A 129,185-nucleotide genomic window follows, 5' to 3' on the forward strand; every position below is an offset into this window, starting at 1 on the left:
ATATGAGGGTAAAGCCTGAGAAGGGGTAGGTTCTGTAGTAGTTGTTTGTTTATATTCTTTTTGGCATTTCAAAGCAGATTGTAATCAGGTACTATGGTTATTTCTGAAAGTTTACAATCTAACCCCTAGATTCAGCAAAATGTGTTAACGCATTGATAATGCAGAGAGAGAGAGAGAGAGAATATCTATAAGACCCTCATAGTAGTGAAGTATTTATATGCCTATAGAAGGGCCATCTAATAGGTCGAGGTGAGATGTTAGTGGTGGTTTAGGAGCCAGTTTCACATGTAGAGTGAGACGTACGAACAGCACGGTACACCTCGGTGAAGATTTGACGTCATTTGTAGTGAAGAAAGTCTCGCAAAAATGAAATTTTGTACTATGTTCTCTCACCCTAGCTTGATGGTACCCTGTTTATAGAGTCCATCAAGCTAGGGTGAGAGAACATAGTACAAAATTTCATCTCTGTGAGACTTTCCTCACTCCAAATGACTTCAGCTCTTCACCAAAGTGTACTGTGCTGTTCGTACATCTCATTCTACATGTGAAACTGGCCCCTAACCCCTAAACCACCACCACCACCACCACCTCACCTCGACCTATTAGATGACCCTCCTATAGAGATATAAATAGTTGTACACTGTGAGGCCCCTCCCAGGAGGTCATTTCGGGCATATTGCACAGCCTAATGCCAGGAAAAAAAAGGTATAGTTATTTCTGGTGTTAAAACCATGCAGTACTGCCCCTCATTTTACTAAATCCTGCTCCCTCCAAAAAATCTGCATGCATGCCATGCATTATTGTTCTTAATGCACGTTATTATGGTGTTAATGCCAAAATGCATTTTGTTGAAGGACCCTATAAGTTTGTACCTGAGCCACAAGTGGCTTGCCAAGGTTACAAGAAGTGGCAGTGGGATTTGAACACTGGTTTCACTCCTCTGACCACTGGGCAACTCCTCCGAGCCTCTACTGCAGCAGCAATAAGCAGACTCGATGTACTTTACTATTAGATTTTGATAATATTCGGATATTAGCTCCAGAAAATGTGCTTACCTCAGGATCTCCCCCCATGTCTGTAATCCCGCTGCAATGAGGTCTCTCTGGCTCCTTTTTCACACAAAGAGTTCCCAGTTTTTCTGGTCTAGGAGTCCTAATGCGCCATGATTCTAACCTGCTGCTGGAGCTTACCCGAAACGTTACAAAGAAGGGGGCTGAAATTTCAATGCACAGTCAATTCATTTTATTCTCACTCTGAAATATATATACTCAGAAAATGAAAACATTCCTAAGGCGCACAGTACTGGATTTCTCGTTGCCCCCACCCAAACCTAGCTTTGCACGCAGACGGTGCTTTACTATTTAAGCCAATTGCGCTACTAAACTTCAGGTTTTCCTGTCGAGATGAAACAATTCACTACAATATCAAATACCATTTATGATAATTGCATCCAAAGTGATGACAACTTGTGCCTGGCGATGCGCATCAACAGTCTTCACTGACTGCTTGTGAGGAAAGTGTGATCCAGATGCAGGTAAGTGGTGATAAAATCAGGAAAATCTCTCTTCTGGACAAGTTCCAGGAACATTTCAGTTGCTGAGTGCAATCTGCACTTGTCACTGGGAAGGAAAGGCACGTCTGGTTTACAACTGATAGGATAAGAGAACAGGCGTTTGTCGTTAAAACACCTGATCCGTATCCCCCCCCCCCCCGGTGGTTTTCCCAGCATGGGGGTGGGCAAATCCGGTCCTCCAGGGCTGCAAACCAGTTGGGTTTTCAGGATTTCCATAATGAATATGCATGAAATGGATTTGCAAACAACTGAGGCAGAGTGCATGCAAATCTCTCTCATACATATTTATTAGGGATATCCTGAAAATCCAGCTGGCTTGCGGCCCTCGAGGACTGGATTTGCCCACCCCTGCTCCACCAGCCCCTCGAGCGATCCAAAACATTTTTTTTTTAATGCTCGTTACTGCGGCTTGTCAGTCAGGTCTGGGATTCAAACGCAGGCGCTCCTAGATCTAGGCTTGAACTGCAGCTGATTTTACCTGAACCTGAGATAGACGCGGCTCTGAAAGCCTGGGGGCTTACCTCCCTCTCATTTCTTTTACACATCACTGCAGAGATTCAAAGCTTCCTGCAGTCGGGGCTAGCACGGGGCCCATTTTAGAGGGGTTTTTTTCTCTCAGGAATGTGGGGGGTAGGGTAGATTTGAAATCCAAATGAAGACTGCAATCCAAAAATAACTCACTCAAAATTTACCTGAATGTTTGGATGGTCAACCTCACAATGCAGCAGTCTGTCCAGCTCCAATCTGGGCAAAGCAGAGGTTGCACATCTGTATATCATAAAATTCCACCTCAGCTGGGTATTTTAAAGGGTTGTTTGTATTTAGAAAATAAAAATGGGGCTTTATGGTATTTCTTTCTCCCTTTTATGTCCTTTCATCATGTACATTCCTTCTCTTTCACTATCTTGCCATTCCTTTTCCTAACTTCCCTTTCTGTAATCGCCCTCTTTCTCTCCCTGTTGTTTTCCTAGTTTCTCGACTTCCTTATCCTTTCCTTCCCATCCGGCCCCCTCCTCCAGTCTCTCTCCTCTTATTATCATTCTCTTTCTGTTCATTATCTCTGTTATGTCTCTCTTTTTCATCGCTTTCCTGTCCCTTCTACAGCTTTTTTCTTTTACGGTAAATCTGTTTTTATTGTTTTTGGAAAAGCAGTGAACAACAAACAAGGCAAAACATATGATACATAATGTGGTCTGATACATATCATACAATCGTATGATTCTATGATCATACTTTCCTCCCCCAGTACCCCTACGGACCCTTCCCCCGTCCTCTCCCTCCCCCCACCTTCCCGTGCACCGAAAGGGACCCTTAAAAAAATCGATCGAAACATCAGAAATGCAGAATCTTACAATAATGCCGTGAAATCTGAGTCTCAGCCATCTATACGATTAAGAAAAAGACTTTTCGAGTCTTGTGGCAAGGTTTGGATAAACGGCAGCCAGACTGCATTGATAGCTCTCCTAGTCCGGATCGGTAGGTGACTGCAGGCCAAAGTTTCCAGTGTTAGCAGATGTAATATAGACGAGTGCCAGTACGTTAAGGAGGGCCCCTCCGATTTCCTCCATGCCGCAAGGATGGCTTTACAGGCTAGTAAATAGACTTTTGTAATCCAAAGGGCTGGACCCTTTCTCCCTTTGAAAGATCTGGGGGAAGATCCCGAAAAGTGCCACAAGCGGGGAAAATGGGATCTTGAAGCCCACAATTCCGTTTGCAGAACGAAAGACTTTCTTCCAGAAAGTCTGTATTACTGGGCAGCCCCAGAGAGAACGGCCCAAATGTGCTCCCCTGAAGTTGCATTTTGAGACACGTGTCAGAAGTGGTGATCCCCGCTCTGTATGCCTGATGTTGAGATATGTACATTCGGTAGATGATTTTATAATGGGTTTCTCGTAAGAGCGTGTTGCTCGTCATCCTTCTCGTCATGGTGAAGGCAGACCTCAGCGCTGCGACAGAAATTGGATGACCTAGCTCTGACTGCCATTTAAGCCGCACCGCCTCTAGAGACCATCGCTTGTAGGTGGCCTCCAGCTGTTTGTAAAAATAAGAACTGGAATGTTTCTGAGGGTTGCCTGGATCAAACCAAGTTTGCAAGAGCTGCCACTTTGGATCCAGGATTCCAGCCGGGTGCCGAGTTCAGAGTCTGCAAGGCTTTCGGGGATTCCTATAAGCCTTAAATTGTTTACGGCGCGACCTGTTTTCCAGATCGTCAAGCTTACTTTGAAATGCCTCCCGAGCTTCTTTGATGCTCTGTATATCTTTATCCTGCGACTCCATTTTATTTTCTACCTCCGATATTCTGTGTTCTGCAGCCTGAATTTGGGAATGAATTTCTGAAAGCTGCGAGCTGATGCCGGTTATCTGAGAAGAAAGCTGCGAGAACCGCCCCTCCAATGCAGCTATAACCGTGGCTGCAATGTCGGCTCCCGCCCGATCTGTAGATCCTACAGCCTGGTGCGCCTCCGCAGCGTCGGCCATTTTGGTTTCGGGGCCCTTCGGTCTCTCCTCCTCTTTTTTTATTCGCTTTTGCTGCCATGCCTGCGAATCCACCGCTGCCCCATAGCTCCGAGCGTGCCCGGGTTGTTTAGCTGGCTGATGTGCTCAGTGCTGGGGCAAACGGAGGAGAATAAACACTCGTTCGCCGGATATATTCGGAGGGGGGCGGTCCCTGGAGCGATCAGCCACGCGTCCGATCACTCGCTCAGCATCACGTGATCCCAGCTTTTTTTCTTTTAACCCTACTTTCCTTTTTCCTCTCTTCCCCATTCTTCTTTCCCCTTCACTTTTCTCCTTCATTCCTTCTCTTCCCCTCCCAGTCCCCCTTTTCTCACTCTCTCTCTGTCTCCCTTTTCCCTTACCTGGTATAAGTAACTTGGTTTCAACCAGACATTTGAATAAGCCAAGGACAGCGCTAGACTCCACCATTGAGCAGCCAGTTCACCTTTTTAGTTGCCGTGCACCTTAAACGTGCACTGCAGTAAAACGCAATTAGAAAACCACACCTAATACTGAAGGGTTTTTCTTTATACAGTAAGAAAAGATGTGGGAGGTTGACACTGACCTGTGGGATGAACACCGCAGACCTTGCAGCTCCTGTTCCACTTCTTGGCCCAAGCTTTGAACAAGGCTCCTGGAGACCGTTCTGTTATCATCTTCTAATCTGACTTCATGGCGAATCCACTGCCAAACCTGAAATGAGGGCAAATTGTGCAGATTTACTTACGTCCAGCACAGATTGTCACCTCTTTTTAATAGGCTCGAGAATGCCATTTGTGGGAATGATTTCATTCTTTGATCTGTTCTCATTCTTGAGAGCTCAGTGATGCACGTTATTTCTATGAAAGCTGCATAGATATACATTTTGTAGAGCTTTAATTTATATATATATATATATATATATACACACACATATATTAAGTTTTGTTTGTTTGTTTTTACACAGAAACTTAGAAAAGAAAACGCCGACAAATCAGGACCACTTGGCCTCTCAACCCGTTCATTTGTGCCTGCACACTCTTCTTAGATCTGTGGTCTCTTCCCCTGCCACTAAGTTCCCTTCCTGTCTGTTCTACGCATGCTTGAATTCTGCCACTGTTTCGATTCCAAAGGATCCTGGCAGTCAAGAAATGTTTTCTCACGTTCCTTTTGAGCTTCCCTCCTTTAAGTTTCACGTGATGACTCACCTGTCCTTAGGTTTTTCATTCTATACAAACTGCTTCTTTCCAGTACTTTACTGAAGCCTGCTGGATGTGTGAAGATTTATCTCTGCCTTTCTTTACTTTTTTCCTAGAGAGTACCTTTAAGCTCCTTCAGTCTTTTCGTCGGGGGGCCACGTTTCCTGTGGCCAAAAGGGCAAGGTGTCCCGAGCTCTGCATAGCAGGGAGCCCAGTGCATGAGTGCACACAGCTCTGCGCTGATGACTCCATGGGCCAGTGTCCCAAATTTCAGGCAGCAGAGAACAGCCTTCTACTTTCTGCTCCAGTACCTCACCTTCCAAGCAGCACGCAGGGAACAGGAGGTGAGGGACTGAGCCTGGAGTAGACGAAGAACAAAGTACAGCAAAGAGCCGCCACTCTGCTTTCCAATCCAGCCACTCCTATCATTTAGGGATTATTTTATTTATTTATTTATTTATTTATTTTTCAATTTCTTGCATTTTAAAATAATTCCAAGAAATTATTCTTGTACAGAAACAAAGAAAAACATATCAAGGAAAATTCAATTAAACAAGAAATATTTTCCTATGTTAGCCCACAATTCTTGTCGAAATAAATTTTATAACCATCTCCCAAGGTAGACAAGACATGAGAAACGGGAGAGATGTAAATATTAAAAGAACAGCAGAAAGGGTGTTTCCTTGGGATACTCCCATATGTAAGTCACAAAGAGGAGATTTAAAAGACCCCAAGAAAACCCTCTGATAATGGTCATGAAGGTAAGAAGATAACCCATGTAAACAACAGAAGAAATACCAAGAGTGCGAAGACATTGAAGCAGAATGGAAAGATATAATGTATCAAAGGCAGAAAAAATATCTAAGAGAACCAAAAACAAATTAGAAACAGCATCAAAACCAGATGAAATACCTAAAATTTGAGATACAGAGAGTAGTGAATCTGAGTCTCCGTCTTCCTTCCTGCTTACCGTGCTGGTCTCACCAGCACAGTCTCTTTGTACAAAATCACTTAACTGTGTATATAATGTGTACTGGTTTTCTATCCCAGTTTCCCAAGTATCCTTGCATGCTATCTTTGAAGAGCACAGAGTCTTTTCTGATTCACAGTAAGTATTTCTCCTGGAGCCATGGGAGGGTCCAGCACTGCACATACGCAGTTCTGACACCGAACAATGAGCCAGACTAGTACCAGAATAACCTGCATGCCATGCAATTTTTAATTAACTATATTCCTATAGTTAAAACTTTAATAATTTACTATCAGGCCGATGCAATAAGGTGCATTCAGCAGAATGCACATTTTTACCCGCATTTTGTACGTGTAAACCCTACTGCCGATGCAGCAAGGAATTTTGCATGCTCAAATGTGCATGTAAAACTGTGCGTCTGCTTAGCGCCCTCGCGTGGAAATTCCATGCAAATGAAGGCATTAACCATTACGCCCCCAGGCAGAGAGGTGCGCTGGCTTAACTCCTGGTCTGAGGTGGAGTGATGTTTCCAGCGCTAGTTAAGCCTCCTTTAAAATGTTGATTTTAGTGGTTTTCTCCCTTATATCAGAGAAGCAGGTGCAGTCTGCCCCCCTCCAACAATGACCTTGACTCATTCGGCACACCTAGCTAACTCTCTTCCTGCATCTCTCCTGGGTGCCGCCTATCGATCCTACCTTTTGGGTTCAACTGATCCCCCCTCCCCCGGCCTAATCCCCCGCCACCACGGCCCTGAGGCAGGCCCATCACCGCCTGATGCACTGATAACAACCCTTGCAGGGTCCAAAATGGCCAGCCTTTGCAGAAGTGGACAGCAGGGGCCTGCTCCTCCATCCCCTCCGCATGCTGCGCGCTAGCCTGGTGTCCTTCACTGCTCTGCCTCACCTTCTAATGCTCTGCGGCAACTTCTGAGCCACCATGGCCCGAAGCTGGCGTCTTCCTTCCCCGCCGTGGCCCAGAAGGGCAGCCTCTTAAAGGGGAAATGCCTCCCTCCCAAAAGTAAAATGGAATAGAAAACTGAGCCACCAGCTGTTTGTGTTTTCCGATGGTTAAAATAAGAAGTGCAATTATGGGCATACAGGGGAACAAGGGAGGCAAAGAATTAAGAAAAAAAAAAAAAAAAGCAGGGCCACTGTGCACTAGCTTGGGCCTGTTCCTGTCACTTCCCAACCCTGGAGTTTAAAATGTGCATTCAGCCTGCTCTGAGTGCCTATTTTAACTTGGGTTTCTGTGCTAATGTTGCGTACGCGTACATATTAACTCCCAAAGCATTACTGCATCAGGAGTTTATAAAAAAAATTAACTTGTGCGTTGGGGAATTGCACAGTTTTAACGTCATCTTTCTGCATCGGCCTGCATTTGTGGAAACCGTGTCCATTTCGAAAACTGGTCTCTTTAATAAAATCCACGTTCTCATATGGCACTACAGTGGTGGGAAGGACCCGCCTTGATCCACCGTACTTCCATACATGGAGCTGCACTGATGTCACCACAGGAACGCAGCTACATGCGCAGTCTTGTTTTCCAGTACTGCACAGCACCTAATGCCAAATACGAAAAAGGAGTAGTGGTAGCCATGCAATGCTCTGAAGCCAGGAAGCTGCTGTTCCACGGGGCTCCTGCCAACCCTTAAATACACATTTTCTGTTTTATATAATATCCTGCCAACCTCTGCATGCTTCATACGGTAAGGAGATAAAATAAAATCACACCACTTGCCTCTAGGAGATTTTCCGACCAGTTGAATAATGACATGCACAATTTGGCTCGGTTTTAGAGGCTTGTACCTGCGATCTGGAGATTTCTGCCGTTGCTGAATCCTCAACTTGACCACGGTAATAAAAGTGACCATCTCCTGCGGACATAATACATGACATTTGGAGTGATTACATAGCCCTTTGTCACAAGGAACAGAGTATTCCAGTCCTAGCATAGTTTTGCAAACTTGTGGTCAGTGGCTGCCTATGGATGATGATCTCCCAGGCCACAAGGGGGCGGTGAGCCTTGTGAGAGAGTGGCAGCGGGCAAAATGCTTAGGGGTAGATTTTCAGACGAGCGCGAACAGCCTACTTTTGTTTGCGCTCCAGGCGCAAACAAAAGTACGCTGGATTTTAGTAGATACGCGCGTAGTCGCGCGTATCGGCTAAAATCCTGGATCGGCGCGCGCAAGGCTATCGATTTCGTATAGCCTGCGCGCGCCGAGCCGCGCAGCCTACCCCCGTTCCCTCCTAGGCCGCTCCGAAATCGGAGCGGCCTAGAAGGGAACTTTCCTTTGCCCTCCCCTCACCTTCCCCTCCCTTCCCCTACCTAACCCACCCGCCCGGCCCTGTCTAAACCCCCATCCTACCTTTGTCGGGGGATTTACGCCTCCCTCCGGGAGGCGTAAATCCCCGCGCGCCAGCGGGCCTCCTGCGCGCCGGGCCGCGACCTGGGGGCGGGTACGGAGGGCGCAGCCACGCCCCCGGGCCGTGGCCACGCCCCCGTACCCGCCCCCAAAACGCTGCCGACACGCCCCCGCAACGCCGCGCGCTCCGGCCCCGCCCCCCGACAGGCCTCCCGACACGCCCACTCCGAAAACCCCGGGACTTACGCGAGTCCCGGGGTTCTGCGCGCGCCGGTGAGCCTATGTAAAATAGGCTCACCGGCGCGCAGGGCCCTGCTCGCGTAAATCCGCCCGGTTTTGGGCGGATTTACGCGAGCAGGGCTCTGAAAATCCGCCCCTTAACGCACATGCTGAGAGAGAGATTGAGACGGGGGGGGTGTGTTGGTTTGGGGGGACGGTTTTACATACACAGTAAGAGGTATGAACAGTAACGTTGACATCGCTGAAGATTTTCTGCTGTTTGAATTATTGAAGAGGTTAGGCCTGTTCAGCTTGGAGAAGCGATGGCTGAGGGGGGATATGATAAAGGTCTTTAAGATCATAAAAAGTCTTGAACGAGTAGATGTGAATCGGTTATTTACACTTTCGGATAATAGAAGGACTAGGGGGCATTCCATGAAGTTAGCAAGTAGCACATTTAAGACTAATCGGAGAAAATTCTTTCACTCAACACACAATTAAGTTCTGGAATTTGTTGCCAGAGGATGTGGTTAGTGCAGTTAGTGTAGCTGGGTTCAAAAAAGGTTTGGATAAGTTCTTGGAGGAGAAGTCCATTAATGGCTATTAATCAAGTTTACTTAGGGAATAGCCACTGCTATTAATTGCATCAGTAGCATGGGATCTTCTTAGTGATTGGGTAATTGCCAGGTTCTTGTGCCTGGTTTGGCCTCTGTTGGAAACAGGATGCTGGGCTTGATGGACCCTTGGTCTGACCCAGTATGGCAATTTCTTATGTTCTTAGGTTCTTATGAAAGGTGCAAGAGGAGATGATTTGTACAATGCACTACAAATCATCTCCTCTTCTACCTTTCTTCAGTTCAAACAGCAGAAAATCTTCAGTGATGTCAACTTTCGAGTTCGTACCTCCTACTGTGTATGTAAAACTGTCCCCCCAAACCTCCACACCGAGTTAAAATATAGCATTTTGACAAATCTAGGCCTAATTAGGTCCTCAGCTTAGCACAGAGAGGGAGAGACACTGCCCTGGGAAGAGGGAGAGGAAGAAGAATTTCTTGCAGTTTTTCTGAAGTTTTCCCAGTTCTGCCCTGAGCCTCCTGCTCAGTGGGTCAGGAGGGAGCTGTGCGCCCCTTCACTCAGTCTAAGAAGAGGTTGCAGTGACCGTGCAGGCAGAAGAGAAGTGTCTTGATCAGAGATTTCGTTTTTTTCACCAAAAAGGAAGAAAGCTGTTTTCTGCCACCCTTCCTTGCTGGAAGGATGCTTTCAGTGGCCTCCGGGAGGGGCCTCCGGGAGGGCTGCATCTGTACGGTGAAGAGGAGTCGGAGGGAGAGAAGTGGAAAAGGGCATCCAGAGACCCCCAACGGAGTTACCAGCCCTGGGACACAGGATATTGCCAGGTTGGAGGTCGGGATTCTTCGTGGACCTCAGGTATTGGGTAGGGTATCCGTCACGGTTAGGACACCCCCAGCCCACGTGGGGGATAAACATGTTCCACGCCCCTGCCTGCAGAGACATTTCCACAGAGTTCGAGAGCATTCAGATCCTGGCTCATGTAAATCTGGGAACGCTGGAAGTATCTGGACATTTTATGTTTTGCATCTGTTGATTCTTTTATGAGGAATTACAATAAACTTTGATTTGAACACCCATCCAGTGAGTCCTGCCTGGTTTGTAAGTGTGCCTGCCCCAAAGAGCTATGGCAACACACACACACATGGGAGAACCCTACTGCCTGGGCCAAGACGGTTTGCCTTCACCCCCACAGAAAGGACTCACACCTTGGGGACTCAGGAAAGGGGAATGAGGAGTGTGAGGACAGCCCCACTTATAAATTCTTTTATGGCCCTTCAGGATATCTGCCAACCGCCAAGAAAGGCTTACAATAGAGCTCCCCATTCATCTCGTGCACCTTCTGGATTCCCACAGGATTCAGTCCTGATGCCCAATATGTTCACCTTCTTTATGGTCCCACTTTGGGTCATCAAATGGGCCACAGGATCGAAGCTCCACGTTTTCACCAACACATTCAGATCTCTGTCCCCGTGAAAAGGGTGGGATGGGTGATTTGGGTATCATCACTGATTGTTTAGGAACTGTGATGAGGTGGTTCACGGACCATCAATTGAAAGTAAGATGGAGGACCTCTGGATGGGTAAAACCCACATGTACATTTCTGTTTTAAGTTTGGAAGGGGTCACAATGCCATTATGATGTGAGATACAGAATCAAGGTGTTTGGTTGGACACCGACTGCTCCTTCAATGCTCATATTTCCTGGGCGGTAAAATCGACCTTTGGCTATCAACGTGTTGTCCGCCAGCCGCAGCCATATTTATCCATTTCAGATTTGGCTACAGTGTGTCAGACTTTCATTATAGCAAAGCTGGGCTATTTCAATTCTGTTTATTTGAGTTTTCCCCAGCCTTCAAAGAGGAGACTACAGAATGTTAAAAATACAATGGCCTGGATTTGGGAGATGGGACTTAAAGTAAAAGAACATATGTCTCCATTACTGAACAGCCTTCATTAGCTTCCAATGGCCTATAAAGTTTAAGATATTAGTCCTGGTGTTTAGAATAAGACTGGCTCAGGACCATCTTACCTAAGGATAAGTTAGTGCCAGATGTGCCAGGACATACGCTTAGGGCTTTGAATGTGTATCAACTAAGAAAGAGATCTACTTAAGAATAGAGCCTCCAGGAGGAAGTGACGTCACTTCCCATGCCGGGTGCGTTTTAATGGAGCTCTCTGCCCCCAGAGCGTTTTAAGCAAAAAACATCAAGTAAAACCCCCCCGATTTGCGGCGATTTTTAGCAATTCCAACAGCGGATACCGGTGGGAACATGGCACAAAAGAAAAAACCGGTGGACTTTAAAAAATATTCATACATTAAAGGTGGTGATGCCCCGGACCCCACTGACCACAAAATGGCGGCGGCTGTCGAGTCGGAGGAATCGGAGACTGAAGGGACTACTCCAGAACTCCTGGATTTGGATCGGCCTCTGCGCTCAGAAATGCACTCCTGGTTTATAGAACTGCGGCGAGACATTAAGGTATTTAAAACTGAGATAGCAGAAACGCTGCAAGAAATGAGGGAGGACCATGCGGCCTTAGGCCGCAGATTGGACAAGGTGGACATGCGGCTGGATGAGCAGGAGGAACGTAGGCAGCTACAAAATGTAGAGGTTACAGGTTTAAAATCTGCACAGATAGATCTGGAGGATAAGCTTGAAGACCTGGAGAACAGGTCCAGACGCTGCAATCTCCGATTCAAGGGCGTCCCGGAGAAGGAGGAGTACCAGGATTGTGTACTCCTCATTCAAAAAATCTGCCATTTGATTCTCGGGGGTCCGGAGAATGAAGATGGGGGCACCTCCGCTGATCCACAGATTGAGCGAGCGCATAGGTCGCTGGGACCCAAGGTTGGGAATCGGCCACGCGATGTTGTGGTCTGCTTTCACTCGTTTGTGTATAAAGAAAAAATTGCAGCGGCAGCCAGGCGACAACGTGTGTGGATTTGGGAAGGAAATGAGATCTCCATCTACGCCGACTTGGCCTCTAGCACTTTACGCAAGCGCTTATCTTTTCGACCGGTCACATCGGCACTTACCACTGCATCTATACGCTACAGATGGCTCTTTCCTTTCAGCTTGAGAAAGTTTCCAAGACTATGTAGTCCCGACAGAATCAATGATGGCTCAACGGTGTCTTCACGTCTCCTGACTGACACCGGAGCCTCTTTCCTCCCTTGCCTGCTCATTGCCAATGTGAGTAAGGTTCTTGTCGAACAGTGGGAGGCTTTGATGCAGCCATTGAAAAGTGGCCTTTATTCCTGCTGTTTCAAAGATTTCCGCTGCCTCAGACTCAGTCCTTATCCTGTGCGATGAGCCTTTCAGCAAAAAAAAGCAAGCCAAACGGGAATGTCCATTGATATTTAATGTTTTCAGACCTTGATGTCCCTGAGTTCCAAACACTTTTTCAGCACGATGGAAGCCAGATCAGTGAAGATGCTGATTTTATTCCTTTCCCCGGCCCAATCGGGCTGTGCCTTATGCGCTATTGCAAGGATTTGCTGCTTAACTGGGAAACCATGAAAGCATGCGATGGATGATATCTCTAGCTCTGTTCCCCACCTTTGGACCAAGAGCTCTGTGTGATCTTTCTAACTTGATGTCCACCATGGACTGCTCAGTCGGGGCCAGAGGAGAAGCCAGCAGCCCCTTACAAACAGCGATATCAACCGACCTACAGTCCTCATAGGCAGGGGTCTCCGGCACCTTTTGGAATGCAAGTTACACCTATGGGACCTGTTCTCCAGGTCCTCGAACTTATCTGCTATAGAATGGTGTTCAATCTGCATTTCTTTGCATTGGCTCTGCAGGTGATCCAGGACGGCGGCTTGGCCTTCAACTCATGTATCGAGCTCATCAACACGCCAACCCAGCTTGGCGAACTCTTCTTGCAGGTCTTCTTCCATCATGGCTAAAATTTCCTGTGTTTCATGTAGGATCGAAGATTGCTAAACCATTCCCAGAATTCATCTCTGGATGGTAAGTCACCCTTCGCCAAAGCTAGGGCCAACTCTGCAGCCGGTGAATTTGCGTCATCCTTGTTGGGGCCTACATCGTCGGCTGCAGGATCTTCCCCACCCAGCTCCACCACATGTTTGCTGAATGCAAACTGCTTCAAATCCATCGGGGTTTTTTTAGATGTCATAGTTGAAGCAGTGAGCACTCGTATCGGATGGATAGCTTGTCGCCCATAGCAGATGCCAGACTTAATGGTCGGATTAGAAAACGGAGGAAAGGGAGCTCAGTTCTAGGAATCTATGCTGCCTGATGACATCACTTCCTGACTTTGTGTATTCCTAAAGCTAATGATAGCTTCTCAGGTTTAAACATCGGTTTCATTGAATTCAAGGAGGTTTATGTTGATGCCCAGTCAGTTTCTGGAACCTTCCTCAATCACAACACTCCAGTTGACTTAAATATAAACCATATGAGAAGAATAAAATGGAGAGTTCTGGTTACTTGCTCAGTTTTCTTAAGATAATGCAGCTTTGATCTGCTTGCATGACTTTTATAATCAGAGCAGTACCACTGGAAGCATTCTGGTAATCTTAATCCTTTTAAGATCCGGCCCTCTCTTGCCAAATATTAACACTGAATAAATCATGGGTTCTGATGTTCTCTTGCCATATATATAGTACACTTAAGACTTCCAAGTAGTCAGAGCACCTTTACACCAGCAAGATAATGGTCAGCAATCGGCTGATTGCCTTCCTCCCCCCAGGGACAATCTGCCACTTCTCCAAAATCACCATGTTTTATCTTCAGTCTCAAAAGAAATCGAGCATTGTCAGCCAGTTATCATTCTGCAGTTACACACATAAAAAGCTTGAAAAGCACAGAGTTGTTTGGATTTCTTTACCTTTAAGCCAAGCTTCTATAAAGAGAATGCCAACAGCGATATTGTACTTCAGACCAAACAGGGTGACACCACCCTAGAACAAATTGAAAAGATTACATCAGAGCTTATTCTAATCCTTTAATGCTGGTGTAGCTAGCCCTGCTGATTTCCAGCCCAATTTTTGACAGTCTGGGTGTAACGCAGCCTGAGTGGTCTTTAGCTTGCCAGAGAACAGAGTAGGTTGGACTCTGTTATTCTTCTACAGACTTTATTACTTACAGGTAAGTTAGACAACCAAGAGCCTGCTTACCTCAGCAGTGTTGGCAACAGAAAGGTAGCAGTTTACAGATGTGTAGTTTCAGCAAAGTTTTAGCTTTCTTCTCTTCTTGTCTGGGGCCTCCCTTTCCCTCTGGGCCCTGGGGTCTTATCCCTCTTATCCATCATCCCAGGGGAAGCGCCCTGCAACCAGGATTCCCTTGTGGCTGTCTTAAGGTGGACCAGGTTGAATGCATGGTCCTGGACTGTTAAGGAGGGTCTACGTTACACTGCATTAAGTCAGCACATGCACCTGCAAGTCAGTGCATCTAAAGTTTTAGCAGTATTTTATAAACTGTGAGGTGTGAGCTGTAAGGCTTATAAAATACTATGCGCCTCTGCCCCGAAAGTACGCATGTAAGTTTCAGTACATGCGTGCATTTGTGGTGCAAGAAGACGCAAACTTTCTCTACCCATTTGATGAAAGTATTTATGTGTGTAATAACTGTAACGTGCACGTAATAACCCAGAGTAAAACGCAGGGGCAGGCATTTTATAAAGTACGCGGTACTCCCAGTTATGAAAATACTGACTTGTACCAGTACTTGGAACCAACCCTCCCGTTTGCCGAAAACCTCTGCCAGTTCCCCCAGACCCTCCAGAACTTCAACCTGACCCCCACCTCTACCACCAGTTAACCCAGACCTCCCACCCATGAACCGCAGACAAAAAACAAATGCAATTTCCCTTCCTCGATTCAACTGGTAAGTACAAAAGCGTGCGGGCAAGTTTGGCAACACGTTCTGCTTACGTAATAGCAACTTCTGCTTGCACCCGGCCCGCAGCGCCTCGAAACTGCCCCCCCCCCTTTTCTTTTTTCCATGCTAACGTCCACGTGCGGCACTGCAAGAATGAGCGTAGGTGCGATACTTCCAAAACAGCATAATGTGGCTTGCGTGCCAGTCTTACATGCAGCCACATTTTGAGAATGAATCCCTACACTCCTAACCGACCATAAGAGGAACATCAAACGCTTCTCAATAAATAAATAAATGTGCAATCCAGACCAAGAGAAACAAATGTGAAGGTACTCACCGTGGGCATCGTCAGCAAATCGGTGGCCCTCACGGTTACTGCGGGGATCACGTGTAGCTGATTGGGTCCTCTTGAGTGTTGCTGGAATAGCTGCAGCGAATGCACGCGTTAGCCAACATTTAATGAGAACATGCAAAACACTAAGGGGTTGCTCTCTCAGGCTCAAATCAGACCTTTGCCCCAATTGGGGTTACTGTGCCTCGAGCTCCCGGATATCGGGTTTTTCCTAACATTTTTAACTCTCTCTCCCCCTCCCATCTAGCCCAGCAAAAGCATAAGAACATAAGAAATTGCCATGCTGGGTCAGACCAAGGGTCCATCAAGCCCAGCATCCTGTTTCCAACAGAGGCCAAACCAGGCCACAAGAACCTGGCAAGTACCCAAACACTAAGAAGATCCCATGCTACTGATGCAATTAATAGCAGTGGCTATTCCCTAAGTAAACTTGATTAATAGCAACTAATGGACTTCTCCTCCAAGAACTTATCCAAACCTTCAGGCTCAAAAGAAATCAAGTATTGTCAGCAGCAACAGTTTTCTGTGTAACTCCATGCACATGCACCCAGGCCTGGATTTATCAATAGGCACACTAGGCCCTGTGCCTGGGGCGGTAACAATGTGGGGGTGGGAGCAGGCTGGCTGAAGATCTGCTGAATCTCCCTCAGCAGAGAGCAGTCCTCTGCTTCCCCTCCCAGGCAGTGTTCAGGGAACAGGAGGGGGGGGGGGGGGAGTGTGCCTGCAGCAGACAGAGCAAAATGGGATCATGTCGGGGAGCTTAGGAGGGTGCAGAGCACTGATAATTGGAGGCTGGGGGACGAGAGGGATGTCTGTGCGAGAGAGAGGGGAGCAAGGGTAGGGGGCAGCGTTCATATATCATATCGGGTGGGATGCTAGAGAGGGGATACAAGAAGTTAAAGACACCTCCCTCCTCTCTTCCCACTCACTGCAATTCAGATCCTCCCTCCCTTCACCTTGGATTCTATCCCCCCAATCCTGAAAGCTCCCTTCCTACCTCGGCCTTCTCCCCAGATCCTGGAACCCACTCCCCAACCCTTCCTGTTCCCTCCTCCTCCTCTTCAGTCCAAGAACCTGCCTCTCTCTCCCTCCCCTTCTTCCTCCCCACCCCAGTTTCCTAATCTTTCCCCTCTCCTCCCATCCCTAGTCCTCTTTCCTTCTCGCTCTCCTCCTCCTTTCTCCTCACCCCATTCCTGATCTTTCTCCCTTGCTCTCCCCATCTCTGAAGTGTCTTCCTTTGTACTGATAGTTGAAATTACTATTCTTCACCAATAAAGATATAATAAATTACACTGATACGTATCCTGTAAAACTATTCCTATAATGTAATATAAAAGACAGAAATGTTTTTGTTTCAGAAATGTTTAAATTTTCCGACAGAATCTACCCCGAGCTGCCACAGGAAACCAGAGGGTATGTTTTAGAGATCTTCTGCTCCCTGTGGGGGTGACAGGGGGCCACAACATCCTAAATCCGTCTCTGCATGCACCCGAGTCTGGCTGGCGGATGTTACTGTTGTGAGATCCTGGAACCTCCCTCCCTGCCTCTACAGGATCCCCAGCCACCCTGAGATGTAGACGAGACTGAATTTACCTTGTCAGCAGCCCTAGGCCACAGGGAGAGATGGGACTGAGGATGGTGCCCGAGGGACGTGGTGACAAGGGAGGTGGGGGTTCCCCCCAGGATGCAAGGCGGTGAAAATAACACACTGTACACCACAGTTTTTGAGTAAATAATGTAATACAGAAAAGTTATTATTCAAAGATGCTCCTTCTGTCCCTCTTGCACACAAACACACACACCCTCGCACAAGCTTCCTCTCTGCTGCACAAACAACACACCCTAACACAGGCTCCCTTCTCTGCTGCACACACACTCACACAGACTCTCTCTCACACACACTCTCACGCAGGTTCCCTCTCTCTCATGCACACAGATACCTTCACACAGGCTCCCTCTCTCACACAAGCACACACACACTCACACCGAATCTCTCTCTCTCTTATTTATTTATTTATTTCGGATTTTTATATACCGACATTCTCAATACAAGTATCGAATCAGGTCGGTTTACAAAGAACAAAACTGTCGCAATAAAGGCGTTACATTAAACAGCGTTTCTTAACATATGAGTAACAAATAACATATAACATATAAATATAAATAATACAACTTAAATATTACATAGACAATAATAAAATAACTCGTCAAAAGGAGTGGATAAATGTAAGGAATGATTAAAGCATGAGTAAATATCTTGAATAATTAAGGGGTAGTCTAAATTGTGATATGTGGGTACATAGACCTTGTTGATGTGCAAAAATCCTAGTTATGCATGAGTTACAGAAGACTGGGGAATCAGAGAAGAAGTCTTAAACCGGTGTGTTGTTCAGATCTGGCGTGGTGATCGAGGATCTGATGTTGCACACACATACACCCCCGTCCATCAGGCTCCCTCTCTCACACAAGCACACACACACTCACACCGAATCTCTCTCTCTCTTGCACACACATACACCCCCGTCCATCAGGCTCCCTCTCTGGCACGCACACACTCCTCAAACAGGCTACCTCTCTTTCTCTCTCATCCATACCCACACACACACACATCCATCCCCTTGAACACTGGCTTCATCTCTCACAAACGCACACCTTTCCTCACATACACACACGCACAATCCCTCTCTCACACATATAAGCTCCCAAATTCTCCCTCACATTCACACTCCCTCACACAGGCTCCCTCTCTCTCTCACAGACACACCCCCCCTCAATGCACATTTCCTTATTCTTTCTGCCTCTTCCTTCTCTTCCCACCTAGCTGTCTTTTATTCTCTCCTCTCCTCCCCCCCCCCCCCCCCCAGTTAAGTGTTGCAGCTTTAGGAAATTTTAATTGTTTTTGCCGGCACAATAAAGTAAAAAAACAAAAAAACTCCCAAAGTTTCAGCTGCGGGGAAGCGTTAGAGGGCTCTGAATTGAGCGAGGAAGATTGCGGCAGGACTGTGGAGAGCCCCAGGAAGTGAACATACCTTTTCGGGGTGCAGGCTGCCTTTTGATTTTTGGCAGGAACGTGGCCTGCTGAGCCAGGGGGGGTGTGGTCGGCACAAGATAGCGGCAGGTTCGCAGCATGAGAGGAAGTCAGCATTTTCAAAATGGCCTGGCAAACATCAGCTGGCCATGTGCGGAGCCCATCCTGCTCGTGGCTCAAGATCAACAGGCCCAGCAAAAATGGTAGATTCTGCACAGGAGGGGGAATTCTGTGCTCGGCAGAAGCGCAGAATTCCCCCAGGAGTAAGATGATGACGCCCCTATACAGGACATAGGTGAGGCCTCAGCTGGAATAATGTGTGTTCAGTTCTGGAGACCGTATCTCCAAAAAGGATAGAGAAAAGATGGAAGCAGTCCAGAGAATGGTGTAAGGTGTGCACTGAAAGCGATATGAGATGAGATCAAAGGACCTAAATATTTATACCCTGGAGGAGAGGAGAGATATGACACAGGCTTTTAAATATATTAAAGTTATACATGATGCACAAGAATCAAACCTTTACCAATGGCAAGGAAGCTGTAGAATTAGGGGTCATGATATGATACTCCAAGCTGATAGACTCAGGAACAATGTTCAGGAGATACTGATCATGTTTACTGATGCTTGGAATGCCCTCCTGGAAGAGGGGGTGAAGACGGGCAGTAATGGCATTCAAAAGGGTGTAGGATCCCTGGTGGCTAGAGGATGAAAAAAAACAAAAAACGAAATGGGTAACCTGTGTTTAGGTGTAACCTTCACAGAGCGGCAGTTACTACCCATAACAGACAGCACGGGTGTAACCTGCATGGAGCGGCGGTTACTACCCGAAATAACTTGCAGGGCAGACTGGATGGAGCATTTGGTCTTCATCTGCCACCACTACTGTAGTGCTACGAATGCATCTCTGGTTTTTTCAGGCAGGCCTGCAGTTTGCTCTCTTTGTTTCCCCATTTCATAGGATATGTATTTGGCGCAAAACTTGCTTACATACATCACATTTAACTCACATTTTACGTTTGTTCCTTGTCAAAAATTATTAGCCGAGGTGTAAAATCTCTCCTTAACTTTGATGTCCCTTTCCTAGTTTTGCAACTGTATGCCTACTATTCCTTTCCTGTAAATGCAGTATCTGAGGTCACTCTCTTCCTGATCACAACTTTCCCACAATTGGCACAGGGTATCCTCTGGTGGTATGAGTGTCAGAATATTGTCTGATGCCAGTCTCAAGCTGCCTTTAAAAAAAAACCCATCACAGCAGCACAATCTTTCTTCTGCAATAAGCTAGTATCGAAGCGCCATCCAGTGGAAGTCTCTGTAACAGCAGCAGCTGAAGCTTCTCCCGGGGAAGCTATCAGGCAGATTCCAGCTGCGTGGATCTGTCATTTTAAGGCAGAGGGTCCCCAGCCCGCAGAGCTTATTTCTCCAGCCCGCCGTGCTTTTTTCCCTTCGCGCAGCCAGATTTATGCGTGGTGGCAGCACAAAGATTGGCAAGGTTTCCTGCCCTGCCAGCAGGAGAAGAGCCGGCTGCTCCCGTGATAACGAGAGCCGCCGGTAGAGAGGTCAGACCCAGCCGGTGGCAAAGGAACTGACTGCTCCACACTGGTGAAGACAGCCGCTGATGGGAGGCCAGGCCCAATCAGCAAGAAAGGTGCCAACGCAGCACCCGCGCTGGTGAAGAGACATGCTGGCAGAGAGGTCAAGCCTAACCAGCATAGAAGCCAACTTTGGAAAATGATTTGGGGGGTGCCGAACTCAACACAAATTACAGCACCCCCAGCAAAAAAAAGAGGAAAAAACAGAACACAGCGGGTTGTGAGTGTAACCGACCAGTCTGTATTTAGATATCCAGAGAGGAGGAGATAATGTGGACACGGTGAAGACTCATGTGGTCAGGGCAAAACAAAACTAGGGAAGACTCAAAGTCCCACCAGTCATTCTTCTCCCCAACCCCAGTTCATCACCACCAGTCTCCTCCCTCCTGCTCCGTTTCCCTCCAACAGCCCATTCACACCACAGTCTCTTTCCCTTCCCTCACCTGTCGCCAGTATTCTTTCTTTCTCAACCAGGGGCGCTGCTAGGTACTTCAAAGAACCGGGACACAGGCCCATAAATCCTTAAACGTGCCTCCTCCCCTCTGACCCTGCCCCCGAAGATTGTGATAAATACAACAAAAAAAAATCACAACTACTTCCTTTTTCCATGCGCACTGCATGGGTTCCAAAAGCCGACTGAAACAAAGCAGGAGAAAGGCAGCCTCGGTGGCAGGAGGAGTGAGTTAGAAGCACAAGGCTGCTGGTGCTACTCTTATAACAGATGGGGCACACAATTAAAGATTATGAATATATAATAACAGATTTTACATAAAAAGAACACTCAAAGTACAGACTTCTGAGGTTAAAATATTACCTACCACATGTATATTATATTTACATGCACTGCTGTGGTGCCAACCAGAAAATCCTGCAAAAAAGACACTGAATCGATATGGTCTCAGGCCTGTTGTAAAGCAATGTTGTGTGTAGGTTTGGTCTTCAGAAAGCTATGATTAAACTGAATTACAATATAGTAAATCTCCCACACCAAAACGGCACCAACTGCCTGCACTCAAACAGTAACAACCCTACACATGAAAAGGCAACACTGCAAATATTCTAACAGGCCCTAAAACACCAATACACCTATTAGGAAAAATAGAACAAACCAGGCTTCTATAGAGCCTTACACAGAAACTACATGCCAGCAGAATACCTCACCTCAGTCACACAAAATTTAAATAGAAACATACAGATAAAAACTGAACTGGAAACCGCAAGAAGCCAGACTTTGTATGCAATGAAACAATGGTCCAAGAAAGCAAACCGGTAATCGATCCAAGGTGGATGTCAGCAACAAACACGAGTAGATGGATCGGTTGTAAACAAGATTTTATTGAAGCTTGCCCGACTCTGGCCGAGTTTCGCTCAAAGAGCTGCCTCAGGGGCTTTGAAGCCACTTCAATTGGCTTAAAACATCGCGTAGCAAAGTCAGAGGAGATCAAAACAGCTGGCTTATAACGAAAAATGTTTTTTACAAGTGCTTTTAAAACCACGTTTTAAAAGTATTGGTATTGCATACCGATTCGCCGTTCAGCTCTTTGAGCGAAACTCGGCCAGAGTCTGGCAAGCTTCAATAAAATCTTGTTTACAACCGATCCATCTACTCGTGTTTGTTGCTGCAATGAAACAATGGAAAAACTGAAACTTCAACATTTGTCATGAGACAATCAATAAAATCAAGAAATATAAAACAATCAATCATAACAATAACATTCTAATAAAAAGAATATTTCAAAATAATTGACAAATAGAACATCCAATAATTAAAAACTCAAAATGTTTACAAATTTCCCAAACACCAATGAAATATTTCAAAACAGCAGATACATCAAACAACATCCAATAATTAAACTGATAAGGATTTTAAAAATCCCCTACTCTCCATACCTGGGAACTTTTGATTTCTTGTTTCCCAGAGATCTTCATGGATCAGTAGGGTAGGAGAGATGCAGAAATTATATCCTCTCTCTCCCTCATACACAAACAGATGCTTCCCGCTCTCTCATACACAGGCACACAGACTCTGCCCTGTCTCTTACACACACAAATATACACAAAGAGAGGCTGCTTTCTCTCTCATACATACACATGCACACACATACATACACAAAAATGCTGCCCTCTCTCTCAGGCACATTCATAGGCTCCCTCTCAAGCACACACACACACACACACACGCTGGCTCTTTCTCTCAGATACACACACACACTGGCTCCCTCGCTCTCAAGCACACTCACAGACTGGCTCTACTCCTCTCCTCCACACACACACACTCAAAGATTGGCTTCCCTGTCCTACACACACACACAAAGGCTGGCTCCAGTCCCTTTCCTCCGCACACACAGTCATAGGCTGGTTACACTCCCTAACCTCCATATATACACATACAAACATGCTGGCTCCAATCTCTCTCCTCCACATAAAGTCATAAGAACATAAGACTTGCCATACTGGGTCAAACCAAAGGTCTATCAAGCCCAGTATCCTGTTTCCAACGGTGGCCAAGCCAGATCACAAGTACCTGACAGGATCCCAAAGGGTAGACAGATTCCAAGTTGCTTATCCCAAGAATAAGCAGTGGATTTCTGCATCTCCACCTTAATAATGGTTTATGGACTTTTCCTCCTGAAATTTGTCCTAACCTTTTCTAAATGCAGTTACACTAATAGCTTTCACCACATCCTCTAGCAACGAATTCCAGTGCTTAATTATGAGTTGAGTAAACAAATATTTTCTCTTATTAGTTTTAAATGTATTACCCAGTAACTTCATTGTGTCCCCCCTGGTCTTTGTACTTTTTGAAAGAGTAAACAACTGATTACCATTTAGTGGTTCCATTCCATTCCATTTTATAGACCTCAGCTCTGCTCCTCTTATTATCATAGCCCATGTCCTCTCTTCCTCTCTGGCTTTACAGCCTGTGTTAACTCATCACTGTAAATCCCAACCTTGCATATTTTTTTTTTTACTAATGTAGTAATCTGGGTCCAGTTATCATATTATGGTCCAGTTTCACCCTCCCCTCTGCTTGAGTTTTCCATCTTTGATGTCTCAATAAGCATTTCATTGATTCACTCGTTCTCCTAGGTGCTCCTCAGCCTTGCCACTTCCTCTCTCGCAGGCCAATACAGTAAAGTGTGGCCGCGGTTACCCTGCTTCTAACCTGCCTTCTACTCACAATTTGGCCGCGTTAGTCCAACCCGCGATTCACTAACCCCTTTAACCCATTCTTACCGCTTCTTTAAATCAACGAGTAACCCCTTCCGCCCGCGGCATGTATATGAGATGTAAACGATCGGATTAGCTATTCCCTACCATCCAGTAACGCGCGCCCCGACTATCGCCTTTTTAACCTGCAGTTTAGCCGCGCGTTTAACCTGCTAATTTACCGCCTACCCTTACCCCTGCGTTAGAGGAAGGGGTAAGGGTAGGCGGCAAACTTTCCCCCAGCCCCCGCTCACCTGCCCTGGCCGCGTCCATGGGTGCCGGTCTCCGGGGCAGCCCAGTCCTCTCTACCCTCCTCCCGAAGCAACGAAAAGCGAAAAAAGTGAAATTTGGGCGCTCAAGCAGCTGGCGGAGATCCCCTCGCGACCCGACACGCAAAGTTAAACTTACTTTTCCCGCAGCCCTCCCCCGGAGACGGACCGCGGCCCCCCTGCCTCCGGGGGGCTGCCCCCTGCCTCCCGGGGGCAGCCGGCGAAGACGGATGCCTGCACAGGCCCTCTCCCACGATCGCTCCCGGGCGGCTTCCTAACCAAAGCGCGGCCTCTCCTCCGCAGTTTCTCCGCCCTTCCGCCGTGACGTCCATTCGGGCCCCCAAGCCAGCAAAGCGCCGAACGGGCGTGCGTGCATGCGTGACGTCACGGCGTACGCCCGTTCGTGCGAGAGGGCCCGTGCAGGCATCCGTCTTCGCCGGCGGCAGGGGCAGCTTTCGCCGCCGGCTGCCCCCAGGAGGCAGGGGGGGGGGGCCGCGGTCCATCTCCGGGGGAGGGCTGCGGGAAAAGTAAGTTTAACTTTGCGTGTCGGGTCGCGAGGGGATTTCAAATGTCATTTCAAATGACAGGTACCAGCGCACCCAGGATACTGTACAGGCGCTGTATAAAGCGCTCTATACAGTAAAATGGGTTGCGCGGGCCTAACGCCTCACGGACGCTTCTTGGACGCGGCTTGCATTTGCAAGTTATTTAAATACAGTATCGAGCGGTAGGTGAGCCGGACTGTGCGTGCGGCAAACGCGGGTGCGCCCGGCACTAACGCAGCTCTTCCTACCGCTCCTTACTGTACCGGCCCGTCGGTTTGCTATTTGTTTCCTGAGGGAATCAACCTGCAGACATCTTTCACATTTAACCAGTTCCTCACTGTGGATCAGTATATCCATCTGGACAGCAGCAGAAGGAGTAATAGTGGTGACAGCTTTGATGATGCAATGTTTCCTGGGCATCCTTCTGGAGTAATGTCTCCAAATGGGTTAATTTGGGGCACATCTTGATAGGAATAAACCTCACTCGTAAGCCAGGGTACATTGAGTCTGATCTCGGTCTCTCGAAGTTACTGCTAACACCCTTCTTAATACTTGCATTGTGTCAGAGAACCTCCTTCTGGAGTTCATAGGTTGTTTTATGTATAGGCAACATGTTTGTGTAACTTTTTATAGCTATTCTCTTTAATTGATTGTTCTCCACACAGAACTATTAATATTGTGGAATAATAAGATAAGCTTGAAAGTTCTTTTTAATCAGGCCAATTTCTGTATCTTTCTGTCATATTTTCTTGGTCTCTAATTGTGTCATTTGACTTGATATTTTCTTTCTCCATACAATGTGGACAAGAGCAAGGTGATGCATATACGGAAAAATAACCCATGCTATAGTTACACAATGTTAGGTTCCATATTAGGTGCTACTACCCAAGAAAGAGATCTAGGTGTCATAGTGGATAACATTGAAATCGTCGGTTCAGTGTGCTGCGTCAGTCAAAAAAGCAAACAGAATGTTGGGAATCATTAGGAAGGGAATGGTGAATAAAACGGAAAATGTCATAATGCCTCTGTATTGCTCCATGATGAGACCGCACCTTGAATATTGTGTACAATTCTGGTCGCCGCATCTCAAAAAAGATATAATTGCGATGGAGAAGGTAGAGAGAAGAGCTACCAAAATTATAAAGGGAATGGAACAGCTCCCCTATGAGGAAAGTCTAAAGAGGTTAGGACTTTTCAGCTTGGAGAAGAGACGGCTGAGGGGGGATATGATAGAGGTGTTTAAAATCATGAGAGGTCTAGAATGGGTAGACGTGAATTGGTTTTTTACTCTTTCGGATAATAGAAAGACTAGGGGGCACTCCATGAAGTTAGCATGTGGCACATTTAAAACTAATCGGAGAAAGTTCTTTTTTACTCAGCGCACAATTAAACTCTGGAATTTGTTGCCAGAGGATGTGGTTAGTGCAGTTAGTATAGCTGTGTTTAAAAAAGGATTGGATACGTTCTTGGATGAGAAGTCTATTACCTGCTATTAATTAAGTTGACTTATATAATAACCACCACTATTATTAGCAACGGTAACATGGAATAGACTTAGTTTTTGGGTACTTGTCAGGTTCTTATGGCCTGGATTGGCCACTGTTGGAAACAGGATACTGGGCTTGATGGACCCTTGGTCTGATCCAGTATGGCATGTTCTTATGTTCTTATGATGGTACTGACACGTCTGTTGGCCATGTTGTCCTTGTGTGTTTCTCCTTTACCACAATATCAGGTTTTCTTGCATCAAGCTTTCTGTCTGTTGGACTAGGAGCGTCCCAGGTGATCACAATGTCTTTATTCTTCTACAATTCCCAGTGCTTTTCTGATGCCATGATGTTACAGTGTTTACCCAATTTCCAGTGGATGTTTTTCTGTATACAGGCCTATACTTGACATCCAGCGATGAGGTGTGTACGCATTTTTAGTTCCGTTTTACAGAATCTGCAGTTATTGGTTTTACTGGGTTTCTTTCCTATGCTGGCAATGAACCACCTTATCCCTAATCCACTATCCTGTGCTGCAATTATCAGTCTCTCATCCTGAGGTTTAAGCTCCCCTCTCCTTAGCCATTTCTGAGTTTGAATTCCATTCCTGTGGGGTTTTGAAGCACTATATTTCCCACTATATTTGGACTTTTGCCAATTGATTTTCCTCGTTTGCTGATCTGATTCTTTAGAGATTTTATTTGCGGTAAGTTTTTTAATTCTAAGAAGTTGTTTGATCTTCATGTCTTGAAACTTAATTATGCTTGTATTTGACAGATATTTAAAAAGCCCCTGATGCAGGAAATCGTCCTTGCCAAAACATTGTAATGTTGGGCATCCATATACATCTGTGGGATTGAATGAGAAACTGGCAGAGTACTGTAAATTCAACAACAGCTTAAGACTACATTGTTGGAACAATTTTTTGAAGCATCCATATGCTATGCTGTCTTTAAATTCCACTGTCAGAAGAACGACAAGATAAGTACTTAATAAATATTTTTTTTGGATTTTATTTGCACAGAAAAAATACTAAAAAATGTGTTGCCAATAAAACACTGTCTTGTTTAAATGGATGGCAATGGTTGGGTTGGTAGATTATTTCTTTATGGCCGTGTGTTATGTTAGGGAACGCTAGAAGAGCGATCCCAACTTGAGGGGAATGTGTGCCCTTGGGCCTTGGCACGACCCCAGATGAATCCAAGACAGCACTGAGGGTTGGTGAGGCGTGTCCCAGCATGGACGAAGACAAAGTCTGACCCTCTGCCGGACCTGCATGATTCTGGAAGCCAACAATACTATGTTGGTAAGTGAACAGTCCTCCGACCGTTCCCAGCTCTTTCGGACCTGCCGCTAGGTATCGGCAAGAAGCAGCAGGCCGGACTGAGGATGAGGGCAGACGGAGGCCTTGCGACACAGAAGACTCAAGATGAGACAAGAAGACAGGATCTTGGAAGGTACTCGACAAGATGAGGAACTTGAAAGACTCTTGGACGAGACGAGAAGCTGGGAAGGTTCAGACATTGGTACTGTCTCTCAGGGCGCCCTACACAGTCCACCCGCGGAACTGGTCACGGACCATCCTGTCCCACTGCACGCTGGAGAGGCTGGTCATGGACCACGCGGAGAGTGGGACAAGCACAGGAAGGGAATCCAGCTGAGACGAAAACTAAAATGACGGGAACAGGAACTGACGAGACAGATTTACCCCAACAAGGTGTCATCTGGAGAACCAAAGAAGCTGGAGGGTCAGAAGGACTCGGAACGAGCAAAGGAGAAGTGGAACCTCGGAACATCAGGAAGTGAAACATCAGGAAGCCTGGAACATCAGGAGGTGAAATATCAGGAAGCCTGGACTAGGAACTTCAAGACATGAAGACATGGACATCAGGAAGCCACAAAACCAGGAAGCAGCCGAGACATGGAGCTCCAATGAAGAACGAAGACCTGACGGAATGCTGGAAGGTGAGACTTCCAGGAGCAAGTAACTCCAATGCAAGGAAAAGCTGAAGTGTTGGAGAAGCCCTTTTATAGGGCTGAGACAGGAAACAGTCATCAGGTGGGGCCCAGGGCATATCCAGCCGTGGGCCCTTTAAATCTAATGAAGAGATGCGGCCCGCGCCTCAGGAACAGGAAGCAGGAAATTGTGCAGGACGATGAGCAGGGCGGGGCCGAGGAACAGGCCCAGCATTGTCGGCAGCTCTCAAGCCACAGAGGGCAGACTGAGGAGTGGCTCCAGCCGCAAGAAAGACCGTGGACTGCGGCCTCTAGCCCACAGGGCAGGCAGAGAGAAGGTAAGAGGCTGCCCATGAGGGCAGAATCATAACACTGTGATGCCTGCTTAATGGCAAAAAGCATTTGGTATGATACCAGCTCATAGAATTTACTATAAATACATTTGTGGGGGATCATATTTTGTATGCTGTTCCCCTTTGTGCATTGATGTAATTTTGGAACATTGCCTTTGCTTCTTTTAGTGTGGTAGTGGATTGTATTCCTGCCAATTCCTGTGAAAGAGCTAAGAGAGAATCTCCTGAAAGCATGGCAGAGGATGAAATGTCAGGCTCCTGGGGAAGCTGCTTGCTCCTGGGAGACCCCCCAGTCATGAAAGATTTCCTATCAGGAGAAGATTTAGAACTGTGAGTAGTAAAGGGAATCCTCCTGTCACAATCCTGGCTGCTAGGCAGCCCTCCCGCCAGCAGAGGTCCTCACTGAGTCATACCCTCTCCTGCTCTAGTCGCTTACTTGATGGCTTCATGATGCAGCAAAGCCAGCTCTATTTAGCCCTGCTTCTCCTACAATTTGGTGCCTCTTCATGGAGTCATCGTGGCTCCTTGCATTGGCCTTCCTTGCTTTGCTACTGCATGGCCCCTGTGGCCTCCTTGGCCTTCTTGCCTTTTCCTGAGACCTCTTTGGCCTTCTCATCCTGCCTTGTGGGCTTCAGATATTCAAGTCTCGCCTTGCCCTGCCTTGCAGCCTTTGTGCCTTTTAGTCTCACCTTGCCCTGCCTTGTGGCCTACTTAGACCTCATTTTCTGTTGCTTGCTTGTGTTGTCTTACATGTACCTTGTTTTACATTAGATCCTGTTTTGTGTTTGTATTTTCTTTGCCCTGTTCTCGTGTTCCTTCCAGTCTTATCCTGTCCGGTTCTCCCTTTGGCCCTCTGCTCCCTGTGGGCCTTCAGTTCTCGACCTTGTCTCCCACTACTGCCTTGCCTCCAGGTCCAGCCTCTGTCTCACTTACAGGCCTTGCCTCCAGTTCCATCCCTTGTCCCCACCTCCTGCCTGTCTTCAGTTCCAGTTCTTGTTTTCACTTCCAGGTCTGTCTTCTGTTCCAGCCTTGTCTCCAATTCCTGACTTGCCCGACTGCCATCATGTACCTTGCCAGGAAAGTCCTGTCATCCCCAGAACCTACAGGCTTAACCCAAGGGGAAGGGAGCTGGCCAGGCAGAAGACCTTGTTCTATTCTGTCCTGAACTTCTGTACTGCTCCTGCTGGGGGATTACCAAAATCCAGGTCAGGAATAAGCAACACGCTTTAAATTTCTTGCGTTTTCCTGTGATAGTATAAATAGAGGTAGAAGAAAAAATAATAAAAATAAAACATGCCAGACGTAAAAAGTACCATAAACTGACAATCATAGCAAAATAAAATCACCTCATACAAAATCATGCTACAAATCATCATAAAAACTACAATTATGTAAATAAACAGACTAACATTAATGAATATAAAATTACTAAAATAAAAATTTCTAAATACTAAGAACATTATTGAATAACTTGAAACTAATCAAACTAGAGTCATAATAGTTTTCAATATAAATGTATTTCTTCTATACCACAAGCTTCAAAATTGTTCAATGCTGTTATACAATACAGTAAACAGAAATACAAAATATTCAATTCAGGAACATTAAGGACAACAATAAAATGCATAAAACAATATTCTTCAAAACATTTTCTAAAACTAATCAAAACACAATCACAAAACAGATAAACTTCAAAGATCCTGTCCAAAAACAACTCATCTAAATCCTAACTTAAAAGGTAAAATAAAAAACCCAAGACTTTGTTTTCATCGAAAAAGCAAATAATTTCGCTCCCAATGCAGACCACATGGTATTTCATTTAATGGCTTTGGGGCTGACAAGAAAATGTTCTCTTTCTAACTCTAACCAGTTGGAGATTGGAAGAACTAAGTATTTGCAATATGACTGCAGATGCTGACCTTAACGGACACAAAAGCACCTACTAGTCAACCCGTTACAAAAGATATCCCAGACCAGACTCCCTTAGCAACTTAAAAGGTAAGGCGAGGACCTTGAACTGCCAACCCAGTGAAGCTCTTTTAGAATGGGTCTGATGTACTCACGTCTTCTGCTTTCTTACACCACTCTGACTGCACAATTCTCAACTAGCTGCAACTTACAGAGAAGTCTGTCTGACAAACACATGTGAAGACTACTGCGGCAATCTAAGAGGTGAATTTTAGAAGCCTAGCACGTGCATCAATCGAGGGAATGCGTGAATACGTTGGGCTTACGCGCGCCAACCCTATTTTAAAAAGCGCCCAGATACACACGTAAAACCCACTGCGCGCTCATCCTAAAAGTTTCCAAAAAGGGGCAGGATGTGGGCATGGGCATTTCAGGGCCTGGCCAGGAGATGTGCGTCTAAATACTCACTCGTCCTGGTGGGCGCTGAGGTCCTCTGCCACTTAACTTTACTCCTTTATGGAGGACATGTAAGTAATAAAATACAATGATTGAGCTATTTCTGAGAGGTTGAAAGGAAGGATCTGGGGCAACTGGGGAAAGTTTAGGCTGTCAAACCAGGGGGATTTGGAGAGCGTAGCTGTTAAATGGAAAACCTGGTGGATGAACTGGTTAAACTGGCAATGGCATGGGCGCGCACCCCTTTTAAAATTCCCCGACTTACACAAAAGAAGCCTATGTATGCGTCCACTTAAATTTGGTGGACATGTGCGCAGCCAGGCTATTTTTATAACATACGGGCGCATATGCATGCATATGTTATAAAATGGCCGCGTATCTCAGCACGCGCCTCCACGCCGGTTTAAAAGTTACCATCCCTATGTGTATCTACTAGTGCCTGCAAAACAGACCTTAAATCACTTGCTCCAAGAAAGGACATATGCGTCTGTTACGGTTTGTGAATCCAAGAAATAGGGTGATAGCCTTACCTCAAGCTGGAGGCTGAAGTGCGACACTCAGGCCAAACAAAGATCCTGCAAGGATGTGAGGCAGATGACACCAACCAATCCTAGTACAGGCAGGGGTCGAGGCAGGCAGCAGACAAAACAAATCCGAGACCAGGCAGGGGTCGAGGCAGGCAGCAGACAAAACAAATCCGAGTCCAGGCAGGGGTCGAGGCAGGCAGCAGACAAAACAAATCCGAGTCCAGGCAGGAGTCGAGGCAGGCAGCAGACAAAACAAATCCGAGTCCAGGCAGGGGTCGAGGCAGGCAGCAGACAAAACAAATTCGAGACCAGGCAGGGGTCGAGGCAGGTAGCAGACAAACCAAATCCGAGTCCAGGCAGGGGTCGAGGCAGGCAGCAGACAAACCAAATCCGAGTCCAGACCAGGGTCGAGGCAGGCAGCAGGCAGTCCAAAACCAAGGACCAAACTAGGGTCGAGGCAGGCAGCAGGCAATCCAAATCCAAGATGTAAACCAGGGTCGAGACAACTGAAGAAAACACAGAGCGAAGCAGCACCAGCACAAGCAACCCTGAAGCTGTGGCAGGAAGGTGCTGTAAACACTGTGCTAAATCTCCCAAGTTCCGAGGATGCCCGACACGCTGAGGGGGAGGAGCCACAATGGAGTGCGCGTCCCGCCACACTGCCATCAGGAGATGCCGCCAAAGATGGCCACTGCCACGCCACGGGACCGCTGGAGCGGAACAGATTCCGGCTTGCTTCATAACAGCGTCAAACCAAATGTAACTCAAAATGCATGTTTTTGAAACATTATGGGGCGGATTTTAAAAGGTGCCGGCGCGCCTATTTTGCATAGGCCGCCGGCGCATGTAAAGCCCCGGGACGCATGTAAGTCCCGGGGCTTTCGAAAAGGGGAGGGAGGGGGCGCGTCCGGGGGCGTTCCCGAAACGACGCGGCGTTTTGAGGAGCGTGCCGCGGCGTTTTGGGGGCGGGCCCGGGGGCATGGTCGAGGCCTCCGGACCAGCCCCCGGGACCGGAGGACGGAGCGGGGCTGCCGGCTGACTCGCGCAAAGTTACGCCTGCTGAAAGCAGGCGTAACTTTGCCAACAAAGGTAGGGGGGGGGGGGTTTAGATAGGGCCGGGGGGGTGGGTTAGGTAGGGGAAGGGAGGGCGAAGAAAAGTTCCCTCCGAGGCCGCTCCGAAATCGGAGCGGCCTCGGAGGGAACAGGCAGGCCGCGCTGGGCTCGGCGCGCGCAGGTTGCACAAATGTGCACCCCCTTGCGCGCGCCGGCCCCGGATTTTATAAGATACGCGCAGCTACGTGCGTATCTTATAAAATCCAGCGTACTTTTGTTCGCGCCTGGTGCGCGAACAAAAGTACGCGATCGCGTAGTTTTTAAAGATCTACCCCTATTTGTATGCATTTCAAGGGTTAAGGCTGAATTAAAAATAATACCGAGACTGTAAATTTGGCTGCACAAAAAGGTGTATGGGGCTTTTGGGTAGAGGGTAAAGGGGTTTTGAAGCTACACACATACATTTTGATTTCAAAAAGTACATGCATGAGTGGCATGCTGATAAATACCTTTCGAAATGGGTCACATGCACATAAGAACATAAGAAATTGCCATGCTGGGTCAGACCAAGAGTCCATCAAGCCCAGCATCTTGTTTCCAACAGTGACCAAATCAGGCCACAAGAACCTGGCAAGTACCCAAACACCAAGAGGATCCCATGCTACTGATGCCAGTAATAGCAGAGGCCATTCCCTAAGTCAACCTGATTAATGGCAGTTAATGGACTTCTCCTTTAAGAACTTATCCAAACCTTTTTTGAACCCAGCTACAATAACTGCACTAACCACATCCTCTGGCAACAAATTCCAGAGCTTAATTGTGCATTGAGTGAAAAAGAATTTTCTCCGATTAGTCTTAAATGTGCTACTTGCTAACTTCATGGAATGTCCCCTGGTCCTTCTATTACCCGAAAGAGTAAATAATCTATTCACATCTACTCATTCAAGACCTCTCAGGATCTTAAAGACTTCTATCATATCCCCCCTCAGCCGTCTCTTCTCTAAGCTGAACAGCCCTAACCTCTTCAGCCTTTCCTCATAGGGGAGTTGTTCCATTCCTTTTATCATTTTGATTGCCCTTCTCTGAACCTTCTCCATCACAATTATATCTTTTTTGAGATGCGGCGACCAAAATTGTACACAGTATTCAAGGTGCGGTCTCACCATCGAGCGATACAGAGGCATTATGACATTTTCCGTTTTATTAACCATTCCCTTCCTAATAATTCCTAAGAATCTGTTTGCTTTTTTGACTGCCACAGCACAGTGAGCCAACGATTTCAAAGTATTATCCACTATGATGCCTAGATCTCTTTCCTGGGTGGTAGCTCCTAATATGGAACCTAACATCGTTTAACTACAGCAAGGGTTATTTTTCCCTACATGCAACACCTTGCACTTGTCCACATTAAATTTCATCTGCCATTTGGATGCCCATTCTTCCAGTCTTGCAAGGTCTTCCTGTAATGTATCACAATCCGCTTGTGATTTAACTACTCTGAATAATTTTGTATCATCCGCAAATTTGTTAACCTCACTCGTCGTATTCCTTTCCAGATCATTTATATATATATTGAAAAGCACCTGTCTAAGTACAGATCCCTGAGGCACTCCACTATTTACCCTTTTCTACTGAGAAAATTGTCCATTTAATCCTACTCTCTGTTTCCTGTCTTTTAACCAGTTTGTAATCCACAAAAGGACATCGCCTCCTATCCCATGACTTTTTAGTTTTCTTAGAAGCCTCTCATGAGGGACTTTGTCAAACGCCTTCTGAAAATCCAATAGGAACAAACAAGGGTTAGACGCCAAAATCTTTTCCAAAACTTTATTGTGGTGGAGACGTATAAATTCTTACTGCCCGCCTCTGGCCGAGTTTCGCCGTTGATCAAACGGCTGCCTCAGGGGCTCAATTTAGTTAGATGGACCCGGAGTAAAACATTCAAAATCTTGTGTCACACATTTGTGTGATTCGCTGTGTTAATCCTTATTCTTTCTTAAGAAATTCTTAATCTTGTTAGTGCGATGTATTTATTGGAATTCCAACTCAAACATCAAATTGATTCCTTATTGCAATTATTTGTACTTCAACTCCTTGTCAGAACATTCGTCCCCACGATGTTTGAGTTGGAATTCCAATAAATACATCGCACTAACAAGATTAAGAATTTCTTAAGAAAGAATAAGGATTAACACAGCGGATCACACAAATGTGTGACACAAGATTTTGAATGTTTTACTCCGGGTCCATCTAACTAAATTGAGCCCCTGAGGCAGCCGTTTGATCAACGGCGAAACTCGGCCAGAGGCGGGCAGTAAGAATTTATACGTCTCCACCACAATAAAGTTTTGGAAAAGATTTTGGCGTCTAACCCTTGTTTGTTCCTAACGGCTTTTTTAGACCGCCTTCCTTTGTGTTTTTTGGGACCTTCTGAAAATCCAATACACTACTTCTACTGGTTCACCTTTATCCACATGTTATTAACCTCTTCAAAACAATGAAGCAGATTTGTTAGGTAAGACTTTCCTTGGGTAAATCCATGTAGACTGTGTTCCATTAAACCATGTTTTTCTATATGCTCTACGATTTTGATCTTTAAAATAGTTTCCACTATTTTTCCTGGCACTGAAATCAGGCTCACTGGTCTATAGTTTCCTGGATCGCCCCTGGAGCCCTTTTAAATATTGGGGTTACATCGGATTCTTAGCTACCTAACAATCCACTATCAGCCTAATTTTAAAAGGCCTATGCGTGCCAACGCCGGGAGATATGCGAGTGGCCGGGCCTTGTGCACGCCGCGAGGATTTTCCAAGGCCTGTGGCCACGCGCGTATCTCCCGGTGCACGCTGAACAATCGGCTAACAGAAAAGGGGCAGGCTCTGGGCATGGCTGGACTAGGACAGCGCCATTAGGTACTGTCCTGCTGAAGTGCGCGCCGGCAGCCGGCCCACCCAACCTGCTACTGCTCCGAAGGGCAGGTAAGTATTAGAACAAAAAAACCCAAAGCTAGTTAGAGGGGTTTTAGGTGGTTTAGGAAGTTCTAATGGGTTTAGGAAGTTCTCTCCTAGTCCACTCCTTGTTTTTGAAAATCAGGTTGTCTTGTGCATGCTTAAGAGTGTCCTTGTAACTCTTCAGTGAGGCACACCAACGAAAAGATCTCCTTAGAACGAAATATAAAGCAAAGCAAGAACGAGGAGGAAACATTTATTTTTCTGTTAGTAATATTGCATTATAGCATTAAAAACCTACCTAAAGGAAAATATGAAACCTATATTGAAGTTACCTTTTGCATTGGTTCCACTAAGCCAATATCATACACCATAAATCCATCCACTCCAGCCTCAATTTCAAAGAGCTTTAGCCTAAAATGTACACATGAGAAAACGATTAGTGCTGGAATCAGTGTTTGGTATCACCTGCCTCCTTGCCCCTCCATGGCCTTATCCTGAAGTTTTAGTTACATAAATCTCCATTCATTCTGCCACAGGTTATGGGCACACACTGTGCTGACTGGATAACTAAAAAAAAAAAAAGGGCCATCAGTGGCCCACCCAAATCAAATGTTCACTCGTAGGAAAAGGTCACATGGCATGCTAGTTACATGAAGTACACAGCTACCATTTGGGAAACCAGGGCCTACGTTTTGGGCAAATATCATTTGCCTGTACAGTTTTGAAATGGCACATCTCCTTCCCGGGGATTTATTTGTCCTTCCGCTTCAGGAAGGGAGAAAAAAAATGTTCCACCTAAAAAACATAATGCAAAGCAAAAAAAACAAAACAAAACTCTCTAAAAAGGCTGCAGGGCTTTTACCCAGTGCTTACAATGAAAGTCCTGCTTGTCTTTTGCACAATTTTGCCTCTGTGTTTTTTTTTTCTCTCCCTTTCTGAGGTCACAGGAAATTAAATGCTTGTGCATACGAGATATGGTATTACAAAACTGGACAGGAAGTTGCAGGAGGTTTTTCCACTTCTTTGCTTTGCTCGGCTTTTGCCCTTAACTTAAGTCTGGCCCAAGACACTATAGTTATTTCTTATTTCTTGTTTGATTTACATTCCACCTTTCAGATGCTTCAAAATGGATTACATTCAGGTACTGACGGTATTCCCCTGTCCCCAGAAGGCTTACAATCTAAGGGGATAATTTCCAAAAGGAGTTACGGAATAAAAACTGGGTTTTACGTATGGAAATGGGCTTTTGAAAATTGCTGTGATATATGCTACTTTTATGCAGGTAAATCCTTTTGAAAATTACCCCTAAGACTGTGCCTGAGGCAGTGGGGGAGAAACCTGACTTGCCTGAGTTCACAAGGAGACCTCCACTATAAATCAGGAATGTGAAAACTGCCTTAAGAGTTTGTTTCGAGGGAGTTTTTAGTTTAGCTTTTGAAACCTTTGAAAACCTGTAACAAATTTTTAAAAACTCTGTAAAGTTCCAACCCTAACTTGTCCAGTATGGAGAAGAACTCAACAAAGGATTAAAGGGCTAATTTTGTAATTGCCTGCATAAGAAAGAAGGCAAAAATGCATCTTAAATTACAGCATTGTTCAAAGCAAGTTTATGTGTATGTGTTTGCTTTGAAAATTACCCCACCAAAACTATCCTTACACAACTACACCCACTAAAATGCCTGCAGGAATGCTTTGGGAAAATTTCTGCACACGGTTTTGAAAATACAAAAGGATGTGTGCAAGTGCAAACCCCTCCCCAGCCCTCCTCTCAGTCCAGGTGAACGTATGAGGATAACTTTCTACCTGTGCATGTAGAGCTAACGTCTATGAGTGGAAAGCACGCGCAAGCTTTAGCCTGAGTTTTCAAAGCTGACGTATGTGCATATGTTTGCTCTGAAAATTAGGGCTGACTCGTGCTCAGGGGCAGATATAAATGTGTGTGCGCGCACATTTACATGCACATGTCTGAAAATTAAAAGTGCACGCACATGTCCTGGCCTCGCCCCCAACTCCGCCCCAGAACATCTTTTTTCTGTGCATGAAAAATACGCACGTGAATTATGTACATAGTTTTACATGCACAACTCCCAGGCAATTTTTAAAAGCCCTTTTACACACATAAATCCTTTTGAAAATCAAACACAACACTCACATAGGACATACACGTGTAAGTTTACCCATATATCAGGTGGGCAATTTTATAGCAAGCATTATTCCCACTCAGGCTAACACAATTCTATCTATGGTATGAGACAACAGATAAATTCAAATTGAAATTAGATTAATATTAGTTTTGCCACAGGGACAAATACACAGGGGTCAATTTGCTTGATGCTTTTCAGCATCTGGAAAAGTTAATAGTGGAGACAAAAGGAAGAGCAACTAGCATCAAAGCAGATATTCATCAATAAAGATCTTTGTTGTAGCCTGATGAAAAGATATTCTTAGCATGCATGATGAGGATGAGGAGCCACCATAGACACTTCCTTAACAACTCTCACTCAATCCCAGATCTGCCCATAAACATCCATTCACTGAAATGCATGCAAACCTTCTATTTAACTACTTGATGCTAGAGTGCTGCCACAGACATACAGCTTCCATTACCTCATGTGGAAGCAATGTCTGACATTTTATAAACTTTGTGCTGGGAAAAACTACAAGACTTTCCTAGGACAAACACATTTATTTTCCTCTATTAGACAACACCTTAAAAATTGTAATAACCTTTCCCTATTTGTTAAAAACTAGCTAACATGTACCATGCAAAGGCTACTTTTAAAGGGCCACTGGGGATTGCAGTACTAGCCATTTAAAAAAATCCCTTTGGCTGACCTTCATGCCAATATTATCATACCCTCATGCCTCATTATCCTATACAACATTCATTTTATACCACCTCTGTTATCCTAATCTAAACCTCTATGTCCTTTTGTTCATAATTTTATGTCACCCCTTCCACACTTTGATACACTTTACTCATGCAAAGACATGCTTGTACATTTTTTCACATAATACATATTTCATCTTCACTACCACACATCCATGACACAATGGATCCCTATGATTGTCGGGATATTAATGGACATAGACAATGTTGTCATAAAAAATGCTATATCAGCAAGCATGATTCATTCACACTGGTCCTTTTAGTACTATAGTATATAGCACTACTACATCATCAGTTTTCTATCACACAAGCTAATATACACATGTATTGCTCACACCCCTCCTTCATACAACACATCAACATATAATTCACCATTTTCTACCATAAAAAATATAAACAACTCATTTTTTGTAAAAAGAACATTAAACAACAAATTTGGCTGCTTGGCTATAGGCTTTTTTGTGGAGTTATGCAACAGAGAATATATATATGTGATTTTTTAATTATCCAGTTTGTAATGTTCCATATCTTTGATGTATATTTCAGTTCATGAACTGTGAAAGGCTGAGGACATCTGTGTTGAGGCAGATAAATATCCCTTTCTCATCCCTGTATCCTACTAGTGCTGGATTGCTTTGTATAATCAGTTCTGAGCTAGCAAGGTATTATATCCTAGGAGGGCTGGAGTGGAAAATTAAAGTTTTAGCATAGTTAAAAGCAAGCATATAATTTCTGAAAGAAAGCAAGTTTGCTTACCATAAACGGTATTTCCGTAGATAGCAGAGTGAACAGGTCATGCTGATTGGGCATGATGTCCTCTGGCGACGCAGATTGGAATCTTCTCCAATTGTAGAGCTTTTGTTATGCTCATGCGTGGGAGTTCCCGTGCGCGCACTTCAGTAGTCATCAATGACTCGGGTCAGTTGGTATGCAAAGAATTGATTATGCCTTTCCAAGTTTTTCAGAATCTGCCAGGAGGTGGGTGGGTTCGCATGGCTCATTCACTCTGCTATCTACTGAAAATCCAATTATGGTAAGCAAACTTGCTTTTTTCCGTTGATAAGCGAGTGAACGAGCCATGCTGATTGGGAAGTCCCAAGCTGAGGGTTGCCACTTAGAGAAGCATGGAGACGTTCAGGCTATAATCTGCAACCCAATCACCTAGGTGGCAGGCTCTACGCATTTGGAATTCCAGCTTAGACAGCTCTCCCAACTGAAGTGTATGACTCAGAGAGTTTATCAAGACAATAGTGTGCTGTGAAGGTATGGATTGATGACCAAGTTGCAGATCTGCAGATGTCTGCAATGGGAACATCTCTCAAGTGTGTGAGCAAGGTTGCTGTGGCCCTCATTTTGGTGAGCCTTCACCTTTCCAGAAAGAGGAGTGGAAAACCTGGTGTGGCAGTAGCAGATGCAACTTGTTAACCAGTTAGCTAAGGTTCTTTTGGAAACAGCCACTCCCAGATTGCCAGGATTGTAGGAGATGAATAGTTGTTGAGATCTACTGTGAGCCTGTATTCTTGCTATGTAATAGGCCAGAGCCTGTTTACAATCTAATGTATGTAGAGTCTTTTCCCTTTGCGAAGTATAGGGTTTTGGAAAGAACGTTGGGAGGGCAATAAAGTCATTTAAATGAAAGGCTGACACTACTTTTGCCATAAATTTTGGGTGAGGCCGCAATAGCCATGGCTTGCAGTTCGCTAATTCATCAAGCAGATATAATTGCCTCTAGGAATAGTACCTTCCAAGTGAGGAAGTTCAGTTCAACTGTAGTCAAGGGTTCAAATGGACTGGCGTGAGGGCAGTTAACACTATGTTCATATCCCATGGGACTGGAGATTTCTGTATTGGTGGGCGAATGTGTAAGAGTCCTTTCATGAAACAAGATACTAATGGATGCATTATGATGGGGTTCCCATCTTCTGGATGATGGTATGCTGCAATGGAACTCAGATGGACTCTAACAGAAGAAGTCTGGAGATCTGTCTGAGACAAGTGGTATAGGTAGTTGAGTAGGAGCTTTAGGGAACAATGAAATGTGTTAAGTGATTGTTCCTGGCACCAAAGCACGTAACAGGACCATTTGAAGGAGTAATTACAATGAGTAGAGGCTGTCCAAGAAGAGAGGAAAACATCCTGAACAGCTGTTGGGAGGTCCAAGGGTTCTAAGACTTGGCACTCAATCTCCAAGCGGTGAGGTGGAGAGATCAGAGAAGGGGGTGGTCGCACTGATAGTTGCATTAAATATATGTACCATGGGTGTCTTGGCCATGCTGGGGCAATGAGAATCATGTCCGCCTTGTCATGGATACACTTCTGAACTGTGCGGATTATGAGTGGGATTGGCGGGAAAGCATAGAGAAGACCCTCGGACCACGAGAGGAGAAAAGCAACCTGGATTATCCTGTTTGAAGAGGAAAGGATAGAGCAGAAGGCTTCTACCTTTGCATTGTACTGGGTCACAAGCAGGTCTATGGAAGGTGTTCCCCACTTGCCAAAGAGACTGTCTGCCATGTTTTGGTCGAGGGACCAGTCGTGTGGATGAAACACTCTGTTGAGCTTGTCTGCATGCGTGTTTGCTACTCCTGGGAGATACATTGACTGAAGGTATATGGCCCTCTTGGTCACCCATTTCCAAGTTACAGTCACTTCCTTGCACAATATCAGCGAACCTCATCTGCCTTGCTTGTTTATGTAAAACATCATGACTTGGTTAGCCATATGGATCATTGGTTTTCCCATTAGGAAATCTTCAAACACCACTAACGCTTTGCGAATAGCTTTTAGCTCTTGAAGGTTGATCTAATAGGAGGACTCTTTGGGGGACCACAGTCCATGGGTTTGATAGTGAAGAAAATGTGCGTCCCAACTGGTGGTGGAAGCGTCTGTAGTAAGAATTAATTGATAGGTCAGAAGTCAAAGAGGAGCTCCCTGTGTTAGAGATTTGGGACGTAGCCACCAGTGTATGGCCTTCTTCACTGAAGCTGTGATCATTATTTTGGCGGACAAGGGTTGAGATCCTTGAGTCCATTGACATTTTAGTCCTCACTGCAACCATCTGATATGCAGTTGGGTGAGAAAGACTACATGAATTGCGGCTGCCATATGGCCTAGAAGCTTCAGAATTAAAGAAACAGTGGCTCTGGACTTGAACTGTAATGCCAGGAGTTAGAGGTGTTTTATTCTGTCCTTGGGCAGGAAGGCCTTCTCTTGGATGGAATCTATCTTTGCTCCTATAAACTGAAGTATCTGGGCTGGTTGAAGAATGGATTTCTTGTAGTTCACTAGGAAACCCAGGCCTTCGAGACAGTGAATGGTGATTTGGAGATCCCTTTGAAGATCCTGAGGATCGGGAGACACTATTAGCCAATCATCCATAGAAACTTAGAAACATAGAAATGATGGCAGAAGAAGACTAAAGGGCCCATCCAGTCTGCCCAGCAAGTTTCACACTTTTTTTTTCTCATACTTATCTGTTACTCTTGGCTCTTAGTAACCTTTTGGTTCTATTTCTCTTCCACCCCCACCATTAATATAGAGAGCAGTGTTGGAACTGCATCTAAATGAAATATCTAGCTTAATTAGTTAGGGGTAGTAACCGCCGCAATAAGCAAGTTACACCCATGCTTATTTGTTTACCCAGACTATGTAATTCAGTCCTTGTTGGTTGTTGTCTGTATATAGATCCACTTTTCTTCATTCTCTCCTGCCGTTGAAGCAGAGAGCTATGCTGGATATGCGTGAAGTATCAGACTTTCTACCCTGCCGTTGAATCCAGGTATGGGAAGATTCGTAAGCCCTTTCTGTGAAGGTGCACTATAGCCACTGCTAAACACTTTGTGGAAACTCATGGGGCAGATGAGAGACCAAATGCAAGATCTTTGTATTGGTAATGGGATTTGTTTATTTGGAAGCACAGGTAATGCCAGAAGGAATGGTGAATCAGAATATGCGCATAGGGATCCTTGAGATCTAGGGAGCACATTCAGTCTCCCTGTTGAATGAAGGGGAGGATAGTCTTTAAAGTTGTCATTTTGAATCTCTTCCTCTTGAGTGTCTTGTTAAATGAGCAAAGTCTAGTATGGGACGCAAATCTCCCATGTGTTTGGGGATGAGGAAGTATTGGGAATAAACTCCCATATTGTGGCAAGATGGTGGAATGCTCTGAATTGCCTTCTGTGTTAACAATTTGTTTGCTTCCTGCTATAAGAGAGGAATCTGGTCGAGATGCTTGATCGGCAGGAGTAAATGGGGTAAGCGAGGGGGGCTTGAATTGCAAGTGATACCCTTGCCAGATTATATTCAAAACCCATCTTGGAAGTAATTTTGGACCATGCTTCCTATTGATCGGAGAGTCTTCCCCTACTGGGGTGACCATAGTTGTGTTGGTCTTCAGTAGCTGCGGCATGGTCTTCCTCAAAAACCTTGCTGACCCTTGAGTGTTGTTTGATAAGGGGGCTTTTGATGCCTACGATCTCGTGGGCATGCTGTTTGCGCAGTTTCTGGTATTTGTGCACAAGGTTGCTGATAGGGCTTTTGATAAGTGCTGGGTCTGTACTGTGAGTACTGCCTATAGGATTTCTGTGAATAGTATGGTTTTTGTACTGCGAGAATAGACGCTTGGCAGTCTTGGTTGCTTGTTAAAGTGAGGGATTGCACTGCTATGTTTTGTTCCTTAATTTGCGTCACTGTTTCACTGAGCTTATCTCCAAATAGGATGTCACCCAGACAAGGGAGATCTGCCAGTTTGTCATGGACATCTTCCCTAATTGACCTCGCTCGTAGCCAAGATGTTCTACGAGCTGCTCTCGCAGATGCCGAGGCTCTGGAGGTAGTCTCAAATGCTTCACACACCGAGTGGAGGAGACGGTTAATTAAAGGTTGAGGAGTGGATGCAGACCACTCCTCAAGGTTAATTAAAGGTTGAGGAGTGGTCTGCTCCCCTGTGTCAGAGCACACAAAAGGCTTCAGGAGTTGTAAGCATTCATATATTTATTGGACCATATAGAACTGGTGTTGCTGGATATGAGAGGCAAGCATCGAGTTTTGAAATACCTCTTCCGCAAAATAATCTAGTATTTTGTTATTCTTCCCTGGGGGGGAGGGGGGAGATGGCATGGAGTTTCGACTTTCTTGCTTTCCTCATAGCTGATTCAACCACTGTTGACATGTATGGGAGGTGAACCGGCCCATCCAGCTTCATGGCTACTGGTAAGTTGGAGTGAGGAGATTCCCAGGATTTAAGGAGGATTGATTCCAGCACTGAATGAGAAAGTAAAGCTGCTGGCTCCGAAAGAACATCTAGTATCTTTAAGAACCCAAAGACTTCTTTACAGGGGGCTAGGATCTTTTGAATTTCTACATTAAGCAAGGTTCCCATTTTTTCCACAAATTTTGGATATGTGAGATCCTCAGGTAGGAAGGTATGCTCTGAAGGGTCCTCTGTTTGGTCCGAAGGGAGGCCAGTAGAAGAAATGGGAGTCAAAGAAGATGATTGATCTGGAGGAGGGGAATCTGGCCTCTCCATCTTCTTCTCCTGATCAGGGGATGCCTTGTGTGACTCCAGACTTCTTGGACTTTGTCTTGGAGAATGTTGACTGATTAGTGGAGAGGCTGATTCATGGTAAGACTTGCGACATTCTGAGCTTGGGATGCAAAACCTTGGAGGACTGACCTCCGGATGGTGAGAGGCAAAAAACCCAGACAGAATGGCTATTTGTTGCATGACCTCTGTGGAGCTACATCCTGGAGACCTTGAGAGCGAATGATGTGCGACGGCAGATGGAGACAACAAACGGTGGCTCATGCATGGCTGCACAGCTGCTTTGTAAATATCTGAGACTGGAGAGTGAAGGGGTCTAAAAGCTAGTGGCTCCTTCACCATCTTCTTAGGTTTGGGATATAATGGTTCCTGAAGTTGAGATACTTCATGTCTTCTTCTAGATTCTCGTGATAAGCCTGAATATACTTGTTGACTGTGATGAGAACATCCCGAGGAGATAATGGAGGGGGATCAGACCCGTCGGGACTAAGACCTGGGTTGAAAGGTCTCTAGAATGGGTTCTATGTCCACTACTACTTCCAGGTCCCGGGACATCTGATCTCTAGAGGAGCTATGCAGATCTCTAGCCATTGGCCTCGGGGATGGACCCGATGATAGGTCATGATGGTCAAGATCCTCCCGTGGGGATTTCTATAATCTTGACTGTGTCATTGGAAGCAATTTTGCGTCATACGGAATGAGTTCACGTGGCGCCGTTGGCTGTTTTATGTGTTTGTGTTTCGTCTGATGCTTTCTAGTCCAATGCTTTCTAGTGAATTGCTCTTGTTTAAGTTATACCCTTTGTTACATGTAAACCGATCTGATATGTAAGTTCTTTTCATGAAGGTCGGTATAGAAAAGTGTTAAATGAATGAATAAATAAATAAATAAATAAATAAATAAATAAATAAATAAATGTTTGTTTCTTTTACGGCTCGAATATGGGTGAATCGAGCCTTTATTGCCTGACCCCGCATGAAACATTAGACCACTCATGAGCTCTGTATCACAAAATCCAAACTGCTGTTTCAAGGCTTACACATACAGAAGACCTTCATATATGACCGGAGACATCTTCCCGTGTTCCTACTGAACTACAAGACAAAGCTGAAATCTCACATGGCATCTATAACAAGAGACCACAATATAGGCCATACTAAAACTATGTATATTTGAACTTGAAACACTGCTACCATTATGTGAGCAGAATATTTGACCATTGACCAAGAAAAGGTCTGTAAACAAATAAATGCGATACACAAAGGACCAGATGCATTAAGCTATTTTCCCATAGACACAAAATGAGAAAATAATTATAGCATATGGACCCCAAAGAATTTTATTTATACTTGGTATTTCAATTAGTGTTCTTAATGGTTATGTCTTTCCCGCACTCTTCCCACCTGGCATCTCTGTTGGTATCAGGGAACTTCGCTGGCTGTGAGGGCTGGAGGGAGGTATCCTGCTCCTTATGGCTCAGCAGGGGCCACTATAGTAAGCGACGGTTTCCCTCCGTTCCTCCCCAGGATTGAGAGCGTCACCTCCGCTGCATGCCTGACTCTAGTCAGCTCCACTGCAAAGTTGCGCCTCAGCACTGGCGTTAAAGCTGGAGCTACAGGGCCAGCCCCCATACTAATCTTTCATTTTTTTTAGAGAGCGTACTCTCCTCTGATGGGATGTCCCTCCCCCACCTCCCCCCCCCCCCCCTCACCACCACCACCAGTGGTGCTGCTGTTCTGCTCGGTACACCTCCATTTTACATTCTCTCTGCTGATATTCCTGCGGCAAGCTCAGGGCCTTCCTACCGTGTGACAGTGGCCAGGACCCTTTGGTACTCGTCACTCTCCTGGTCCCTCGGCAACAAAAGTGCGGCCATCCCACCTGTGGCTAGCGCACCTCTACGGTGGCAGGTCTGCACCAACAGATCCATGTAGCTCTTCAGGAAGAGCTTTTCCATGTTCACATACTTGCTGCGATCTGGCAATAGGAATTCAGGTCGATGACCTAGAGACAGCAAAACAGGACAAGGAACTCAGGAGAGGCCTTTCTGCCTTCGTCCCTTAAAACTCAAAAAGCATACAGGTTAATTTGTTCAACGCTTCCTAACTTTTCCAATAAAATGAAAAAAATTACATTTCAGAATAATTTGATTATTGCGCTACAGTACTGTCAGAAGAGCTTTCTGTTCATTTGCATATTAACATGACTTACCGGTACATGTAACCCAAAGCATTATGGGGGTGTTGAACAGAACCAAAGGTCCAGCTTAGCTCTGACAGTATTATCCTTCGGACCTAGCAATACAATGCTGTGCTGAGGGTTAACTCAGAAACAGGTTGCAATAAAAATATTTCACAAATGAGCCTTATGATGCTCAGTGTGTCTTAGGCAGAGCCACAGTTACTGACACAGATGTGATACAGATAAGATTTTTCCAGGCCAGTGTCACACTGTAAAATTCCTGGCTTTTCTAGGAACACCAAAATGGTCAGAACTGTGAAAAGAGAGCTGTGAAGACACTTTTGCAATCATGGGCAAGGGATGCAAAATATTTCCCCAGAAGTACTCCTGTCTCTGGTTATGAGACCTTCCACTTCTCGCCTATGACCAAACTTTTCGGCTGATACGGGCTAGAAGTTAGTCCTGCACCTGCCCAGCAGGGGAAATTCCAGGTGTGTCTCATCCTGATGGATCAATTCTGGGATAAGATTCTCTGTCCTCATCTACAAAATTTTGGCAAAGCCTTTATATCAGTGTTGATTCAGTGATATAGGGCGATATGAATTGACATCAATCTCTTCTTTGCCCTTTTTATAAATAAGAACAATAGTAGCATCTGTCAATTTTCCAGTAGATGATGGAGACACTCGGAAATGGTTAAAAACTTCCTGTAAAATTAGGGAGAATTTTAACATATTTCTTTATTTATGAACATTTGCTATTCCGCCTTTACCCAAAGCTAGTCTCAAGGTGGATTATAATAAATTCCAACAAAGAGAAGCATGAGAACAGTTCACAGTCTAATCTGAATCTACAATTAACTCAGCATTGGGATCCAGCAGAGGTAATCTCATTTGTGAATAGTTTCAGGACCCTGATGTGTATAACACAATCCTTCACAGAGGGGTCAGGAAGCTGGGTAGAAGATATGAGTGTTAGGGGAAGTCCTGGCTGAAAAGCCATGCCTTAGGTTATTTCCTAAACTTAAGGTAACACGGCTCCAGGCGCAGGGTCAGTGCTATTTTGTTCCACATTTTTGGTGTTTAAGAGCTGGAAGCATGAAGTCTCTTGCAGGACAATTTGGCAATGGTCAGGGGAGGAGGAAAGAAGAGCCATTTCAGAGGACCAGCTTTCCCTTGAGGGCATGTAAGGGGAGAGAAGTTGAGAGAGGTATTCAGGGACCTATTTATTCAAGAATTTGTAGACAGAGCAGAGTGTTTTAAATCTTATCCTGCTTTCTACTGAAAGTCAGTGAACATAAGAACATAAGAAATTGCCATGCTGGGTCAGACCAAGGGCCCATCAAACCCAGCATCCTGTTTCCAACAGAAGTCAAACCAGGCCACAAGAACCTGGCAAGTACCCAAACACCAAGAAGATCCCATGCTACTGATGCAATTAATAGCAGTGGCTATTCCCTAAGTAAACTTGATTAATAGCAGTTAATGGACTTCTCCTCCAAGAACTTATCCAAACCTTTTTTGAACCCAGCTACACTAAGGGGTAAATTTTCAGAGGGTTATGCGCGTAACCCCCGAAAACCTACCCCAAACCCCCCTGCGTGCGCCGAGCCTATCTTGCATAGGCTTCCGGCGAGTGCAAAGCCCCGAGACGCGCATAAGTCCCGATGCTTTCCTGGGGGGGCGTGTCGGGATCCGCGTGTCATCGGGGGGGGGGGTGTCGGGGGGTGTGACGCGGCCGGCGCGTCATCTGGGGCGGGGCCGCGGGCATGGTTTCGGCCCGGGGGCGTGGCCGTGGCCTCCGGACCAGCCCCCAGAATGGAACATGGCGCGTGGCAGCCGGCCTGGCACACGCAAAGTTATAACTTTTGCGACAGAGGTGGGGGGGTTAGGTAGGGGAAGGGAGGGGAAGGTGGGGGGAGGCAGAAGGAAAGTTCCCTCTGAGGCCACTCCGATTTTGGAGCGGCCTTGGAGGGAACGGAGGGAGGCTGCGCGGCTCGGCACGTGCAAGCTGCCAATTTTGGGCAGTCTTGCGTGCGCCGACCCCGGATTTTAATGGATACGTGCGGCTACGCGCGTATCTATTGAAATTCCGTGTACTCTTGTTCACACCTGGTGCACGAACAAAAGTAGGCATGTGTGCAGATTTATAAAATCTGCCCCTGTCTGCACGAACCACATCCTCTGGCAACAAATTCCAGAGCTTAATCGTGCATTGAGTGAAAAAGAATTTTCTCCGATTAGTCTTAAATGTGCTACTTGTGGCTCATTGGGTGATCAAGATGGCTGCTGCACTGTGAATACGCAGGCATCTCGGCTCTTTGGAAATCTCTGATATTGCCTCTCTAACTTTTCTTGAAAATTTACTATTAAGTTTATACAATGCCTCATACAAGGAGAAAGGCTAAGATTAGAGAAAATCTTACTTCATCTCCGAATACTGCCGCTAGACAAACAAGAATCGAGGAAGCCTTTGGAAGAACTCTGCACCAGATACTGGAAGGAGGAACCGCAGGCGAGCCCAGCGGAAAGCAACCGTTGGACGCCATGGTTGAGGAAACATCCCTCAGTCCCAGAGCGCCAACAACTCCTACCCCGCCATTCGGACCCCCCGGAGCTGGGTGGGGGGGGGGGACAACAATTGAAACTGCCGAAGGAACAAACTTCCCCAAGGACCTCAATCACCTGAAAAGTGAGGATGGTTCGTCATTCACTTCGGAGAGCCCAATATACTGCTGGGCTCCGAGGGATTGAGAGAGGAGGAACGGCATGTAGAAGGCAGGGTAAAACACACCCTGGTGGTAGGAGGAAAAGACTCTGAAATAAACGTAGTTGTTAATACCGTTTTGGAAATGCCTGCAAAAATTACTTTGAAGAATATTTGGAAGATATTAACCTCAATGAATAAGGCTATAAATGATTTAACTTTGATGATGAAGGAAAATATAAGTAATGTCCAGATTGTTGAAAATAAAATGCTACTGGTGGAAACTACAGTAAAAGAAATGGATACAGAGATTTAAAAAGTTAAAGAAGTGCAATGTAACTTGATAAAATCTGAAAATTTAACCTTAAAAAGAATGGAGTACCTTGAAAATGAATTAAGAAGATCAAATTTAAGGTTTTTGAACTTCCCTCAGACTAGATGGATGTCCTCTAAAGACCTTTTCAAAAGTTATTTGGTTAATATTTTAGGATACTCAGAAACGACAACTCCTGCAATTTCTAAAATTTTTTATTTACTTCAAAAGAGAAAGAAAAAGAAAATTTGGATCAAGAAAAATTGGATCAGGTTTTGACATCTCCTGATAACTTGACTGATATCCTGGAAAAATCATTTGAGACGAGAATAGAGGCAAGGGCAACCTTGTTAGTGTCTTTCACATTAGTTTCAGATAGGGACACTATATTTAGTCTATCTTTCTGTAACTAGAAACAACAATTTTATGGACAACAAATTAGAGTATTCCCTGATATTACAAACTTGATGCAAGAAAAGAGAAATTTTTTTCTGACAAGGAAGAGAGAAGTAATTGCAAGAGGAGCAAAGTTCTATTTAAGATTTCCTTGCAGATGTATCCTAGTTTTTCAAAATGCTAGATATATTTTTGTTGAACCCGAGCAACTACGGGTGTATTTAGATTCACACTCCTAAAAATAACTCTGAGTGTTGGTTGGCAATTAAAGTGAAGGTGTATGTTCACAGTGCAGTATAAAACAATGATAATGGTTTTCTTTGAAACTGCTTTATTTATTCTTGATCTCCCATTTTCTTATAATAATCGGATGATTAGTTAATTTCCTATGTGATGTATAATTAGAATATTTGCCTTTCTGTATTTTCAGAAAACATTGTTTCAATGTTATCTTGTTAAAAGATTAATAAAAATTATTTTTTTTTAAAGTGCTACTTGCTAACTTCATAGAGTGCCCCCCTAGTCCTTCTATTATCCAAAAGTGTAAATAACCGATTCACTTCTACTCGTTCAAGACCTCTCATGATCTTAAAGACCTCTATCATATCCCCACTCAGCCATCTCTTCTCCAAGTTGAACAGCCCTAAACTCTTCAGCCTTTCCTCATAGGTGAGCTGTTCCTTCCCCTTTATCATTTTGGTCGCCCTTCTCTGTACCTTCTCCATCGCAACTATATCTTTTTTGAGATGTGGAGACCAGAATTGTGCACAGTATTCAAGATGCAGTCTCACCATGGAGTGATATAGAGGCATTATGACATTTTCCGTTTTATTAACCATTCCCTTCCGAATAATTCTTAACATTCTGTTTGCTTTTTTGATTGCTGCAGCACACTGAGCCGACGATTTCAAAGTATTATCCACTATGATGCCTAGATCTTTCTCCTGGGTGGTAGCTCCTAATATGAAACCTAACATCGAGTAAGCACAGCAAGGTCTATTTTTCCCTATATGCAAACCTTGCCCTTGTCCATATTAAATTTCATCTGCCATTTGGATGCCCAATCTTCCAGTCTCGCAAGGTCCTCCTGTAATGTATCACAATCTGCTTGTGATTTAACATCAGCAAATTTGATAACCTCACTTGTCATATTCCTTTACAGATCATTTATAAATATACTGAAAAGCACCGGTCCAAGTACAGATCCCTGAGGCACTCCACTGTTTACCCTTTTCCACTGAGAAAATTGACCATTTAATCTTACTCTCTGTTTCCTGTCTTTTAACCAGTTTGTAATCCATGAAAGGACATCGCCTCCTATTCCATGACTTTTTAGTTTTCTTAGAAGCCTCTCATGAGGGACTTTGTCAAATGCCTTCTGAAAATCCAAATGCACTACAACTACCGGTTCACCTTTATCCACATATTTATAAACCCCTTCAAAAAAGTGAAGCAGATGTATTAGGCAACACTTCCCTTGGGTAAATCCATGTTGACTGTGTTCCATTAAACCATGTCTTTCTATATGCTCTATGATTTTGATCTTTAGAATACTTTCCACTATTTTTCCCGGCCACCCTCCAGTCTTCAGGTACAATGGATGAATTTAATAATAGGTTACAAATTTTAACTAATAGATCAGAAATTTCATTTTTTAGTTCCTTCAGTACCCTAGGATGAATACCATCCGGTCCAGGTGATTTGCTACTCTTCAGTTTGTCAATCTGGCATACTACATCTTCCAGCTTCACAGTGATTTGGTTCAGTTCGTCTGACTCATCACCCTTGAAAACCATCTCAGGAACTGGTATCTCCCCAACATCCTCATTAGTAAACACGGAAGCAAAGAATTCATTTAGTCTTTCTGCAATGGCCTTATCTTCCCTAAGAGCCCCTTTATCCCCTCAGTCATTTAACAGTCCAACAGACTCCCTCACAGGTTTCTTGCTTCGGATATATTTTAAAAAGTTTTTATTATGAGTTTTTGCCTTATGGCCAACTTAATTTCAAATTCTCTCGTCACCTGTCTTATCAATGTTTTACACTATTGCTTCCGTCGGTCTTCGACGGCTTCGCCCCACCTACCTCTCTCTATTTTCGGCTCCTCCCGCTCACCTTGGATTGATGGCCACCGCGGCGTCCCCGGAGCGGCTTTGGTGCTGTCTCCCACCATTCTCCTTCAAGGTACCTCTAGGGCGCATGCGGGCACACTGCCCTCATCTTTAACTCTACGTTGGCGCAAACCTCAGTGGCGTCCCCCTGTTCTGACGTCACGACATCTGGGTATATCTGCCTATAGTATTTGCTAGCTCATTGAGTTAGCAAATGGATTCTTACGGATGGGATTCGCTCTCTGTTCCTAAGCTACTCTGCCACTCCAGCGCTATCTGGAACTCTTACTTCCCTTTGGGGTCTCTAATGGGGTATCCACTCCTTGGGGGCCTCTTTGCTTCTTTCAGGTTCTATCAGGAAACTAGTAATAGCTCCTCGAGGGCCCATGTTCCCTGTGTCACTGCCTGCAACCTCTACCCTTCTACTTGGAAGAACTAACTTACAGTTACCATCAGTGAGAACCATCTCTTTCCACAGTACTGCTTCACTGGAACCAGGTACTCGCTCCTCGAGGGCCTGCTCTCTGCTTGTTATTGTTTGTAAGGATTTTGGGTGGACCCCTGGACTCTGTGGCAGATGACCTCGCCCACGGGGGAAGGTCCGTGAGGGGCCACAGGTCAGGCTCAGCTTAGGACACACACACAGTTTAGATCTTTTATTAGACAGTGATGGTGAGCCACCAGAGGTGGCGGTAGTGAACTGGAATATAGCCCGGCTGGGCTTGTAGTGCCTCAGGCTCTGGAACAGTGATCCCACAATGACTGTGCTGTAGTAGAGAGAAACTGATATCGTGAGTAGCAGCAGTGAATGCAGAGTTCAGGATTAGAACCTCGTTGGTAATGTACTCACGCAGCGGTCTCTCAGTATGGAGCACAGGAGCTGAAGTAAAGGCAGGTCCTCGAGGAGCGAGTACCTGGTTCCAGGGAACAGCTCTGAGAGAGATAGATGGTAACTCACAGATGGTATAGGCAGCAGTGACTTCCAGGCAGAAGTGAAGTCCAGGTAGCGAGTCCAGGAACATGGGCCCTCGAGGCACGAGTACCGGTTCCAGACAGTGACCTGAAAGAGAAAAGAGAGAGAGGCCCCTAGGAACAGGTACCCCAATAGAGTAGTCCAAGTGGAGGCAGAGTAGCTAGGTTCGGAGAGCGAATCCCATCCGAAGGAGTTCCAACCTTGCTAACTCGTAAGCTAGCAATCGCGTAAGCTATTTGTATCCTAGATGCATGATGTCATCACAGGGGGACGCCCCTGAGGTTCGCGCCACTGAACTTGAAGCAGGGCCGCACGGCGCGCACCCCCAGGCAGCCGAACAGCATGGCGGGAGGCAGCACCCAAGCCGGTCAGGGGACGCCGGAGAGGATGGCAGGAAGACGCCGCAGCAGCCAAACGTCCTTCAACTACTGGAGGAGTCGCCAAAGAGGTAAGGAGGGCGGAGTAGAGACATCGGGCAGCGACAGTCGCAACAGTGTGCTCTGCCTCCTGGTGGCAGGCACTCTCTGGGTCCGACCAGAGGGCCGTACCAATCCTGCACCAGCCCAAGGGTCTACCTCCAGCACCACACAAATCATATTAAAGAGATAAAAAGTTACTATCCAGATATTAAAAGCTCAATACAGGAACTCTTCAAATGTGTTTTCACATACAGATGATAGTCCTTTTCCCCATCACTTTTAAATCTAACATGAAATTAAGTCCCCTAGAGCAATAATTAAAGAAAAGATAACTTAATTTAAAAAAATGAATATCTAATGCATGCTTCAACTTAAGGAAAAAAGAAATGGCATTATCAAAAATTTGTACTCTTGAAGCAGACTTCTGTTTGAGTTGAAACACACATAAGGCAATAATTTTCATATAATTACACCTGGTAGTCTGTTTGATATTTCAGTATAAAAGGTAGGGCTGTAAATCCATATTGCTTGAGACATTCGCAGCCCTGTTTTCTCTAACAAAATTGCCACTGTAGCGGGGAAGGGATCACCAGCATGTGCATGTTGCTACTGCCCCAAAGAAGCAGTAAACAATAAAATAAAAACAAAAAAAGTTAGGACAAAGAGTTTAGAGGATGGGGAAGAGAGGGGAAGGGGAAGGGAGGTTAGGTAGTGGGGTAGGGAAGTTCCCTTCCAGTCCTCTCCTTAACTGGAGAGGACTGGGAGGGACCTGGGAAAAGGGACCAATGCGTCGCCGCACATAAATTAAAAATTTACCCCCCCGCGAATGAGTCCCGGGCCGCGCGCGGATGTTAAAATCCGCCACGCAAGTGTGCGCACCCCTCGTATTTTATAACATGTGCGCATCACACATGGACGCACATGAGTAAATTTAAAAATCTACCCCAATGCTTGCTACTTAGAGTTGTTACCCTAAAGTTACTGCCCCTAAGATTTATATCACCTAAAGTTTAACTGCTTCAGAAGTCTGGCTAAATCGAAATCTTTAGCAGGGTATGTCACTGTGTGCCAGGACTCTCCACAATGTTGTGTGCTCCCAGTACTTCCTGTTGTCTCCTGTGATCTTCTTGGTTTAGACTTCTGTACTAATGATTTTGCATGCAATCATCATAGGAGTTTAGCTTGTCACCACCTGGTGTCTAATATTAGGCTTTTTTCATTGGTTAGCCAGTTCATAGCCATCTGAATTATTGGCCTTCCAGATATTTCATGATCTTTATGATAATCAGAGGGACACACTCAATGTCAGCAAGTTGTTACCAATTGGCTAGAGTTCATTTAAAATCTGATTGGATAGCAAGGCTGTCCATGTCAGACCTTAATTGTAATCATAGTCTGTGTAGCAAAATGTCTATAGTATTTTCTTGAGTTTTATATCTGTAGTTACTTGTTTGGACATTTTCTAGTGCTGTGCTAAAATCATGTATAGTCTCAGATCTCTCTGTCTACTTCACGCTAGCATATCATACCCTGCTACAATATAATTTGTGATATCTGGAATATTAAACTCAGATTCATCTTACTGACCCATTTTATCCCTCTTCTTCAGTTTCCTGCCTTTGTTTCTAACTTTTGAGCTAGGAGAACGTGGCTGTAGGTGTTTGTGGCCCTATCTCACAGAGAACATCTAAAGGCAGAAGTTTAATTGTCTGTCTCTATGAAATGGGTTTAGTTTTTGTTTAAATTTAGAAAGGAAAAATAAAATATAATAGAAATAAAAGTATATACTGTATCTTGCGAAGGGTCCTTGCAGGTATACTTTACAGGATCAGCCTGTTGTTAGAAGTAAGGTCCATCTTGTACTTATTTAAAACTAGTAGGACACTTATTAACTCCAGCATCCATAGAGCTATCAGTTTATAGCTGGTGCTTTTCTCACCAAATTTGTTGACGAAGGAGGCTGAGTAGTCCCATATCCCGCAATTTAATCCAGCAGAATGATCTCTCAGCTCATAGAGGATTTCCTCCATCTCGAAGGAAGCCAGAATGTTCTCTATTAGCACAGTGGCTTTGATGGTGCCAGCTGGCAAACTCAGCTACAGAACAGGAAAAAGAAATAAAGACAAGCAGTTAAAATGGGGGAAATGAATTTCCAATAGGATCATAAGACTTCCAAATCAAAAGGACACCTAAATAAAGCATCCCACTATTAAGCAGTAACCACAAACATATGTAAGTTGAGCACTTTTCTCAAATCCTAAATTTCAGCCCCACCACTACCGCCAAAGAAACAACAGCACAAATGAGTAACATTGGAGGAGAGGCACTGTAGTGGTTAGCACTTTGAAATACAAGTCAAAACACCTCCCGGAACTCAAAGTCAAATTCTTTCTATCACCGACTCTGTGTGAGAGCAGAAGTGGGTCGCTTTATCTCTTCAGACATAATTGGCTAACAATCAGAGCATTACTGCTTCTCCTCTTTCCATTTCTTGAAGTTTGTTATATTGTACATCCCTGCAGATTCCTTGGGTACAGCTGACTTTCAAGAAACATAGTGCTGACAATGATCTGGTCTTTTGCCTAATCTTAAATAATACCAGCCCACATTACTAGTCTACTTCATCTAGCACACAACTGGCTTGACAAGTCAAATTAGGGTTTCCCACAATTTGACCTGCTATTCCTTAACTATTCACCTCCCAGGTGATGTGTGTTCATGTCCACAAGGAAAGAGGAAGAAAAATCTGATCCATTATTCTGAGTCTCAAAGAACATCAGGGTAAACTTTTTAAAGTGTAGAAGACAACTATATGAAGGATAATATTGAAAAGCAGAGTCTTTAAGAAGTCTGTAAAGATATCAGTCGCCTCCACTTATTTGCCTGGCTCACAGCAGAAATTCTTTATGATAAAGCCCACAGCTGGTATTATACTACTATCCGAGGTTGTCCTAGATCATGTTTATTCAATTGCCCTTGGCTTTTTCCATGACTAGGAGGACACACTGCATTTGGAACTGATGCTCCCAAATGGCCTCCTAGCAGAGACAGATTCCCTGATGCCTCCTACCCTCCCCACAGAGGCGCACAGAAATTGAGGAAGGTGCTGGCATATGAGGAACCCCTTTTCAGATCTCCAAATCTCCAAACACAGTCATGGTAAGCAGGCTGAGGCTTTTGCTGCAGATCTGCAAGGCCGACTTCTTTTCTTACCTGTTCTCTCGATTGGCTGCACTAGTCTAGCATCATCGGGGCAGCAGATGCTGCTGCAGTCTGCCTCCCCTCCCCCAACCCTGGAACATTTTTTTGAGTCGGCAGCCTCAAAGGGGTACATATACAAAAATAACAAATAGATGAGGAGGGGTGCAGGGAGCTTATCTGTCTAAGCAGCCAACCTTCATGGTAGCTCTCAAAAGCCCACTACCGCCACTCCCTCCCCCTTCTTTTAAAATTCACCCCACAGTTTTTAAAATCAAAAAGGCATGCATGTAAGTCATGAACCTACCCAGACTCCACTCCCCCGGGAACTTATCCAAACCTTTTTTAAACCCAGCTATGCTAACTGCCTTAACCACTTCCTCTGGCAAGGAATTCCAGAGCTTTATTGTGCATTGACTGAAAAAGAATTTTCTCTAATTTGTTTTAAATGAGCTACTTCCTAACTTCATGGAGTGCCCCCCCCAGTCCTTCTATTATCTGAAAGAGAAAATAACCAATTTACATTTACCTATTCAAGTCCTTTCCATAGACCTCTATCAAAGCCCCCCCCCCCCCCCTCAGCTGTCTCTTTTGCAAGCTGAACACTGTTGAGCTGAGCACAGTAATCCCCTGGCTGATAAGGAACAAGACTGAGGAGATAAGGAGTTCTCCAGTGCAGGGCTTTAAAAGTCAAACATCCTGTCTTAAACTGAACTCTGAGAGATATTGGAAGCCAGTGCAAATCTCGCAATAGCAGAGTGACATGATCGTATTTTCTTTTGACAAAAATTAATTTGGCAGCTGTGTTCTGGACAGTTTGCCATCTTCTTATTTAAGCAGATGTTAAGCCATGAAACAAGGCATTACAGTAGCCAAGTCGTGCTAAAATAAGATGCTGTTTAAGAATGGTTTAAGGGAGCGAATGAATTGGAGAAAAAAGTAAGAGCACTGCAATAGATGAGAGATATGTTCTGAACAGGTTAAGTAATGAATGAATACTGATACCCAGAGTAGTGATAACATTTCTACCTTGGATTAGGTTTACCAGCCATAATAAGGGAAGGATGATTGGGGGTCATTGCCTCTCCCTAAGAGGATGGATGCAGGGGGATCTTTCTGCTCCCCTGGTGGATTATGCCCAAGGTGAGTGGAGTATGTTGGAAAGAGGAATTTCTGCTAGAGTTCAGGAAGATTGTTGAATTTTGGACATTTTGGACCAGTTTCCTGCGAGAAGGGCAAACCCCTGGTATCTTGAAGGGCTGAGTTCCAGAGGTTTTCCTACCTTTGCGCCCTGATAACAGCAGGGGAGAAGACCTGGGGATTTATTGCTGCTTTGAAGAGATGTTTGTTTTTTTTTGTTAGAGACTGTTGGAGTTACTTACTTTGAAGTTTTTCCTTGCATGAAGGGGTTTCGTTATCTTACCCTTGCTCCATGCTAGTGGTTTCACAGGATCACCCTTTGCTTCAGGGGGGAGGCATTTTTAAGTTGGACACTGGTTCATTTGGGAGAGGAACAACTTGGAGTTGTACCATGGATAAATTTTTGGTGATGATTTTCCTGTTGCTATTTTTAATTTTTGCTATACAAGCCGGGATCTTACTTTTCAAGCTTTAAGTAACATTTTTATTTGAACCCCCATCCTCTGCAATCTAAGTGGAAGACTCTCCCCGTTGTGAATACCATTGACCACTGACGAGAAGGAGTGGGGTGAATGTGACCTTTGATGACCGTATGTACGACTGCAGCAGGGGCCCTGGAGGGGGAACCTGCCCCCACCAGGTGAACCCCGGCATCTCCAGGGGCTCTTCTGAGTGTGTCTGAGAGAGAAAAAGAGGTCCGGGATGTAGATTTGCTGCCTGAAGAACTTTGTCACTCCCTAAATTTGATACACCCACAAAGGGGGGGGGGGGGGGGGAGGGTGTTATACTAGTATTTTTTTCCCCACCTAATGTCTATTGTGGGCAATAGCAATTAATATTTATTGTGTATACATTTGTTATTGTACTGAATGCCTTACCTTTTCCTCAGTCCAGACAAATATCTGATTCCAGAGTCTGGCCTCCAAAAAGCTTTCAACCTGGAGCAGATGGAGACCGCATATTAAATAGTTTACAGCATGAAGTAGATTTTAAGCCAGAACATTAATCATACTGTGAAATAACCAGTATCTTTAACTCTACTGCTACGCAATTGGTAGAAAACTAATGAGTGGAAAATTGCAACTTGTGAGCAAAATTTGGCACATTTTATTACATTGGCCTCGTAGGCTCTTAAGTTCAGCTGAAACTAGGAGCCTAAGAATTTTCAAAGGAGTTAAGCATGTAAATATATCTACTATTATAGCAATTTTCAAAAGCCTTTTACCCACGTTAAGTGCAGTTAACATGGATAAAACCTATGGACAATTCAATGGCTTGCATTGTAACAATTTTCAAAAGCCCACTTACACAGGCAAAGTGCATTTACACGTGTAAAACTCAGTTTTAAGCATGTATATGCTTTTTCAAAATCAGGCCCATAGATTCCTATGTAGCGCCTTCTTACTATTCAGGTCAAATATTCAAAGCCAGCCATTTTTACAGATAGCTCACAGGTTATCTGTCTAAATGGGTAGTTTTGAATATTTCATTATAGTTGGTTAAGTAATGAGCTGCAAGGTTAAAAAAATAAAATAAAAAAGCTTGCAGGCCTAGTGACTTATTACAAACCCCGTTGCTGCTGCCCCCAAGCTCCAAATAATCACCTGCGGGGCCAAGCCTGCAACCTCCCCCCCCCCCCCCACAAACCCTTCCTTCGCCATTATAGAAAAAAATGTTTTAGTCTCCTGCGTCTCCAGCACCCCCCAGGCCCCACCTGCCAACTCCTGGGTCAATCAATTTCTTTTCAAAAAGTTGCATTCAGTCTAAAAAAAAAAAAAGCGTTATTCATCCAACTATCTGACTTAGGGCCTCATTTTCTAAAGTATTGCAGGCCTGCGATACTTTAGGGAATGAGGGGCAGGAGGCCGAAACGGGGGGCGGGCCTGCGCTAGCTGGCAGCGATCGCACCATTGTGGTGCGATTGCTGCCGGTTTCGCACCCAATAGCACCATCATAGGAGGTGTAGCTATTGGGCGCGAACACGGACACGAAAAGGGCCTTACCTTTTCGTCATCTGCGGCGTCTTCGTGGAGTCGGCCCCGGTGACGCCCCGACTCCTCCTCTTCCGGGGTTGACTCCGCCCCCATTTTGGTATCTCACGCGAAAAGGGACATTTCGCGTGCGAAACGTCCCTTATCGCGTGCGATGAGTGTAGAAAATAAGGCTCTTAGCCAGGTAAGTAGTTTTTAAAAACTTATCCAGACAAGTGCAATATGTATTTGTGCAGATTTTATTTACGTGCGTGCATGTATTGCACGATGCATTTACGCATTGTTTTATAACCTGTGTATATCATACATGCGCAAGTTATAAAATACAGGAGTAGACTTTTGCACATTCATATACACGTGTATATGGGCACTTGTGTACTTGTTTCAAAGCTTTCCTCTCTATATCTCTAAGATAACTCAGCAGTCAGTCTAGAATGTGGGTCTAGACTTGGGGCTTCAGTTCCACATGGCCAGATGTATGGGTCTCTGAGATAGCTTGGGGACCAGCAATACAAAGACTAGGTGGTAGATTTTCAAATGCTACTTAACCGGATAAATCGGTCTTATCCAGCTAAGTGGCTGCCGCTGAATATCCAGCTATGTTCAGTGCCCACCACTTAGCCAAATAAGTATTTATCCAGGTAAGTAGAAAGTCCAGATATCTTGTGGGGGTGGGGGGGGGGGGGGAAGGCAGATCTAGGTGAGGTAACTTATCCGGTTACCTCTACATTGGTTACAAACATCTACATTGGTTACCCGTAGCATCTAGAATTGCCTTCAAAGCCCTCACCCTAATACACAAATCTCTTCACAACCAGAACATGCACTGGTACAAAGAACACTTCTCATTTCACAACAGCAATAGACCTACTAGAAAACAATATCTAGCTACACTACACACCCCCTCACCTAAGCTTACTAAACTCCGCACCACAAACGAAAGGGCCCTATCCCTAGCAGGCCCGCTTCTTTGGAATAAGCTACCCACCTCCCTCCGCCAAGAAACTTGCCCAAAAATATTCAGGCAAAACCTGAAGACCTGGTTCTTCAAACACTCTTACACCTAATATTCACACATTCACTCTCACCCCCCCCCCTGAAGACCTGGTCCTTCAAACCTGGTTCTTCAAACACTCCCACACCTATTATTTACACAACCACTCTTACCCCCCCCCTCCAACTCCTAACCTCTCCCCTTCCCTCTCCCCCCACCTAACTTCCACCTCCTTTCTACCCCCTCTCTCTACTTAAAACTTTCTCATCTCCCCTTCCTCCCATAAAGTGAATTTTATCAGGACAACATATTGTATATAAAAATTTGTTCCCAATCACGTGTATATATACCTCCTTTAATTGTGGATACAGCTATTCTTTGTTTGTGGGGGGTGGGGGCGGGGGGGGAGTTCAAGCGTTATACGTGATCCGATGGGAAGGGTTATTTGTAAGGTGAGTTGTGCGGGGAGGAGGGGGAATTTGGGAAGTAAGATTAAGGGAGGTAGGGGTTGGGGGATGGGATGGGGGGTAGGGGCAGTGGTGGGGATCTGGGTTATTTGGTTCTGGGTTTGGGTGGTAGGGGGGTGGGGAATTTTTGATGTCCTATATCCACGAGTGGGAGGCCATGAATGGCAAGGGAGCTGGTTTCAGCTGGGACGGCCAGCTCCTACATTAAAAATGTTGATTACAGGCTTTGGTATGTTTTTCATCCTGGATCATGGTTAACTTTGGACCAGGAATCGTTTCCTGGAATGTCTGCGGCATACATTCTCCAATCAAGAGGTATAAAATCCTACAAGCGCTGAGGCGTAAGTCTGCCGATCTTGCGTTTTTACAGGAGACACATTTAACTGATGGGGAGCATGCTAAACTGCGGCAGGGGTGGGTGGGAGAAGTGCATTTTGCATCAGCAGGCTCCCGGTCTGCGGGGGTGGCCATTCTGATTAAGAAAAATGTCCCTATTCAGATCTCCAATGTGATTAAAGACCCTAATGGGCGGTATCTGATCCTAGAGGCGGTTTTTCATCAACTCCCCACGGTGTTCTGTTGTGTTTACGCCCCTAATTCGCAACAATCTGTGTTCTATCATAATTTGCGAGCAGTGCTGCTTCCCTATGTAGATAAAAATTTAGTGGTGGGGGGAGACTTCAATGCCTTGGGTGACGCAGCTTGGGATAGGACTTCTTCGGGAACACAAACGGGCACCTCTAGCAAAGATCTTCAGAAATTGGCCAATGTGTTGCACTTGGTTGATTCATGGAGGACACTCCACCCCCTAGAGAAGGAGTTCTCACATTGCGCGTGCGCACGACACCAAATCCCGCCTAGATTATTTTTTTGTAAGTACCACGTATTTTTCTAGGGTGGCAGCCGCGGAGATCGGAGATGTATTGATCTCAGATCATGCTCCGATTTGGTTGGAGCTGAGGGCTAGTCCAGGCAGTCCCCAGGAGCGACGCTGGTGGTATCCCTATTTTTTGGCGGATGACACTGCTTTTCAGACATTTCTACAAGGCAGATGGGCAGACTATGCCGATTTCAACGCGCAACACGTGGGTGATCCAGTCTTATTCTGGAACACTGCCAAAACAGTATTGAGAGGAGATATTATTTCTTATGTGGCTCACTGGCGGAAGTCTCTGGATAAGCGAATAGTCTTGCTCTCGGCCCAACTCCAGAAGGCTAAGAGAGCTTGGCTGGCTGCACCCTCGGCGCAGCGGCATGACCTGTTTTCTTCTTTACAAACAGCCATTAATTCGTTGCTGCATCAGAGGGCCACTAAGAGTATACTTTACTATCGCTTCAAACTGTATCAGTATGGGAATAAGTCTGGAAGAATGTTGGCTAATCTGGTAAAGTCGGCGGGGAAGTCGAGACATATCCCTGCATTAAGGTCACCAGGGGGGCAGATAGTTAATAATACTCCCGACATTCTTAGTACTTTCCAGGATTATTTTGCCACGCTCTATAACTCTGGTAATTGGGACAAGGATAAGTGGGGAGACTTTTTATCCAAGCTGGATCTTCCTTCGATTACCTTGGCCCAACAAAGGTGGCTCAATGAACCTATTCAACAGAGTGAGGTCAGAACAGCTATTCACAAGGCCAAGAAATTAAAAGCGCCAGGGCCTGATGGATTTAGTGCGGAGTTCTATGCTTGTTTGGTCGAACCGCTTGCCACTCTACTTCCGGGGGTGTTTTCCAGGTTGATTGAGAGCGGCTCGTTTCCCGTACATGGTAACTTAGCTTATGTGACCCTTATTCCCAAACCCGGGAAAGATGGGTTGGACCCGGCAGGATATCGTCCCATTTCCCTATTAAATGTTGATCATAAACTGCTTGCTAAAATCCTGGCGGACCGCTTGGGAACGTTACTGCCCCTGCTAATTCGGCCCAATCAGGTGGGGTTTGTTAAACGGCGGCATGCTATGAGCAATATTCGATGGGTGGCGGCAGCCATGGCCTTGTGTCGGCGGACGGACCTCCCCTTTTTAGTGGTCAGCCTGGACGCTGAAAAAGCCTTTGATAGGGTCGAGTGGGGGGTTTTGTTCCAGGTTTTGGAAGATATGGGCTTTCAGGGGTACTTCCTGCAGGCCCTTCATTTGCTCTACACCACCCCTCAAGCGCAGATAACAGTGAATGGGGCATTGTCAGCCCCTTTCCCCATAATGCGTGGTACTCGGCAGGGGTGTCCATTGTCCCCTCTTTTGTTTTTACTAATGTTGGAACCCCTCCTTTTAGCGCTGCAGGCCACACCTACCATCCGAGGAGTGCAGTTCTATTTTCATCGGCACAAGGAGATTTATAAATATGCAGCCTTTGCGGATGATATTTTGGTTTTTCTTACCTCTCCGGAGCGCTCACTTCCAGTTCTTTTGGACCTATTTCACGAATTTGGGGAGTTCTCCGGGTTGCATATTAACTGGAATAAGTCCGAGGCCTTGGGCTTTCCTGATACGTTGATAGAGAACTGGGCTGGGGTATTTCCCCTACATTCGGCTGGGGCTTCGTTCAGATATCTAGGGATTCTTATGTCCACCGATTCGTACAAATTTTACTCCCTGAATATTGATCGTTTGTTTAGTGTGACGCGCGAGAAATTGGCCCTGTGGCATGATCTCCCGCTTTCTCTGGGGGGACGTATTAATTTGTTTAAATTGATTATTCTGCCCAAATGGCTATATGTACTTCAGAATTTTCCCTTTTTGATTACCCGGAAAGACTTGGGGACTTTTGATAAGCTGCTGCGCATCTTTTTGTGGAAGGGCGGGAAAGCCCAAATTCAATTGAAATGGCTGAAGTTGAAGTGGGGATCGGGGGGGATGGGTGTCCCTGATTTACTTAGATATGTAGTGGCCGCGAACCTTCGCGTCGTCCGCGACTGGATTGTGGGGACATCCGCCTCCATAGTTTTATTAGCGGACCAAACTTTGGTGGCGCCCCTGGATTTGCATTATGTGCTTATGTGCCCGAAAAGACAGCTGGCGGGGACAGTGGGGCAGGACCCGCTTATAGCTCCCTTGCGTTATGCCTGGCAAGTGGTAACTAAGCAGTTGCGTATCCCGGCATACTGTGCCCTTTTGGCACCTATTGTAGGCAATCCTGACTTCCTCCCGGGGACGCAAAGTAAAGGGTTCGAACACTGGGCAGGGGCTGGCGTTACGTTATTGGGCCACATACTGGAGGAGACGGGGGAACCCCTTTCTTTTGTGGACTTTCAGGAACGATATGGGCTTGCGAACAAGCATTTCTTTGGGTTTCTGCAGCTCCGGCATTATTGGAGGGCGATCCCGGCCACATACAAATCCTTGCAGCATTTTCACACTGTTGACCAGTTCTTTCAGTTGAGCCAACCTCATGGACCCTCTATGTCTTGTTACTATCAGGCCCTACTCCGAAGTTTAGAGGGTGATGCTTTCCCAATGGCGGTGGGGAGATGGAATCGGGAAGGTGGGTTGCAGGTTCCTCTAGGAGTATTCAAATCTAGTATGCGCACCCTGACCAGAATCACGAGTAATATGTACTACAGAGAAATGCAGCTGAAGTTGCTGTACAGGGCGTATATTACCCCGCAGATTGCTCACCATGCAGGTTTAGTGCCCACAGCGGCCTGCCCTAGATGTCAGTGTGCTCAAGGAACATTTACACACGTATTTTGGGCATGTCCGGTGATTCAGTTATTTTGGGGGAAGCTGGTGGGGTATTTAGGGCGATTGCTGGGAGTCAATTTGGCTCCTTCACCTTACATGGTATTGTTTGATTGCATTCCCTGTCCACCTATTAGAAGCCAGGGTCGGCGGTGGTTTCTACGGAAGGCGTTTACTGTGGGGAAAAAGATGATCTTATTAACCTGGAAAGAGACAACGGGACCTTCTTATTGGACTTGGCGCTCCCACCTTCATCGCTTGCTGCAGATGGAATCCCTGACGTCTAAAGCCTCTCCCTGGAAACATGAGTCATTTCTTCAGACCTGGCATGACTACATACAAGCTTTACCGCATCGAGCGCGCAGCCTGGTCTTGAATTGTTGACCGGACATTGAGACTGTGAGCTAACCTACTCGTGGACTCCTAGCTACGCACTGACGCGTATGGGGTACTGAGGGATTTGGGGGGGGGGGGGGTTTCCTGCAATTGAAGTTCTTACTCGGATTGGGGGGACCTAGAAGGGTAATGTGTCACTCCCTTTTCCTTTTTGGTTCATAACTTGAGAATTGTCGGACTAGTTTAGCTGATGGGGGGGTGGGGGGAATGGAAGGGTGTGGGAGAAAATTATAAATGTTCTTGAGTATTTCATCCTTCCTTGTGGGATCAGGGGGTGCGCTGTTGGCATACCCCGGTCCTCTGTAACGTATGTTCGATTTTCTTAATAAAAATTGTTTCACATAATTGTGGATGCCCTCCTATATATCAGAATCTCCCCCGCCCCCCCCCCCCCCCCCCCGTTTAGATAACCACATTCACGTATCCCACTTTGCTAATTTCTACTTGTATAATCTAATCTGTTATTTGTATGTTCTTAATGTTCCTTATGTAATTATGCAATAATTGTAAAGCCTGTTGCTAAGTTCTGTTCTATGTAAACCGACGAGATGTTCCCAACGTTCGTCGGTATATAAAAGTTATTAAATAAATAAATCTTAAGCAGATAAAGGCCTATATTCAGCTTATCCGGTTAATAGCAGGTCTAAAGTTACCCAGATATAACGTATCCAGCTAACTAGAACGTATCTGGTTATATTGAGCAGCATAGCTGTGCTGCTCAATATCCCTTATGAGTTATCCGGATAACTTAGATAACCAGATATCTTTGAATGTTGGGCCCCACACTGTATATATATCTTTGAGATAACTCAGGAGCCAGTCTAGTTTGGGTGTCTCAGAGATAGAGTAGCTTGGGCACCAACAGTACATGGACTATAGATAGATAGATTATATAGATAGATAGACAGATGGAATAACTCAGGAGTCAGACTGGGGTGTAGACTAGAAATATCAAGCTGCTATTTGACTTGTCTCCCTTTGTATGTTATCGCTCTAATAACCTCACCTCAGGCAGGTAATAAATCCAAATAAATAAAATAAATTAATAAAGAGTTCTAAGTCTGGGCTTCTCGGAGATACAGCAGCTTGTGGACCAACAATACAGAGTAGGTAGGTCTCTATGATAACTGAGGATCCAGCAGTGCAGGGTCTACATTTGAGTGTCTCAGAGATAGGCTGAGGACCAGCAGCGCAGAGGCTAATTTTGGATGTCTTTTAGAGAGTTCAAGGGCTAGGTATGAATGTCTCTGAGATAATCCAAGGACCAGCAATAAAGAGGCTGAATTTCAGCATCTCCAAGATAGCTCAGGGGTCAGGTTTAGGCATCTCCAAGAAAAATCAAGGACCAGCACCAGAGGGACTCAGTTTGGACTTCTCTGAGGACTTAGGCACCAGCAGTGCAGGGGCTGGGTTCAAGTTCGCACACCAATAGCAAAGCAGTTAGTTTTGGGGTGTCTGAAATAGCCTGGGGAGTGAAAGTATAAGTCCTAAGTTTGGATTTGTTTTATTGCATGAGTTTGTATGGAAAGGATGTAGTAGATTTAAGCATTTGTCACACGTAGGGTATGCTTGTCTATTCTAAAAATGTTTTTTTTAATTGGTATCCTGCTAGTGTTAAGTAATTGCATCTTTTTACGAGATCTGCATCTTTAAGCGGTTCTGTTGATATATCTACATTCTCATAAATGCGCTCGATAGATTGGAAGAGACTGCAAGTTTCCTTTAAGTGATCTGCTTGGCATACATCTACTCTCTAACAGCTGCTCCTTTCCTTCCAGTCCCTGAACGCAGCACTGATGAGCAATGTTGTGCACCGGGCAGCAGATTTACCAGTCAGTTATTACCTTTGAAAGATAAAAGAAAGGACCGCTTTCGTTTTCGTACAGAGCTTTCCCAGTGTGGAATACCAGCAATCCATAATCGAAGAGGGGCCCCGGGATCTCCCTTCCATTCACCTGTCAGGGATTCAAAGAAGAAGCTTAATGACAGATCCCGTAGCGAATCTCATGGACTGGCAGGCTGGAGACAGACAGCACCCCACCCAGAGGTGGTACGGGGCTGCAGGACAGGACTGCAGCTGGTCTTCTGCCTAACCAACCCCGCTTTCTCACAGGTCGAGCCCTTGGGGTTCTGGGGGCTGGTAACACTTGTCTTCTGTGGAACATCAGGGCACAAGCTGGGAGCTGAGGTCAGGTATAGGCTGGATGAGGCACGGCAGACTGGACAAGGCAAGGCAGGTTAGAAGCTGAGGGCAGGCACAGTTTGAGACCTGGATACAGGGACTGCCTGGGCTGGATCTGAGGCAAAGGAGAAGAGTAAGGCCTGGGGAACAGACAAGGAACTGGACTGGGCGGGACAAGGACAGGAATGTACTAGACTGTAAAGACATGGCTGTTCTGCCGAGCCTTCCCCGCCACTAGCCCAACAGCTTGACTTAGAATTGTTCCATCACTTATGTAAATAAACAAACGCTAAATCACACTTACAAGTTATCATGAGGTCAGCTCCTTGCCTCCCTCCCATACTCTATTGTATATATTACTTTATCTTCGTTCTCCCTCTCTTTTTTCCTACTCCCAGTTAAGGCATCCTTGTTATAATGTAACTTTATGCTCCTTTTAAATTGTCTCTTGTTGATTGGTTGGTTATAGTTACTGCTTAGTTCGATGTAAACCGAGTTGATTTGATTTGTATCAAGAAAGTCGGTATATAAAAGCCTTTAATAAACAAACAAACAAACAAACAAATAAATAAATAAATAAATAGACAAGGCCAGGACTAGACTAGACAGGTATCAGGGAACAAGAAAACCCAACAGGACATAAGTCTGGGCAAGGCAATCCTAGTAGGCCCGGAGGTCGTAACGTAAGACAGAAAAGCCCAAGAGAGTTCAGAGCAAGGCAGGGAGGCCTGAGAGGCCGCAGAAACACGTCAAAAAGGCCTGGAAGGGCCCGGAGCAAGGCAAGAGACCAAGAGAGGCCACAGAGCAAGATGAGAGGCTAAGAGAGGCCACAAGGCAAGGCAGGAGGCCTGGGTGGGCCACAAGACAGAAGGCCTGGATAGGCCAGAAGGCAAAGCAGTAGGCCCTGAAGTCACAAGGCTAGGCAAGGCAGGAAGCCCAAAGGCCACAAGGCTAGGCAAGGCAGAACAGCAGGTCAGAGAGCTGAGGTGACTCAATGAAGTGGCGCTGAGGCACTGGCGGGTTGGGTTAAGTAGGGCTGAGACTTGGGTGCAGTGTAATCAGCAAGGTGGTAACAGGCAAGGTAGTGAGCAAGGCTCGCTGAGGACTCCTGGTGGAGGGAAGACTGCACAGCAGGCAAAACCATTACAACTTTGTCATGTTCATTTTGGAAGTAGATGCTGTTTGAAGAGGCTCAATGTCATATGAATTCATTGTGTTCTTAGGTGTCAGGACAGATATACTCTCAGGACAGGTGGCACTTTAGAAATCATAAAATGAGTACTATTTATTTGTATTTTTGTTACAGCAGATTTAATATTCCCACTATTGCAAGGATCCAAAATGTTTCATGTTCCTAGAGGTGGTGGGGGGAGGGGGTGGGGCGGTAGGGCACTAACCCCCACATATTATATTTATTTATTTATTTATTTTTTGTTTTTTTTTAATATACCGATCTTCTTGCATTGGATGCAAATCAAACCGGTTTACAGTAAAACAATTCATCTTGCCAAATAGCATTACATGGAACAAAGAACATGGAACAATATAATAGTGCTTGCGAGCATTACATAGAATACTAGTAACAAATTAAACAATTTAAACCTTTAGAAACCATTGGTGACAATTCTTATAGCGAATTTGATTAAATGTGCCTTAAATGATAAAACGAAAAAAAGGGGAAAAGATTGACTGGGTTTATAGAGCCTTAACCTCAGCCAAATGGCCAAGAAGATGTCCTCAGCTCATGGATCAGATCTCATCTTTCATCTTAGCCAAAAGCCTTTTCTACCTGTTTATAATAATACAAATTAGTGCAATAAGAGAGGAAATACCATCATATTGTGCTCTACCATGTTCCAGGCTCTTGGTCTGAGCATAAGGATGGGCGCTTTTGATATATGAGGAGTATCTAGCACAAAAGACAAAGAAAATAATGCATCACTTGCAACATTGATTGAACTAATATGTACAAAACTTCTCTAGCCTGAATATTAAATATCTAAGCGTCCTTCCATTTGATATTACCTGGGATCTTGTTGTGAACAGCTTGGTAGACGTTGTAGATGCCCCTTATTTGATTAGAAAAAGTCGGACAATTTCCATCATCAAAATCCACCTGCACACATTGGAACGAACAGAACTGAGAGAGCGAGTTGGAGAATTGAAGCAAACAGTGAGCCACCGAGGCAGGTGAGAAGCCCCAGCATGCTGGGGCATGCACTCAAAGCATGAGTTTTCCCTGTGGACTGCACAATTTCAAAGCAAGATCACGAGAGCTATGGCTACCTTGTGCCTCTACAACCTCTGCAGGGAGTCGCTATCTAATCCAGATCACCATCGCAATACAGTAATGCGGCCAGAGGAAAGAACTGCTTTAGGGATATTGCTCTTTTTTCCTGAAAGGTTTGACCAGCGCATTCAAAGTAAGAAATTCACAGGTTGTTGTAACTGTAATTATGAATTTTTATGAATCCAGTCCCACACTTTGTCTGAATGATGTCACTGAGCAATGCCATCAAGTTAAACCACATTGGCATGGAATAGACTTTCTGCAGTAGATAATTAGCATTGAACTGTTTTTGTTTTTTTAATTAAAGCGCTGTTTTTGATTTGCTCTAGTGGCTTGGTGTCAGCACTGTGCATTGCTCCACATGAGCTCCAGGTTCGAGCCTCCTGTCCAGAGAAGCAGCGGGATTTCATCTTACACTATACGGCGCATTGCTACCTGTATGCCCTGGGCTGCAGACCTCAGAGCGCGGAGGAAACGCTCTGTCTGGGCCGGCGCCGTGTCCCCTATGTCCACGTGTCTGTTCTGCAGTCGGTGCGGGACCGGCTGCACTTTCCAGCTCTCGTCCCTGCGAATGTGGGCCGTGTTGGGCGAATAGCCGGGATAACCATTAGTCAGGTCTAGCCGGACTTTTCGAGCAGTGCGCTTCCAGAGGATCTGCAAACAAATTAAAACAAGCAGCTTGTGTTCGGCCTTTCACATTGATTTCCTAAATTACCATTTTCATGACAACTGAGAAAAATAAAAAAGTCAAAGCAGAAGGGCGAGGTAAAAAAATTGTCTATGTTAGAAAAACGTTGACATTAATTATAACAGAACTGCACCTTCAAGCTGTTTAGTCTCACTATACTCATGCAGATTGACATTTTTGTCTGCTTACAGTTTCTCCCTTGTTAACATCCCATTTTATTGCTAAAGTGCTGTCCATGTGCTTTAGTTTTATCTTTTGACCAGACTCTTAAGCAGTACCGATCACTACTGTGGTTCAAGACTCTGAATGCCAGCAGTGGCCATGGGGCTGACAAACCAAATCAAGTACAATAATGAGCATCACATCCATGACATTTTAGGACCTTGGGAGCGCCCCCTCATTAGAGACACTAACACCATTTGGGATCCTGCCAGGTACTTGTGACCTGGATTGGCCTCTGTTGGAAACAGGATGCTGGGCTTGATGGACCCTTGGTCTGACCCAGTATGGCAGGTCTTATGTTCTTATGTTCATTGTGGCTTATACTGTATATGGCAAAGTGTACAACAAATGTTTGCCAACACTTGGCATGTGTTAACCTTTCGTTTATAAATACATTTTTGCTGTATCAATAAATGTGGTTTTCAGTAGGAAAGTCAACATGTATGATGGGGTATTTTTCTTTTCCAAAGAGAAGTGCAGGAAGATGTGTAACAACACAAGGGCCTGTCGATAAAACTTTATAGTACTAATATAAATAACACAGCCTGATGGAAAATATCAATGTAGCAAACATATCCAATCCAACTGTATATTAGGCAAATATTACTAAATTGTAAAAATAAAAACCTGGTGAACCATCATAGTGATTGGCGTGGAAGCGAGCCCTTTGTGCTGCGGAATAGTTGATGCAACCTCATAGGCGAACCTACGAGGCCTACACCAGCAGTGGACAAAGCCCTATAATGGTACAGTATGGAGCTTCACCTACACCAGACGCCTCCCCTGCAGGTTGAGCCCTTGGGTTCTGGCGACCGGCAGGACTTGGCCGTGTTTCTAGGGTGGAGGAGAGAGAGAAAGTCCAAGGGTACGCCAGGGTCAGGACAGGCAGCCAGCTGGAGATACAGAGACAGGCCAAGAGTTGGGGCAGGCAGCGGGCAAACATGGTCAGGTCCAAGCAAGGGTCAGGTCTAGGCAGCTGGCAAATGTATTCAGGTCCAAAGCAAGGGTCAGGTCCATGCAGCAGCCAAATGTGATCAGATCCAAGCAAGAGGTCAATACAAGGAGATCAGGCTGAATTGGATGAAGACAAATGAAATTACTGGACAAGACAAGGAGAAGGGGACGAGGCTGAACAAAGCAAGGCACAGGAACGCAGGGCAATCAGGATCACAGGAGCAACATGCACCTCTAGCTAAGGCCTGTTTAAGTAGGGAAAGCCAGTGATGTCATCAGAATGTGCCGCCGGGTTTTTTCCCGTCGTGGACCCTTTAAGAGGCCGTCAATTGTGTTACGGTTCTGGCTGCGAGCGCCGCAACCAGACCCTTACCTCCGTGTTCCTGGACCTGTTCCCGCTTCTGTTGGCCTAGTTCGCGGCCTGTTCGGCGGCGTCCCCGCGAGGGCCGCGCCACCGGGAAGCCTCCCATGGACGTCCTGCCTTTAGGTGTGCGCGCCACTTGGGCGCTTTTCTAGGCCGTTTCCCGCCAGTGGGGACTCCGCCCAGTTCCTGACATCAGAGACCGCGGTCTTGATAAGCCGGCCGCGGACACTCAGTCTTCGCCTTGCAATGGGCTTACCATCCGGTTCCCTGTTGCTCCGTGCCCCGGAGTGAGCTACCTTTGGAACTCGCTTCGTTCCTGCTTGCCTGCTACAGCACCTGCTTGGTTCCTGCTTGCCTGCCTCAGTTCCTGCCTGGTTCCAGTACCCGAGCCTTGCTACAGTTCTTGCCTGGTTCCAGTACCCGAGTCTTGCTACAGTTCCTGCCTGGTTCCAGTACCCGAGTCTTGCTACAGTTCCTGCCTGGTTCCAGTATCCGAGTCTTGCTACAGTTCCTGTCTACTGTTCTAGTCTGGTTCCAGTTCTCAGTCCTGCTCATCAGCCTGCCCGTTCCAGTCTCAAGATCATCAACTCGCCTAAGTCCCAGCAGCCGGGCTCCTCCCGGGGGGGCTTTGGCTTCCAAGGGTGAAGAACACCTCTACGTCCTGCCTGAACATCTGCCTCCCGGCCTGCGGTGCACCAGAGACATTGAATACCTTTCCCAGTCTCTTGCAGGTCGGCCCAAGGGTCCACTAAATTGAGATTCCATAACAGATTAGGCGTGTGTACACCTAGGAGAAGCCAGCCTAAGAGCAGTGTGGCAACTTTCTTGGTTGCTCATGGTGGTGGTCAGTGTCGGGTGGTGGGTAGGACACACAGTGGAGCTGGCAGCATCAGGCATGAGTGATGCCGGTCGCTGGTGGATCCTGTGACCGGCGAATGCAAGAGTACTCCTCTCCAAAACCCCTTCCCCAGACCTCCTGGCTTGGCTTTCTGTGTAACCGTTGGTGGAAGTTCCAATATAACTGGGGGGCTTGGAGGTTTGAAGCAGGTTCCCAAGAGTTCACTTCAGGACCAAAATTTTTCCAAGGGATGAGGTACTGGATTTGGTTCCTAACCTTTCGGGAGTCCAGGATTTCCTCAACCTCATACTGGGTGTCCTCCTCTGCTGTGACTTTGGTGGATTTGAGGGGGTGGTCTGGACGGTCAAGATAAGATTGCTGATTTCAGCAGGGAAGACACAGGTAAATTTGTAGGCTACTGGCCCCACTTGCCGCACAATGGGAAATGGCCCCACAAATCTTGGGGCAAATTCAGTGAAGGCACAGATTTTTGTTACTCAGCCAAACCAGGTTCCCAGTTTGGATTGACGGTGCCAGGCACCATTTCTTGTCCTCCTGCCTTTTAGAACATTTTGCCACTTGTTCCAGGAGATGGTGGGTTCTCTGCCAGAGATTCTGGAGTTCGAACCCCATTAAGCTGTCTGTAGGACAGGCGACGGAGACCGGGACAGGCTTAGGTGAATGAGGATGATGGCCGAATACTACATAGAAAGGTGAGGAAACGGTCAAGCTGCTCACGTGATAACTGTGGCATAACTCCGCCCACAGGAGTAAGGATGCCCAGTTGTCCTGGCATTGATTTATATATGCTCTTAGGAAAGCCCTGAGACTCTGATTCTTGCATTCAGTTTGCCCATTGCTCTGGAGGTGATAAGCTGAAGTAAATTCCAAGATAATGCCAAACTTCTTACACAGGCTTGTCCAGAAGTGGGCTATAAACTGTACTGTCCAATCCAAGAGAATGTGGAGAGGGAGGCCATACAACAGAAAGATATGGTGGATGAAAAGATTGGCAGTTAGGCACCGAAGAAAGCCCAGGGAGAGGCATCAAATGGGCCATCTCAGAAAAGCGATCCAACACCACCACCCAAAAAGTGGGGTTGCCAATTGAGAGGAGAAGGTCAGTGACAAAGTCAGTGGCCAAGTGGGTCCAGGGTTTCTTGGGGGCTGGCAGCAGCTGTAACATCCCCCAAGGTCAAACTCGAGAACTCTTATTCATAGCACATGTAGGGCAGGACTCTATATATCTTTTCACATCAGTCTTCATGTGAGGTCACCAGTACTGACGGAAAATTAACTCCAGGGTTCAGGTCATGCCTGGATGCCCCGCCAAACGAGAGTCTTGAGCCCAGTGAAAGACTTTCTGATGTAACCGCTGAGGAACGACAGTCTTACCAGGAGACACTATTACTGCGGCAGCAACCACAATTCTTGCAGGATTGATGATATGATGTAAAGGCTCTAGGGAACTTTCAGGGTCAACGGAACGTGAAAGGACATCTGCCTGTCAGTTTTTTCCACTGGTTGATATCGCAGTTCGAAGTTAAACTGGTTGAAGAATAAGGACCAGCGGGCTTGCCTCAGGTTCAGTTGTTGTGCTTGTATCAGGTATTTCAGATATTTGTGGTCTATGTAAATAGTCACAGTGTGTCTGGCCTCTTCTAACAGATGTTACCATTCTTCTAATGCTAGCTTTACTGCTAGCAGCACGCGATCTCTAACAGTGTATTTCTCTCTGTGAGAGTATATTTTTTAGAGAAGTAAGAGCAGGTCACGAGCATTCCATGGTTGTTGTGTTGTAAGAGGACAGCCCCTATCCCAAGGGTAGAAGCATCTACCTCCAGTATGAATGCCTTAGAAGGATCTGGATTGTGCAGGCAAGTATCATGGGTGAATTTCTCCTTGAGATGCTGAAATGCCTGAATGGTGTTGTTTGTCTAGTTCATGGAATCTGACCCCTTCTTCATAAGAGTGGTGAGCGATGTGGCCAACATAGAATAACCATGAATGAATTGCTGTTAAAAGTTTGCAAACCCAAGGAAGCGCTGTAAGGCTTTGAGGTCCACGGGCTGGGGCCATACTAGGATGGCTTCAGTTTCTTCAGATCCATGCGTAGGCCTTGTCGTGAAATGTTGTACCTGAGGAATGGAAGCTCCTGCTGTTCAAAAGTACATTTTTCTAATTTGCAGATAGGTGATGCTCGCGGAGCCTCTGGAGAACTTGCTTCACATGACCTTGGTGTTCTTGCAGGGACTTTGAAAACATTAAGATATTGTCCAGATATACCACCACATGGGAGTATAGCAGGTCCCGTAAAATCTCATTAACCATAAACTGAAAGATGGCAGGGCATTGCATAATCCACAAGGCATCTCCAGATATTCATAGTGTCCATCTGGTATTAAAAGTGGTCTTCCATTCATCTCCCTCACGGATCCTAATCAGATTGTATGCCCCTCAGAGACAGTCAAAAATTTTGGTGATCAGCAGGAGAGGATATCGGTTCTTCTTGGTATTAGTGTTAAGCCCACGAAAGTCAATGCAAAGGCATAGGGAACTAACCATTTTCCCCAAGACAAAAAAGTTGGCCCCGCAGGTGATTAAGAAGGGCGAATAAACTCTGTCCAGATTTTCTTTGATATATTTGGACATAGCCTTGGTTTCAGGCACTGAGAGAAGGTAGACTCTACCCCTGGAAGGTATTTTTCCTGGAACCAAGTCTATAGGGCAGTCATAGGAGCAATGTGGTGACAGGACCTCTGCTTGCTGTTTGCTAAAGACATCAGCATACTGCGGTTTCAGGCCTGGTAGCTCTGGGGTGAGTGTCCAAGTGAGTGCATGACAGGGAATACCTTGGCAAAACATTTTTCATGGCAGCAGGGGCTCCATCTGGCGACCTACAGAAAACCCCAGTCAATATGGAGATGATGTAGCATAAACCAAAGTAGGCCCATGATGACTGCATTCACCGTTTTGGGCAGCACATTGAGACTGATCTGTTTTCCATGTAGGTGGTCTGCATAGCCCTGGTAACAAGTCCAGGAAGAGGTTCTCCATAGACGGATAAGATTGTAAGTGCAGAGTCTAATGGAATGGTCGGAATCCCATAGTGAAGCAGCACCAAGGACTCGTGAATGAAGCTGCCTCCTGTGCTGGTTTCTAGGAAGACCTGAGTGTCCAAATAGGTGTCCCCAAATGAGAGACGTACAGGTGCTAGAATTTGTGGAGAGGTACATAGTTGACCTAGGATGGCCGGTCCTAGAGTTTCCCAGCTTGGTAGGGTAGTGATTAGTGAAGTGCCCTAATGCGGCACAATATAGGCACAGGTTGAGATTACGGCACCTCTGCAGACAGCTTAAGATGATCAACTTGCATTGCTTCCACTGGTGCCGGTTCTGGCTTTGGAAGTGCGTGAGAAGCCATTGATCGCTGGAAACCTGGGGTGAGGTGAATAGGGTGATGAGCCGAGCCTTTCTCATACACCCTTTCTTGGAACTTCAGGTCCAGATGTATGGCTGTGCTGATTAAGCCCTCCAACGTATCAGCAAATCCCGGGCATCCAGCTCATACTTAATGTGCTCCGAGAGCCCTTGCCTGAAGATTGCGATTAAACTATTATTGCTCCACTGGGGTTCAGAGGCTAGGGTGTGGAAGTGTAACACGTACTCCCCCACGGACTAGGAGCTCAGTCTGATTTGCAGAAGTTCAGACACCATGGAAGTCAAGCACCAAGGCTTATCGAAATCAGATGGAATTCACGCAGGAAGCAATTCAAATCCCTTAGGAGTGGGTCATCTCTCTCCCAAAGGGGTGAAGCCCTTGCCAGGGAAGAACCACTCAACAAAGACAGAATGTAAGTCACTTTGACCCAATTAGATGATAACAAGGGTGCCTGAAATTCAAACTGCACCTGGCATTCATTCAAGAAACCTTTAACTATTGACCCAATGTTATGGATGTTTGGTCTCACCAACAATGCTCACCTTCCTTTACCACACCCACATTTAACATTTATCGTTAAGGCGGGTATTGTCGCCAAACACATAATTGTCAGTCATTGGATCTCTGCGGATCCTCCAAGCCTTCTGCACTGGCATAGGAAGCTTTTACAGATAGCCACATTTGAGCATATGACTGCACAAACATTAAATGCCCAGAAACGAAAGGATACCTTGGAAATCTGGTCTGCTTATCTGCAGCACCAACCTAAGGAAGTAGTCCAACACATTGGTAGCCTGCGAGCCCATATTTCCTAAACTTGAGTGATCGGTGGGTTTGTAGTGGAAGGCACAACTTACCATATCTTACCATACTTCTATCTAACTTCATGTATTTGCATTTATTTATACACTCTGGGTGTTGGCTGTACGGGATATATGACGAGAGAATACATGCTGTTGTATGTTGTAATTGTAGACTACAGGGACGTCTTTGGGGGGGGGGGGGATGGGGGGGGAAGGGAACGGAAAAAAAGGGGAGAAGATTCAAATGGTACACAAGACTATCTGACTGACCTCCATATCTAGTGTATCTATCGCATCCGCAATTATTGTATTTTATTTTAATTTTATTATTGCATTGTATCTTTCCTTGATTTTGCATGTTACTCATACGACTGGTTTCTGTTCACTGGTTGCCCTATGGAGCCAAAATGATGTACATGGATGTGTTACCATGATAAATGTTACATGTTGTTTACCTTTGAATTTTCTGTAAAATTCAATAAAAATATGTAAAAAAAAAAGAAACCTTTAACTGGATCTCCATCATACCTTGGAAGTGAAGGCAAGTGAAGTGTGGAGATAGGCCGTACCGGAGGTGCCAGAGCAAGAACAGGAATTGTGAATGGACAGCCATGCCCTGAAAATAATCAGCCATAACATTCAATTCGTCTTGCTGCTATTTTAACTGGTTGGCTAACCCGGCAATGGTGGAGGACTGGGAAGAGTCTACTGAACTCATGACCTCACCAAACTGTAATGATTGGCGTGGAAGTGAGCCCTTTCTGCTGTGGCGTAATTGACGCAGCCTCATAGGCAAACCTATGATGCCTACATCAGCAGATGGCGAACACATACTGTAGCAGGACAGTCTGGAACGTCATCTGTACCAGCCGCCTTTCCCCACAGGTTGAGCCCTTGGGTTCTGGCAGCTGGCAAGACTTAGGCGGGTCCCTAGGGTGGAGGAGAGAGCAAGAGTTCAAAGGCATGCCAAGGTCAGGACAGGCAGCAAGCTGGAGATACTGTTACAGGCCAAGGATTGGAGCAGGAAGCAGGTAAACGAGGTCAGATCCAAGCAGGAGGTCAGGTCCAAAGCAAAGGTCAGATCCAGGCAGCAGGCAAACATAGTCAGGTTCAAGCAAGAGGTCAGTACCAGGAGATCAGGCCAAAATGGACAAAGACACATAAAGGTACTGGTTGAGTCAAGGAGAAGGGGATGAGGCTGAACAAGACAGGCCAGACAAAACATGCTAGAAAAGACAGGCTGGATAAGGCAAAGCTGGAGAAGTCAAGGCACAGGAATGCGGGGCAATCAGGAATGCAGGAGCAACACACACTACTAGTAGTAGGAGACCTGCTGCTGATGAATTGTAGGACTGTTCTGGGCCCGCTTAAATAGGGAGAGCCAGTGATGTCATCAGAGGGCACCACATGGGCTTGTCCTACCACAGGCCCTTTAAGATGCTGTAGATCAGGCATATGCATGCCTAGGGGAAACCAGCCTGAGAGCAGTGTGGCAGCATTCTCGACCACTCATGGAGGTGGTCAGTGTTGGGCAGTGGAGCCAGAGGCATCGGGGGTGAATGATGCAGGTCGCAGGCAGTTTCTACAATTGGTGAACGTAACATCATCATAAATAGTCAAAATCAGCTTGCTGCTTGAAACATTGATGGCTGACGTTTTAGCGTCCTGAATACAATTGTAAATTCACATCAAGTTCATTGTTCCCCTATATAACCCCAATTTTCAGCCCCTATCTCACATATCTATGCACATATTGCCTGCTTATATTCCGTCTCATATATTACCTTATTTTATTATTGTACAGTTAACCTTAGTTCTAAATATATAGAGAAAGAATATTACATTCTTTGGGTACTGCCATGAGCAGTACTGCCATGAGCCATGAGCATGTACTCATGTACTGCCATGAGCCATGTACTGCCATGAGCTGCCATGTACTGCCATGAGCCATGAGCCATGTACTGCCATGAGCAGCCCTGCTGCCATGAACAAGCATTCCCTTAACTTACTTAGTCTTCCACAGCTCCCATAGACTGTTTTCAAACTGTTGACGTCCAGAACCTATGCTCATGTTTTTACTCATCAATAAGAAATTTCTCCCTCCTCCCCCCTCCACGAACAACCTTCCTTCCCCCTCCCCCCCCATTAGCAAACCTCCCTCCCCATGTGCTAGTCTCGCTCTAATAGTGCATACTGCTACTGTTCCTAGTTATGTTATATTATCCAAGTTGTTCACTCCCTTGTTCATTGTAAGACATATGTTGTCATTGTTTTCTACTTGTTATAATGTAAACCGGAGTGATAAGTAATTCTGTTACCTGAACTTCGGTATAAAAAAAAGTTATAAATAAATAAATAAATACTTTGCAGTAGTGTAAAGGGTGTGTGTTCCTTAGTTCTCTTGCCTCAGAGAGTCCAGTAACAGATTCTCCTGGTGGTATTCAAATGAGGGCCCGCGGTAAAAAGAGGTGCTAGGGACACTAGCGCGTCTCTAGCGCCTCTTTTTTGACAGGAGCGAGTTTGACAGCTGACGCTCAATTTTACCAGCGTCGGTTCTCAAACCCGCTGACAGCCACGGGTTCGGAAACCGGACGCCGGCAAAATTGAGCATCCGGTTTTCAACCCGTGAGCTGATTTAAAATTTTTAAAATTTTTAATTATTTTCTACTTTTGGGACCTCCAACTTAATATCGCCATGATATTAAGTTGGAGGATATACAGAAAAGCAGTTTTTACTGTTTTTCTGTACACTTTCCCGGTGCCGGCAGAAATTAACGCTTACCTTTGGGTAGGCGCTAATTTCTGAAAGTAAATTGTGCAGCTTGGCTGCACATTTTACTTATTGAATCGCGCGGGAATAACTAATAGGGCCATTAACATGCATTTGCATGTTGTGGGCGCTATTAGTTTCGGGGGGGTTGGATGCGCATTTTCAACGCGCTATTACCCCTTACTGAATAAGGGGTAAAGCTAGCGGGTCGAAAACGCGCGTCCAAACACGGGTTAACAGTGTGCTCTGCCGGAGCGCACTGTACTGTATCGGCCTGAGAGTGCTTGGTTTTAGAAAGTGAACAGACCTGCCTGATGCACATTGCTACTAAACCTGTCACATTGCTGACCAGCTCGCTGTCATTGTCCGTCCTAGTGCTAACAAACACATCCCGCCCCGTCCTGTCCCTCCCCCCAAGCTACCCCTGATTTATCTCTGAGGCACAGGGGACAAGAGCACAAGCAGCGCTCTGTCGGCTCGATCCAGTAAGGCCGCGGTAAAAACAGTGAGGTAGTGTCAGGCGCACCCTTCCTCCCCGCACGCACAGTTCTCTTCACTAACTCCCCGATACTCTCCTCTAATCGCATGCAAATGCATGCCGCGGCTGTGAAGCGTTAGGGAAGGGTTATGCCCGCGCAACCCATTTTACTGTATAGGCGCTGTAACAGCGCCTATACAGTAACCTGGGTGCGCTGGTACCTGTCATTTCAAATGACATTTGAAATGACAGGCACCAGGAAGTGTAAAAAAGTTTAAAAAGTGTAAAAAACAAAAAACCTGTGTGTTATATAAAAAAAAAAAACAATTTTAAATACCTGTCGGAGGGCCGTGGGTCCAGGCGGCCGGTGGGCGGCGGGCAGCCATCAGCGGCATCCGGTAGTCCCTTCTCCCTTCCTCCCTCCCTCCCCTGCCTGGATGAGCGCCAAAATCGCACGGGCGGGTCGGCAGCGGGGGGGGGGGGGGGGCGGCAGCAGGATCCGGGGGCGGCGGGTAGGCAGCAGCGGGGTCCGGGGGTGGCAGCGAGATCCGGGGAGCCAGCAGCGGCAGCGTGTTCGATCGAGCAGGCAGGTAGGTGGCAAAGTAAAGATGGCCGCCTGCACGGGAAAATCGTGCAATTGGCCGCTGAAGACGTGACGTCACACCCCGTGACGCCAAACGTCGTGACGTCACGTCTTCAGCGGCCAATTGCACGATTTTCCCGTGCAGGCGGCCATCTTTACTTTGCCACCTACCTGCCTGCTCGATCGAACATGCTGCCGCTGCTGGCTCCCCGGATCTCGCTGCCACCCCCGGACCCCGCTGCCGCTACCCCCCCGGACCCCGCTGCTGCCTACCCGCCGCTCCCGGATCCTGCTGCCGCCCCCCCCCCCCCCCCCCCCCGCTGCTGACCCGCCCGTGCGATTTTGGCGCTCATCCAGGCAGGGGAGGGAGGGAGGAAGGGAGAAGGGACTACCGGATGCCGCTGATGGCTGCCCGCCGCCCACCGGCCGCCTGGACCCACGGCCCTCCGACAGGTATTTAAAATTGTTTTATTTTTTTATATAACACACAGGTTTTTTGTTTTTTACACTTTTTATACTTACCGTAGCAGGCCCGAGCCTTGCTACTTTTTCGTTTGTTTTTTTTTGCCCTGGTCCCGTCCGGTCTCCTGCAGCCCCGTCCGGTCCGGACGGGGCTGCAGGAGACCGGACGGGACCAGGGCGGGTAAGCAATGTTTTTACACTACACTACACTAACTCCTACTAGGGGGAGGCGGTAAACTAGCAGGTTAAGGCCGCGGCAGAACAGCGGGTTACGGAGGAGATAATATCAGCGCCCGTTACAGTATCGCAGGGGAATAGCTAATTCCTTCATTATACAGCTTTTTCGTTCATTTACATGCCGGGTGCGGAAAGGGTTATGCGTCTGTTTTCAGAAGCGATACGGACGCGTGAAACTGGAGACTGTATCGCCGAATTGCCTTGCGCGCCCGAATTGTGCGCTACGAGCACGTTACAGACGGGCAATCCTCGAGCGGACGATACTGGATCGACCTGTGTGTGTTTAAACACACTTACCTCGTCGACGTCTTTATCGAAAGTGGAGGCGAGCTGTGCTAAAAAGCGGACGGCGTCCTGGGTGAGAAGGGTGCGATACTCCTGTTCTAAACCAGGGGGTGGGGCCTGCAGATCCACGGTCGGCTCCATCTGGAGAGAGGATATTAGAGGTGTTTAAAGAGGGAATTTCATTAATTCTTCACTGCACACCACATTGCCATTCACCCAGGGAAATTCCCGGGAGGGTGCTATTACTGCGCAGTCACTGAGAACGCGTCTCCGTTTCTGCTTATATTTGTTTCATGTCCGTATGTAATAACGTGATGATCCCCCTTATGATTTCCTGTTTTTACACTGAGGTTCCCCCATGTGGACAAGCATTCTCTTATACTGCATTCTTTGGAGTGAAAAATATTTAAAGAATCAATATCCTGTAAGACATTTAGCCCTGCTCCTCCTCCACCACTGTCCACCCGAAAATAAACAACAACATACACACACAAAAGCATTCAATCAAAAATACATTTACTGCAAGAATTATTATTTTTTTAATATTTGGTATCAAATCGCTAGTCATGGTAGAAAATATGTCTTTCATTGGAGCTCTCTGTGGCACCCTATGCCACAGAGTGAATGGGAGATGGTGTGCTGTATTTCAAGTGAACCGCTCCCCCTCAGGGAAGGCACAGCAGGCAGAGAAAAGTGGGGATACATCCCCTATGGCGTAGGTTATAAACCCCCTGACCCTCCTGGGTCTGGGACTGCTCCAGAGGGAGTGGACAGACAAAGGACAAAGGACTGTGATCCTCTCCCAGGGTTACAGGGGTGGAGTAGCAGGAGATGGGCAGAGATTCTCCCTCAAGGGCCTCAGGAAGCCTGAAGGAAGAAAAAGGAAAGACTATCAAGAAATATTGGTAAGATAAAACGAAAACAAAGTGTCCTTTAACTGGGGTAGGAACTTATCTGGACCAGGAAGCCAAACTGTGCCAGAGGGAACTTGCAACGGTGCCAGGGAAGGTTCTATCATGAGGCAGGCTGAGGCGGCAGCCTCAGGCGGCAAAAACTGACCCTCAAAATACTCAATCTGTGACTGCCTCACCCTGCCTTCAGGACCATCCACGTGCAGCTCTGTCAATAAGACTGCAGAGTCCCCACTCCCTGCGGGCAGAAAGAGCAGCAGTACAGAGACAGATTGGCCGATTGGGGTGTAGGGCATGCCCGGGAAGGCTGGTCGGGAGGATCACATGGTTTGTGTTGGTTGCTGCAGCCTCGTGCCTGTGAAGCTGGTACGACCAACGCCAGTGGGAGACTCTCTGCCTTCTGTTTATTTTATTTATTTGTTTTTTTACCGGCACAGCAGCGGCTCCATGCACCTGTTTCTTCCACCTTCACCGTGTTCCTGGCTTCTCCCCTTCTCAAGCTTCTGCTGGCAGCCGACGGGAAGCAGTGAGCAGGCCTTTCAATGCTGGCTCAACTCCAACCCTGGTCTCAACCGCTGGGCTCAATTTGGGCCACAGCAAAAAGTAATTTAAAAAAAAAAACCAAAACCAAACTAGCATCGAGGCCTTCCAACCTGCCCCTTTCCACACCACCAATGTAAGTAAAAACTGAATTTTTTTTTATTTATTCAGAGGGAAGAGTGAGAGAAATGACCTGAGTCAGTGAATGTGTGTTTTTGAGCGAGAGTGACAGCGTATGTGGTCAGTGAGTACATGTGAGAAAGCACGCGTCAGTGAGTATGTGTGACTGTGAGCATGACAGCACGCGTCAGTGAACAAGTAAGAGCGAGTGTGTATGAGTGAGAGATAAAATGAGTCAGTATGTGAGTATGAGAGACAGAGGATATGTGTAAGTTGTTGCGTCCGTCGGTCGCAGACAACTGCGACTGCTCTGCCTCACCTCTCTTTTATTTTTCTCCTCCTCCTTTGGGAAGATGGCTGCCTCCGCTGCTGTTTGCCGAACCCCTCTGCGTCTCCGAGCCAGCGTGGGCGTCCCCGTCCGCCATGCTTCTTCCTGAGGTCTCCTAGGGCGGGCGCGCGCGCGTGCGCACGCACGCTGCCCACTTTCTTAAGCACGTCATGGCGGGAACCTCGGGGGGGGCCCCACCGCATGACATCAGTACCTCTGGGTATTTAAACCTCCGCCCCACTCCAATACAACGAGTTAGCAAGGACTTTGGTTTTGCTACTCTGACCGCTTCTAAGCTGCTCGCTTGGATTCCTCACTACCCTCCGGGGTATTTCGCTACCTACTGAAGCTCTGGGTACCCACTCCTCAGGGGGCCCCCTCGCTTCTACTTGCCCTCCGGGGTTATTCAGCCTAACCTTCAGGACACCCGCCCCTCAGGGGTTTTGTCTGCTTTATTCCAGGTACCCTCGGTGCTCCTAGGTATTTGCTCCTCAAGGGCCTATCCTGCTCTAGGTATCCTGCACCTCGGATCACGGGTCCTTCTCTTCACTCGACTACTGAAGGAAGTCATCATTTCTGCTACCCAGTGAGTACTACTAATGCTCCGAGCTCTCCTCGCTCCACCCTTCAGGTTCTCGGCCTATCCCGTGCTGCGGAACAGTACTGGACCTTTGCTATTTCTGGGTGAGATCATGAACTACATTACAACTGAGACTATCTGGAGCCTTACTGTGATATCGCTGGACTACAGCATTGTCCGGTCCTTGGACAAGTATTATCTTCATCACAGCAGGATAATAAAGCTTCCTTTCCTCTGTGTCTGCTTGTTATTGAGTCTACCCTATCGTTGTGGTTCCTCACGGGGCCCCTCCCCGTGGGAGGAGTCATCACCACTTTGACCACAAGTCCACATTATGCCACAAACCCAACATAAGTTGGTGAGCGCGAGAGCATATGTGTGACTCAGTAAGTGTATGTGTGTGAGCAAGTCAGTGAGTCAGCATGTATGACTGTCAGGGACCATTTGTGAGTGAGCACATATATATTATAGAGTGTCTGTATATGGAGGAGAAAGTTTGTGCACATCACCACCTTTGACTAATCCACAATCTCAGGGTGCCTGAAATCAAAAGTTCCTAGGTATGGAGAGTAGGAGAATTGTTAAAAATCCGTTATTGTTTTTAATTATTGAATGGTATTTCTTGTGTCTGCTATTTTAAAATATTTGATAGGTATTAGGGAAATTGTTTAAACTTTTAGTTTTTGATTATTGAATGCACTATTCATCATCTGTTTTGAAATATTCTTTTTATTAGTATTATAATTTATATATTGTGTTTTATTATTTGAGGTTTTATTAGGAATAGTGATGTTTCTGTTTTTCCATTGTTGTAATGCTTGTCTGGCTTGTTGCGGTTTCCAGTTCAATTTTGTCCGCATGTTTCTATTTATACTTTATGACCGTCCATTCTGTTATTTGGTGAGGTTCTGTCTGTGTCCTGCATCTGTGAATGAGTTGAAGTATTCTGCTAGAATGATTTTCTGTATAGGGATCTATATATTTATAAATGATCTGGAAAGGGGAACGACAAATAAGGTGATCAAATCTGCAGACACAAAATTATTTAGTTAAATCACAGGCAGATACTGATACATTGCAGGAGGACCTTGTGACACTAGAAGATTGGGCATCCAAATTTAATGTGGACAAGTGCAAGGTGATGCATATAGGAAAAAATAATCCTTGCTGTAGTACACGATGTTAGGTTTTATGTTAGGAATTGCCACTCAGGAAAAAATTCCAGGTGTCATAGTAGACAATACATTGAAATCATTGGCTCAGTGTGCTGTGATGGCCAAAAAAACAAACAAAATGTATAGAATTATTACGAAGGGAATGGTAAAGAAAACGGAGAATATCATAATGCCTCTGTATCGCTTCCATTGTGAGACTGCTCCTTGAGTACTGTGTTCAATTCTAGTCACCGCATCTCAAAAAAGATATAGATGCACTAGAGAAGGTATAGAGAAGGGCGACCAAAATGATAAAGGGGATGGAAAGGTTCCCATATGAGGAAAGGCTAAAGAGATTAGGGTTGTTCAGCCTGAAGAAGAAAGAGCTGAGGGGGATACAATGGAGGTCTACAAAATCACAAAAGGACTAGAATGGGTAAATGTGAACCAGTTATTTACTATTTCAGATAAAACAAGGATTAGGGGGCACTCCATGAAGTTAGTAAGTAGCACATTTAAAACAAATTGGGGAAAAAATCTTTTGCATTCAACGCACAATTAAGCTCTGGAATTCGTTGCCAGAGGAAGTAGTTATGGCAGTTAGCTTAGCTGTGTTTAAAAAAGGTTTGGACAAGTTCCTGAGGAAAAGTCCATAAACTGCTATTAGTCACACTCATTTAGGCAAGAGGCGCTGCTTATTGCCAGCATTAGTAGCATGGGATTTATTTAAAGTTTGGTCCATCAAGTCCAGCAATGGCCATTGCTGGACTTGATGGACCCTTGGACTGACCCAGAATGGCAACTTCTTATGTTCTTAGCTTGTTTTGTTTTCCTAATAGGAGGGTATTGGTGTTTTAAGGCCTGGTGTAATATTTGCAGTGCTGCTTCTCATGCTTTATACTGTTTGAGCACTGGCAGTTAGTGCTGTTTTGGTATGGGAAGTTTACTGTACTGTAATTTGTAATCCAGTTTACTCATGACTTTTGAAGGTCAAGCTCACAGCTAACACACTTTACAATAGGCCTAATACCATATGGGTTCCAAGCAACTTGCTTTTTGCAGGATTTTTCCTGGAATATCACTAGCACTCTATCTGCCACTCCTCTGGGAACCATGAACATCGTCTTACCCCCCTTACCCCAGCATTTCAAATCACCAAAAGGGCTAGACTCAAGGGGGAAAACCACCCCTACCTCTGTAATTTGACCTGCACCGTGTCTTGGGGCGGGGGGGCTTTTTTATTTTCCTCGCCTCAGGCAGCAGATTGCCTTGAGCCGCCCCTGCACGGGGCTCAGAGGATGCTGTCTGCAGACCCAGAGGGGGATACTTTCCTTAAACTGATCAGGACACAGGACATTGTGAGTAAATTGAACTGGACATGGAAAGGAAGAGGGGGCCAGGACAGGCATGAAGAGAAGAGAATGCTAGTCTACTCTAGCACTGTTTGGGAAGCTATAGTATTATTGAGAACTTAACTTTTGTTGGACTGTTACTGTTTCTGCTACAATGCTTCATGCAGAAGATTATTTAGTAAATTATTTTTTTTTTTTGGTTGGAGCAGAAATTCTGAGTGGACAAGGGTTTACTTCGTGGGAGTGTCCCTGGCCCTGCAGCTTATCCTGGCCCCAGATAAATGTTTCCCCCACCTTGGGTGACCCCAATGCTCCCCACAGCTGAGAAGGTTACATATCTTTGATAATTAGGTAGAATTAAAAGTCAATAAAAAAGTCATAGGTGATACCTTTTATTATGACTGCTTTCAAGAGCTACACTCCCTTCATCTGGTTAAAGCAAAATCAGCAGGTTCTCAAAGGCAGCAGTGATCTCCTAGTGTTTATTATAGTGGTCTGGGAACTGGGAAAATGAGATCAAGTTCTGCTTGTCCCACTGTTTGCTGTGATCTTACAGAAGTCACGATTTTCTTTTGCCTCAGGTACCTATACTAACAGGGCCAACTCACTAAAGTTAATGCTTTAAAAATATTTATATATATCTCAAAACCCTCTGAGATGAGACTTAAGTATCTAAATATGTATATCCTAGAGGAGAAGAGAGACAGGAGAGATCTGGGGTATAATAGCTAATGCCTTGTGTAACATGGGATTTGCATGGTGGCATCACTAATTTGTGCAGACCGTTCTATTCATGTCGCTGTGCACATTTTTTGTGTGCTAAACTCCTTGTTAGAAACTGAGAAATATGATGGCAGAAAGATATCATACAGCTTAGCTGGTTGGCCCATCCACAGTACTGCTCAGCTCTACAGTCCCTATCACTCCCTCGGAGATCCCCCGTGCTTCTTCCAGGCTTACTTGAATTCAGATAAGGGTACATTTTAAAAGGGCCGTGGCACAAAGGTACACGCTGTTTTATAAACTGTACACGTAGGTTTTAAAATACTCCTCACGCTCGTATGTCTGCGGCTCTGCACACACATCTTAGTTGAGACTCTTTATAAGGCTCAGTCTGATACCTTAGAAGTGATGAAAACCGAACAAGAGGAGTTGATTTGTACACTGCAGTCCCTGCTAGCTGCGATGTACAAATCAACTCCTTTTCATCACTTTACTGTTGCCAGTTTTACAATAGATACCTCTGAATGTGTCTGTAACACCACCTCCCGAAACCTCACCCCGAATCAAAGTGCCCCTTACAATGGTCCATATATAGAGTATCAGACTGAGCACTATAAAGAGGCTGTCTCTCTCTCATTCTCTTCCCCCAACTATTACACCTATCGAGGAGCTGTAGCAAAGCGTCACATGTAACACTCGCACCGGCTGAGGAAAATTAGGGGTTGCACGCGTCAGGGCTGGCCCCGCCTCTGGAACACCCATGCCCTGCCCCTTTGCTGCCTCCTTTTTCTGGGCACGGGTACATCGATGCACACACATCCTTCCTAGCTATTTAAAATTCGCGTAACTCCCATGCGGCGCACTTATGTGGCCATTTTTTGCACACACAAGGCTTTTAAAATCTACCTCATACTGTCTTTGTCTCTACCAACTCGACTGGGAGGCTAATTTCATGCATCCATCGCTTTCTGTAAAGAAAACCTTCCTTAGATTATTCCTCAGTCTACCCCCCTTTCACCCTCATCACGTGACGCCTCGCTCCAGTCTCCTTTCCATTAAAAGAGATCCACCTTCTGTGCATCAGTACCTCCGAGGTATTTAAATATCTCTATCATAACTCCCCTCTCTTGCCTTTCCTCTAGGAGATACATATTTAAGTCTATTCCCATATGCCTTACAATGAAGCTCATTGATCATTTTGAAGGTGCGCTCTCCAAAATTATATACAGTATTCAAAAAAAATGACGTTTTACCAGGGACTTATGCAAGGGCTGACCATTCTTTTCCCTATGCACTCAAGCAGCTTTCTGGCTTTTGCCATCGCCTTATCCACCTGTTTGACCACCATTCCGTCACGCTCAGGTGAATATCGAGGCAAGACTTATCGTTATAATACATGATCAGGAACCCTTGAAACAGTTGGCAGAGCGATATCTAGAAATGGTTTTCCCAGTTTAACTGGTAACCCCTGAAGCAGGCAGCAGCGTCTGCCAAAATGTGGGCTTATGTCGGGTGTTTCAATTTTGGAGTGTAAAGTGAGAACACAGAGGGAGATCTCATCAATTTAAGATAAGCAAATAGACTTTTTAAGTCTACATTGATGACACACAAGGAGATGTTGAGGTTTTGAATAAGACAAGAGTTTAGTTGGGGTGCTTTAGGTACATAAAATAATAAAAATGTATCAATAGAATGCAGTTATAGGATTAAAAAGACTGTTCTTTTGAACCCGCAGATGACTGAGATCGGAGGTGTCCATTGCTGATAGCGCTTGGGGGCCATTGCGTGGCAAGAGGTGGTGGATGTCAATTAGATTAAAACAATTTTTTCTGAGGCCGTGCTCCTAACAATTTGATGAATCAACCCTACTGCAATGTAACAGCAATTCTAAGAGTATCTGTGATCCCCTTATTTGTGATGTAGTTGTGGCTTGGAGGGGGTCTCTGCTTGCGTATTCTTGTTAGTAAATCTGAACATGTAATAAACAAGATATTCTGTATGCAAGTCATTTTGAGATACAGTGTGTTAACTTTATTTAAATAAGCCCGAGATTGCAATAAAGGTCTAGTAGTACCAAGTTCTTCTAGAAGGTTAAAAAAATGTCATTTTCAGTGTTATGATGATAAAACATGTTTTGTTGTTGTATCTTCCCACAGAAAGCAGCCACTATTAGCTTCAAAACCATCTGACAGTAATAAACCAGATTGTACTCACAGTTCTTCCTGAATGTGCGCTTCACAGCTCTGAGCCCAGCTCTTCCTATTGATGGTTTTAGGGGCTGAAGAGTCAAAGTTTGCTTCCCTTGCATTGTTTGCTATCAATATTTAACAGGCGTGACTTCAGACTTTGAACTTTGGCTTTTAAAGTACTGCAGACATGTAAGCTCATATTTTCACTGGCTGCTCGTTTGTATTCCAAACATCTTTTGAGACAATAAAAATGCTTTTTTTAAAACATTAATGCTACAAATTAATTTCGGAGCATGTTCTGCTGCGTTCCAAGAATGCCGTAACAGGGCTACGGATCCAGGACTCAAATGGAGAATAAGGGAGGTCATTCACTAAGCCGTGGTATTTTCCTACAGGGAAAAATATCACAGCAGCAAAAGCCACCCCAACAACATGCGATGGCAACCCCAGGACTGTGGGGCGGCCATTTAAAAGGGCTGCTGGGCGCCAAGTAGGCCCTCACCAAAACTAGTGAAAACCCCCAAGGGTCTATATAGACTCTCTGTCCCACTCCCTGGCTGTCTTTGGAAGCTGCTGTTATCGCCTAATCAAAAAAAAAAAAGTACTTTATAGGAAGGATTGCAAGTCCTGCCCCCGACTACTCCCTTCATACAAAAAGTCCGGCCACCAGAGTCCCGCCCCAACCTAGCCCCCCAATAACTCCCCCTTCAACATAACACGATCTCTGGTGGTCCAGTGGACCTCCCAAATCCATGCTCCCAGACCCCTCCCTTACACATAACAAGATTCCTGGTAGTTTAGTAGGTCCCAACCCCCACCCTAGCCTACGCTCCCCAGACACCCCTCCCCCCTTACCTAAAAAGTCATCATGGTAGTCAAGTATGGGCCTGGAGCACCCCTTAGGCTCCGAGAGGTGGTCATTTCCCAAAACGTCACCTCCCGGCCTTTGTTCCATCACGTGATAGGTGGCAAAGGCCAGATTATACCATTTTGGAAAATAGCCACCGCCTATGTCCAGAGCCAAGGGGGCATTCTGGGCTTGCACTAATTACCAGGAAGACTTTTTAGATAAGGGGATCCAGGGGGTGGGCTAAGGGGTCCACTAGGCTACAGGGTTCTTATGTGAAAGGGAGGGGTCTGGCGGTGCCGGTGTCCACTGAACTACTAGGGATCTTGTGTGGAAAAGGGGGGGAGGTTTAGGGGAGCCAGGGGAGGGGGAGGGGTTCTCAGTATCCTGGCCTCTGGGGATCAGATTTTTTGGGTGAAGGGGAGGGATTGGCACAGGGCTTGTGATCGTTCCTATAAAGTTATTTTTTTTTTGTTTTTTTTAATTAGTCACCAACAGCCACTTCCAAGGGAGGGGGGGGACAGGGGATCTATGCAGATCCCCAGGGGCTTTGATTAGTTTTGGGTGAGGACCTGCTTGGGACCAAGCAGTCTTTTTAAGACATGGCCCCAAGAGCCTCAGATGTGCATTAATGTCCAAAGGCTCTCGAGGGAAGTTAGCTACTACTCTGAAACAGTAGCTAATTTCAGTTCAAATAACACAACTTGCAAATTTTTTGGCATGCTACGTTATTTGATTTGCAAGGTTCAGGGTAGGATAGACTATTAATGAGCTAATTAGCATGTATTTGCATGCTAATAGGCTCATTTTAATACGAGATATAAACCAAATAAATAAAAAACAAATATTTCAGATATCTTGCATTATGGCATTTACCGCACAAAAACAGTATTTTTCATGTAATGAATGGCCTAATGTGGCTTAGTGAATGAGGCCCTAAGGAATGGAATGGGATGCATAGAGATACCACATATGCTATGTATTCCCAATTGTGATTTGAGAAGTGCTAATTCTTTCAAGTGAGATACAAGTACTATAGTGGCAACCTGTGTATCAACTATCAAGAGTCAGTTTAGCTACAACACAACAGATCTCATGCCTTCCCAAAAATGTTTATATGCTTCAGAGGTTCCAAATTAATTTTCCATGGTGGGGTTTACAAGTTGCACAACAGAGAGATGGATGCTGTAAAACAAGATCTCACTTTCAGGAAGTCAGAGCAACTAGCAGGGACCTTGACCTTTCAAGAATGGATTGTTACTTGAAATAGCAGAGATTTTGATAATTAATTTCAACAACAGCAATCAGATTCCCCATCCAAGATTGATCATGTAAAAGCACAGGAAAGCAAGTTTGCTTACCGTAAACAGTGTTTTCCATAGATAGCAGGATGAATTAGCCATTCTTAATGGGTGGCATCATCAGAAGGCACGATGCGGAGCTGTCTCTCAAAGTCAGTTAAAGTTTTAGTGTACTGAGCATGTGTGGGTTTTCCAGAACTCTCCCCAATCAATGACAAAGTTAAGAGCAGCTGGTGATGAACTGGATGTAAGGGGGTGCCTTCTTCCATTATGTTTGGCTGTAGCCACCATCTTCTTTCTGTGCCACTGAGTTAGTTGAATCCATGTTGGCAAGGCTGAAAGAACTGGCATAATTGGATTTTTAGCCCCCACTATAAACGTCGTATATGGAGTGGTGTTAATGGGATTATGTGAATGGCAGCTTCCATGTGTTTGAGTAAAACCAGTACATGGCGAACTGCTGCTCTCTTGCGCTGCGGTCTTTTGGCCAGAATGTGAAGTTTGAGTACCTTCTCATAGGAGAGAAAAGCTTTGGAGCTGATCGACTCTATTTGTGCTCCTATGAACTGGAGTCATCATGCTGGGTGCAACATCAACTTCTTGTAATTTATGAGAAATCCTAAAGTTTCCAAGCAATGAATTGTCGTCTCACTATGAGAATTTAGTGTCCATTTGTCTGGTGCCACTATCAACCAATCATCCAGATAGGGAAAGAGATGTACTCTGGAATGGCGTACGTGTGCCACAGCTATCGCTAGGCATTTCATGAAGACCCTTGGGGCAGATGAGAGTCCAAATGGGAGGACCTTGATTTGATAGTGCATCTGTCCAATCCTGAAGCAGAGGTAGCGCCAACACAAGGGATGGATTGGGATATGTGCATATGCATCCTTTAGTCGCAAAAGCACATTCAGGCTGGATGATGGGTAACATGGTGCCCAGAAATGTCATTTTGAATTTTTTCCCAACACAGATGCTTATTTAATGACTTAAGATTCAGGATTGGGCGAAGATCCCACATCTTCTTAGGGAACAAGGAAGTAATGAGAGTAATACCCCTTGTTATAATCTTGCGGTGGTATCTCCTGTATTGCAGTTTGATGAAGTAATTTGTGTGCCTCTTGAGTTAGGTGAACTAGGTGGTTGGGATTTGAGGGTGGGAGTGCGGAGTGAGGCAACTTCAATTGCAGAAGTTGAGATGGTACCCTGTTTGGATTATTTTGAGGACCCATTGGTATGTGGTTATTTTTATCTAGGCCTGTAGAAACTTTTGTATTCTGCCCCTGACTGGGATCTGTGGCTGTGGCGATGAATTGGTTAAAAACTATTTTGTGGTTTTGTAGGAGGCTGTGGCTGTGACTTTGGTGTGCGCTGGTTTGTCTGGCATCCCCTTTGCTGAGCAGGTTGTGGTTGTTGTATTATTTGTTGAAAAATGGGCAGACGATAAGGCTGGTACGATCAGTACTTCTTGCGGAGGTAGTATGATCATTTATACTGATCAAAATAATGTTAATTACTGCCCCCCCCCCGCCCCCGGTTCGCTCTGTTGACAGAGACTGAACAGCCACATTTTGCTCCTTGATCTGAGCAACTGTTTCCCTTAACTTTTCATGTAACTAATAGTCCTCTAGTTACATGGCTCTAATGTAATTTCTAAACAAGAATTACCTCCATAGACATGAAAGACCATCAAGACCTCATAATAGGCTCTACCAGTATGTATATGCTTTCGTAGCCTTTTTAATAATCGCCCTGTGGCGAAACATGGCTTGTGTTGGGATATGGGATTTCTATGAGCACACTTTTTGGAACTTATTCATTTAACTCATTAGTGATACTTCTGGTACAAGATAAGAAAAACATTCTCCATGAACCTTCAAAGTGACATGACTCTTTGATGATACCCCGCTTTCCCTTTACTACTACTATTGTTGATCTTGGACCAGGGCTCCTTCAAAAACCCTGCAATCATAGGTCCTGAATCCATTCACTAGGTGTCGCCTTTACACGATGAACATGACTCTCCCCATTCCCCCGGAGTCTGTGAACGCTGCTTCCACAGTGTGAGGATCCAATCATGTATTTGCCTCTGTATTATCTGCTCAGTTGTTCCAGTTCTGTGCTCTTCACTTCCCTCCAGTGGCCATTACATAGAAACATAGAAATGACGGCAGAAGAAGACCAAACGGCCCATCCAGTCTGCCCAGCAAGCTACGCACTTTATCCATTTTTTTTCCCCTTTTCTCTCTCCCACCTGTTACTATTGGCTTCCAGTACCCTCCAGCCCTAATTCCCCTCCACCCCACCACCAATGCAGAGAGCAGCGCCGTATCTGCATCCGCATCATTTTGTCAGCTATTTGCCAGAGCTTGGTCTTCATATTCCAGCTCAGTTCCTATCGGAGCCTGGAAGACTTTGTCGCCTCTTGTTCTTGACTCCAGCAATGCTGCTTGACTCCTTTCATATTCTTGGTCTCCTGGTCTGCTCCAGTTTCCTGCTTGCTTCAGGCACTTGCTCCTTGCCTTAGACTGGAGCCTAAACCACCCCATACAGATGTCTTGCTGGCCACCAGTAGTTGAGGACTCAACTTGAAAGGAAGATGTTCGGTTTAGCCCGATGTTGTCTAGCTATTCTTGATTATATTTATTTATTTATTTATCAATTTTTATATACCGGTGTTCGATTTTACATATCACATCGGTTTACATTTAAATAAAATTTGCAGGAACTCATGCGTTACCTTTGTCAAATACATTAAACCTGTATGTACCTGGACTTCTCTTCAAAGTGCCCTTCCTTGCCTTTAATGTTGTCTGTTTTGACTTCCAGTTGCTTGCACTTGGGGCAACCCATTGATGACTGATCACACACAACAGCCCCAGCCTCTGCTGACCTGGGGAGCAGAAGATCCAACTGTTTCAGACAGCAAGCATCTGCTGGGGAGCAGAGGAGGTTGAGAGAGACTGTTGAGACATGGGCCAGGTAATATCCATGTTGTGAAAGTGAGTATCAGCACCTTTCTTGCTAAAAAAAACCAAAAAAAAAATGTCCAAAGTTAAATGCAATAAAACAGGCTTAGGTAGGATGGTGGAAAACTCCCTTTCCAGTGGTTTTTTTTAAATATTTAGAAAGAAAGAGAGATTACATGACACATCTTATTTCATCAGAAGTTATATTTCATCAGAAGGCACAAAAAAATAAACAACAACAATATGAACTGGCTAAACAACGGAATACAACCTTACCCTACTCAAAGAACTCTCAGATCCACCAACACTGGCCTCCTAGCCGTACCCAATCTCAAATCTGCACACCTCAACGTCACCCGCAAACGAGCCATAACAATAGCGGGCCCCACCTTATGGAACTCCCTCCCCACCTGTCTCAGAAATGAACCTTCATTGCAAGTCTTCAAAAAACACCTCAAAACATGGCTGTTCCTAAAAGCTTTCCCACCTGACACGTAACCTGCCCAAATGCAACTGCAACACACCACGCCCCCTACACAAGCATCTCGCACCACCATCTTCCCTCCCTTGCACCACCTTCCTCCCACCTATCCCCCCCTCCCCCCTTTCAACCCTCCTTGCCAACCTTAACCTTAAAATATCCTCATCAACAAGTCATTTATGTACATATGTTATATACTATATCAAATGTTCCATGTAATCCTGTTATTTCTGTTACAATTCGTTATATTTTATTACAATGTTATAATTTATTATATTTATTACAATGTTATAATGTAAAATAGGGCTGTTACTACCCTATTCTTTTAGTTATCTGGAAACCGATGTGATATCTCGATCGAACGTCGGTATATAAAAGAAATAAATAAATAAATAAAAGTTAGAAAACACCTAACTGAAATCCTTCTGATCCAGAAACTGGATCTAAGGAAACTGGAAGAGTGGTCGAAGATATGGCAGCTGAGATTCAATGCCAAGAAGTGCAAAGTCATGCATATGGGGAGTGGAAACCCGAATGAACTGTATTCGATGGGGGGGGGGGGGGAAAGGCTGATGTGCACGGAGCAGGAGAGGGACCTTGGGGTGATAGTGTCTAATGATATGAAGTCTGCGAAACAATGCGACAAGGCGATAGCAAAAGCCAGAAGAATGCTGGGCTGCATAGAGAGAGGAATATCGAGTAAGAAAAGGGAAGTGATTATTCCCTTGTACAGGTCCTTGGTGAGGCCTCACCTGGAGTACTGTGTTCAGTTCTGGAGACCGTATCTACAAAAAGACAAAGACAAGATGGAAGCGGTACAGAGAAGGGCGACCAGGAAGGTGGAGGATCTTCATCGGATGACGTACGAGGAGAGATTGAAGAATCTAAATATGTACACCCTGGAGGAAAGGAGGAGCAGAGGCGATATGATACAGACTTTCAGATACTTGAAAGGTTTTAATGATCCAAAGACAACGACAAACCTTTTCCATAGGAAAAAAATCAGCAGAACCAGGGGTCACGATTTGAAGCTCCAGGGAGGAAGATTCAGAACCAATGTTAGGAAGTATTTCTTCACGGAGAGGGTGGTGGATGCCTGGAATGCCCTTCCGGAGGATGTGGTGAAGACCAGAACTGTGAAGGACTTCAAAGGGGCGTGGGATAAACACTGTGGATCCATAAAGTCAAGAGGCCGCCAATGAAGAGTGGGTGACTCGCCAGAATGATGGCTATTGCCTGGAGACAATACCCTTATTCAATAAACGTACACATGCTTACTGTGACTCCAACATCGTTCTAGCTTCAACAGCAAGAGGAAATGTGGAATAAAGGATCTGCACTCACAAAGGGGGGAGTAGCTGGCTTGTTACGGCGGTTACTACCCCAAACCAAATAAGCCTGTTACTTCAATTTCTATGCATATACAGCATAGTTCTCTGCTTCAAACGGCAGGGGAGAAGAAGAAACTGATACTACACATATCCAGCAGAGCTCTCTGCTTCAACTGCAGGGGAGAAGAAAAAACTGATACTACATACATCCAGCAGAGCTCTCTGCTTCAACGGCAGGGGAGAAGAAAAAACTGATACTACATACATCCAGCAGAGCTCTCTGCTTCAACGGCAGGGGAGAAGAAAAAACTGATACTACATACATCCAGCAGAGCTCTCTGCTTCAACGGCAGGGGAGAAGAAAAAAGGGTTCACACTCACAAAGCAGGGAGTAGCTGGCTTGTTACGGCGGTTACTACCCCAAACCAAATGTGCCTGATACTTCACTTTCGATGCATATCCAGCATGGCTCTCTGCTTCAACAGCATGGGAGAAGAATAAACTGATACTTCAAGCATATCCAGCATAGCTCCCTGCGTCAACGGCAGGGGAGAAGAAATACAACAAATAAGGGCTGTATAACATAGTCTGAGTAAAACAAGCATGGGTGTAGCTTGCTTATTGCGGCGGTTACTACCCCTACTACCCCTAACTAATCAAGCTAGATATTTCACTTGGATGCAGCTCCATCACTGCTTTCTACATTAATGGTGGGGGTGGAAGGGAAATAGAACCAAGAGCTAAGAGAAACAGATAAGTATGAGAGAAAAAAGTGTGTGAAGCTTGCTGGGCAGACTGGATGGGCCGTTTGGTCTTCTTCTGCCGTCATTTCTATGTTTCTATAAAACAGAAGGAAGAACACAAGAGCTTTCTCCTACACAAATAGTCATAATGCAGAATTGGCTTAACAAACAAAAGAATATTGGGCTTCTTTAACAGTTTCATTAGCCCAACTCCTTGTAACTTACACAACAGAAGAGTCCAGCAGCCCTTGGAAAATAGGCAAAACTGAAACTACTATAGTACTTAAAGAAAATTCACCCAAAACTAAAGCCAAGAAAAACTTCAATAAAATTAACAGAATAGCACTCCGTATTTTCCTGAGATGTAGGTAGGGGAACCACTGCATGCTTCTTCTGCGGGGAGTGGCAAGGAGACACCATGAACACGTCTTGAGGAATGCTGCGAAACTCCAGCGCATATCCTTCCCGTACCACTTCCAGGACCCATTGATCCGATGTGATCTCGATCCACCTCTAATGAAAGAGAGAGATGTCCCCCTATCTCTTCCTCCTGAAGGTGGGTCAGCAAACCTTCATTGGGAAGCTCGGGACGGTCCACCACCTGAGCCTGCTCCTCTCTTGGACTGTTGGGGTTGAAAGGACTGAGACCTACCAAAATGCAGAGTCCTCTGAAAGGTCAGGTTTCTGTAGGGACAAAAATGCTTGGAACCCCTGAGATGACCCCTCATAGAAAAGAGGCACTGCAACTGCTTCTTATCCTCTGGTAACTGGGGAACTGGAGATTCGCCCAACTTATTGGCCAGCTTTTCCAACTTGCTCCCAAACAAGAGTGAGCCTTTAAAGGGCATTTTTGTAAAATTAGCCTTGGAGGCTGTGTCAGCTGACCAATTCCGCAACCATAGATGACGTCTGGCCGCCACTACCAAAGCCACTCCTCTAGCTGAGGTATGGACCAAATCAGAGCCCAAATTTCCCGAAAAGGCAGCAGCAGGTTCCATAACTGCTCTGGAATTCACCCTGGAATCATCCACCTCCTGAGAGAGAAGCAGACAAGAACACGCCACAAGAGCACAACAGGAAGCAATCAGCCTGCTTAAGGATAGATTCAATCTGCTTATCATGCACATCCTTCAAGGCTGCTCCTCCTTCCATTTAGCTATGGTGCAGACAAGGGCATCCACTTTGGGAAAATGCAAACGCTTTCTCACAGCTGGATCCAAAGGGTATGGGCCTTCCAGTGCCTGACCCTCTTTGAAATTTGCCTCCAGGGCGACCCATTCAAGATCAATCAATTCTTGAATGGCGTCCATAATAGGAAAAAAGTAAGAGGCTTTATGCAAGGAGACCAAATTAGGATTCTTCTTTGGCTCTAAGAATCTGCCCCAGGCACTCCCAACATCTTCAATGTCTGGGAAATCAGGGCTGGTAGTTCATCTCTGTGAAAGAACCATAACATGGCTTGATACAGCTCCAAACCAGGAGGAATTTCACCATCTTCCAAGGAATCAGGATCCACGTCATCATCCATGCCATCCGAGTCCCCACCAAGGATACCCGTGGCAAACCGAGGCATGCCAAGATACTTAACTGTAGGAATAAAAGAGGGAGGGGCCACCAGCTGAGGGTCTGACCTGACTGGAGTGAGCAAAGTGGCTTGTAAACCTTGAAAAATCTCCACCCAAGAAAAAGCAGCTGGATCCAGACCAAGCCCAGAAGGTACTGGAGCGGGCCCAACTGAACTGTCATCTCCTGCGGAGGAGCCAGTCAAGGAAGTATCAAGATCTCGCGCACTTCCAGCCAAAACAGAACCAGACCATCATCAGAATGAGAAGATCCAGGCTTAGCAAAATTCAAGGAAAACAATTATTCCTGAGCATCTGAACAGCGCTGACACATGTTGGAAGAAAGGTCAGACTGAGAAGCCCTAATATGACAGGCAACACAAAGAGAAAGGTGCTTAAACTTCTTGTTTACTGGCGCCATGAGTGGCAGTAACTGCGCGTTCAAATGGCTCACGCTTAGAAAAGTGGTGCACACAAATTATAGGCGCTTCAGTAATAAGCGCAGAAAGGCACACACACTAACTAGTGCGCCCTGCTGGAGCGTATCATCATGCACAAAAAAAGTAAGGCGCATATAGGTCATTCCTAGCACGGCATGCACAAAGCATGTGCAGAGTCAATGCACTGCGCACACCGATGTCCTGTAGAGGGCAGTAAAGCATGCACAAGCACGCGTGAAAACGCCACCACAGCCTACCATGTGGTGTATTGAAAAAAGCCTACTGAGGGGCCTAGCCCACCTGGGCTGCTCAACCCGCCAGGCTGCAAGGTCCCCTAACCCCAACGGGAGTAGGAACGACGTGAGGATGGCGCGCCGAGCATGGAAACCAAAGGAAGGCCTAAAACCCCCATCTCTGTAGGTAAAGGCTCTTCTTTCTTTTTTAAACTTACCGGAGCTCAGTGCTTACCGGCTAAGTACAGAGACAGTCTCCAGCTGCGGCGGAAGAGAGCATCTGCCATTACTGCCACGCTCGGCCTTCTGTACCCGCTGTCTTTCAGCTGTACAAGCAGCTAGGACAAAGGCACATCTCTGTGGGACCACAGAAATCACCTCAGAAATTCTCAACTGGGGGAGGGACCTTTAGGTATCACCGCAGGAGAGAGGGCTTTAGTTTCTCAATATAAAATTCTCCTTTCAAAATTCACAACAATCCCCATAGGGAGATGCACGTCCACCATCTGCTGGAGACAGAGAATACTGGCAGACTGGGATACTGCAGGAGTATATATACTGTGATATCAGCTTGCTCCATTTCCATCTGCTGGCAGGGGAGCATAACCCACTGGTCCTGAGACCATCTGTCTACATGCTAGGAAAGTAATGTTTCTTTTCATTTTTTTTTAAATATCTGTTACACCAGCAAATGTTACTCTTGCGCTGGCAATTGTACTCAGTCTCCCTCACCCACTTCCAGGGTCCAAGCATATCATCTTTACAAAGCACCCAAACTGGCGCAGATAGGCAGGAAATATTGTCTCATGCCCTTTGCTGCTCTTTAATCAGTCACTAGGCATTGCCAAATAGCAAGAGCAGGTTCAATCCTCCTCACCTCTATGGGCTTCAGTAGCAGTTCCAGTCCTGGCCAGCTGAAGGGTGAAAAATCACAGGTAAGAATTGAACCCAATCTCCCATTTGGCAAAGAACTAGCCAGTTGGCAGTTTAACTTGGCCCCAAATATTTCTAGCATTGTGCTATTATTCTTGAACTCATTCTAAAACACAAGTGACTTGGGGGGTCATTTATCAAAATGCTATAAGGCGTTTTTGCATACGTTAAGGGCTTATCGCATGCGATAGCACCATAATGTATGGTACGATGCCAGCCTAGCTATCCAGACCGTCAGGAGAGAGAGAGCGCGAGAGAGCGCCTAGCCATAATGCCCTCACCCTAGATATGTATTTATATCTCTATGGGAGGCCCACCTAGTAACTCGGGGTGAGGTTTAGGTATTAGTGTAGGGGTTAGGGGCCACTTTGACATTCAAAGTGAGATGTACGAACAGAACAGTGCTCTCTTGTGAAGATTTGATGACCCTCGGAGTGAGGAAACTCACTCAAAGATGAGATTTGTGCAATGTTCTCTCAACCTAGCTTGATGTTACCCAGGTAGAGAGTCCATCAAGCTAGGTTGAGAGAACATTGCACAATTAGATGATTGTTGATCCAGGCAGTAGTGCAATGTAAATGTATGAAGAGATGACCAGGTGGCTGCTTTGCAAATGTCACTCGGCTGAACGTTTTTCAGATGAGCTAACAATATCGCTACTGCTCGTACCTGATGGGCTGTTGGTGCTGAAGGAAGAGATAAATCATGGTTTCTGTAACAGAATTAAATGCACTGTATTATCCAGCTCGAGATGGTTCTTTTTGCCACCGGAGTTCCCGTCTTCTCAGGATGGAACGAGACAAATAATTGTGATACTCGTGATGGAGAATACGTTCTCTGCTTATAGTAAGCCAGAGCACGCTTGCAGTCCAAGGTATGTAAAGAATGTTCTCTATCGTTGTTGTGAGGTTTAGAGAAAAGCATTGGTAGTTCAATTGACTGATTTAAGTGAAATTGAGAGACCACTTTCGGAAGGAACGATGGGTGAGTTCTCATTACTACTTTATGATGATAGAATTGACGATATGGGCTATATTTATTTATTTATTTAATTTTATATACCGGCAACCGTTTGCACATCGTGCCGGTTTACAAGTAACTTACAACCAAAAGATATATAGGCAAAGCCTTTACAGAAAACAGTATGTAACATGAACGGAGTAACAGAGCAAGTAACTAAATAACTGGGGGAGGGATGGATAGGGGTAGTCGAGACAAAGGAGGGGGCGGGGGAGATAGATACATAAGGATAAGATATGTACAGGGATTCGAGGAACAATTAATATGTACACTGGTTATATACAAAATTGTATAAGCGCGAAAACAACAGTCGTTGAGGAGGGGTTATATGTGAGGTTGTACTAAGTAACATTTTTTTTTTTTTATATGCAGGAGGTTAAGTGAGAGGTTTGTAATTCCTTAGAGGGGGAGGGTGTTGGGTGTAGGTCCTGAAGGGGGGGTGTTGTGAGAGATGATGGTCAGGTTAGGGTGTTAGTAGGTGATGATGATGATTGGGGGTATGCTTGGAGAAAGAGCCAGGTTTTGAGTTTCTTTTTGAAAGTGGGTGTGGAGGTTTCGGTGCGTAGGTCAAGAGGCATAGAGTTCCAAAGGGAGGGGCCTGCGAGGGAAAGGGCTCTATTGGTGGTGGAGATGAGTCTAGTGGATTTTATGGAAGGAGGAATAAGTGTTCCATGGAGAGAGGAACGGGTGGGTCTTGTGGAGGTACGAGGGAGGAAAGGTGGGTTTAGCCAGTTGTAATGTTTGTTAGCAATACTTTTGTGGATGAGGGTAAGGGTCTTGTAAATAATTCGTGAGTGAATGGGAAGCCAGTGGAGATCAATGAGGGTGGGAGTAATGTGGTCTTTCTTATTGACATTAGTGAGGATGCGTGCAGTAGCGTTTTGAAGGAGTTGTAGAGGTTTGATGTGGGTAGCAGGGAGTCCAAGTAGGAGAGCGTTACAGTAATCAATTTTTGAAAAAATTATAGATTGGAGTACCGTACGGAAATCAGAGAAGTAGAGAAGGGGTTTGAGTTTTTTGAGGGTTTGTAGTTTGAAATAGCAGCTGCTAAGGATAGATTTGATATATGGTTTGAAGGTTAGTTGGTTATCAAGTATAACACCCAGGTTTCTTGTGTCAGAGAGAAAGTTGGGGGAATGGAGAGTGGAGGGAATGGGTATGGATGCATGTCTAGAGGAGATGAGGAGGAGTTCAGTTTTTTGCGGATTGAGGGCAAGGTGCATGTTAGTGAGGAGCTGGTTTATGGAGGCGAGAATGGTGTTCCAGTTTTGGAGTGCAGTGAGTACAGAGTTAGTGAAGGGGATGAGGATTTGCACATCATCCGCATAGATGAAGTGTGTAATACCAAGGTTGGAGAGGAGGTTTGTAAGGGGGAGCATATAAATATTAAATAGGGTGGAAGAGAGGGAGGATCCTTGGGGGACGCCACAGTCGAGATTAACAGGGGGGGGATGTAAAGTTGTCGGTGAGGACTGTGTAGGTACGGTTTTGGAGGAAGGACTTTATCCAAGAAAGAGCAGTACCTGAAATTCCTATACTGATGAGAGTGTTGATGAGGATGCTATGATTTACGGTATCGAAAGCGGCGGAAATATCTAGCATGGCAATGAGATAGGAGTTACCGGAATCCATTCCTTTGATGATGGTATTTGTAAGGGAGAGGAGTAGGGATTCCGTACTGAGGTGTTTTCGGGCTATAGTGGACTAAGGTGGATATATATATATATATATATATATATAAATATAGTGGACTGAGGTGTTTTCGGGCTATAGTGGACTAAGGCCTGAAGTTCACTGACGTGACGTGCAGAAGTCACTGCTACTAAAAATACCACCTTCCATGTGAGGTATTTTATATGAGCTGAGTCAAGCAGTTCAAAGGGAAAAAGCATTAGTTGTTCCAGGATAAGGTTTAGATTCCATGGTATTGGAGGCTTAGTAACCGGTGGTCGGAGGTGCAGTAAGCCTCTTAGGAATCGGGGGATCAATGGGTGAAGCGAAATTGGATGTCCATGGTGTGGCCTATGATAGGCGGCAATAGCACTGAGATGGACCCTATGTGCTGCTGTCACCAATCCTGCCTGATATGAACTGTGAAGGTAGTCCAGAAGGACTTCTGGCGAACAGTTCAATGGTTCTATGCCCTTTGACGTGCACCAAGACTTGAACCCATAAGCCCGTGTAGTGGAAGGCTTTCTTGAGTTCAACATAACCTCTTGCACTTGTAACAAAATGCCCTGTTCTGTCAGGAGGAGCCACTCAGCCTCCATGCTGTCATGTGGAGGGATGTGTGCATCGGGTGTTGAAGAGTTCCCCCTTCCTGCGTTAAGAGATCTGGTAGATCTGGTAATTGAATTGGTTCTGCTACGGAGAGGTCCAGTAGATAGATGTACCATGGCTGCCGGGGCTATTAATATCAGTAGTGTTGCATCCTGGATACATTTTTGAATCGTCCTGGTGATCAGAGGAATTGGAGGGAATGCATACATCAATTCCTCCGTCCAAGGGAGGAGAAATGCATCTTGCGCTACCGTATTGAGTGGGCCAAACCGAGTAGAACCGAGGAACCTTCGCATTGAATTCTGTGGGGAAGAGATCTATTGATGGGATTCCCCATTGAGCAAAGATATCGAGAGTCACTTGATGATTGAGTGTCCATTCGTGAGGATAGAATACTCTGCTGAGCCTGTCTGCTCGTGCATTTACAACTCCCGGTAGGTAAGTCGCCTGTAGATAAATTGAATGGCAATGTGCGTGGTCAAAGTTGATCAGTGTTTCCCTGCAAAGGGTCCATGAACCTGACCCTCCTTGCTTGTTTATGTAGAACATTGCTACCTGGTTGTCTGTGTATACTATTACTCAACGTCCCCTTAGCTGTGGAAGAAAGGCTTGTATAGCATTGTGTATCGGGATGTGGGTATATGCATCCTTCAGGTCTATGGAGCACATCCACGCTGTTCGGCGAGCTGCAATTGCTGTCACGGACAATCTGGAGGAGGACTCAAATGCCTCGTATACCAGCCAAAGTAAATGACGGATGCCCTCTTCAATGTCGAGAAGAGGCTGTTGTGTGGATTGCGTGGAGATGTCCGAGGTGAATAGCAAGCCCTTAACTGCCTGAACACACTCATACAGATATTGGAGTATGTAAAATTGATGCTGTCTGATTCTTGCGGACAGCATGAAGGATTGAAATGTTTTATGTGCAAATTCATCCAAACAGCAATTCTCTCTACCTGGTGGGGCCGATGCATGCAACTTTGATTTTTTAGCTCGCTGCATAGCTGATTCGACCACTATGGAATTGTGAGGAAGCTGTGGTTGTGTGAAATAAGGGGACTGCTGCATGTGGAACTTTAAATCTGCTTTACGTGATACTGGCGCCGTGGTGAGTGGTGTCTCCCACGTCTTCTGAAAGACCACGTCAAGAACGGTGTGTGATGGTAGGGACATCGGCTCCGCCGGCAAATCAAAGATCTTGAGTAGGCCTAGGGTCTCTGATCTAGGATCCGGTACTTTTTGTACATTTAATTGGAGGATGGAGCCCACTTTTTCCAAAAATTTTGGTATGATAAGTCCTCTGGGGGAGAGTACGGCTCAGGAGGGTCATCTGGTGGGTCCGAAGGATACCCCGTGGACGTATCTGGAGAGTCTGAGGGGAGTGAAATTGTACCGGAGATGGTGAAAGCGGTACTGGTGGAGATGGACTTGGTGGAGGGGTTTTTGTTATGGGGTCTGGTGTTGGCTCCCTCAATGTCATCACCGATCAGGGTAGACTAGACGCCGGAGATGGAAGGAGAGTAAAAGCACATTGAAGGGAGTCAAAGAACCCTAAAAGCGCTTCAGATAAGTTTGAAAATGCCTGCTGCGCTTGAGGCGGCATGTGAAGCTTCGATTGTCGTTGTTTGCGACCTGGAGATATAGCTGCTACTAAAATATCTTCCCTTCCCTTTCCCACTTTCTGTGGTTGTGGAAGGAGGTCCTTAGTCAATTTCCTCTTTTTCATGAGAGGTTCTTGTAAGGTTTGGTCCCTTTCTCTGTGTGAATGCCTTGAAGAGAGGTCAGAGTAAACCCCTGAGCTAGATGAGGAGGAGGAGGATCGGGATGGTACTTCTCTGCATTCCTCTTCTGATGAAACCTCTTGTATCAATTGTCCTCTTGATAACGGCGAATGCTGTAATGATTGAGGACTTGAAGTGATTGAATGGGGTCGCTTGGATCCCCTGAATGGCTCCCATGACCGCCTTGAGACCTGGGTCTACTATGTTTGCTTGGGAGATTAGTCCCAACTGCTAGTTGTTCTTTTGGACCTTCCCGCCCGAAGGTGGTAGCTAAATGTGTCGAGTCTTTTCCGATATGAGTCGACTCTGACCGTTTTGTCGTTGATGTTTTTGCTTTGACTGGAATTCCCGCATCATGGGTCGAGTCTCGCATTATTGGGATCACATGCGTCGGTTGCTGTATCAATTTCCTCTCTGAATGTTTGCCATGCGTCGAGTGATGCGTCGTAGGCTCTGCATGCGTCGATTTTGGCGCCAGAGTAGACACTGGCGTCGAGCTTCGCACCGGTTATGCGTCGTGTATCGATCGCTTCGGGCTTTCAACGCGATGCGTCGATGGCCGCAACGTCTTCAACACCAATTGTTTTGCTTTCGGCGTTGACTGCGCATGTTCTGGCGCCGACAGCATATAACCCGGCGCATCCTTCACTCGGCTATGTTTCTCCATGTGCGTCGTCGGTACCTGACGCACCTCTGTACGCTTCGACCCTGATTGGACCCGATGGGGTCTGTGAGGAGACCAATGGGCTTCTCTGCCTCTGGTGGTCTCCTTGGGCCTGTCCTGCCCTCCAGTCCTGGAGGGGAGTGGCTCCATAGACGCGGCTCGTCTTACCTGTGGGCCTTTTGTTTTTACTGGCCCTGGGGAAGAATGTGCCTTGGATGGTGGGGCACAGGAAGCCCGAACCCGGGCCTTTAGGTCCTCTATTTTTTGAGCCCATTGTCATTGGGCTCTTGGAGACATTTTCCCGCAAAGCACACAGGTTTTCTGGGGATGATCCGGTCCTAGGCATCTATAATATCAATCATGCCGCATGAGCAAGGCTTAAAGCCGGACGGCCTTGGTGCCTTTTTCAACATCTTATAATCACTTGACAAAAATAATTGCTGAGGAGTGCGAAGTTCCGCTCGCAGAAAGAAACAGACAGAGGAGATTACTGTTTCCTGCGCGGGAACTCACGCTCAGCCGCACAGTGCAAAGCTCTGTTTCCTTCTTAGGAATCTCTGCCTCCCGGGCCCTGATTGACAGTTCCCATGACAGCATGGCTAATTCAGCCCTGCTATCGACAGGAAAAAGAAAATTGGTTCTTACCTGATAATTTTCATTCCTGTAGTACCACAGATCTGTCCAGACTCCTGGGTTTTGCCTTCCCTCCAGCAGATGGAGATAGAGAAAGTTTGACAGACTCTGCCTTATATACTAGGGTGCCACCCACAGTCTGCCAGTATTACTCAGTGTCAAAGCAGAATGGTTTAAAACCAAACTAACTATATACACGAACTGTAAACTCGAACTGGATCACTAACCCCAACTGTGAACCAAACCCATTAAATAGTGTAAATAAGATCGTTCTGCAGACTAGAAGTAAATAAATGTTGAAAGAGTGGACTCTCCAATATCTCTATGCGCCAAGTGGGCGAGACTCTGGACTGATCAGTGGTACAACAGGAACGAAAATTATCAGGTAAGAACCAATTTTCTTTTCCCTGTATGTACCCGGATCAGTCCAGACTCTTGGGATGTACCAGACCTCTTCTCACCTGGGATGGGATCCGGAGAGGCCCCCTCTCAGCACACCCTCTCCAAATCCTCCCGCAGCCGGGTCCTGGACATCCAACCTGCAATGTCTTGCAAAGGTATGCAAGGATTTCCAAGTAGCCCCTCTGCAGATCTCCTGCGGCGAAACCTGATGACATTCTGCCCAGGAAGCCGTTTGAGAACGGGTAGAGTGTGCCCGCAGTCCTAGTGGCAAGGGCTTACCTCGCAGCAAATATGCCAAATTTATAGCTTCTTTCAGCCATCATGCTATCATGGTCTTAGATGCCATTTGACCCCTTTTTGGGCCACTCCAGAGCACAAACAGATGATCCGAGACCCGAAAACTGTTGGTGATTTCCAAATAAAGTAGTAATGCCCTGCGAACATCCAACTTCCTTAAATCCTTAGAAAGGGGATCTGACCTGTCCAGATCGAAAAAGGACGGGAGCTCCACCGATTGATTCAAATTAAATGAGGAAATTAACTTTGGAAGAAAGGAAGGAACTGTTCGCAAGGACACTCCAGAATCCGAAATCCTTAAGAAAGGCTCCCTGCAGGATAATGCCTGAAACTCGGACACTCTATGAGCTGAAGAAATGGCCACCAGATACACCACTTTCAACGTAAGATCTTTCAATGTCACCCTTTTTAAAGGCTCGAAAGGCACAGCACACAAAGCCGTGAGGACTAAGTTCAAGTTCCAAGACGGACAAGGGTGTCTTACAGGCAGACGCAAATGATTCGCTCCCCGAAGAAAGCGAGAGACATCTGGATGCACCGCCAGCGCTACCCCCTGTATGGACCCACGTAAACCACCAAGAGCAGCCACCTGCACCCTCAAGGAACTACACGACAAGCCCTTAGCTAACCCAGCTTGACGAAAACACAAGATATCTGGCACAGACGCTCGGGTAGGAACAATCCGTCGCTCCACGCACCAAGATTCGAAGACCTTCCATACTCGGACATAAGACAGGGAAGTGGACGTTTTACATGATCTCAAGAGCATAGCCACCACTGCATCCGAATACCTTTTGTCCTTCAGCCGCTGCCTCTCAAAAGCCATGCCGCTAGAGAGAAACGATCTACCTAGTCAAAACAGACGGGCCCTTGATGCAGCAGACCTGCAAAATTCGGAAACTGCAGGGGACCCCCGCCACTGCCAGATTGACGAGATTCGCAAACCATAGACGACGCGGCCACTCAGGAGCTACCAGGATCACTTCTGCCGGATGTAGTTCTATGCGCCGGAGCACTTTGCTGATGAGAGGCCAAGGCGGGAACACGTAGAGCAGGATGTTTCACGGCCAGGGAAGCACCAGAGCATCTACTCCCTCCGCTCCCGTGTTCCTGCGGCGTGCATAGAAGCGTGGGGCCTTGGAATACTGGAATGTCACCATGAGATCCATGCAAGGCGTGCCCCACGTGTTGCAGGTGAGCTGAAAAGCCTCGTCCACCAACTCCCACACTCCGGGATCGAGGTGATGTCGACTGAGGAAATCTGCAAGAACATTGTCGACCCTGGCTATGTGGGACGCCGCTATGCTGACCAGATTCTGCTCCGCCCAACCTATCAGTTGAAGAGCTTCCAATGCTGCGGGTTGGCTTTTAGTTCCTCCTTGGCAATTGATATACGCCACCGTGGTTGCACTGTCCGACAACATTCTGACCAATTTCCCCTGGAGGATTGGAAAGAACGCTTGTAACGGCAGCCGTACTGCCCTGGTCTCTAGACAATTGATGGACCAGCGAGACTCCTCCTGAGACCATTGTCCCTGCACAGACTTTCCCAGATACATTGCTCCCCAACCAGAAAGACTCACATCCGTGGTGACTACTGTCCATTCCAGAACCACTAGGGGAACCCCGCGACTCAAGTTGCTCGAGAGAAGCCACCAATTCAGACTGGACCATGTGTCCACTGTCAGAGGCAGGGGTAGATGAAATTGTTCGGAAACTGGATTCCACCAGGAAAGCAATGCCGATTGTAAAGGACGCATGTGCGCAAATGCCCATGGAACCAGTTCCAGCGTAGAGGTCATGGAATCCAGGACCCGCAAGTAATCCCAGACTTTCGGTGGATGCTTGGACAATAAGTCTTGAATTTGGCCTTGTAACTTGGTGATGCGTTCTGACGTCAGAAACACTCTGCCTTGACGTGTATCAAATAAAGCTCCCAGAAATTCCAAAGACTGGGAAGGTATGAGACGACTCTTGGCAATGTTGACAACCACCCGAGCGCTCGTAGTAGCTGAAGCACCCGGCAGATCGCTGCATAGCAAAGCTCTTCTGACTTTGCCCGAATCAGCCAGTCATCCAGGTACGGATGTACCAATAATCCTTCCTTGCGCAGTTGTGCCGCCACCACTACCATTATTTTGGTAAAAGTCCTGGGCGCTGTAGCAAGACCGAAAGGCAAAGCTTGGAACTGATAATGATGTCCCAGTATCGAAAACCTGAGGAACTTCTGGTGGTCGGCCCGGACTGGGATGTGTAAGGACGCCTCCATGAGATCTAGGGATGCTAGAAATTCCCCCTGCCGAACTGACACAATGATGGACCTCAGCATCTCCATGCAGAAGCGGGGTATCTGAAGACATCTGTTTACCCACTGTAGATCGAGAATGGGCCGAAAGGTTCTCTCTTTTTTTGAAACGACAAAGTAGATGGAGTAGCGTCCCTGCCGTTGCTGCAACAGAGGCACCGGCACGATTGCTCAGAGGCCGATGAGGCATTGCAACATGTCTTTTACCACCCGATGCTTCATCGCATAACCGCATGGGGAGAGCAGGAACTGTCGGAGTCGACGTGCAAAATCTAAAGCGTAGCCGCGTCTTATCACAGAGAGAACCCACTGGTCCGATGTGAGTTTGGTCCATTCCTTGTAGAACAGGGACAGTCTGTCCCGTATGACCGGAACCGAGGAATGGACCAGCCACACATCATTGCGGGGTCTTACCTCCCTGTGCAGTCTGTGCGTTACCTGGTCTACCGAAACGTCTCCCATGAAAGGACTGAGACCACGACTGTTGTCTGCCAGAATTCTGCCGAAAGGAGGAAAAGGAAGTTCAGGGTACTCGAGATCTTTGACCCCCACGAAAGCGAGACTTAGAGGAAAAGGTACCTCTCGATCTTGGCTTATCTTCCGGCAGGCGATGCACCTTATTCTCGCCCAGGGACTGGATCATGTCCTCCAATTCCTTTCCAAACAGCAGTTTGCCTTTAAAAGGTAGGGACCCCAACTGGAATTTTGAAGAAACATCCACAGACCAGTTCTGTAACCACAACAATCTACGCGCCGAGACAGGGGAAACCATGGACCGAGCAGACGTCCGTAAAAGGTCATATTGCGCATCCGCAGTATAAGCCAGCACAGCTTCGAGACACCCAGCCTGAAGAGCTTCTCCTTCATTCAGCGATTTGTTGGCCTGTAACTGCTGTACCCAGCGTAGGCCAGCTCTCAGAGAAAAATTGCTACACATCGCTGCTTGGACCCCCAGAGCAGAGACCTCGAAGATCTTAAGCTGCAACTCCAGCTTCCGGTCCTGCAAATCTTTGAGGCCCGTCGACCTCGTGACTGGGATAGTGGTCTTTTTTGTTACTGCTGATACTGTGGCATCCACCTTTGGAACTCGAAGGATCTCCAAAGCTTCCTCGGGCAGAGGATAAAGCTTATACATTGCTTTTGTGACTTTCAACCCCAGATCTGGGGTGTCCCAGTCCCTGAATAGTAAGTCCGTAGCCGAGAAATGGAAAGGGAAAGATGTAGGTGGACCTCTCAGGCCCAGTAAAACGGGATCCATAGATCCCAAGTGAGATTTTGCTTGCGAAGCTTCAATTCCCAATTCCCCCAAAATAGCGGGAATGAGAGGACCTAGCTCCTCCTTTCTGAATAGACGGACTACCTTCGGGTCGTCTCCCTCGATGACATGGGACTCGTGTGCAGCACTCTGGTCCCCTTCACCCCCCTCGAGGGCTGGGCTGACAGATCCAGAGCATCTGGATCTGCTGTGTCTGAAGATGTGCCGAGTCCTCCTGCGGTGCCGCGATTCTTAAAGGGCGCTTCACCTTTGAGGACCCCCTGTCCTGAGACCCAGACCACTTTTTTGCCTTTTGGGGCTGAGCCGAAGAAGCCGGCTCGGTAGAAGATTGCTTTTTGTTTTCTTTTCTGGCCTTAAAGGCCTTATGCATTAATAGGACAAATTCCGATGAAAAAAATGAAGAAGAGCTGTCAGAGTCATCCCCCTGGGCATTAGAGTCAGCCAGCAGAGGAGACCTCGGCCACGGAGCTGGCTGCTGGTGCGATAACGGAGGTGCGTGATTCCCCTCCCCCAACATGAGCTGCATCTCCGAAGTGAAAGCTCCCAAAATGGCGCCATTTCCCGCGCTCAGCGGGAATGGGCTGTGAGAAGGAGCCTGCAGCCCTCCGAAAGACAGCGCAACGAACCGCCTACGCAGCACCATCCCCTAGTGACTGTGGAGGTTCTCTCGCCTCTGGGGAGGCAGGCCGAACACAGGCCATCCCATGACAGACGCGCCCAGCCGGAGCGGCAGGCTGCTCTGCGCGGCATGAAAAAAGAAAGAGCGGCTTCGTATATATATATATATTTTTTTTTTTTTTAAGTCAGGGAAAGCCGGCAAAGTCAGCAAATAAACACAGCACAAGGGCACCCCGATAGCTGCGGCAGAGAGAGAAGGGAGAGCCCTGGGACAGAAAACAAACTGGTCTGCAAAAACTTTTTTTTTTTTTTACATGAAACTTGCCCGGTTAATCCTGGATCCTGCTCCTGGGCCAGTCCTGCTAGGGAGAGTGATCCGGGCTCCCCAGTGTCACCCCAGATAATGCTGCAAAAAGGCAAAAGAGCCCTTGACCCCAGCTGCAGCAGCCTCACACACCACTCCTTGGCACCTGACAAACCCCCTGGGAGGCTGAAGTATGTTCTCCAGCTGTTTCTTCCTTTGGCTTTTTTTTTTTTTTTTTAAATAGACCTATCTAACTATTTTTACAATTATCTATTTATATTTTTCCAAGTAACCCTAACCAGACTGTGAGTTTTGCCATCCACCATCTGCAGGAGACAGAGTAATACTGGCAGACTGTGGGTGGCACCCTGGTATATAAGGCAGAGTCTGTCAAACTTTCTCTGTCTCCATCTGCTGGAGGGGAAGCAAAACCCAGGAGTCTGGACTGATCCGGGTACGAACAGGGAAAGTGAATTTCCTAAGATTACAAGGAGCATCAGTAGTAAAAGTGGGATTGCTCTTATCACTAGGCCATCCTTCCTCCTCCTATGCATGAACATGGCAAAAGGTCCAACCATCTCCTCTTTCAGTTCCTGACACTGAAAAATCCATCCGGAAAGATGCATTAGGTCTTCAAGTGAGCTCTGCTCACGATGGACCTATGATATATTTAAGAGTTTATATATTCAGTAATACATGTAATGTTGGCTTCATTCACTAGGTGGCAGCCAAGTGCACCTTAACTAAGAAAAAAAGGCCAGTCTCTCTAACCAAACAGCTATAGGCCTTCATAAATATCATTTTAATCTCTGTTTACACCTTTTTCCTCTCCTCGCTCATTGTGGACAACATAATTTGGGGATTAAGTGGAATAGGTCCCCACAGCCCATGCTGAGCAGCAGCAGCAGCAGGAGAAAGAACTGAAACTTTCAAGAAAATCAAGTAATCTCGTGAAGAAAAAGTGAACGCTTTCTGTTAAACTCTGCCTTGCAAATAAAAAAAAATATCGTGAATAGGGTATGATTTCACAGTAAATGTAAAGAGTTTTCCGATGTTTGAGTCTCACCCTGGGCCTGATTTACTAAGGCTTTCCCTCCATTCTGTTTCTAAAGTAAAAAAAAAAAAAAAAAGCTTGGTAAATATAAACAACATGTTATTCCCTCTGCCTCTATTCGCTCTCTAGGCCAGGGTACAAAAAGCCTTCCGAGCATAAAAATGAACTTTTTTCCCAACAGGCACCAGGCCCAAAGGGGCAGTGGTGTGTAACTGATACCGGGGCACACAGCAACTGCCTTTACAGCATTCAGCTCACACACAAATACTCCTAACCGGGGTGGGAGGCTCTTCCGCCCCCAAACAACACTCTCCCAAAGCCCTCCTCAAGCAAAAAAACTCAGTAGAGAGCGAATCCCCACGCCGTGCGTGCCAAGCCTCTCTTTGAGGAGCGCCTTCCGCTTCCGGCTCGTTTTCTATCCAACCCTGGCTGAGAGGTTTGGCACGCATTCCCCCCGCCCCCCCTGACGTAAACAAGGCGGTGGCTGAGGACGTAGGCAGAGCTCGAAGAGCGTGCGGGTGCTGCTGACGTTGAGCAGGCAGACTTCCGGTGAGCGTAGGAGGCCATGGCAGCAGCGGTGGTGGCGGCGGCGGCGGCGGCGGCGGAGCCGGAGCCCTGCTGCCTGGAGTCGTCGCTGGAGGTGAGCCTGACCAGCAGCACGGCCTCGCTGCTGGCACCGCGCTCCCGCATCTTCAAGATCATCGTCATCGGCGACTCCAACGTGGGCAAGACCTGCCTGACCTACCGCTTCTCCGCCGGCCGCTTCCCCGGCATCACCGAGGCCACCATCGGCGTGGACTTCCGCGAGAGGACGGTGGACATCGACTGCGAGAAGATCAAGGTAAGGGAGCGCGGCTGCTTTCCTGCATCCTTTCCAAACCCTGATGCTTTTGAAGAAGAATTATCCAGAGGTGATGCTGCCTATGAGCTTGCCCAGACCAAGACGAAAGATAGAGACCAGATCCTAATTGGTTTTGGAAGGTCATGTAGAATTGTAGATCATCTGCTGTGAAACCTTTTTTTTTTTTTCCTTGGTCATAGTGATATAGTAAATGACAGGTAAATATCAAAAGGCCCATTTAATCTACCCAGCAGCGATTTTATATGCATCTATCAAAAGTAGATCAAATTTCCATATGGAACCCAACTCCCTATCCCATTGTGGCGGTCCCCCTAGGACTTTGTTTTTTCTGGAATGGGAGATGCCGCTCTTTCAGGCCGATGCAATAAGGTGTGCTCAGCCCAGCACGCAGCCTGATGTGCTAGAATAACTCTCAATACAGTAATGGGATTAACCTATCCAAACCAGCACATAGCTAATAACACTCATCACATGTAAATACCATATAGATGAGGCTATTAGCTATTACCCCCCCCATGCAAAAAATCACCATGCTCCTGGTGCACACGTTTTAACATGCAAAAGTTAACACCATTCCTGGAGCTGGCAAAAAGTATTGAAGCACCTCAAAGCTCCACAGAAAGCAAAAATGACTGCTTTTCTGTGGTTCCTCCTACTTAATGTTCTTGTGATACTAAGGAGGAACCACAGGAAGCAGCGTGAAAAAAAAAATCCTAACTGGTGAGGTTAGGAAAATGGATGCTCAATTTACAAGTGTCTGCTTTCCTACCCCATGGACACCCACCATCTCCTGGGTGCCCATTACCATGGACGTGCTAGGGATGCATAATTTATCCTTGATATGTTTTTTTAGCACAGCAGCTTATCTTTCTATTGTAACAAGAAGGGATGTGCCCACATTGAAAAAATGTGTGCCCAGTTCGGATCCATGTTTTTTCATACCTCCTGTTGCATCATCCACTTTGGTGCTTCCCACACCTGCTTACATCTTCCACCATGTAGGGATCAGATCACATACCCAACAAAACTGCTTCAAACTCCAAGCCCAAGTGTATTTTCTGTAGGACAGTATGTATTCACTAAAAAAAACAAAACAAAAACCTTTTTATCTAGTTAAAACACAGATACAATTCAGAGCCTAAGTTTGTATGGGCAAAGTCATTTTTAAACAGACTGGCCCCTTCCTACACACACACACACACCTTGTTTAGTATTATGCACACTCCTTTTTATGCTTATTTAAAAGATTTAAAGTTTGTCTGTCATACAAATCTAAATGCATATCACGGTGACCAGGCTGTTCAGCTTGGAGAAGAGACAGCTGAGGGGGGATATGATAGAGGTCTTTAAGAACATGAGAGGTCTTGAACGAATAGATGTGACTTGGTTATTTACACTTTCGAATAATAGAAGGACTAGGGGGCATTCCTTGAAGTTAGCAAGTAGCACATTTAAGACTAATCGGAGAAAATTCTTTTTCACTCAATGCACAATAAAGCTCTGGAATTTGTTGCCAGAGGATGTGGTTAGTGCAGTTAGTGTAGCTGGGTTCAAAAAAGGTTTGAATAAGTTCTTGGAGGAGAAGTCCATTAACTGCTATTAATCATGTTGACTTAGGGAATAGCCACTGCTATTACTGGCATCAGTAGCATGGGATCTTCTTAGTGTTTGGGTAATTGCCAGGTTCTTGTGGCCTGGTTTGGCCTCTGGAAACAGAATACTGGGCTTGATGGACCCTTGATGGACCCAGCATGGCAATTTCTTATGACCAAAAAAATACTACTGATAGTTTTGCTTTCTTTATTCTATACTTTTTCCCCGATTCAGTAACCTCTCGTATGTCTGATCTTATGAGAGTTACTGAACCAGGAAAAAGTATAAAAGCAAACATTTTCAGTGACCCACTGGTGCTGTGGATCACCAAATATAGGTGGGGCCCAGGAGCATCCAGTTGAGTCACAAGATGAAGTGTCCCTTAAAATAGGCAGAAGAATCCGGCAACAGTTTATTTTCCGACTGTACTTGTCGGTGTTAGTGGTGGTGTCAGGAAATTTGAGATGTGTTGGTTTTTACATTTTGCAGCTCTTCGCACTTTAGTATATTGAAAATTCTGCCATTCAAATCTGTGTTCTCACTAAAAATATCGTATATTCCTATTAGTGAAGAACATTGGCTTCCCATCACTTTAACGACTATTACACTGTCCTTCCCCACTCCTGTCTTCAAAGCTCACCTTAAGGTTTGCATACTTTTCTAACCTCATTACTCTCTCCATTTGTCCTGATGAACTTGTAAGATCTGTGGAGCAGGGACTCTTATTTGCTTATGCACAGCGCTGCATACTTCAAGTAGAAGTGAGGAGAAGGAGTTCAATTGGACTTAAATTGGTCTCCTCCTGATGCCAGAGCAGCACTCAGAAGTGCTGTCCCTGGACTTTAAGTTTAGTCACTGGAGTGAGCTTTTGCGTAACCATTGTGTCAGTGAGGGCTACTGCAGTCTTCACAACAGCTCTCACTAGTGACCCCCGTCATTAGCTATTGAGATAGCTATGACCAGAAGCCGAGCCTTCAGTTGCTTTGCTTTGCGGCTGTGGCATGCCACCCTTATGATTTACAGGTCCAGTTGGCCTACTTAAAGTTTAGACAGTGAAGGCCTTGCTCTATAAGCATGTGTTTCTGGGATTGTAATGTTTTTTTTAGTGGCATGCAGGTAGATTGTACAGGGTTTTGGTGTTGTAGAGTTTGCATTTTGAAGGCTAAGTGGCATGGGACTGTTTTGGGGGATTGGGCTATGTTTTGCGATGTTGCCTTAGGTTTGTGGTTTATAGTATATTTTCTATGACTGTTATTTTAATTTACTTTGTGTCTTGTGTATTTTTAATAATACTTATGTTATCGTAACTCGCCTTGATGCTGGGTGTGAGTGAACGTCAGTCGTCAGATACCTGTTGAAAATTGTTCTTTCTCAATTTAATTTTTCTGTATTATCTGTCCCAAATCTTTCCATATTTTGGTATTTTAAGCACTTGGTTAGTATACCTGTCTCCTTTCGTACCATACACCCTTTTTATTGTGTCTCAGGTGACTGGTCACTTGGGTGACCTAAAATTTCATTTCTGGAAAATCCCAGTGACCAGGTCACCCAAGCACCTAAAATTCAGCACCTGCTCCCAAGGTCAGGGCCCAGAGGGGGCAGGAAAAATGTGAAAGCAAAAAATAAAATAAATAAAACACTATAGAAAGAACTTTTTTTTTTTCCCTTGGCTCATAATTTTGGCTGGTTCTTGGGTATTTTTTTTTTCCAAAAGATGTTTCTACCCCTGATAATTTGCCTCCTTACTCCCATCTGGTTGAAATAATAAACGCATTGCCAGCCAAGGAGCTGCTGTATGAAAATCATTCCAAGCACGCTAGTGTGACGTCCTTGTCTGGTCCTTCGTTTTCAGTTTATAAACCACTTTTCACCCATAAACTCCTGGATTTTTCCGACGACGATAATTGGTTTAAACCGGTTTTCACCCTAATCTTAGGCTGATTTAAAGAGCAGCTTCAGAGTTGCAGATGTAGTGTTTCAAGGCCTTGCACCACTGCTGTGCGGGCCAGAGCACCTGCAGCGTTTCCAGTCCCCACCCTCACCACAACCACTGAAAGCGCGCTCCCTCCAGCCTCGCTGATGCGGCGTTTCGAGTTCTGCCTCCCCTTCCCCGACCAGCCAAAATGCTTGCTGTCTGATGCGCTCGATGCAGCGTTGAAAGCAGGGGCCGACCCCCTTCCCAGCAGGCTCCCTGGCCCCACACACAGGCAGAAGTGCAGTGCGCAGGAGCCACAGCAAGCAGGAGGGAGGAGGAGCCTGGAGCCCCCACCTGTAAGGATGAGTAGAGTTGCAGTGGCAGGGGGGAGCGGGAGATTCCTGTGCACAGAGAGACAGGCTGTTAATAGAGGGGAGATGCTGCTGAGTGGGTAGGTAGGAGAATCTGGTTAATAACATTTTCCTGTCCTGGCTTCTATTTACTGGGGGGAAGAGAGTCCTGTTTTCTCACTGATTCTCTCCTCTTTTTGTTCTTGCCCTAATAAATCCTGATAAAGTCCGGGGGGGGGGATGAACATATGAAGGTCCCTGAGCATTGGGCACCATCGTGGCTATGCAATAACTTAGCTGCCAGCATTGGGATTTAAGGTGATGGTGGATCCTGTGATTTTTTTTTTTTGTCTTTTGAATGAAGCCCCAAGTAGAAAAGTGCTGCATTAAGAGAGCCAGACTCCAGTTTGTGAAGTTAATTGGTGAGAGCAGGTGCTGGGCTGCTTGGTCAGCTAAGGCTTTCCTGAGTTGCATCATCAGCCTGGAGATGTTCGGCCCATTACATTTTATTTTTTCTGAGTCTACAGTAAAAGACCCTCAGGATGGATGGCATTTACTCCTGTACCCCTCCCCACCCCAGTTCTGACTTCTGGAGAACAGATTCCTTCGTGTTGAAGCGTCTGGTTTGCAGACCAAAGTGAGATCTGTGCTTGGCGCTCCATAAGACCCAGAAAGGGTAGGCATTTTGTGTAGAGCACGACTGTTGTGATACCAGAAGATGGTGCGTAAGATCATTCCTGGTTAATACATCTTCCCAGAGCCTTGAGCATCATTTGGAAACACAGACTGAATACCCCAAACTTTTATAAATGATGGTAGAGAAGTTTTAAGAAAACCAAAATGTGCTATCATTGTGGGAAGTTTTAGTGCGTGTAACTGGGAGTTGCCCCCGTGCCATATAAGCAGAGTTCTTCCATCGGGCATTCACCCTACTCCGCCCGTACTGAGTTTTCCCCTCATTCCAGAACTCCAATCACGTTTCCTCCTCGTTATGTGCACTTCTTCCCACATCTAGAGGTCGCCACAATAAAACATCTGTTAGCACCAACTATTCCCAACATATGAAAGAAAGCTAAAGAAAAACGCTTACACATTGGGCAGATAGAGAGAAATGTAACCTAGCAACTGTGACACAGGCGTACTGTGCTCAAAATGAAGCGCACACTGAAGGATCTCAGTACAGGCAGCTGAGCCGTGCGGTGAAACTGCTCCCATTCCAGCGCCAGGCACAGCACCTGCTCCCTCACAGGCCTCCCCTTCAGAAAGCAGATAACAGCTAGTTAATTGTGGAGCCAGCAAAAGCAATGCTGCCAGGCTCTACAAAAGTCTTCAAAGCGTAATTATTCTCATTCAGATGCAAATGCAATGCAGATGTCCTGAATCGTACAACTAAGTGGCCCGTTTCCCCCAAGAAAAAGGCAGTTCAGTCGAAGCTGGGCCGAAAAGCAAACCTCCAGAGTTGTCTGGGCTCTCCGTTCTGGTCTGCTTAAGGCAAACCATTCCACCTTGAGAGTCCCTGTCCTGCCTCCCGGGGGCAGAGCTTCAGGTGAAGGGACCCCCGCTCGGGGGAAGGCTGCGAGAGAGACGTAGCCGGAGCCACTTCGAGCAGAGCCCAGAAAGCTCAGCTATGGGTCGTTAGTTTCTGAAAGTGTCACCGTGACCGGAACACTTCTGCAAGCTTTGTGGTGAAGCAGATTGAAACAATGGGATTGGCCAATACGAGAAATGCAGACTACAAAAAAAAATGGCTTTATCGATAGTTATATACACTGAAGAATTAAATTAATAAAGAATATAACTAATCAATTTTCATAATCAATTTTTATTACAAAAAATGTTTCAATAATACAAAAAAACCCTTTATATTATGAAATAACAAAAAGGTTAAGCCCTTATAAATATCAAACATACAATTCCTATCACACCCAAAAACAAAACATACATAAACCATTCACACACACATACAATTAAAAATAAAATATTCTTTTTTTATATATCATTCCCAATACAATATATATTTTTTTAACATCACTTCTTGCTTTGGAATATTGTCTCTCTCAAAATATTTCTCTCAGGAATCATTCAGATTGTATCAATGATATTGGAAAATATTTTTGCCCACAAAAAAATGTGAAAATTCAATTCACCATGATTATAAGATAGTTTAGTTTAATTTTGACATAGTTTGTTATATTCATGAGAAAACAAATACTTCAGTTACGATCTTCTATATAGAAAAGTAATCACCCCTGCTTCACAATTCCTTTCAGGGTTGTACATCAAGGAGATGTTATCCTTTTTTTGTCAATCTCTCAAGAAAGGTGGGGGATAATATTCACTACCACCAAGTAGCTGACAACAGAAGTTGGAAAGGCGCCATCTTACTCAGAAAAGGATAACATCCCTCGCTGTACAACCCTATGAGAAATAATGTGAAGCAGGAATGATTACGTTTCTATATTGTAAGTGAGATTTTTACTTCAGAAGATTGTACTTTGAATGTCTGTTTCCCATATGCAATCTGCCTTTTTAGGTTGGGGAAGTTAATACATTTTTAAAATGGAAAAGAATGCCTAAGTTTTAATTATGTGGGGAGGGGAGGGAAGGGGGAATGAAAGGCTGTAAGATTGGTCTAGGGCATCTAACCCTCTTGTATCAGTCCTAAGAGAGAGTGTGTCACACACACAGAGACTCCCGCCATTCACCAGCCTCTCACACCCCCAGGGGGCAGATCCTGGAGAAGGGTGGGAGGCAGGCAATAGGGAGTGTAGGAGTCCTATTCCTAGACCCAGGGGGTGGGGCAGCCAAAGGCCACTCCACCCCATTAAACATTTCTCCAGCTCGCCCTAGTGCAGACGCTAAAGACTGAGAACAAAAAAATAACAGGGCCAAAAACCGAGTGGTTAGAGCAGTGGGGCTGCAAAGAAAGGAAGCCAGGGTTCAAATCCTATTGCCATTCCTTGTGACCCTGGGCAAGTCACTGCACCCTCCTTTGCCTTCCCCCTGTCCTGACCCTCTGTGATTTCACCTGCACCGGGCCATGGGGGGGGCATTTCATCCTTCACCTCAGGTAGCAGATTGCCTTGAGCTGCCCCTGGCTGGTGCTAACCTTTTTAAAAAGGAAATATAGCAGCTTTTAAAGGGGAAAGCTGACAGTCGCTCAGCAGCGCATGACTCAGAGCGAGGTATCTTCGAAGGATACTAATGAAGCATTAGAGTTAGGGCATCCCGACAGTGAGGTTCCACTAATAAGAAAAGTAGTCCAAGTGCCTGTAACTAAAAACTCACCTGAGCTAAAAGATTCCAATGTATCCCTGTCAACTGAAAAGCAGGCTGTTAATACAAACAGAAACGCACTTCGAAATGTTTGCATGCTAATGCCAGAAGTCTGAGAAGTAAGATGGGAGAGTTAGTGTATAGTAGTGAATGATGACATAGACTTAGTTGGCATCTCCGAAACCTGGTGGAAGGAGGATAACCAAAGGGACAGTGCTATACCGGGGTACAAATTATATCTCAGTGACAGGAGCATGTTGGTGGAGGGGTGGCGCTTTATGTCCAGGATGGCACAGAGTCCAACAGGATAAAGATCCTGCAAGAGACGAAATGCACAATTGAATCTTTATGGGTAGAAATCCTTTGTGTCTTGGGGAAGAGTATAGTGATAGGAGTATACTACCGTCCACCTGGCCAAAATGATGAGACTGACAATGAAATGCCAAGAGAAATTAGAGAAGTTATCCAAATTGGTAGTGCTGGAATAATGGAAGATTTCAGTTACCCCAATATTGACTTGGTAAATGTATCATCGGGACATGCTAGAGAGATAACGTTCCTGGATGGAATAAATGACAGTTTTATGGAGCAATTGGTTCAGAAGCTGACAGGAGAGAGAGAAATTTTAGCTCTAATTCTCAGTGAAGCGCAATATTTGGTGAGAGAGGTAACGGTGGTGGGGCCGCTTGGCAATAGTGATCATAAAATGATCGAATTTGAATTAATGACTGGAAGGGGGACAGCAAGCAAATGCATGGCTCTAGCACTAAACTTTCAAAAGGGAAAATTTGATAAAATGAGAAAAATAAAAAACCCTGAAAAGTGTAGCAACAAAGGTTAAGAGTGTGCAACAGACATGGACATTGTTTAAAAAAAATAAAATAAATTCTTAGAAGCGCAGTCCAGATGTATTCCACACATTAAGAAAGGTAGAAGGAAGGTCAAACGATTGCCAGCATGGTTAAAAGGGGAGGTGAAAGAAGCTATTTTAGCCAAAAGATCTTCATTCAAAAATTGGAAGAAGGATCCATCAGAATAAAATATATAAGCATTGTCAAGTTAAATATAAGACACTGATAAGACAGTCTAAGAGAGAATTTGAAAAGAAGTTGGCTATAGAGGCAAAAACTTGTAACAAAAACGTTTTTAAAAATAGAAAGCCTGCATGGGAGTCGGTTCGACGGTTAGATGATCGAGGGGTTAAAGGGGCACTTAGAGAAGATAAGGCCATCATGGAAAAATTAAACAATTTCTTTGCTCTGGTGTTTACTGAAGAGGATGTTGGGGAGATGCCCGTTCCAGAAAAGGTTTTCATGGGTGATGATTCAGATGAACTGAATCAAATCATGGTGAACCTGGAAGATGTGGTAGGCCTGATCGATAAACTGAAGAGTAATAAATAACCTGGACCGGATGGTATACACCCCAGGGTTCAGAAAACTGAAATTTCGGACCTTTTTTTCAATTAATTTGTAACCTATCATTAAAATCATCCATTGTACCTGAAGACTGGAGGGTGGGCAATATATTCCCAATTATTTAAAAAGGGCTCCAGGGGCAATCTGAGAAACTATAGACCGGTGAGCCTGACTTCAGTGCCGGGAAATATTGTGGAAACTGCTATAAAGATCAAATTCGTAGAGCATATAGAAAGATATGGTTTAATGGGACACAGCCAGCATGGATTTACCCAAGGGAACTCTTGCCTCACAAATCTGCTTCATTTTTTTTTTTTGAAGGGATTAATGAACGTGGATAAAGGTGAACCGGTAGATGTAGTGTACTTGGATTTTCAGAAGGTGTTTGACCTCATGAGAGTTTTCTAAGAAAACTAAATTGGCATGGGATAGGAGGAGATGTCCTTTCGTGTATTACAAACTGGTTAAAAGATAGAAAACATAGAGTAAGATTAAATGGACAATTTTCACAGTAAGGGAAAAAAGTAAACAGTGGAGTGCCTCAGGCTTTTTAATAAATTTATAAATGATCTGGAAAGGAGCACAACGAGTGAGGTGATCAAATTTGCGGATGACACAAAATTATGCAGAGTAGCTACATCTCAAGTGGATTGTGATGAATTGCAGGAGAAACTTGTGAGACTAGAACATTGGGTGTCTAAAAGGCAGGTGAAATTTACTATGTACAAGTGCAAGGTGATGCATATAGGGAAAAATAACCCTTGCTGTAGTTACACAATGTTAGGTTCTATCTTAGGAGTTACCACCCAGGAAAGAGATCTAGGTGTCATAGTGGATAATACATTGACATCGTCTGCAGCACACTGAGCTTTCAAAAAAGCAAGCAGTGTTAGGAATTATTAGGAAGGGAATGGTGAATAAAACAGTGGATGTCATAATGCCTCTATATCGTTCCATGGTGAGACCGCACCTTGAAAACTGTGTACAGTTCTGGGCGCTCCATCTCAAAAAAGATATAGTTGCACTGGAGAAGGTACAGAGAAGGGCGACCAAAATGATAAAGGGAATGGAATAGCAGCCCTGTGAGGAAAGGCTAAGGAAGTTAGGGCTGTTCAGCTTGGAGAAGAGATGGCTGAGGGGGGATATGATAGAGGTGTTTAAAATAATGAGAGATCTAGAACGGGTAAATGTGAGTCTATTTACTTTCGGATAATAGGACTATGGGGCACTCCATGAAGTTAGCATGTAGCACATTTAAAACAAATTGAAGAATATTAATTTTTACTGCGTGCATAGTTATGGTTATGGCAGTTAGTGTAACTGGAAGAAATGGGCATCTCCAGAAGGTTGTAATCAGTTTTATGCAGCTTGATGCACGTTTTACATGTGGAATTTCCCACCGTCCCCAATGTTCCCAGCACGCAGGCGTTAACCTGCAGGAAAAAGGTGGGAGAGGGAAGGCACGCATGGAGATTTCATTTTCAGATGCCTTCTGGCACTTACCATGATATTTTTGTATCCATGTTGTGTGCATGGGCCCAATTCCCCCCTGTCAGAGGGGAAACTCTCTTGTTCTGCAAGTAATTTCCCTGGGAAAGTGAGCTTGAAGTTTGCAGTGCTGAGGGCAGGATCATCATTCCCTTCCCTGTACCCCAATGCTCCCTGGCTGCGTTGACACGTTGGGATCTGTGGAAGCGATTCCAGTTTGTCCTCTTGTGAAATTCCTGCCATTTCTGGGAGAGTGGAATGCATTTTGTCACAGAAATGACGCTCTGGAGGAAGTCTCATACTACCCCGTACACCGGCTTAATGCCCTCTGTGTGTGTTCTCCAGAGGGGAGTAAGGCAAGGCTGCTCCCCTATTCCCAGTACTTTACATATTATCAATAGACCCGTTATTACAAAAAATCGATTCCCACCCAGACATCAGAGGTTTTGTAAGAGCACGAAAGGGATTTACGGTTGCTGCATTCTGTCCACTCCTAGCGAGTCTCTCCCCATATTATTAGAACTAAAATTGCAATTTTCACTGGACTGAAAATTAACAGACAAATCAGAGGCCCTAGACATTTAGTCAGAATGTGCAAAAGTTACATTTTTAGAGCAAGATCAGTTGCCTGTACAAAAGACTTGGATGTATTATTTGCTGTGAAAAGTAATTGATCACTTGCGACCAGTTGCTTCCCAATGCTGCTTTTTTGTTGAGTTGCAGAATGATTTTTTTTGTATTGCACTGGATGAAAGCCTTCTGTTACACCATGTGTTAAAAGCAATCTCTCTTGTCGTCTTCTTCTGGCATTTCCAGATCCAGCTATGGGACACCGCCGGCCAGGAGCGGTTCAGGAAGAGCATGGTGCAGCACTATTACCGCAACGTCCACGCCGTCGTCTTCGTGTACGACGTGACGAACCTGGTCAGCTTTCTCAGCCTGCCGTCCTGGATAGAGGAGTGCAAGCAGCACTCGCTCACCTACGACATCCCCCGCATTCTGGTGGGGAACAAGTGTGACCTGATGGATGCCATCCAGGTGCCTACGGACATGGCGCAGAAGTTTGCAGACTCTCAAAGCATGCCCCTGTTTGAAACCTCTGCGAAAAATCCCTACGACAGCGACCACGTGGAGGCAATATTCCTGACGCTGGCCCACAAACTGAAGTACCATAAGCCGTTGATGCTAAGCCAACCTCCAGATAGCCATAAAGTGCTCTTGCAGCCTGAGCAGAAAGAAGCCATGACATGCTGGTGTTAAGCCTCGGTATTTGGACAGTTACCTTAACCCGTCACCATGACAAATGCTTTAAACAGAAAATCTCAGCAGAGTGAGCCATTGTAATAGGCGTCCTATTAGATTTCTCCAGCACTTTAACGTCTCCTTTATTTTTTTAATGTATCTCGGCTCTTTCCTCGCGCGATGCATTTGTAACACGGTGCTTGACATGCTGCCGAGGGCCCGTGCTGAGGTTTACACCAGGGGCGAGAGTCAGGCTCTGAGGATTAACAGCCGCCTGGCGTGTAAAACCTTTAGACTGTTTTGTATGCTCATTTGAAGAATTTGAGGGGGGGGGGGGGAGTGGAAATGCCTAATAGCAGCGTAGACTCTGCCATCTGCATTTGAATTCTGAGAGTCGGATGTGTGGGGTTAAAAACGGACGTGACCTTTCAGATGGAAGCGCTGTGAGCGGGCTCCGTTCCCCACGGGTATCGGAACCGCTAAGTAACATCGCGGGAGTTTTCCATGCTTCTGTAATCCGTAAGGAATATGCATTGTCAGGGGGTTTTTGTTTGTTTTTTTAAATAGAAAAACATTGTACCCAGCATGATTCTCATCTTAAGAGATGACATCGCACTTTTTGGTTACATAAGATAGGAATATAAGCCATAGAGCCATGTGGCCTTGGATCAAATTCATGTTGCATTACAGCGCTTCTTTCATTCAATACAAGCAAGGAAAGTTTCAGAGTCTGCGTTTCCAAAACACCGTCCTATGTCCAGGCAAACCTGAAAGTCAGAGTAGAGCTCTGGATAGGTAATAAGGCCCTTTCAGAACGTATTAAGAAGGCGGCTGCGGGGACCTGGGATACGATGATACATACCAGTTCATTTGCTCACTGTTTTGCTGGCGTGTGTTCTTGGGGCAGTGTTCCCAAGTAGAGGAAAAATCTTTTGGGTGATTGTTTGAGCTGGACAAGGTAAAAAGAAATGTAAGCATTCTACTTAGCAATGTTTTAAGAGCTCTCCTCATTGGTTACGACTCTGTTACCTTTTTATTGGGCCAGTGTTAGAAAGATCTGAAGGGGTTCTGGTGCTTGAGGTTCCCAGACCCCCTTCTTCAGCAAGTTTACAATTTCATTGCCAATATAGGGCAACCCAAAGGCCTGACTGTTTGGGCTTTTTGAAAAATTTCGGTTTAAAGGTCCTGCTTCGGCAGCCATGTAAAATAGCAGCCTGCTGGTAGGCTGTGCCACAGAGAAGGTAGGTAAGAGAGGTTTATACCGGGGGAGTGCCAGTGTTCATGCATTCCCAGTGCCAGAGAGCTGCCGGGAAGTCAGACTGGACCAAGAGTGGGACCTGGTACTTCCCTCCTGCAGAGAGATCGAGGGGGGCGAGTCTGCTAACCAGAGCCTTGGTGCCTGTCGAGTACTGGGGTTGCCTGCCCTGGATTCTAACAGATGACGGCAAGGCAGCCCTGGGTTAGGACGGGCGCCTGACATAGCGCAGAGCCATCGCTGCATCTCCTGGTGATGCTGTGCCCCACTGCTGGGGATACCGACGCCGGCTCCACACAGACATCGTGGAAACGCTGCCGTGCATGTTAAGAAGGAGAGTAAATAAAACCCCAGAAGAAATGTGGGAAGTTTTAATAAGTGAGCTTTCCCTTCTTAGAGGAACGTTATAGTTTATCGTGGACATGCAGCATTCTGGATGTGCCAGCAAGGCTGATCATAATATTTGATACTGTGATTGTGTAGCAGAGTATCTTCTGTACCTTTATCCCGCAGTTATGGGAAATAAGGTTACGGTGTTTTTTTTCTGTTTTGGAAACAGTTTGGGGGGATATTTGCAGAGGGGCTGATACAGAGTTCTGCAGAATGAGACCTGAACTTAACATTTTTACAGCTTAAAAATATGACACAGGAATATACATGGTAATGTGTGGATAGAAGATACAGTACACATTTACTAAAATAAAACTCAGTCCATAGGATGGCTTAAGGCACAAGTTTGCACTTTTAAGAGTAGGGTGTGTTAACACAGGTTTTCTCTGATCTGGACATTGTGGCAGACAGGTCCTCAATCTGGTTTTCTGATGCAGCGATAAAATCTCTAAAGGCCGCTTCACTAAGGCTTTTCTCCCATTTTAGATTTTAGGCAAAAAAGTTTCATGAATCGGGCCCTAAATTTTGTAGACTCGTGGGAGAACGTGTTGAAAGCCATTTGTGAGGTGACAATTGTGCTAAGTTTGAATATCTCTGCAACCAAAAGTACAGATTTTTTTTACCGCTGTGGTGGTTTGTGACAGATGGGCGGGGATGGGTTTTTGGGTTGGTTTTTTTTTTGGTTTTGTTTTTTTATAACAGTCTCATCGTGTTGGGGGTTTAGAGCAAGATAATGTCTTAGATGGTTAGAGGAAATCTGTGCACGGCTGCTTATTCAGGAAACCTTCCCCAGTCGCTGTTTAGTCCTGAATACGAGTATTGTATCTTTTGATATTGTAACACTTGAAAAAGGGATTTCTTTACAACTAGTTTTCCAGACTTATGAGTCTATTTTTGTAACACTAACCCTTTTTTTAAAATCATTTAATTACACAGTTTTAATGATTTTCTCCAGCACTTTTTTTTTTGTGGAAGGACCTGGTAATGTATTGTAGTCTGACTGTCTGTCTGTTCACTGACCCTGACCCCACCACCGTTTTGTCATGCAGTTATTAAAGGACCTAGCCCCTGGACCGGCTTTGTCTCATTTTATTTATTTTAAGGTGGACGAAGGCCGTTTTCTATAGTTGTAGACCTAACAGCGCTCCGACGTTGTCTAGACCTGGTCCAATGAGGTGAGCGGCCCAGTACCTGAGACAGATGACCACGCGCAGTGGACGACTTCCATTTGTAGAGCGCAGCAGGAGGACAGAGTTGCTGGTTTCCAGGAGAGGGGCATTTAATGCTTTTCCTACCATTTTCCCAAAAGCAAAAAATAAACAAGTTTTTGGGTTTTTTTTGTTTGTTTTTTTAGTTTTCGTTTTCTGCCTTCTGGGTGCTTTTGAGAGGTAGTTTGGGGCTCTGGGGCAAGGCCGCGCGCTCCCGTTCAGAGGCCCTAGGTCTGATGCCCAGATGAGGTCGGGCATTGGTGGCACGTAGTGGCCAGATCAAGGCCCAGAGAAGGTCTGTTGCTGCAATGAGAGGGTTAAGTGAATTTGAAGGGGGGAATTTGCCTGCTCCATTACTTGCACGCTAGGGCGCAGTTACACACCTTTGTGTCTGTGGTTTGGGTGTTTTTTTTAATGTGGCAGCCACTGCGAGGCATTCTCACAGAGTTCAATGTAAAAAGGAACAGGAAAAATGGCGGAGAAAAGAGGGACCGTCCTCAATCTTTATTTTGTAGTCGGGGTGCGCCAGATATGATGCTGACATGCGTGACACTGAGCACATGACTGTCGTGGGGCCAACTGTACACATACACGTTGCATCCCCAGGCAGAGCAGAACTAGGACATCCCCCCCCCCCCATACAACTCACCATGCAAAAAAAAAAGATATTCTGGTGCCGTCTCACTAAAGGCAACACAAACTCCCTCTACTACTACGTGCGCTGTAAAATGCAAAACCCCCAAAAAACCTTCCATACTCTAACAGCACTAACTCTGAGAACTCAAACAGCAATAACTTTACCTATGAAAAGGCAGCAGTGCAGCACCAATGCATCTCCTATTGAGAAAACTCAATGAATACAACTGATACGAATGCCTGCACGCTAGTAAAATACCTCGCCTTCACCAAATACAGAATAAAAGCCCACAACGGAGGCAAAAACTGGAATGGAAACCCCAAGAAGCCCCTCTGCCTGCAGTGCAAAACTGGAGAATGAGAAACAGAAAAACACTTCCTGTGCACTAAGCGAGAAGGAATGCACATTCCCAAAACTGACACAGCTCTTGCCCTTGTCTCTCCCACTTCATGCCCCCATCATCCCTCACTTCTCCCAGCTACCCCCTTTCAATCCTCCCCTCACACCTGCATGTCTCAGCCCAGTACTCCTGATTCCCTCCCCCCTTCTCCAGGCTTTCTCCCCTGCTCCCTCCCCTTTCCTCCTGCACCCTACTTTCCCCCACCCATTCCTACCTGGCAGACCCTGGTACCACATCTCCCTACCTATTAGCACCCACCCTAATTCTCTCTTCCCCACTCCTCCCCCTGCCTAATAGCACTCGCACCCCTCTCTCCCCCAGCCCTCCATGGTCAGTAGCTTGCCTTGACCCTCTCTTCCTCCACCCCACTCAGCAAGCTCCTGATCCCTTTTGTCCCCTATCCCTCCCTGCCTCTAGCATCCATGCTTCCTCTGGCTCCTAGCCAGCTTGAAAAGCAACCAATCCAGAATCTCCCTCCTTACTGGCAGCAGCAGAGGGCAAGAACCATTGGGGAGAGGAGGTGGCAGGAGAGGGCAAGAACCACTGGGGAGAGGAGGATGCAGTGGCAGTGATGCACGTAGAGCACTCACCACCCATCTCCCTCGTGCTCCTGCTGTTTGTCACTTCCAGACCCAATGAGGTGAAGATAAAGTTGATGTCCTGCTGGGCCTAGAAGAGCAGGACTTGGTGATGTCTTACTTTGATCTGGGTGAAGCAGAAGGGAACAGCCTCCCACGGGGCTAGAAAGAGGAGAAGGAAGTGAACAGCTTCCGGTCATAGCTGATTTAAAAAAAAAAAAAAAAAAAGAGTCAGCCACCTCCCGCCCAGCCTGATGAAGAGCCTCCTGCAGAGGGCCGGTGCAACCCAATAGGTGAACTAAGCG

The 129,185-nt window shown here is 45.8% G+C and overlaps 2 protein-coding genes across 2 annotated transcripts; one reads left to right on the forward strand and one right to left on the reverse strand.

Annotated features, from left to right (window-relative positions):
* Positions 1–1,227: 1,227 nt before the first annotated feature.
* LOC115087848 (malate synthase-like) lies at positions 1,228–88,897 on the reverse strand. Its single transcript, XM_029595534.1, has 15 exons — positions 88,820–88,897; positions 80,910–81,038; positions 69,208–69,426; positions 68,508–68,598; positions 68,315–68,391; positions 66,145–66,255; positions 57,651–57,710; positions 54,374–54,530; positions 45,141–45,339; positions 35,236–35,314; positions 15,554–15,643; positions 14,225–14,297; positions 8,023–8,090; positions 4,635–4,762; positions 1,228–1,619 (listed from the first exon to the last, which is right to left on the reverse strand). The coding sequence occupies exons 2-15, from the start codon at positions 81,036–81,038 to the stop codon at positions 1,496–1,498; spliced, it is 1,605 nt and encodes a 534-aa protein (XP_029451394.1). The 5' UTR covers positions 88,820–88,897; the 3' UTR covers positions 1,228–1,495.
* A 23,809-nt stretch (positions 88,898–112,706) lies between these two features.
* Positions 112,707–127,135, forward strand: RAB33B (RAB33B, member RAS oncogene family). The gene is made up of 2 exons (XM_029595660.1): positions 112,707–113,109; positions 123,987–127,135. Exons 1-2 carry the CDS (start codon positions 112,834–112,836, stop codon positions 124,428–124,430), a joined length of 720 nt encoding a protein of 239 aa, XP_029451520.1. The 5' UTR covers positions 112,707–112,833; the 3' UTR covers positions 124,431–127,135.
* Positions 127,136–129,185: the final 2,050 nt, after the last annotated feature.

This window comes from Rhinatrema bivittatum, chromosome 1 (genome assembly GCF_901001135.1).
Source record: "Rhinatrema bivittatum chromosome 1, aRhiBiv1.1, whole genome shotgun sequence".
Lineage (NCBI taxonomy): Eukaryota > Metazoa > Chordata > Amphibia > Gymnophiona > Rhinatrematidae > Rhinatrema > Rhinatrema bivittatum.

What these genes read in the sequence shown, in the direction of transcription:
- LOC115087848 (XM_029595534.1), bottom strand. Translation starts at nt 81,038, where the DNA reads ATGGAGCCGACCGTGGATCTGCAGGCCCCACCCCCTGGTTTAGAACAG. An exon ending in CTGCAGCCCAGGGCATACAG is followed by an intron (nt 68,599 to 69,207) that starts GTAGCAATGCGC and finishes CAATGTGTGCAG; the next exon opens with GTGGATTTTGATGATGGAAA. An exon ending in GTCCTGGCCACTGTCACACG is followed by an intron (nt 35,315 to 45,140) that starts GTAGGAAGGCCC and finishes TGTACATTTTAG; the next exon opens with GCTAAAGCTCTTTGAAATTG.
- RAB33B (XM_029595660.1), top strand. Translation starts at nt 112,834, where the DNA reads ATGGCAGCAGCGGTGGTGGCGGCGGCGGCGGCGGCGGCGGAGCCGGAG. An exon ending in TCGACTGCGAGAAGATCAAG is followed by an intron (nt 113,110 to 123,986) that starts GTAAGGGAGCGC and finishes TGGCATTTCCAG; the next exon opens with ATCCAGCTATGGGACACCGC.